The following is a 141,016-nucleotide window of genomic DNA, read 5'->3' as shown; positions in this document are numbered from 1 at the left end:
GAAGTGTTTAGTGAAAAATCCCGCTAAAAGTGCAGGGACTTGTCCGAGATGCAAGTAATATGAAAAATGCCTCAAACACTTAAAACAAGATGTACAAACGATGTGGAACAGTTCATTATGTGTGTTCGTAGTAGCATAATTAAAGCTTTTTTGGCATTTTTATTTAGTGTACATTTTTTAAAAGTGTACATTTATTATATTAAAATATTAAAGTGAAAAGACCTCTTGTATCGGAATCTGTATCGTTATAGACAGTTGTGTATCGGAATCAGATCGGAACAGAAAAAATGTGGATCGGCCCATCTCTAGTATCTGTCACACAACGGTAACTTGTACCTGATGTCCAGTGTCTCTTCTCTATTCCCTCTATTGTAGTGAGCAGCTCATGCAACTATATTGTGCCCGTCAACGCCGACGGATGAACCGCGGCCTGCGTCGCAAGCAGCAGTCGCTCTTGAAGCGCCTGCGCAAGGCCAAGAAGGAGGCTCCTCCCATGGAGAAGCCCGAGGTTGTGAAGACTCATCTGAGAGACATGGTCATCCTGCCTGAGATGGTGGGCTCCATGGTCGGCGTGTACAACGGCAAGACCTTCAACCAGGTGGAAATTAAGGTGACGATGAGAGAGATTGTTAGCTGTGTTTCTGTGGGTACTCTAGTCTGTTATCCTCATGGTTACATTCCCTTGCAGCCCGAAATGATTGGACACTACCTCGGAGAGTTCTCCATCACCTACAAACCTGTCAAACATGGACGTCCTGGTATTGGAGCAACACACTCTTCCCGCTTCATCCCTCTCAAGTAGAGATGTTTTGGCTTCTTGGTGTAAATAAAATTAATTGAAACTTACATTTCCTGCTCTTTATTATTTTGATTACACATGCAAAGTACTATTATCTGATCTGAATGCAGCAATATGTAACCTAAAGCCAGCAGATATATTATTTTTCAGGAAAAACAGTTGGGTATGCCTGATTGGCTGCTGTGAGACCTAGGAAGGGTGAAGCTCCACTCAGGGTCACTTACAGTGCGCACATGGCCCAGCACCAGCCTAAGACTCCTATTCAGTTGTGGCCATGGGCTTGTGATTGGAGGAAGTGTGCGGTTCGGGAGATTAGACCATTCGTTCAAATCGCAGGGCTGGCAGAGTGATTTCACCCCCAATTCCAAATTGCAACAGGGACCCTGCTTTCTCAAAGACAGAAAAACATCCATAGCTTTGGATAAAATACATTTTCTACAAAATTAATAAAATGTGATTGTGGTTCCCGTCCTAGAAGCGAGTTACCTTCCAGGATGAGAACCACAGGACACGGGTGAAAGAGCAGTCTTGAAGGGAGACTAGACCGTTTCAGGACACGTGTACACTGAGCAATTTACAGATTCTAGTTGGTCTATATCTGGAGTATCTAAAGAAAAGCCAGGCACAAGAACAACAAGGTACACTCCAGACAGAACAAGAGTGGAATTAACACCTTTAACCCCAGATATGTGAGACTACAGTTCTACCCACTATTCCATAATACATAATTTCTCAATTTACCTTTTATCACCATTGAATCTTTTTTATGGTACAATTAGATCAGGGGTGGCAATCTTAACCACAAAGGGCCGGTGTGTATGCAGGTTTTCACTGCAACTCCCCAATTAGGTCGCTAATTAGAGTACTGATTGGCTGAAGAGTCCTCACACCTGGGTTTGAACAGCTGACCCAAAACCTGCATACACACCGGCCCTTTGCAGACAAGATTGGCCACCCCTGACATTTGACCTTTCTAATGCTTTGTTTTCGTATTGACTAGTAAAAACTACACGTTCTGACAAATTATAGTTTTATTGTATTGGTAGTTAGTTAACATGCTACCTAACTGATCAATAATTATGTGAACAATCTAATAAACTATATAATATATGCTACTAAACAACTAAAACTAGCAACTTAAGTCAAATATTACGTGTGCGTTCAGCACCTCTCTCCAGGTTATTGTGCTGCGTGGCTGGCTAGCTACTCAACGCTTTTCTCCTGGTACTGGCACTGTCCTGGCTCACACTGTAGTGTGTAGTTAGCGGTCATTCATAAAAACAAGCATAATAGCCAAGTAGGTAGAATATGTAACAGAGAATAGTTGTGTCATTTAAAAGTAAAATTGGTGCATTTTAGCGTTTGAGTTGCTAAAAGTTGCAAGATAGGTTTTCAAAGTAGCTAAATTTGTTGCTTTTTTGGGGGGGGAAATGCTGCCTGAGTAGTCTGAAAAGTTGGTAAATCCAGCAACAAAATCGCTAAGTTGGCAGCACCAGCCGTCACAATTACCTCGCAGTGGACGCGTGAGAACACCTTTCCCAGAATACCTTTCGGTTATGACGGCGAAAGAATTTCCCGTGCTGAATTTCCGGTTCCGCCTTTTCGGGATATTTCCTAAAGCTTAGAGGTTGCTCATGTTCGTGCTTTGCCGCGTTTCAGGTTTGTAAAACACCGTAAATTGGTGTATCTGCATTTATGTACGATTACATTGAGTACGTTTAACAGTTAATTCTAAGTTAATTAAATAACTACCTTCTTAAAGCTACTTTCCTATCTCGGGGATATTGCTAAATATATACACCTTAATCTTGCTGAAGTGAAAACAGTCAGATTAATTGCCGTATCCCGCATATTTCATTCACTGTCCCGGTCCTCTTGCGGTGCGCAAATATTAAACGTATGTTTTGTAAATTAATTAATTATCAACAACTTCTAAATTGTTCATCAAAAGTTTACCCATTTTACTACACTGCTTGTGTTTGTTGCAATATATCTGGCCTCTCTTCATAAAGGCTTTATACAAACAAAAAAGACGAGGAACATTCGTAAATCTGTACCAGAACTTTGGGGAAAAAACTTGAAAATGTACACACATTCACCAGTGGTCCAGAGCTGCCTCACGAACTTTTTGTAGGAAACAGACGAAAAGTATCATGTAGAGTTCAAATAGAAATGTGCTTCTTAGTGGCATTTAGTTTTAGCGCTTGGTAAAATGCGCGTTAATAAATACAGAAACATTTGTACTGATAACATTTTGTTTTCGTTTCGAGTGAATCAACATATTGTAAAATAACTTTATATATAACAAAATATTTATTGCGTATTGTTTGTTACAGGTGTGCATACTGAAAAATCAAAGTAGACACCAACAGGAGCAGCCTCATGTATCTATAAAAATCCCCGTGAGTAAATTTATTACTTTCGGCATCATGGCATATTTAGCTTTACTAGAGGACATTGCGCGTAGCCAAATACGACGGGAGCGAGTATTTAGAGATCGCAGTGATTTCTTTTCCAATGATGATTGGTGGCTTATCAGTCGTTTTAGACTGCCAAGAGCGATTCTCATGGAATTGTGCAATGAATTGGCCCCTACTCTTGAACGACCTACATCACGTAATCATGCTGTTCCTGTCCAGCTCCAAGTACTGACAACACTTGGATTTTTGGCAACAGGAACATACCAACGCGAACTGGCTGACAGATCAGGGATATCCCAGCCTACAATGAGTTCCTTTATTCCTCAAGTAGTGGCTGGCATTAATCGACTGTCCAGTCAGCATATTAAGTTTCCCTGTGGAGTCGATGTACAGGCAAACATCAAAACACAATTTGCAGCAATGTCCGGGTTTCCTAATGTCATCGGTGCTATTGACTGCACACACATTGCAATAAAAGCACCATCAGAGAATGAAGCTACTTTTTTAAACAAAAAACAGTTTTATTCCATCAATGTGCAACTCATCTGTGATGCCAACATGGTTTTAACAAATGTTGTTGCACGTTGGCCTGGATCTACGCATGATGCTCTTATTCTTCAAAAGAGCAGTGTAGGACGTAGTCTTGAGGCTGGGGTACTTCAAGATGGTTGGCTGATCGGTAAGTTGAATATACACATATATACACCATATGTATGGAGTTTTTGTATATATGTTTTCCTTTGACCAATATGTCTGCGTGCTATTAACAGGTGATAGTGCTTACCCACTAAAGCCCTGGCTGTTAACCCCATTCTACCATCCATGCAGTGAAGAGGAACGCCGGTTTAACGAGGCACACGGAGTGGCACATTCAGTGATAGAGCGCACCATATGTTGTATGAAAAAAAGGTGGCGGTGTTTGGACAGGTCAGGTGGCGTTCTGATATACCACCCGACAAAGGTGTGCAATATTGTAATAGCTTGTTGTGTCCTACACAACTTGGCCCAGCGACACAACCTGCCTCTTCCTGAACCACTAAATATCGAAATGGATGATATCGCTGTTGAGCCCCTGCCGGAACCAGCTGACCTCTCTGCTGTGAGACTGAGGGTGGATGTTTGCAAGAGAATGTAAAACTCTCCCAGGTACTTTTTTTGACAATTCTTTTAATACAGCTTCAGTAATGTATCCATACAATTTATACAGATGTATGCTGTGCTCATTACAAAAACGTGAATAATGTAATACATTTTCAGCTCAAATTCAAAATAAGTTTTTTGCCAAGTTGACAGTAAAACATCTTATTCATTTCAGCGTACACCCATAAACCTGTATAATAGTTAACCCACTCATAAGCGATCCGCGGTGTACCTCAAGCTGTGTCCTGTGCAGTCCTGCCAAATCCCCCACAATGTTGATCAGATTAAGTACATAGAATTTGGGATCAGTGAGAATTAACCCAGATTTGAACTGAAAACATATTTAAACCAAAAAGCAAGCAGCGGTCATTAATTTTTCACAAGCTAATACTGTATCATGATTCCCCTGTAACGTGAATTGTTTTTATATATGTAATGTATGTATGCTTTAAATCGGGTCACCATCCTTTTTGAAACGGCTACTTCATGGGAACTGATCCAGACGAAGGGCTACCAGAACAGACTTTACCCAAATTTATCTAAACTTCATGTATAATAAACATGTTTTAAATGCTTGTTTTTAGATATTGTCATTTTCAAATCTATATGAATGTAAATGTGATTAAAGAAGAATAGCAACAGGATAAAATTTAATTTTAAACGCTGCTCACTGGTGAGCTATGCTATTTTTAGAAGAGGTCCGCGGGCGACTCGTCCTTGGAGGCATCCTAGTGCCCGCGGGCACTATGTTGGTGACCCCTGCTTTAAGTCATAGTGATACTGAAATATGTCAAGAATTATATGAAATCAGTGCAATACGAAAACCTATTCACGTTGCAAACATGGGTTCATGAATCCTGTTTTGGGAAGAAAAGTGTGTGAACCATGTAGGCTGAGAAGTGTTTGATAATGGCTGTTATGTGTTCTGTGCCCATAGGATGGCTGCTGGGCATGCAGATAGGGCTCCCCTGTCTTGGGGGATGCTGAAAACGTCACCCCTGGCAGTCTCATATTGCTGTATGGCTTTGGCCACAATTCAAGGTGTGGCAGCTGTGGTCTTCGTGTGTTGTACAAGGCAATATGTAGCGTTCTTCACAATTTTGTCTTGTACATCTAATGTGAACATCTGACTGTTGGTTAGTCCTATATCTTCAGCCTTCCTTAAACTACAAAGAAGTTGAATCTCAAGTAGCAACAGGTGGTATCTGCCTTTCAGTATTAAAATGATGGTATGAGCCCCAACCCCAAGTTTGCTCTTCTGTACTTTGCCTGTGTTGTTAAACTAGTTAACTCTGTTTTATTTGTGTTGCTTTCACAGTTAATCACCCTCCCCAATGTGAGTCTGATGTAAACACCATGTGAACCTTTCCTGAACCTGTCCAAAGATGAAGGTCCCAGTCCACATTCTGTGACTTCCCCAGCATGCAAGGAAAAAGGAGAACATTCCCAAGGGTATGGATGGGCGCACGTGTTAAATCCTGATGCCATGGTCCACTTTCGGTGGTACCCAAACACCCCAAACTGTATGATCTGTAAGGTTGGGTGTGGGTATGTCTATGCAGAAGCTGGATGTTTTGATACCCAAAGGCAGATGGAAACTCACGGACTCATTGGATATGATGACATTAGAGGCTGGTGCTGGTATGAATGAGTGTATGTTTTGATTTTTCAGGGAATAGAATTTTAATTAGATTTTTATTAAGAGTTATTTGGTCAGTTGTGTAATATGGTTGTATGGTAGGGGTAGGGATGTGAGTGCGGGTATGTTGTTACAAAAGCCGGTGGCTAGTTGGTGCTGAAAATACACATTGGTGTTGATCTTGGAGTGCATCTGAGGCCTGTCTCTGCTTCTGGGGGTCTGTGCATGACCTGGCCGGTGATTAGAGCCCCAAGACGCCACTTCCCCGGCCTGTGCACTCATGTCTCGACCAGCAGTGCCCAAAGGGCTCACTGCTGGAGTCTGATCCTGCTGTCCGAGAGCTGCCACCTGCTGCAGAATGACCCTGCATGGCTCTGCTGCATTCGATGCTCTGCTAAGGCTGAACTCCTTGGTGCTTCTGGGAAATCATTTTGGCTTTATTTTGCCCCCTACAGGCGGATTGTGCCATCCAGGAGGAGACCACATGGGTCAGCGGACACTTGACAGTAAACAGCGATCAAATTGCATCTCAGAAGTTTTCTTCGAGATATTTGACGTTCAAAAACAGTCTAATAATTAGCAATGACTTTACGAAAAAAAGTATCAGCCTCAAGCTGCTCGTCGGCAGGCTCCATATGGTTCACTAGGGTTGCACTCTGTGCTCGTAATCAAAGCCCGTAACCCCATTCGCTCCAGGGACACTGTCTGGCCCTGCTGTGTGATCCGCACTTGTGTAAGGCTTTAATTTAGTGTCTGCTAAATACATGTAGGTGTTGCTGATTATTCTTAATATGAAATGCGTTCTGATTAAAATGTGCCACAGGTGCATTGTTCATGGAAATGTTATGCCTTGTTTAAAAGCAACCGGCCATTAATGCCGACATGGATGTAATATCACGTTTTAAAATGAAGGGGAATTGCCTTTATGGGACTAAAATTAAAATTCAAATTAATTTAGATGAGGATTTGGTCATTGCAGATATTCACCTCAGGAATTAAAATGTGCCTAATTTTAATTTTTTAACAAATATGGAGAAATTGAATGCTGTTTGGTAGTATGTGAAGATACCAGAGTGGCCTGAAAATAAAACTGAAATTAATCAAAAACACATGAGACTATCTCGGGGATATTCCAGAAAATGGGTTAGCATCCCACTTTCCGAAGGCAAGTTTGCAATAATATTTCATCTGCAATAGTATTTTTCATCCCATTCCATGATTTAGGGATCAGTAAAGTTTCATATAATTTGATTAAAATTTGTTTATTGAATACCCATGTTTAGCCTTATTTCAAACATACACCATGGATTTACATTGATTTCCTAACTAATTCAATGCATTCCCCTCTTTCTTCCTACTGGATGCTACTTGTATAATATAGGACAGGGTTCCCTGATTCAGGTGCACAGTTTGCAGATTTCCCTGCTTACACATCTTAATCAGCTAATTACCAGGTTTTGTAGGTGTGTCTGAGCGGGGATATCTGCAAACTGGCATTCCCTCTTATTACAGTAAAGCTGGCCAGTGGTACATGGGGGGTAATAGGACAAAAAATTGCAAGCAAAATAGCCAGGCTCTGCCTGCTACTCAAGGATTTATGGGGAATGTACATAGTGCGACAAATTAGCATAGGCTATGTAAATTCTCTATTCGTGGTTTGAGAGTCCCATCCTATTGAACCACACATTGACCCAGGGAAGAATCAATCATCTTTTGACAACCTCAAAATTCACTTTTAACTAGTATTGACAGTTCAGTTTCTAAAGCAGTTCAATTTTTAGAGTAGTTTTACTTTTTAAAAGATTAATATGCTCCACCTAGAGATTATGGATTCATACTCTGCATACGCAGACAGTAATATTTCCAACTGCATAAAGCACGGAGCTGTATGCTTTTTGGGGTCCGTTTCTGGTCCTTTTTTCAGCAATCTGCTGATGATGGCTTTTTGTTATTCTGCAAGACTGCGCTTCAGTTAGCAACAGCAGTCCCATATAGATATATATAGATTGAGTGATCTGGGGGTTATTCCAAGTTAGTTAGGGTTCATACCTTAACTCTCAATTGAATGAGCCGGAAGTCACGTAAGCATAATGATTCAGCTTCAACAATGCTGATTAGTACTTCGGGGATTGAGTTTACTCAAGTCTCAAGCTGTGTCCCACTTCAGAGGCTGCACCTTTCTATGGCTCCATTTGAAGCCCAAAAGCATCACAGCAGCACGACAAGGCTGTCCTGTTTCGAAAGCTCCTTCAAATGTGGCCTAGAAATGCGTCCTCCTTTTCCTGGACCGTGAAGGATGCGTTCGATGGAATCTTCATGGCCAAATCTATCCCAAGGTTGCAAAAAGTGGGTGCTATGCGATAGGAACGGTGCTTTCAGGGTAAAGATAAGAAAAGCTGGTGATGCAAACAAGAAATTGTCTGTAGGATCGACCTTTGAAGGACAGCCTATAAAAGCTATGCCAACCACATCCTTTGAAGGATTTGGCCCTGAACTGGGACACAGCTTTAGACTTGAGTAAACTAAATCCCCGAAGTACTAATCAGCATTGTTGGAGCTGAATCATTATGCTTACGTGACTTCCGGCTCATTCAATTGAGAGTTAAGGTATGAACCCTAACTAGCTTGAAATAACCACCAGATCACCCAATCTAAATGTTGAAGAATGATTTTCTGTGTTAAGTCCACTAGATGGCAGAGCTTTTCTTCTGGCCCAAACGTCTTTGGTTTTTAAAAATCCGAGAAATGGCTAAGTCTGTGTTCAGCCCGTGGAGGCAAGTTGTCTATTTCCGTCTCCTATGGTGTGCTCTCATTGCTTCCATGAAAATTATTATAAATTAACTTAAGTTTCATTTTATGAAAGTCGTTTTCCTGTGAGGTACTTTGGTGCCACCTGCTCCTCAGCCATCATATTCAGAACTGTAACTGGACCCTTTAGGCCAAAGACATCCAGATATTCAAAATATTCAGTTGGCAATGCAGGCTAAAATGAAGTTCAAAAACAAACTTGCATTAAATCACATTTATCATTATAGAAATACAAGAGACGTACCACTGCTTGTGTAGTGTCTAATCTCCATGAGGGGGAATTTCACAAAGCAGTGGGTTACTTGTTGGAATTACGGTACCACAGTTTAAATGGACTTCATATTCGTTTACTTACATTTTGCCCAAACTACCTTAAATCCTACAAGTTACCCCCGATAAGCCAGTAACCCCACTTCGTCGTACTGGCCACAGGATCCCCCAGTTGTCCACCTAATTTGAGGCAAGTATGGAAACTGTCCAATAGGAGGGGAGGCAAGTGACATTAAGCTAAATGTAAGGATTCTTCAATCAGGCTAACGAAAAAAAATCCTGCTTGGTGGAATATATCCTAGCTCTTCCTACCTCCACCTGCTGCAGTCCATCCTGTCTAGTCCGGTACCAAATAATCCCTTTGTGTCCATTTCCAAATTCCACTAGTTTCACAACTCACTGCATCTGCATGAAACACAGGCCTGCTCAAACTACACAATTGACATAGCTGGCCAAGCAAGAATCTTGCTTTGTGGAACAGACCCCTAGAGGGTACTGCGCAAAACAATCTCATTTAGCTGAATGAGCGAAATATGAAAACTGTCCAATGAGTTTTATTCCCATTGGACAATCATTACCTTTGGCTTAAGTTATCTAGCTCATAATATCCTTTGTAGAATATCCCCCAGTCATGTTCCAAATTTAAGGACCCGATTGTCATCCCAAGCCCCATTACAGCAGCCCTTGGAACAGTGCCAGTGGTAAATGACATGAATTCACATTTTACAGCAATGGAAACCTCTCAAGCCTGCTGTAATGGGGGGGGGGGGAACATAGGCTGTTACGTGGGTTGCTGACCTGCCACAGAAAAGATGGACCAACACTCAAGTTGCTAGATTTAGTTTATAGCTCTCATTGGCATTACAAATCTATTTCAGAGCTTGAAATGATCATGAAGGTGATCAAGAAAAGTCCCATCTGAAAGACTGACAGCCACAAGTAACTTAGCAAAAAGATCTGCATTTTGCAAGCTCTACAACTCCACAGCCCATCACACAAGTTAAACTAGAGTCAGATCTTTAATGTTCAGTCAAGACATCTAAAAGCTGCATTCAGTGCCACCTTTAAGCAGGGAAAGCTAGTTGAACCAGCAATAGCATTCCTGTTCTGCTCCAGTCTGCATCAAGTTTCTTCGATGCTACTTCCGGTCCAGTCCATCGGGAGAGATGCTTGAGACAGATGCTTCTACAGTTGTGACGGAAGCCAAAGTAGTTGAGACTGATGCATTCAGGGCAATACGCTGCTTTGCAGAATCCCAGCAGGCTTGTTGGTTTAATGGATTTGTAGATAACGCACCAGGGGAGGGGAGGATAGCTACAGGGCCCACAGTTGTGGCCTTGCGCCACTCTGAAAGCAGAGAAGTGCATCAAGACCACACTACCCGATCAGCAGGACCCAGGTCATTTCACCTTACCAGCCATGTTGCTTTTTGTCGTTTGCCTCTTCCACAAACCTCCATTAGACATAGGGATCTTAGGTTGGTCATAAGAATCACCCTGGGATTCCATGTATAGCTGACAGCTGTTGCATACCCCATCATTTCCATCTGCAGACCTCCAGCTTGGAAACAGGACCACAGACTGGAAGCCTTAATATGCAAGATTCACTGTTTTTCCTCCGTTAAGGCTCAGCACACTGGGAGCTTACCTGTCCTCAATGAACGAGCATGCCTTATTGGTCCAGTCCGTATTTGTTACGGGGACAGCCCTCAAGTGACATGTAATATACAGCTGTAGGAAGGGAAAAAGGAAGTCAGTGCTCCAGAAATAGAAGTAAATGATCTGGAAGGAAAAAGCTGTACCGAAGGGCTAGCTTGCTGGCTGAACCTGAAAGCTTCCAACTGGAATCGAAGCTTATGGTCCTCTGATCTGGGTTGGAAGAGGGAGCAGGAACCTGTGCGCTTGGCATCAGTCAGACACCTGGATGGATTCAGATGCAGAACACAAGAACAGGACCATACAAGACCAGGGGGGTTCACACTAGGCTTTAAATATGGTGCATCATGCCTGTAAATACCACAGTATACAAGGCAGCAAATGTGGCATCAGACCTCACTGAAAGGTAGCAGCTTCCTTTTAACATTGTGGGGTACACACCACTGCTGATAGGGCCACACCTGACACCAGCCAAGATCTCAGCTTTACACATTTCAGTTGAGGAAATGTCAACCTAAAAAAGTTAAATGCACATGATTTTCAGATGCGATACTCACCCATAGTTCTCAATGAATGAATACTGGGGATGAGTGGTCCAGTCAGGGACCAAGGTAGCTACGCAGTAGTCCACAAACACACGAAGAGACATGAGGCTGGCCAGAACAGAGGCCTCGAAGTACATCATTTCCCCAGGGAAATAGATAGAAGAGGACCTTCGAGCAAGCCAATCACCTAGAAAGGATAGTTAAATTTAGTTACAAAACAAAGGTTCTGCCAAAGCAGCACCCTGTATCAGGGGTTGAACAAAGATCTAAAGAGCACCCTACTAGACATGAGCATCAAGGAGAAGTCAAGGATCTCTTCAGCAGAGCTGGTACCAATGAAGGGGACCCAAGTTGGTTGCAGATCATTGCTTGTGTTGTACTTCCTGTTATGATCCAGCACAGAGGATTGTCAGATCAAAGTCTGTAGATCACAAGCTACTGCAGAAAGCCACTCACCTTCCATAGTGGCACTCGATAGGAACAACTACTCCTTCCAGTCGAATAACACCATCAAATGGAACGGGGGAATATATAAGATTGTTGGTGTAGATCAAGGCATCGGGCGTGAACTGAAACGGGAGCAGAATTAGAGCTAGAGAGAACATTCACACGGCATACCAACAGAATGAGTTTGCATAAGGAGTTCCACTTCAGCTCTTGCAGGTACTTACCCAAAGCTTTGTGCCACAGTCCTTCAGTTCAGCTTGAATCGTGAATTCTGCTTCCCCAGAAGCTATAGCAAAGCAAGAGCTTGGCGAAAGGGCATCCAATCCTAGCCGCAGATCGGAGCCATTGATGAGGGTGCCCGTGGAATACAAGTCTGCGTTAACGATCACTTCTATTGTTGCTGCATGGCACTTCACAGTTACAAGGTTCTGTCTGGGAACAGAATCAGCAAAGCCAACACCCTTCTGGAGCACTTGTTGGGGATACAACTTGCCAGCACCCATATTGGGACCATTTTGCTTCTGTGGAGCAACTATTGTATACATGTCACTGATAACAGCAGCTGGTCTAACTAATGGTGGGGGGAAAGGATAGAGCTCACCAACAGCGATGCCTGGATTGATTTGGGGAGGAGGAATTAGGGTGTTTTCAGGTAGTGTTAGCTTGCTTGTCGGATTCAGAAACCGCTTACGAATTGAAGGGAAACCATCATATGTCAATACAGCGGGAAAAGAATCTACTAGTATGGAACAGTAGTGCAAACTAATGAGCACCGTTACCAATCTTTCAGTAAACCCCATTCTGGTATGTAGAATTCAGTTACAGTACTGGGAAAAGTCTCACTGAAGAACAGCGGCATTGCTCAGTTAAATCGAGCTGTCTGTTTATATATACGAGATTTGACGCGCGTCTATTAGGTATAACAGCAGACTTAAATTTACGTCCCAATTAATCTCGTCTAATAGGTAATTCAGCGCAGCTTGGGCATTAAGGTTTCCCATATCTTTTGAACTCGATGACCTGCCCTTTAAGACACGCCATCATTTTCATAGACTAAACCATAGCGCTCGGTTTCATTCCCGTAGAAATGGGTTTTCAATTAGGTGTCCGCAGAGGCTAAACGTCCATATTAGTATCATATTAGTTTATGGAATGCTAGAAATGTAATGACCCACCTCCCAGTTGTTAGATACGAAAAGGAGTAGCCACAAATACCCCCGGTACGTATTTCGTGGTTTCTTATGTGATCATAAGGCAGGGACTTCGTGGTTTGAAAAATATTCTGTTTTGGTGACTGATAAATATATCGTGTGTCTTGTTTTATTTAATCCCCCTTTGTAAATGTGTTTTTATTCTTCTTTTTTAAATCGAAGTCTCTATTAAAGTTTCTAGTCTTTTAATATGCGGCTGTAAGTAGGGGAACTGTAAAGAACGGAAAGTTAGGAGTATGGGCGTCGCCGCCATTAAATTTGAGAGAGACGCGTCCCCCTCACATTTCATAATTATTCGTTTGGACCCCCCCCCCCCATATTTAACATAAAATATTAGTTTTATGCCAGTGTGTGTGTGTGTCCCCCACATTCAAAATGCTTCTGACGCCCCTGGTTAGGACGATTCCAAGGGACCTGGAAAATGTGGACTATACAGCAAGCGGGTTACTCTCTTGCGTTACAAATCGAAGGAAAGGTTCTGCCAAATGAGGCAACCCGTGGTTACTGGGCTGCCAACTCTCATAGTCAGAGAGCATTTGTTAATTACTTTGCACAATTTCACAAAGTCTATTTTATCAGTACAAACCCCAAATTTACATTTCAAACTAATTATTATTACTTGTTGTAAAGTCAACAACCACCATTTTAACAAAAAATAAATAAAATGAAAGGCTAAATATTGCGTGTGAAAATGTAAGGAAAACCGACATCTTTTGCACTTATGTCCACCATAACAATTGTATTGTTCACAAAATTACCTGATAACAAATTTTATGTGAATAAAAATAATATGTTTATATGAAATTATCAAAGGGGGCGACATGGTGGTTAGCACTGTTGCCTCACATCTCTGGGACCCAGGTTCGAGTCTCCGCCTGGGTCACGTGTGTGGAGTTTGCATGTTCTCTCCATGTCATCGTGGGGTTTCCTCCGGGTACTCTGGTTTCCCCCCACAGTCCAAAAATATGCAGAGGCTAATTGGAGTTGCTAAATTGCCCGTAGGTGTGCATGTGTGAGCGAATGATGTGTGAATGTGCCCTGTGATGGGCTGGTTCTCCATCCTCGGTTGTTCCCTGCCTCGTGCCCATTGCTTCTGGGATAGGCTCCGGACCCCCCGCGACCCAGTAGGATAAGCGGTTTGGAAAATGGATGGATGGATGGAAATTATCAAAGTAAGATAAAAATGTGACATTTAACTACATAGAAAAGACAGAAAAATATATTTTACGTTGTCACTGCAGAACTTTTTATAGTTCAATATTAACTCAGATTGTGATAAAAGCAGCCACTGAAGTACTTTAAAAATTTGTTATGTTTTGGCATGCATCACCACATCCACATAGGTCTGTACATTGCAGTTGATATTTTCGGCAGCCACAGGACTTTTTTGTACAATCTGTTATAGTTACATTTCCTAAGCTTAAATAGACCTTCTGGAGCTGGTGCCTTAAAGCAGAAGACTGTCTTGAGATTGTCTTCAACTGATTCCCAGCAGTAGCTTGTGGGTGGTGGAAGTTGAGGACAGGGTTTCTGTGAGGACTTCCAGATTAGTGCCATGTAGTATCCTCTTGATGTGTGTGGTATTAATGACCCCAGAGGTGGGGGGGGGGGGGGGGGTAGGTGTGCACCTTCTTTTAGTTTTTGAGCAAATAGTGTCAGCTCTGTCTTGGTATTGATATGAGAGAAGAATGACTTCAAATTCTTGATTTGAGTGTCATTATTAACATGGTAGTGAACTCGTGTTGTACCCTTTGTCTGCCTGCCTCTTGTAGCTTCTTTCAGAGAACAAGTCATGCACTGGTCAAAAACAATCCAAACTTCTTGATAAGATTTACTCATTGCTGCTACAATGTCAACAACCTTCTTGGCAAACTGCATCATATTGGACATGTTGGGGGTTTTAGGCACCATATTAACAATACACATTGCATCAATGATAAGCACTGAGGGACCATCAACTTATGGACTATGCATTACTGTGTTTTCTGGCAGGGGCATGTTCATAACCAAGGGCACCAGTTGTGATTTTCCGGAGAGCATTAACATCAATCCATCATGGTTGAAATTTGATGGTGGGGAGCAAAACTAAATTCATAGTCTCCAATCACATCCTGCACTGCATATGGATATGTTTAGACTTCTTCATTGCACACCACTTACAAATATTTTAAAGTAATTGTAATGCAAGTATTAAAGTCAATGTAGCATTTAGTTAAATATATGTCAGAATATATGTCAGCCTGGAAATGGACTACTTAATTACTGTAATGACCAAAAACAGGACCCACTCCCCTTTTTTATGTGCAAAGTTTCCAAGCTTAATTAACTATGAAATAGCAGCCAACAAACATCCATCCATCCAGTTTCCAAACTGCTTATCCTACTGGAGCCTATCCTGGAAGCAATGGGCATGAGGCAAGGAACAACTCAGGATGGGGGGCCAGCCCATCGCAGGGCACACTCATACACCATTCACATACACATGCACTCCTATGGGCAATTTAGCAAGTCCAATCAGCCTCAGCGTGTTTTTGGACTGTGGGGGGAAACCGGAGTACCCGGAGGAAACCCCACGACAACATGGGGAGAACATGCAAACTCCACACACATGTAACCCAGGCGGAGACTAATTTATCAAAAAATAAGTGAAGGGTAACACTAAGGTGTTCGGTATAGGGGCATTTCTAGCAATTTTGAAGATAAGGGACTAAAGTCAAGTTTACTTGGGGTTTGATTTTTTAAAAAAGGGAGACTGGCATGAAAGGGAGATAGGCTAAAATACTTGGGGCTATAGCCTCGAGTAATCGGGCCTAACAATGCCCATGGTTCAGTAGTTTAATATTGAATATTATCGAACTTCTCTTTTTATGTATGTAAATGCTTTTAATTAAAACGTCTTAATTTTCCTGAAGAGATTTTTGTTCTTGGAAATAAAGACATGCACTTTCGATCAGCACTGGATGGAGGGATGGCCTACAACCATTAGGTGTCATTATTTCCCTATCTTGGGTCCTGTGCTAAGGGGACGTAAGCTTGTACTTCATCCAATCAAAATTAAAAAGGGTATGATGGCACGTCTCCTTTGCCATGTTCTCAGATAGGTTGTTGAAAAATAAAAAAAATAAATCACTGGTTCACATTTTATATTTTGCATTTAGTTACATAATTTGTCTAATTAAGCCCTTCCCATTGTTGATGCAACCTTATTATTACACATGCAATCTCTCTCAACAAACACTGGCAGTAAAACAGGTTGTACTGATGAACTTTGTGACTTTGCACTGGCATCAGTGGATGGGATGCCACCTTTCCAACAAGATATTTTCAATTTTCTGCCCCATTAGGAATATTGTGAAAGTGAGATTGGTTTGCTATGCAATTAGCAGACTAAGAGATGAGTCTGGATTTAGCACACACCAGTGGAATGCCTGAATGTATCATGGCAGCTGTAAAATCTGGTTGGCAACCAGTAATGGTTTGGGTTGGTGTTTTTTTAAGGGTTGGGCAAGGACCTTTAGAGCAAACATTAACTGTATGGCATGCAGTCATATTTTAGACAACTGAGTAATTCCTATTTTGTGGCAGCATCTTGGGGCAGGTCCTTTCCTCAGCACAATACTGCCATGAGTTAAGAGTGGAAGAACTTGACTAGCTTGCACAGAGATGACCTCAACGCAACTGACCAGCTAATGGATGAACTGTAATACTAACTGTAAGTCAGACCTAATCACACAACGTTAATCCCCAACCTCAGTGGTAAACTTGTGGCTGAATGGCAGCAAATTCCACCGGTAATCTTCCGGTGGAAAGCCTTCACGAAGAGTAGAGGTTGTTACGACAGCAAAGTGAGAACCAGCTTCATATTAATACCCTTAGTGTTAGAAGATGTTAAAGATGGACATGTCTGGATGATTCTGGCTGTATAGTGTAGCATTCAAAGAATAATGAATCTGATTGCATAACAAATGTGCTATTGTTATCCATTGCTTATGATCCTATTATTATTAGTGTGATTGTGAAGCAACCATTATGTTATCTGTCACTTTTAATCTTATTCTTCTTTGGCACACTTCTACAGTTACTGATATATGAACCCTAAACCAGCTTCCACTGATCAGTCGTATACCCTACAGGTGTGTTGGATTCAGCTTTTGGGTATGTACACTCATTCTCCAGATTCTGGCCTTTTTTGACATTTGTTTCATCCTCCCATTGACGTCCATTCATTATTCAGTCTTCTCACTCCATGGGACAAGCTGAATAGACTCACACTAATTTTTTGTCATTCTTTTCATTTTTGCTCAAGAGCAATCAAACTCCATTTCATCAGGAAATGCACTTTTAGATAGTGAAAAATATGCACGGACATAAGGGAATTGGTAGCCAAACAGGAAGTCAGGCAATCATTGGTTTCAATTTTTGAAATAAAGATATGCAGGGTTTTTATTGTTGAAATTTTCATTCAGATTGTCTGTTTGGAGATGTTAATATGTGGTCTTTATGCTGTTAATTTGTGGTCTTTATGCTGTCTATGCCAAGCAAATTGTTAATTTTTATAGGAGTTTAGACAAAAAATTTGCTGGCTCATAAGAAGCTATCTAGGTATCCTAACTTGCAAAAAGGTGAAAAATTAATATCATCTTAATTGTCCTCAGAGAAAAAAGAAACTTTAGAGTTTCTAGTAGGGGAATCACCAATGGTAGATTTCTCTAGTGAGCATACAGCATTTATTCTGTGTCTCAGATGGGTTCACCGTTGCTGCCAACCTCCTTTCTAAACAGCACCTGACATTCAGTACATATTTAACAAAACTCAACATGAGCATAGATCTGTGATGATGCAAAATGAGTATATTAATTAACATTCTATGTTTTGTTAAATGTCCAGCCAATGATATTGAGTTAATGCAATGGCCTCGAAGTCAGTAGTGTTCTTCAGGTGTGATGAACACTTTCCACGTAGCCCCTGTTCTGGATCAGAATGCCATTCTTCATTCTTTTTTGGGGTAAATAGCTTGCTAGACTCCATTTTGCCAGATCAGCACGGTAAAGCCAGGTATTCTTATTGCGTCTTGGCTATGTCAGTAGCCGTATGTATTTCAGCGGATCCTTCCACGTTTCAGTTCTACACATCGTGAATTGTTCACTTCATATTATTTGTAATCACATCAGCTACGGAAGTCCCTAACTTAATCTTGTTATGTGTAACACACTGACAATAAAACCTTTGAATCTTGAATTCCAATGACAAATAGCTGAGATTTCTTCCAATGTGGACTGGGCTACTTAAGCATTTTAAGGGAGTTTAACTAAGTGTACAAGGGGTCATTGTAATTATCACATATGATCAGTCACATCATGCCTGGCACCCAAAGTTGTGTGTGTGCTCTGTGTTTTCTGTATTAGCAGTAGGCATTTCACCAGCAATGGAAATTAAGTTTTGATGGACGGTCCTGGGTTTGATCCCGGGTTTGGGTGTAGGTCTTTTCTGTGTGGAGTTCACATACTCTCCCTGTGTTCTCATGGGTTTCTGTTAGGGGTTCTGGTTTCCTCCTACAGTCCAAAGACATGAAGGGCAGGTTGATTGGCAAGTCCAAATTGTGTGTGTGTTGGCAACTGCCCAGGGTTGGTTCCCACCTGCACCCCTTGTCCCCAGGATAGGCTCCATGACCCCAGTTGGGATTAAGTGGTTAGGGTGATGAATGGATGGATGTTCCTGTAGGTACTGACTAGGTTGCTTTGTTTTAACTCTTCTGTGCAACTCATCCCATGCAACCTCTGAGAGCGTGACCAGAAGGGAGGTAATTGGTCTGAATTGTCCTTCATTTTCTTTCATCACCAGATAGTTCTTGAACAATTTTGAGGCATTCTGGGTTGTTGCTAAGCATGAGGGATATATGCTAAGAAAGGAACATGCTAAAAGACGTATGCTAAGAGAGAAGCATGTTAATATAGAATTAAGCATGCTAAAAGAGAAGCATGCTAAGATAGAGGCATGCTAAGAGAGAACTAAGCACGCTAAGAGTGAAGTAGGGGTGGCATGGTGGTGCAGTGGTTAGCACTGTTGCCTCACACCTCTGGGACCCGGGTTCAAGTCTCCGCCTGGGTTACATGTGTGTGGAGTTTGCATGTTCTCCCCATGTCGTCGTGGGGTTTCCTCCGGGTACTCCCGTTTCCCCCCACAGTCCAAAGACATGCTGAGGCTATTTGGAGTTACTAAATTGCCCATAGGTGTGCATGTGTAAGTGAATGGTGTGTGAGTGTGCTCTGCGATGGGCTAGTCCCCCATCCTGGGTTGTTCCCTGCCTCGTGCCCATTGCTTCTGGGATAGGCTCCGGGACCCCCCGCAACCGAGTAGGATAAGCGGTTTGGAAAATGGATGGATGGATGGATGGAAGAGTGAAGTATGCTAAGAGAGCCATGCTTGTTGAGATTGCCGTTGATTCAGTGAAAATCACCAACTTGTCAGAAAAGCAACTCCTCAGCTTTGATGCTGAATCTGCATCTTACAAATATATAGCAAATATTTCACTTCCACCTAAATAATCTTTGGGCTGCATCATGAACCTGGAATAGCAAGCAAAAACCTCCCCAGCAAGCATGTACATATGGCGAAGTGAAGTGAGTAGCCACATGATTCATCTTTAGTTCAAGAGATTTAGCAACAGATTATCTATCTTTCGCAACTTTTGCATTTTCAAATGGAAGAGAAGTGTTTACCTGAAAAAGAAAGAGATTATTTGTATGTTTATATGTTTACCCTGAAGAAATAAGTAAAGTAGCTAGGAAGTCACCTGGCTCAACTATAACCAGCATTCTCAACTCGTAATGCTGAAGCTCAATCTGACTACATTTCTGTTTCAGCCTTTAGCATGACATTGGACTTACAATTACAGAATCAATAGGCATTATTGCTAACATTATTTATATGGTTTCAAATGCATGAAGTGCTTACCAGGCTCATTGGATGCAGGCAAACCACTGTAAGTTGATGCGTTTAGGTAAAATATTTGAAATGGTCATAAAGCAATTACAGCACAGGCACATGGGGGGGCTTGGGGTGACTGAGCACTTGAGCCTTTTACCCACATGATTGATAGTGCGCCCTTTTTGAGGTTCAAAATTCCCCTTTTTGATAACCATCGATCATGTCAATCAACTGTGGGGGGGCCACCCCTGCCCGGTTGGTACCCTAAGCCACAACCCCCCCCCCCCCCCCCCCCCCCGCCCACTTCCCCTGTTTCAGCACCTGCCTCTCAAAAAGTCTGTGTGCATGGCACTGCTACAGAATTTCCATGTATGCAGATACATGTAGTTATGGTTCATGATGACAAATTGACAGTAGCCAGATATACAAGGTGAGATTCGAACCCTGATCTGAAATGCTGACCCAAGCCTGTAGAGCAGCTACAGCACTAGGCATAGCAACCCTTTTGTGGAGAAAAAAAAGACTCCTTTTCACAATAACATAAAAACCATGGTGTCACGGATCCGGGTGCATTTCAACATAACCGGGGATAAACAAGACTAATTACAAACAGGCGGGTAAGCAAAACATACATCTAACAGAATCAGAAGGATCAGAACATTCACAATCAACGAACCACTAGGGAACTGAACAGAAGAAGGAACTTAAATGCTGAAACTGAAACTGGGTAACAAGACTAACACAGGATTGGTGAGACTAATTAAAAAAGACTGTAAAACAGACCACAGATGAAACTCAAAGGAACTAAAACAGGGAAACTAAGAACTAACCAAGAAAACTGGAAACACAGAATATAACACTGAGAGTAACAAAACCAATAAAACATAACTAAGGCTCAAAACAAGAAACCAAAACAGAATGGAAAAATCACCAGGAGACATGGGAACTAGAAAAAAATCATACTAATGAAACACCAGGGAACAAAATACAAAAACAGAAGAGGTGGGATTCAAACACGGGAAAAAGGGATTTGCAAGTCACCACATGCGCAACACATTGAGTCATGTGTCTGACAGGAAAGAGGGGAAACACAAAGACTGACAAGAGGGACAGGATGGCCAGCGACACCTGCTGGCCAAACGGGAAAGGGACACAAAAGACTGAGACAACAGGGGCCGACCCTGACACATGCTTCTTTCAGTTTGGCATTTTCTTCCTCACAGATCAGTTCAATTAAATAAATTTTTGTAGAGTGCATATTTTCACAACCTAGTCACCCAAGGCATTGGACATGGGTGTGCAGTAATACTGTATTATATCATGTATACAGAATAAACCATGAAACAGGGAAAAGGGAAGACAGAAAGACAAAAAGAATGAAAGAAAGAAAGCCAGATGCCAGTGGAGAAGCAGAACTGAAAACTTGTATGTAGAGGGGAAAAAACCTCTGAGGATCCAAGGTCAACTGGCTTGCTTGTTAAATGCAAGGTGTAAGCTGTGATTAAGATCAAAGCCAAAATCCATTAATGAGTCGGTTCTCCATGCTGGCCTATGCAGAGTGGCAGACTGAAAGCTGCATCCACGATATTACAGTTGGTAAGTCACACCCACAATGTCACCCTTCCATACGACTGAACCAGGACTGCAGCTCAGATGATGCCCATCCCAGACACCATCTGAACATGTGGGAAGGAAGACAGAGAACATGGGTGGTCAGAACATAGACACATTAATGGACGAACACAGCAGATCAAAATGTACAGCAGCACCAGCAGCCATAGTTACAATGTATTATATATTAAGGCATGGGGAAGTTGCACTGATGTAATAAGCCTTCAGTTGAGAACTAAAAACTGAGACTGATTTGGCATCCCGAATATTAGTTGGAAAAGTTTTCCCAATATAGGGGCATCTAGCAGAAGGCTTTACCGCCAACTGTTAGGTTATTTATTTGTAGAATGACAATGAAGCCTGTGTTCTGTGATCTGAGTGTATGATGTGGCTTATAAACATGAATCAGTTTCGTTAACCAGGCAGGGGCTAGACCCTTGAGTGCGTTATATGTCAGTAGGAGAACTATGAAGTCAGTCCTAAACCTAACACAAAGCCAGTGTAGGGGACTAAGAGCAGGGGTTATGTCTTTGAACTTCCTGCTCATAGTGACAAATTGAACTGCTATGTTTTGAATATGCTGCAAGGTGTTTAATGTGCAGCACCATAGATAAATGCTTTGGCCTCATGCTTTCAGGGTTACAGGTGCCCTATCTCTGCTAAATGTTGTAAATAATGCATTTGTTCACTTTGGTTAAGGCATCACACATGGGAAGAGGGACCAGGTGACAAATGTTCTTTGTGGCATAAGTATGAATGGTCTGCAGCTCTTAAAATTACAATGGAGGAAATAGATCTTCCTGTGCTGATTCCTGCTTCCTGGTTATTATCTTTCAAGGTTTTCACAGTTCACCAAGCCCTTTCTCTCCCCATGTCATTTTACAGCACTGGCAGTACCTAAGACAAATTACATTATTGTAAATCATATCTATAAAGTATGAGTATGATCTCGGACTGAAATGACTCTTCATTTTATTCAGTCTGCAAAATTACCTATATGAGTCAGCCAGAGAAACACAGGGATTATTTAACCTTGCAGCTATTACGAATAAATAACTAAAAACAGTAGACAATGGTAAACATGCTCCACACTTATAAGGAATTTTCCCTTAAGATATCAGGAATGTTTGAGAAACCCCACATGCACATCGACAGTCACAGGAAACTCACCACAGTGGTTTGGAATCATTAAAGTACATTTTCCCTTTATTTCTTATGGGAAAAATTCATTTGGTATACGTCCTGTTTGGTATATGTCCTGTTTGGTATAAGTCCAAGCATCTGGAACAGATTAAGGACGAATACCAAGATACCAATGATTAATCTGTTCCCATAAAAAAAAAAAATCCTATTGTTATTGACATATTATACATTAATGTGGTTGTATAAAATAATTTAAACATTGCTTAATACTAAAATACATAAATACAAAAGCAATTAGATGAAATAAATGAAAAGAGAGCTATAGCGTGGGTTGTTCACTGAATGGTAGCAAGTGGCGTATTGACGCTTATGGGCAGTTGTGGCTTTGTCTTGGGAGAGGTAAACAAGGGTAGCACGTGGTGTTGTGACTCATTTTGACCCATACAAGTTCTAGCACGTGAGTCATATTCCAAACAAAGATCATATACCAAGCAAAATTTTTTGCATCCAAACAGGACGTATACCAAGTTGGACTTATTCCAAAGCGGACGTATACCGAGGTACCACTGCATTTTCCTTGATTATGATTCTGAATTTTGTTTTGCAGCACTTCTCACAAACCTCTGGAATGAGTGGGATTACTTTAGCACAAAATTTTCTCATTCCATAATTTCAGCAAATTTAAAATATATTTCACTATTAAATTCATGTTGCCTGACTGCCATGTCCATTTGACCCTCTTGTCTCCTCCCTGGTGTGAGCCTAACAAACCACACCTGTTGCTTGTTTGTCTTGCCTCTTGTTCCTAACCCTTATGTTAATTACTCTGCAAATTGCCCACAGGCTATCCATGGGAGTCTCTTGTGCTATGCATCTTGGCATGCATGCTTTCCCCTGCACCCAGATACATACCTACCTCAGCCTGAGCCTCTAGTCAGCACACATCAATGGTTCAATAACAATCCGCTAATGGACCCACTCAAAAACAGTGATTTGGAGGAGCCCAATGAGCCAGACGATCTCAGTGAGCTTTCTGCCATGTGGATCGGCCCGCCAGGGCTGATCCTGTACTGGTTATAGTATTGGGGAAGGGGACCAGAGGTCTGGGAGCCAATCCTGTTGTGGAGGGCAGAGTCTCGTGGACCCTTGACCTAAACAAGTGCCCCGATGAGGTCTTACGTTGAATTAGAGGAAGTGATGTCAGAGTTGATCTTGCACCAGACTCGTGGTCCATCCAAGGCTGCTGCTGTCTTGCCACACGCCACTTACCACTTGAATCATGACAAGTCCACCGCTTCCTCATGAGGTGAGGCTGCCCTGCTCACCAGCTTGTTACAGCTAGCCTCGGCTCCACCCACTGGCTCTCCACAACTCACCGCAGGTTCACCTACTGACTCCCCACAGCTCTCTGCAGATCCATCTGCCAGCTCCTAACAGCTTGCTGCAGTCCTGCCCACAGTCGCAGGAGGAAGAGGTGAAGAAAGCTTGTTGTACTCGTGGCTGTCACCCCAGCTGAACCGGTGCCTCCTGGCCCAGGAAGAGCAACATTGCCCACACCTGGGCATGCTGCCCAAACCTGACCCAGGTCCCTCAGTGTCACCCTGTTTGCTTCCAGGTGCCCCAATTCTGCCCTGCTTACCTCCAGGTGTCCTGGCCTCACCCTGTTCGGCCTGTCTCTGGATATCCCACTGGCTCCAGTTTCATCTCATGATGTTCTGCCAGCTCCAGCCCCGTTTCTTGATGTCCTCCGGTGCCTTGTCTTCTGACATCCCACTGGTGCCTGCTTTGTCTCCAAATGTCCTGTCAGTACCCGCCTCATTTCCAGATTTCCCAGCAGTACCAGCCTTGTATCCTGGCTTTTCACCGGTTGTCTCCTCATCCCCTGTCAGCCACCATCAGCCTGTTGTCCCACTCCTTGGCTGCCGCCTGCCCAGAAGGGATAGATCCAGAGGATACCATACCGGAAGATGTAGAGTGGGATCCTCTGGGCCTGGTCCTGAGTCCTGCTCTGCCCGAGGCTTGGACCTTTATGGTCCTAGGTCCCAGAGTGGCCACCAGTATCAGCTGGGCCCCAAGGGAGGGGCTGGCCTAATCTCCATCTCCTGGAAGGGTAGAAAGGGGAACACCATCCGTGGTAGCGATCTGGCCTTCCATTTATCCGATGTTGTCTGCCCAGGCAACCCTCCTGCTAAGGCCCAGAGGGGAGAACCCGCGGTCCCTCCTGTCCTGTTGACCCCTCAGCACCCTTCTACTCCAGTCCCACTGTTCCCTTGGTGCCCTCTGGCTCAGCTGTCCCCTTGGCACCACCCAGCAACCACTGGCCCTCCAAGGCTTTTTGGTCCTGTGGTCTAGATGGGTCCCGCCTCACCAGGCCACGGAGATACAAAACAGGCCCAGGAGGAACCACAACCCACGTTCACTGCCCAGTTTTCCAGGGTCTGGAAGACTTCCCAGATGTTCCCTATTCGTCATGCCTCAATGCCTGTCCCATTGCCCTGTCCTGTCTTTGTTTTACTCTGGCTTGTTTCCCCTGTGGCCCTCTCCTGTGCTTCTGTCTTCGTCTCTGTTGTTCCTCCACCTGTCTGCGCTGTCCAGGTGTGTGTTTTGTTGGATGTCTGCTTTGCTGTCCCTAGCTTTGTCTGGATATATTCTGTTCCCTAAATCGTGTCCTGTGTTTTGTCCCATGTCCTGGGTTAGTATTCATCTGGTGATCCTGGTGTAGTGTATTCTGTGATTTCCTGTCCTGTCAGGGGGCCCTGACCCTCTGGTCTTTTAGGATTTCAATCCCATGTTTCCTGTCAGTCCTGCCATACCCTGTCTTGTCTAGTGTCCTGTCTATCCCCAGCCCTGTGTCTCCACCCTGTCATTTGGTCCCCTTGGTTGCCTCCCTGTTTGTTCATGCCCATAGGGCATGCTTCGGGGGGGGGGGGGGGGGTGTTCTGTCACATCCTGCCCACCATGTCCACCCGACCCTCCTGTCATCTCCCTGGCATGATCCTAACAAACCATGCCTGTTGCTCATTTGTCTTACCTTTCATCCCTAACCCTTGTGTTAATCACTCTCACTGCTGCCTCTCATTAGGTCCCTTGTTATATGTGCTTCTCAGTCTTGTGTTCCACAGTCTAGTCATTCACGTTGTACCTTCTTATTTCCTGTGTCCATTCCAGTCACCCTTGTTTTGATCCCTCGTGATCTCATTTGTTTCCAGCCTTTGTTCAGTTAGTTTAGTAAAACGCCTTTCTATTTCACCAACACGCCTACCCTCGAATCCTTCAGCCTTTGAATCATGACAGTCCTCATATTAAGGTAACCCTTCCATCTTGCTCTATAGCTAAGTTACCAAGACAATATGGCAAAATAAGAACGTTACATTACGATGTAAATCCAGCACACAATGTTTGAAAAATTATTTTTATTATTCTTTTAAGGAAAAAACAAGAATTACAAATAAATAAGATTAAATAGATAAGTATAAATAGATAAGAAATATTTCTTCAACAAGGCTTCACATTCCAAAATACCACTGATTGCTTAATATGCACAAATTCATAAATAATGATTGTACGAATAAATAAGAAATATAAATATATATGTGTTTTATTTGTATGTGTGTAGAGGTATTTCCAAAATCAACTCTTGGCATTTTCATTGACTGCATTGAACTGAACACATGGTACATAACAGTGTTCTGGCTTGTAAGGCTTGTGTTACGATGATGCTGTAGATTGATGTTCAGTGTAAAGATATTTTTTCTTAATCAAATATCTTATCCATGTGTAGACATTGGATAGTAGTAAGTGCGAGTAGGATGGTGAAGACTTATTTCTTGCTGGTATCAGCTGATATGTAGCTCAGGATTCTACTGATGGTAATTGCACGGACTTGGAAGCCCTTCAGTATTTTGCACATCTGCAATCTCTCATCAAAGGTGTGATCTCTGAAATCGGAATTCTGCAGAACATAAATATTACCAGTGGTTAAATGTAAAGTTATCATTTTTATTTATTTATTGTGTTTTAGCTATATTGTGATTAAAAAAAATACGTAGGATTTTGGAATCTGCTGATTTAAAAAAAAATCCCTTACCTTTAAAGTTGAAGGGTTCGTAGGTGAAGCTGAGAAGCAATGCTATTCAAGACAAAACGATAAAGAGACTTATGTCTCATTTTTATCAGCAACAGACAGAAGTACATACATATATGTTAAAATAAGTTAACATACTTAAACATAGGCGACACTTTAAAATGTGTTATTTTTCGCGATACTGTTTGAGTATGTGGTTAAGTAAGGGATATTCTTCATACCTCCGTGAGATCACTGATTGCCCGCACCACAGTGGAGTCCAGGGTGGGGTCCGCGTACTCCTGGAGCAATGCTTTGTAGTGCTCGAGATCCGCAACGACGTTCCGCAAACATTCTTTCTGTAAAAAAGCATAGTCAAGCATAAATAATCGCGTTTTCTTACCCTACATTTTCTGGGTAATGCACACGCCGTATCATAATAAAACTGACGGGGTAAAGTACCTGATCATGGTTGCTGTTCTGAAATCCAGCGCACCCAGTCCCCATCTGTGGGATTGATTAAGAGTGGACGTGCAGTATATTAATAAGATAATTAAATATTATAGGCCAACAGTAATGCCGCGTAGTTATACACGTAGGCTATACACATTATATATGCATTATATTTGTCAAATTGTTCTTTTATTTATTCATTCATTCAAACATTCATACATACCTGCACGTCGGGAGGCAGACAGGCCGATACGGTTGAAGTTCTTGTGTTCATTTTTATACGTTGCTCTGAGCAGTTTATTCCCTTAAACACACTGTCCTGTGCACAGCAAACATTGCCTCATTAAACCACCGAAAGCTTTGTTCAGTTTCAAAATTAACCTGATTTTAATATGTACAGTGAAATATTTTTTCTTAATTTTCCTCAGTGAACACGAAAGATAATAATTACAACAACGACAATAATAATGGCTGTGTCACTATATGACTGGGAATTACTTACAAGTGCCATAGCCTCCGTGATATTCCACAGCAATGCTCTGGAAAATGTTACACAAACCCCGTTGTTCCCTGGACTCAGTTTGTCGAGCCCTCCCAATGGGCCGGTCATAGCCGGCTGAAAGCAGAACTGGACGAGCAGCAGCCCGGGGATGAACGCTAGTAGCACGGCGCAAACAAACGGGCATCAATAAACAAATAAAATCTCACGTTTTCTTTGCAGGTAATAAATTAAGGCTAATAACATATTTAATCCACGAGAATATTTAAGATGTCATTCAATTTAAAAGAATATGTTCTTTTAAAATATCCTAAAAATACCTTATATTATTTCATATGCACACACAAAAAGGTTCACAAGGTGCGCCTATATTATTTAGCTGTATAATTCGCCTGCATTTTCTAGTATGAAACAAGGCGGCGGAAATGTATCGCATAAAATACTAATGTCAAGTTAAAAATACTTACACAATTTGATGTTTGGCAGCATTTTGTATCTCCGTGGCTCTGAAATTCGTGTTTGAATTTTCTGCTCATTTCTGTTTATATATTGTTTGACAGCTTAGGGATTTTCCTTAAACAGCAAAATAAAACAAAAAAAAAAAAACAATACACACCATCTAAGAATTTGTCCCCTGCGTGTAATTTCCTCTTTTGCCGATACTATTAGAAATAATACGTAGAAACTGGAATTAACGTTGGAGAACGTTTCGGTTTTACGGGGTTGGGAGCAGAATCAGTTGTCTGGAAGTCTAAAGCGATATTGATTCTTTGAAAGAAGTAACAGTCAGAAATGACGTTAATAACTTTAATCAGTAGGCCATTACAGAGGAAAATGTCATCTGGTGACATCAGAAGATTAGCGAGGCTTAATTTTGATTGAATGACAGACACCTGAAGGAGGTTTTAAGGGTAGAGGACCTTTTTCAGAGAGGGAGAGAGACGGCGGAGTTGTTTCGTGGGGCAGGGACGTTGTTGGACCGGTTAAAAAAAGGTGGTGGCAGCATAAATAAGGAAATTGCTTTTACATTACACTGGTGGCAGCGTGGGATTTACTTTAAAATGTCGTCACCCGATGCCACATGAGTGGTTAATGAATTTGAGCCCCTGTTAATTGAAGTAGTTATACAAAATTAAAAGAGGCTATGGGAAAATATTTGGAGCCTTGTGGGCTTTTCCTCTAAGAAAAGACTCTCAACTAAAACAGCTAGTTTGAGTTTGGGAACACACTGCGATGGCTAGTGTCTAAAGAATATTCTTCTGTGGAGGTATTGACTCAGGATTTATTAGCGCGTGATCATTTTATGGCTAATGTGGGGAACTAAGAATTCAGTTAAGAATTGCTACGCCACCCACCCTGAAGGAGGCCATTAGTGTTGCAACGGAATTGGAGTTGATTCGTTTTGAGCGAACTGAAGCAAAGGTAGAATCTAAAGTCATGGGAGTGAGTGGCAGGTCTTCTGCAGATGAATCACAGATGGGGGGTTTTATTAGGTGTTGTAGACAAGAATTAAAAACCTTACAAGCTACGACTGTCAAAATGGAAAAACTCGCAGGGAAAATGACATCAAAATTTAACCCAAGGGAATCGCTCAGATCCTGACCCAGTAAATCTCGTTCGACCAGAACCTTCAGTAAATCGTAATGGTAGGGAATGGGGGGATGGGTGTTGGGAGTGTGACTGTAAGAGGCATATCAAAAAGAACTGTCCTTATTTAAAATAGATGGGGCTGGTATAGGAGGCCAAATGCCCGCCCCTCATCATTGCTATTCCGGCCTAAGGATGGAGCCCCTGGGACATGAATGTGGGGTAGGGGGTTTATGTATTTGCTAAAGTGGGTGGGATTAAATGTTCCCTTTTGGTAGACACAGGAGCTCAGGTATCGATTATATCTCAAGCTTTTTGGTTGAAGAATAGGTCAGAGGGGGCTCTGTTAACTGGGTATAATGGAAAAGTGTCTGTGGCTAATGGGGGGGTGTATGGAAATATTTGGGAGGTAGCAAACAGTTTGTGAGTTTGGTAATTTAGCTTTAACAACAGATATTCTAGTAGCAGATATTGCACCAGAAGAGGGGTTGCTGGGAACAGATTTTTTTTATGTAAATTTGGAGCGGTAATTGATTTGAAGGGGGGTTTCGGTGTGCTAATGGGGAAGAAATTGCCATTACAACTCATTCATTCTTTAGAGGAGAACAGACCAGTGACTGTTGAAAAGGATATTGTTATGGAAGGTATGCTGAAACCCTCAGGAGCCCTCTCAAAGCATTTTGATGTACTAGTTGCTAAAGTGTTGAGTAAAGTGGAAAAAGGCTTGATAGTTGTTAGGCTTATAAATGTGGCAGAACATGCACATACGTTGAAATGGGGAATGTCAGTGGATACTTTTTATCCTGATGTCCATGTGGAAGAGGGATTAACACAAATAGTTAAGACCCATGAAGACCGAGGAGGTTCGTCTACAGACTCCCTGGTGAAAGAACTGGGTTTGTACAATAGGGGTTTTAGTGCGTCTGACATACAGGGAATTTATGGACTTTTGACCAACCACGTATCTGTTTTTAGTAGAGACGACTCTGATTTGGGAAGGACTCATCTGATTCTCCATCAAATTGATACTGGACAAGCGCCACCTATTAAAATGGTACCTTGTCATGTGCCCTTGCATTTGCAACAAGAAGTTACTGATCATATAAAGGAAATGCAAGGGCGTGGCATTATTCAACCTCCGGTAAGCCCCTGGGCAGTGCCTGTTGTCCCTGTTAGGAAGAAATATAGTGGGTTACATTTTTTGTGAAGACTATCATAAGCTCAACGATGTTACTCGGAAGGATTCTTATCTTCTCCTATGTATTGATGACGCTTTAGATAGTCTAACGCATGCAAAATAGTTTTCTACCCTCAACTTGTCTAGTGGTTACTGGCACGTCAAGGTTGATTCAAAAGACAGACCCAAAACTGCTTTTACTACAAAAAGTGGCCTGTGGGAGTTTAATATTCTTCCTTTTGGCCTTAGTAATGCCCCATGTACGTTTCAGAGGTTAATGGACCTTGTACTGGCTGATTGGGACAGTGAACAACTTGTTCAGTGTTCCTTGATGCTATTATTGTATTTGGTTGTAGTTTCCAAGAACATTTAAATCGTTTGGGTGAGGTCCTGGATAAATTGCAGGCAGCCTAGTTTAAGGGTTAACCATCTAAATAGGCTTCGTATTATCAACGTTTTGTAAAAACTTTGCTGAAGTTGCACGACCCTTACATGCGTTGACTGAGAAGGGGCGAAGATTTATGGGACAAGCATTGTTAATATGCATTTGTTACTTTGAAAATATGTATGATGTCTGCTCCAATTCTTGCATATCCAGACCCACAGAAGATTTTTATATTGGACACTGATATACAGTCAGGTCCATAAATATTGGGACATCGACCTTACTTATTGGGACATCGACCGAATCTTTTTGGCTCTATACACCACCTCAATGGATTTGAAATGGAATGAACAAGATGTGCTTTAACTGCAGACTTTCAGCTTTAATTTGAGGGTACTTACATACAAATCAGGTGAACGGTGTAGGAATTACAGCAGTTTGTATATCTGCCACCCACTGTTTAAGGGACCAAAAGTAATGGGACAAATTAACAATCATAAATCAAACTTTCACTTTTTAATACTTGGTTGCAAATCCTTTGCAGTCAATTACAGCCTGAAGTCCGGAATGCACAGGCATCATGAAACGCTAGGTTACATCCCTAGTGATGCTCTGCCAGGCTCTGCAACTGTCTTCTGTTCCTGCTTGTTCTTGGGGCATTTCCCCTTCAGTTTTGTCTTTAGCAAGTGAAATACACGCTCAATCGGATTCAGGTCAGGTGATTGACTTGGCCATTGCATAATATTCCACTTCTTTGCCTTAAAAAACTCTTTGGTTGCTTTCGCAGTATGCTTCAGGTCATTGTCCATCTGCACTATGAAGCACCGTCCAATGAGTTCTGAAGCATTTGGCTGAATATGAGCAGATAATATTGCCCGAAACACTTCAGAATTCATCCTGCTGCTTTTGTCAGCAGGCACATCATCAATAAATACAAGGGAACCAGTTCCAGTGGCAGCCATACATGCCCATGCCATGACACTACCACCACCATACTTCACTGATGATGTGGTATGTTTTGGATCATGAGCAGTTCCTTTCCTTCTCCATATTCTTCTCTTCCCATCACTCTGGTACAAGTTGATCTTTGTCTCATCTGTCCATAGGATGTGGTTCCAGAACTGTAAAGGCTTTTTTAGATGTTGTTTGGCAAACTCTAATCTGGCCTTCCTGTTTTTGAGGCTCACCAATGGTTTACATCTTTAGTTGAACCCTCTGTATTCACTCTGGTGAAGTCTTCTCTTGATTGTTGACCTTGACACACATACACCTACTTCCTGGAGAGTGTTCTTGATCTGGCCAACTGTTCTGAAGGGGTTTTTCTTCACCAGGGAAAGATTTCTTCGGTCATCCACCACAGTTGGATTGTGGAATAGAAGCAGTTTTGTCCCAAGATGACAATGGATTTGAGAGAGTTTTTGCGTATGTTAGTCGGGCTGTTACAAACATGGAGCGTAAATATGCAACAACCAAAACGTAATTGTTGGCAATGGTAACTTTTATTAAGTTTTTTTTAAGCATTATTTGCTTGGGAGAGAATTTATTTTAACAGTCCATAATTTCTTGCGGTGCCTACACAATTTCCATGGGTTAGAGGGCCAGTTGGCCCGTTGGATGGAACAGCTTGCAAGTTTCCCGTATCATGTTATGCATCGTCCAGGTAAGCAGCATAGAAATGCTGATGCTCTGTCTCGGTTACCCTCCATAACAGCTAGTAGGGCTGAAGAGACAGCTGGTCAGCTGCTAAAGTCGCAAGCAACCGTTACGTCTGTAAGGGCATTGCAGGAAGTCCTGGAGCATGCGGGGCCTTCATGGAGGAAGAGCCTGGGCTATCAGAGAAGGGAGCATTGATGTCATATGAACCTGCACTGGCATATGAAGGGTGTGGCGTTGTAAGTGGGGAGGAGTTCAAGATAGCTCAAGAAAGTGATCCTGAAATAATCCTCTTGATACAAAATAAAGTGTGTTGGGGGAAACTGTCAGAGTTCGTGGGTGCGGACAGGCAGGCTGGCAGGTAGAAGGCAGGGAAGGAAGAGGCAGGCAGCCAAAAGACGGGGTAACAGGGAATTTATTAAGGGGAAGACGGCTACGGACTGGACAGAACTTCACAACCAGACTAACATTGACTAACATCAATGACGGACAAACAGCAGGGCAAGACGTGGACTGAAATAGAACAAAGAGATGGCGAAATAACAAGGTACAGCTGGGCATGATTGGGGAAGCACACGTGGATAATCAGGGGGCGTGGCACACACGAGAATCGCACGAGCCGGGAGTGACAGAAACTGACACTGGTTGTCCAGCAGAGCTGGGGAAGTTTGCCTGGGGTGTGGATTCAACTTCAAGTGCAGAGGGATGTTGGTGTTGGCACCTTGTAGTCAAGAAAATGTAGAGTGTACGAGTCAAGTGCTGCTTCCTAAAGCTATGGTGCCATACGTTCTTACACAACTCCATAATGAATTGACGGGTGGTCATTTAGGGGTACAGAATCGCGAAATAAGGTAAAAGACCACTTTTTCCAGACAGGTTGGTCTGAGAATTTTAAGAGGTGATGTGTTGAATGCAGAGAATGTGCTTCATGTAAAACTGTAGGTCAGGCATCTTGTGCCCCTTTACAACCCACTGTTGCATTACATGCTCCTGAGCAGATTGCCTTAGACATCATGGGGCCCCTACCAGAGACCCTTTTAGGGGATAGTTTTGCCTATTGGTGACTACTTTTCAAAGTGGACAGATGCCTTTTCTATGAAGAATCAAGAGGTATGTACAGTTGCAAAAATCTTTATGGAGGAATGGGCATGTAGGTATGGAACACCACGTACCAACCATTCACTCTGATCAAGGGAGGAATTTTGAAGCATTGTTATTTAAGGAGTTGTGCCAGTAGTGAGCATACATAAAACCAGGACAAGTCCGTATTCACCTCAGTCAGATGGAATGGTAGAAAGATTTAATCGAACACTGGAATCTATGTTGTCCTATTTTGTGGATGTGAACCAGTTGAACTGGGATGCTGCTCTAACTTATGTCATAATGGCGTATTGGAGCAGTCTGCACTGTACTGGGTTTTCTTCCTTTCAGGTTCTCTTTGGGCAAGAAGTTATTTTGCCAATGGATGTTGTGTTAAATTTGGATAACCAGAATAGGTTTACATCTGTTAATGAGTGTTTCTGGGTTGAATGAGACTTTGTCCACTGTTGTAGAGGCTTTTAAAAAAGCATCAAATGACAATCAAAAGAGAAACTTTGATTACAAGGTTAATTTTCAGTATTGTTCTGTGGGGGAGCAGGTTTGGTTGAGGGATAAACAAGAAAACAGGGCTTATCCTCTAAGTTGCAGAGGAAGTTTTGTGGGCCGTTTAAAATTGTAGCCCGAATGTCAGAAGTTTTGTATAAAATTAAGCCAGACCCTCCAAAATGGGTCCTAGGCCCTCCCAGACAGCTCCACAATTACATAGATCCAGTGGAAGGAGATATGGAGCCAGCTGGGTTTTCTCAAGATCACGGCCAGCTTTTGCACATTCTGATTCAGCTCCTGCCTTTGTGGTGCCAGCTGTTGCTCCTGCCCCTGCCCTTGCTGTGGTGCCTGGCTTTGCATCTGCCCCTGCCCCCATTGTGATGCCTGACTTTGCCCCTGCCTCTGCTGCAGTGGCCTTTGACTCTGCCCTTGCCCCTGTTGTGGCCTCTGACTTTGCCCCTGCCTCAATTGTGGCTCCTGATTCTGCTGTAACCCCTGGTCCTGCACCAGTCGTGGTTTCTGCCTCTACCCCTGCCCCGGTTTCTGCTGATGCCTTTTGTCCAAGTGTGGCTACTGGCTCCGACTCCGTGATGGCGTCTGTCTCTATCTCTGCTGTTGGGCCAAACAAGGATGTGAATGATGTGGTGCGGTCTGGGCGGACAAGGAAACCTCCAGCATGGACTAGGGACTGTATATCATAAATGAGACTTGGGGATGAGTCTTTTGTCAAAGGGGGGGGGGGGTAGTGTGATAACGTGATTGGGAAAATGACATCAGGTGGGTGTTTAGCGGTTCAGAAGATTAGCAGGGCTTGATTTTGATTGAATGACAGACACCTGGAGGAAGTTTTAAGGGTAGAGGACCTTGTTCAGAGAGAGAGAGATGGTGGGGTTGTTTCCTGAGGCAGGGATGTTGTTGGACACTCAATTGACAAGAAAGGATGTTTGGGGCCATGTTGGATTGACTCTCAGATGGAATGACCGGCGAGGGACGTGCAGGAAGACCTTGTGTGTGGTGTATTGTTTTTTTTATGTACGTTTTTGGTGGCCATTCGGGACTCACAGGAGGGTCTCGGCAGCTGCTGGACAGAGGGAAGTTCGGTGGTTGTTTTAATCTTGTTAAATGAATCGTGTGTGTGTGTGTGTGAGAGAGAGAGAGAGATTGAGTGAGTGAGTGTGCGGGGAAATTAGGGAGGGATATTTACTATGGTTTAGCGTGGAAAGTGGGTGGCTTATTGGGAGTGTTTTATGTATTGAGCATTTAAGCCTAGTAATTACCCTTTTTAGAGTGACTGCTGTGCCTTGTGATACTGGATTAAGGTGGTGATTATTTATGCATAATAATGAAGTGTGTTAAAGTCTAACCTATCCCATCTTTAGACCTTTTGGGGGGTGTGCAACACTGTGTGATGGTGGGTGGGGCTAGTTGCTGTCATGGTGTTCCATAGGTTAGACAGCATACCGGTATTCCTGCTTGCATTCACCTAAACCTGGTATGTTTTATTAACAGTATATTTTGTAAAGAACAAAGAAAAGTGATTTTTTTTTAACCGTTTTCTGTGTGTGAGTTTTTGTGGGGAAACTGGGGACGACTACCGGACGGGACTGGTTAAATAAAAGGTGGTGGCAGCTTAAATAAGGAAATTGCTGTTACATTTCAGAATGTTGAAAAGACAGCATTGGCAAATTCTGGCAAGGGCAAGATGGGAAACTGGGGGCTGACAATTTTATCATGGTCCTTTCCTGACTGACAACCTCTGCTTTCACCACCTGGAATACAGATCACTTAGATTTACCTGCAAGCATAAGCAGCTGGTTTTAGGGAAACCAGGCTACTGGTATTAAATCCACATGAATAATGTAATAAAATGTTTTTTTAAGTCCATTTATCACAAATAACAACAATATGTATTGTTTGTTTGTTTGTTTTGTTTGGCAGATGTTTTTTTCGAAAATAACATACAAGCCAGGCAGATTAAAAGGTTTATGACAAGCATGCCACTGTCAAAGGTCCAGTTTAAATACAAGTGTAGCTAGGCTGAGCTTCCATATCTGCTGCCTTTGTAATGTTATGTGAATTATACCTGTGTGTGTTGGTATAAATCTCAGCTGAAGTTTTAATCTAGTTAACTGCGTTTAACTAAAATTAGGCACAATGCATATAAAAGAACAAATGCTTCAAACAATCAATGTTAAATTCAACTTATATTAGAAATTATATTACAATAAAAAATAATAAAAATACAATTTAAAAATCTACCATTACTTAAACAAAAAAAAAAAAAAGAGAGAGAAATTGCGTTATGAACAGTTGGGTTCCGGAAAAGGATTTTGTTGTTCTAAAGGGCCTTTTTGTAATTCAATAATTAATTCAAGGAGTAAAATGCATATTTGTATTACATCAGTAACTGTGTGTTTTGTGTTGATTCCTGTCACTATGCGGTGACAGAGGCTGCATGGTAGCTAGTGGGTAATACTGTTAGGTCATGCCCCCGGCCCAGTGTGCGGTAGCGGCATTTCCAATGGCAAATTACATATTCATGCGAAACTCTCGTGATGATGAATACGCTGATGTCAAGCACACTATCCGAATTTATGACGTTCTTCTTCTACATCTCTCATTTGTATGTATACAATCTCATTATGGTGGGAGTCGTAACACAAAAAAATAGCTGGTGCAATACTTAAAACAAGTTTGTAATATATTGTAGTCAAACTATGTTGTCGAGGCATGTATTTAACGAAAAAACTACTATCAAATTTCAGTGCTTTACAGTTTGTTATTGATGGGTTTTTATTGCATTGTGGGGGACATTTTGTCCCCATAATGTAATATAAACCTAATCCAGACACACGTACTCAGACAGAGAGAGAGAGAGAGACCTGTACTCATACCTTTGTGGGGACCGTCCATTTATTTCTGTGGGCAAAACCCTAATCCCAAGAATGACAACTTTAACCCCTACCCAGCCCTAACCATAACCATAAATAACCAAACAAAATGTGGGTATTTTGGCATTTTTAGTTTTTTGATTGCATTTACAGATCTTTGTGGGGACCTGAAAAATGATATCAACAATGTCAAAATAACAGGTTTTTATCACATTATGTGGATATTTGGTTCCCACAATGTAATATATGTCTGACCCCCCCCCCTGCCCCCCCCCCCCCCCACACACACACACAGAGGTTAGTAATTATATCTTTCTGGGTACTTTCCATTCATTTCTCAACTAGATGACCTAAACCCCTATTCAGTTATAACCTCAACCATAAGTAACCAAATAAAATACCAGACTTTTAGTATTTTTAGATTTTCGATTGCAGTCACAGATCTTTGTAGGGACCAGAAAAATTAACCCCACAATGTGAAAATAACAGGTTTTTATCAATTTATGGAGGGCATTTGGGCCCAACAACAGAATATAAACATAATACACACACACACCTAGTTAAAACATACAAAATCTAAGACCTAAAATACAACGCTGTCACACAATAGCCATAAGGTTAGCCACAATATAATCACAGCCTCTTAGCAGAATTACTGGATCACATTATTCTTCACGGTCATTGAAAAGCAAAAGAATTCCTTCTGCTTGTCATTGCATCACACTAACAACAATGGACGCACAAAACGCATAGACTTCATAGGGAAAACGTTATTTGGGTCCTATGTAATGCAATACTTATTAAAATATATTACTTTGTATTGTAAACCAGATTACAAAAAAACTGCAGTGTCAACATCCATCCATCCATCCATCCATCTATCTTCTAAATTCTTATCCTGGTCAGGGTTGAGGGAGGGCTTGAGCCAATACCAAGCAACACAGGGCATCAGGCTGGGGTATACTGCAAAAACTGTGCCATTGTGATATTAAAAATGAATATATTTGGACAGAAGGTAGTAATAGGTTATACTAGGTTAAACTGATTGTTCAGTATAAAGTTGGAGTATTTGATGACTGAAATGTCATGCTTACTATACATTTGGATCTAGTTAATCTGATATCCAAGTTGAATGAGGGATGACTGCAGGTGTGACATTGAGAAGGTTACTTTTGATCTCCAATAGGTTACGGATTACTAGTTACCCCGTTAAAAAATGTACCTTGATTACTTCATCAAAGTAATGTAACTTATTACATTTCATTACTTTTTGATTAGCTTTTTCTAACAAATATTTTAAACTGGGCAATAAAGTTGAAAAGTTACATTTGTGCTAACAGCTTTGCTAACCCATTTTGTCTAGAAACATGCCAAAAGAAGGCATTTCTGCATGGCAAAACGATGGAAAGCAACAAAAACCTAAAAGAATATATTTGGAAGTTACCTCTTCATAATAAACACTGTTTTGATTAGTAACTGTAATTTAATTACATATTTTTTCTCAGTAACTATATAATTCACAAAGGAGTTGGCTCTTTATAGCAATAAAGTCAACTTTCAGTTTAACTAATAGAACCAAAAGCAAAAGTTATGTTAAATGCCATGAATTTGTCATGAATATTCCCTCTTGTCCAGAAGTTTGTAATTAATAGTCAAAGTGATCTGGAATTTCCACCTTAATTACAACATAGCACATCCACTAATTCTGCACTAGCTTTTTCAGGCTCGTCGACAAACGGGGCCTGAGGCTGATGAGTGAGAGTCTTTTTGTTGTCACATAATAGCCACTGTGAGAACTCGCACTTCCTCAAGGTCCACCTCATTTTAGCTTCCCATTTAGAAGAACTTTGCTTGTTTCTGTGAAGTGCTTAGGCATGCGAGAGTAAGCCTGCCTCTCCACAGGGACAGCCCAGTTTGGCAGCAGCTCTTACTGGAAATGGCACCTTTTCTCCCTATGACTCTTGCCTGGTTGATTACTGTTTTAAATACGCATAGCCTGCTTTCCCAGGTATCTCACAATGTACTGTCATTCATAATCTCAGCAAAGTGAAATGAAATAGAATGAACTGTACTGCACTTTGATGACTCCTCTATTCAAGTAAAGAGTGAAGAGGTAAATCATAGCACTACCTTACAAAATTAAACAAAATGTTGCAACCAGGAATACTTCTAAAGAGCTCCATTATAATTATGCATTATGGATAGGATATCTGCAGTCTGGGTATGTAATATTTATTTTAGCTGCACTCAGTGGCGTCAGAAGGAGAAGGAGGACACATGGGGTGTGGGGACTGAATTTAACGGAGTAGCGATTGGTGGGGGATGGGGGTGCCATATATAATGCAACATACCAACAATAGTCACATGCACATGCAATAGTAACATCGTGAAAGGGTGGGATGTCATAAAAAATTAAGGTCATTTTAGAATAATAAAGATTTTTTTTAAAGACTAGAACTGTTCATGGTTTCACAAAAAATGAATGATCCATATGAAAAATTGACTGATTCAGGACTACAATCTTCGTTAAGAATATTTCGACTGCGCAGATTCATAATAAAATATAAGAACATGCTCTTATTTGTTTGTTTGTTTAATTGGGTAGGGGGATCTGCCGATATTGGGGGGACCCCTCCTTCCCATTTCTGACGCCCCTCACTGTGGTACTTAAACCGTGCCACACTGTCGTCACCGGGGCAAAGTTGTTGTAACAATTCGCACATAATGTCTGCGTGAGATCCGCTCTGACATCATGCTCTCACGTCTTGTCATGTGAGTGCCGTCATGCGGGAAGTGAAAGCCCCAAGTCCCAGGTAACATTACCGCGACCTCATCCTGCGATACTATACGTTTGTCCACCGTCATTATGAAACGTACAGAGAAAGAGACTTGGGCGTATTTTTCATAGCGTCCAGACATTACGTGGCGGCATACGGTAGTGCGACGGTATTTTAAAGAGGAACGCTATTGCACTATTTGAACGTTTGTCAATAAAATTAATTCCCCCAAGATGCAGTTTCTCTGAAAGAAAACATCGTGGTAATAGTAGTTCTACTAAAGAAAGATTTTCGTTTCGCAAGCGCAAAAAATTGTGTTGATGCAGTAGTATAAGCGGGTTAAAGTCCTGCATTATACGTTTTTCGCTTTCGTAGCCATGCAATTACAATGGTCCCTTACTTAAATAGTGACGGTGTTATAAGAGCAGATGGCTGAGCATGGCTTTTCTGCGCATAATTTCTGATGAACCTACATTCTTAAAAAAGAGAAGGAAGAGGACTAGTACGAAGAAAGCTGTAATTACAAACGCAAATTTTGGTTGGGCTGGTAGTGCCTGACGGCAAAGTATATAAAGTGTAAAGATAGAAACATGTAGTGCACAACAGACAAAATGCAAAGATATGATACAAATTGTAGACAAACAGTGCAAATAAGTTTTAAAAAGTACATACAGTTCCAGTCGATAGTTTGGTCACACCTACCCATAGCAAGGTTTATTTGTACAATTCTCTATCTTAAAGAATAATTACAATGACATCAAAACAATAAAATGCCATATTGAATTATATGCTGACTAAGTATATATCTATATATGTATGTGTATAATTAATTTGTTGGAGGATGGGCAGTTCTGTGAATGGGATTTTGACGGTTGCCAGTTCAGATTCCTGGGTTGCCAGAGGGATCCCACCATTGGACTTTTGAGCAAGGCCCTAAACCCCAACTGCTCCAGGGCCTGCCTGACCCTACTGTCTCCTCTACGCCAGTTCCATGAGGTGGCCTCCTGGGATGCTTTTCCAGCTGTCCTGAAGGGCTTCCACATATGCTGAGTACTCATTGGCCACTTTAATTTCACTCTCCTGTCAGTCCTCCAAACTCATTCCTACTGGGTTTATGGGTCGGTCCGTGCCAAATCAACCAATGTCCAGAAATCATTGTTGTTGGGGGTTTTGATGAAAACTTGGTATTTTGATCCTTATAGAGAAAGACTTGAAAATGTCATATTTGACCCTGGGAGTTTATATTGAAGGAGTTGAGTTGAGATAGTTATATTTTCAGCATTTATAGTTCAGATATGCTTCTTTGAACTGTATAAACTTAATTCCCATCACTAACTATCTACACAGTCAACCACGCCCCCGAAGTAGGGGGTCCAGTAAGGGGTTTCTCACCTGTGACCATTTTCAGATGGCAATATATCAAAGAATAAATGGTTATTTAGAATGAATTTGCATCTGCTTACAGTATCTCCCTCAAATAAAAATATAGAAGAATATTGAATGTAGGTGTGGTGGTGACCCCACAGCTTGGCGTCAGAATCCGAATAAAAGTGTCTGAGGTTGAACCAAAAACTAATTTTTGAAGGTCCATAACTTTGAAGTGCTTCCCCAGAGCTTATTTTTTGCCAGATTCTGAAAGAGCAGAGAAAAGTAGACCAGGAGAGCAATTTTCAGCTCTCTAGCATGCTTGGAAATGAAGATATGGTCCCCTGAAAACCTTTACAAATTATATGCAAATTTGAAAGGGCCATAACTTTGGACTGCATCAGAATTTTTCAATAAAACTTGGGGAATTTTCAATGTTCTCTATAAGGATCAAAATACCAAGTTTTCATCAAAATCAGGAATGATGCCTATGGAGCCCCTGGTTGGTTTGGCATGGACTGACCCACATGTCAGGCGGCCAGGTCCTGTGATGAAAAACATAAACAACATTGGGACTTTTACTACGGGATTTTATTATGCTTTACAAGTAAAGTGTGCGTGTGAGTGCTTGTTGTCCAGATATACATTACATTGTGGGGACCAAATAACCCCACAATGTGATAAAGCCTGTTATTTTGACATTGTAGGAACCATTTTTTTCGTTATCACATTGGACTATTATATAGCACTGTATAATACGTAGGTAGAAAGTGTGACCTTTAGAGAATGCAGACCATTTACTGATATGCACAATTTGACTAATATAAGTATGAATAAGCACCTTATGTTGGCTTAGACATTTCTGTATCTGTTAGCTATTTTATGTTAACCTGTGGTGTATGAATATGTACTTTAATTAGCGCAGCTTATCGCTATATTGAAGGCCCAGAATATTCCATTCTGTGGCGAAGCATCTCAGAACCAGCTAAAACCGCCAAGACCTGGAAAGTTTTTCTTTCCCACTGTATTACTGGGGTCTTTGAAACAATATTTTCCTGGTCATGTTTTCCAAAGCGACTACATAATAAAATAAATAATTGGCAGCCTTATCACACAGGTGCGAGGATTATCTGAGCCCTGGAAAGGGAGGCACCTTGATAGCAATTAGTCCAAAAGGTGATGCTTGGAAAACCCATGTGACAAATATTTTAATAAGAGATATGAAAAGTATATAACAATCAGGGTAATTTGCAATGGGACACACTCCTGCAGAGGGTCCAGCCTTGGTTGTAACTTTCATGTTGCAATAAAGAGTGAATCTGAAGATCTACATGAGCGGCTCTCGACTCCTGATTGGCAGGGAAAGAAAAAAAAACACAGCACCACAAGGGGAAATTCAATCTAGTGATAATATGTGTCATGCCCGGCTCGTCCGCTCCTCGTGTGTGCCACGCCCCCGGATTACCCACGTGTGTTTCCCTGATCGTCTCCAGCTTTGTCTAGTTACTTTGATTAGTCCTGTGTATTTAAGTCCTGGTCTCCCCGGTTTCCCTTGTCCGTCATTGATGTTACCTGATGTTTGTAGACGTATGGTGTATCCTGATCCCCAGTTCCCGATTAAACCCTCGTTAATCCCCGTATTCCGCCTTGTCTGCCTGCTCCTTCCACGCCTGCCCGCACGATCGCCTGTTTGCTCGCTCCAGATCGTGACAATATGTGATTGCAATCAAAAAAACTTTTGGTTACTTATGGTATGGTAGGATGGGTAGGGGTTTAGATTGTCATTGTAGGGATTAAGGTTTTGCCCATAGAAATGAACGGAGGGTTCCCACAAAGGTATAAGTACAGGTCTGTGCGTGTCTGTGTGTCAGCGAGCATGTAGGCCTATATGTTACATTGCGGGGACAAAATATAACAATGTGGTCCTCACCATGGCAAACTCAATTTAGTAAAAATCTGTGACTGCAAAACTGGCCAAAGTCTTGTAGTTAGTTTGGTTACCTATGGTTAAAGTTAGGGCTGGACAGAGGATAAGGCTGTCATTTTTGTGATTAGGGTTATGCTCATAGAAATGAATGAAGAGTCTCCACAAACGTACTGTATACAGTCATGTGAAAAAGAAAGTACGCCCTCTTCCCGTTCTATGGTTTTACATATCGGGACTTTTTAGAAATCATCTGGTCCTTATTAGGTTTTAATATTATTTAAATCTAACATCAGGCGTGAAACAACACAGAAGAGATTCCACCTTGTCGTTATTGTGATGTTATAACAAAAATGAAGGCAAAATGTAGAGGCCATGTGTGAAATGATGATTCAGTAGCTTGTAGGAACATCTTTTGCAGCAGTAACTTCAAGAATTTGTTTTCTGTATTGCTTTAGCAGTCTCTCGCATTGTTGTGAAGAAATTTTGGTCCACCCTTTACAGCATTGCTTCCTTTCATTGAAGATTGTATGTATGTGGGTATTATGCGCAGCATTTAAACAGGTTGAGGTCTGGACTTTGACTGGGCCATTGCAACACTTTGATCCTGTCCTTTTTCAGCCATTCTGTTGTACATTTGCTGGTATGCTTGGGATCGTTGTCCTATTGCATGACCTAATTTCAGACAAGCTTTAGCCGTTGGACAGATGGCATCACATTTGACTCTACATACTTTGATATATGGAGGAGTTCATGATTGACTCAATGACTGCAAGGTGCCCAGGTTCTCTGGCTGCAAAACAAGCCCAAGCCATCACCCCTCCACCTCCATGCTTGATAGTTGGTATGAGGTGTTTGTGCTGATGTGCTGTGTTTGTTTTTTGCCAAACGTGGGACTGCATTATGGCCAAACATCTCTACTTTGGTTTCGTCTGTCCAAATGACATTTTTCCAGAAGTCTTATGGTTTGTTCAGATGCCACACTGCAAATCTAAACTGTGCCGCCAGGTTATTTTTTTGCAACCCTTCCAAATAGGCCATACTTGTTCAGTCTTTTTTGATTTGTACTGGCACGAACTGTAAAATTTAACATGCTCACTGAGGCCTATAGAGTCAGATGTAGCTCTTGAGCTTTTTGAAATTTCTCTGAGGCTTGCATTATCTGATCTTGAGATGAATTTGCTGGTATGTCCACTCCTGGGAAGATTGGCAACCATTTTGAATGTTTTCCACTTGTGAATAATCTTCAAATTGTTCGGAAATGGCCTTATAACCCTTCCCAGATTGATGGGGAGCAACAATTGCTTCTTTAAGATCACTGCTGACGTCATTCCTCCTTGCCATTGTGGTAAGACACACCTGAATGCGCCGGACCAGCAAACCACCACTTTGCTTTTATAGAGGTGGTTATACTTTTTCATGATCAGTTAATCAAAAGCATTTGATATGCAGCACCTGGCTTCTACTTACCCTCTTAATTTCTATGGAAGCAGTTCATTTTCACACACTGCTTCTGCATTTTGGCAGAAGCAAAGTTTTTTGTTAAAATTAATAATGACAATGTAATACATCATGTGCTGTTGTTCATCTGAGATTTTTTTAACCTAATTTTAAGACCCACTGAGGACCAGATGATTTTTTTCCCGATACGTAGAGATTGAAAGAGGTTATACTGTTTTTTTCATATGACTGTAGATACCTAATCTGTATGCACTGGTGGACTCAACAAGGGCACCAGTAATTACCAAGAAATAATTACCAAAAAAGTGGGGACACATCTATTTGAACATCATGGCTTGGAAAACACTGCAACTTTTATGAACATTTGTGTTGCTTTGCATGATTGTTAAAACAGGTTTTCATAGATTAGCTTTAGTTTACAGATACCAAACATTGTTTCTACATTTATAGTTTGTTCCAGCTCCAGGCTCTATGGCAATGACACTTATCAGATAACAAGTGGATTTGTTTCTGTGTAGATGACACTATCATAATTGGTTACAGTTATCCACAGAGACATCTGATGATTAGGCATCTTTGCAGTGTTATAGTAATTTGGATAACCTACATGCTCCTTATATATAGAATTCATAATATCAGTAATTTCTCCTAATCCTTTAAAACTACTGGGTAGAGTGTACATTCACATCAATTCCAATAGTAAATATCATCATTAACACCAACCTTTGTGTTAATGCAGAGTTAAGCTATTGCATTTACAAATCTATACATGACCAATAAAACACGTGGGGTCTACCGCAACCAGCATGGCCAGGAGGCTGGGGCACAACATGGATTGGATGCCAATATACATGCACACACAAGAAAGAAAGACAGATGAGAGATTGAGAGACAGACAGGATTATTGGCACCCTTTGTATAGATTTCTAAAAAGGGTTAGAAAAAAAACACCTTTTGGTGAAGAAGCTTCATCTTATTTGAAAAATCCAACCTTTCATTGAAATAAATTTAATCAAAGAAAAATAAATCCATCATCAATAAATAATTGTTGGCACCCCTGGAAATTATAGTGAACGCAATGTATCTGAAGCATGTTTCCCATGTAAATTGTACATCTTTGAGTTGATTGGAGTATGTAGGAACATTCAAGCTGTAATCCATGGCTTCCTGATTAACTGGGGTACAAACATGAGGTGACATGGGGGACAAATTCACTTAGTCATCCATCAACATGGGAAAGATAAGAGAACATACAAACCGAATGAGGGAGAAGTGTGTTGACCTTCATAAGTTAGGAAATTCGTATTAAAAAAATAGCTAGTCGCCTGAAAATGTTTGGACAATAATAAAAATGTGGACAAAAAAATCCCAAAGGATCACTGTTGGTGAATTACAAGACCCAGTAAAATCTTGGGGTTACTTCGTCTCTAAAAAAACCCATCATACACCACCTTCATGCCAACAGATTTTTTGGAAGGTATGCCAGAAAAAAAGCTTTTTTTTGTGACAACCACAAACGTAAATGCCTGGAGTTTGTGAAAGACAAAGTTTGGAGTTTGTGACTGGAACCGTGTCCTATGGTCTGATGAAACAAAAATTGAGCTTTTTGGTAATAAACATTCAAGGGGAGTTTGGTGTAAAAAGATGGATGGTTATAATGAAAAGAACCTTATCCCATCTGTAAAATATGGTGGAGGTTCTGTGATGTTGTGGGGCTGTTTTTCCCTGGAAGCCTTGTTAGGATACATGACATTATGGACTCCGTGAAATATCAGGACATTTTAAATCAAAATTTGGTTGCCTCTGCCAGGAAACTAAAACTGGGCCATCACTAGATCTTCCAGCAGGACAATTGTGAAGGGCACTGTAGATGGATGGATGGATGGATGGATGATGCTTTACTTGAGTGGACACCATTATATAGAATTATGCTCTTATATGTTTATTGACCACAAACTAAGTCTTAGTTACATACTGATCTCATGTTCGTTCATCATTTATGAATTGTGATGCATCTTTTATCTCAAGCAGTTACTATATTTCTTACTACATCTATTAATTCTGCAAACCTTTTTGAAGTACTGAAGGAACAAGTTATGGCAAACACAAGTGAAATATCGATCTCGTATTTGTTCATCATTAATGAATCTTTTATCTCAAGTACCCACTATATTTGTTACTGAGTTACTATGTATTTGTGCGTCCTCAAGTAAAGTGTTGCCAAGTTTTTTTTATAACGATCATTGCTTCACTTTACACTGAGCACACTTCAGCTCCCATTCAGATATATATTTTTTCTTTTTTTTTCTCGATCAGCCTATGATCCCCAGTGTTTGTCCAGTGATGTATAAAGTGCCATGCATGCATCTGGCGCCTTCCTCCGACTATCATTGGGAATGTCTCATCGCTGCAGGTGTATTATGCAGTCATCATGATAATCTCGCTGTTTGACACTGGTCTTTAACCCGTCGACTGACGCGTTACATTTTTTAACCCATACGACAGGTACTAGGTAGATTCCAATTTAAAGATGTGGTTTGGATGAAATCAGCACCATAATGCGCCTTGTCGCTAATTTATGAGGCGGTATCGAGGTTGTCCCTGGTGTGCAATAAAATTACAATAAGCCTATCTCACACAATCATCTGTAAATTAAAGAAGTTTATACAACAGGAACACTAAACTCATAACAAATTCCGGACAGATGACAATTTACAATAATACCTTTGGATGGCAATAAAACACTGTACCTCTGTCCGATCTATTACCCAGAATGTGAGGATTTCGTGTATTTTGTTTTTATTTTTCTCTTCTCTAGTACGTCTCGTGCGTCTCGCGTGGCTTCCACGAGCATCAGTCCTGCGCAGTGAGGCTGCCGGGCCGCCATCACCGCGAGCAGCAAAACAAGACCCGAAATAGGGATTGGCGGCGGCGGCCACTGGAGCGACGACACCTATCCGGAGAGAGGGACGCAGACTCGCAGGGAAGGATTAGGGGGAAGCCAAGCCACCTTCTTTCCCCCCACCCGCCCGCATTCCTGTACCCCGACGACAGTGGAGAAATCGAGAGGCGAAAACATGTCCAACCTTAGTAAAGGCGGCACCAAGAAGGACACCAAGATGAGGATACGGGCCTTTCCTGTGAGTGCTATACGGGGATGGGCGCTTCAAAGCAGGCGAGCCTGCGCACTCGAGCATCGGTGATACGAGCAGGCCGCCTGATAACGACCAGGCCCGGGGTGTAATAAATACAGCCGAGAAAATTCACGTTTCTTTAGACATGCGGTACCTTTGTGTTATGTGCAAAAAGTAATTTATATGACTACTTTTTCCCTTTTTGTAGGTATGAGCTGTTCAGTTTTAGCCTCATGCAGAGAGCCATGTTACCCTTTTTCCATGTTACCGGTAATTGATGGCTCTGTCACTGCACAGATCATGGAGTATGCGAAATGCATGCCATCAGATTAATTATCTACTCTTATTCACAGAGATAATTATTTAACTTTAGCTTGCTAGTCGACTAGCTTGTTAGCTAACGTTGAGTGTGTAGCAGATAAACCAATGTTTTCTTCGTTTCTGAATCTAAGAACATCGAATTGTTAACGTAACTCAAAATTTGATTATTAATAAGTAAAGATTCAAATGGCAAATAGTACGATCTCTTTTCGTGTGTGTGTTTGTTGGGTGTTTATCTCAATTCAAAACTGCGTTTGCAAAATGGTTGTCGCAGTGGCTAAACAAAGTCAGTAACTGAAGTGAGGATTCTACAAGACAAAATGCATGTCAAGCCATTAATGCCATCTAATTAAATTAGTTTGCTCAGGTAAACGATTTGTTTAGCAAACTCATGTGGTTTGTTATGTCAAGGTTGCATAGATTAGACTTTCTTGCTTGTTTAATGTTCAGCATGATGATTGTAGATATTGCAGTGGATAGTTGTCTGGCAAAACATTTTAAAATACTTATTTATTTGCCTGTCCCAGCTTAGTTAACTTTTATGAGTCATGTTGAATTATCTGGTATATTTGAATGTGACTTCATTCATTTAGGCTTGCATAATCTGTGGGCTGTTAAGTTTGTAGTGTTTGACATATTAGATTCATCTGGAGGTCTCAGTAAATTGTAGTAAGAAACAACCTTAATTGTGTGGTATAAGAACATGTTTTGTAACTTTGAAGATGTAAAATGTTCTCTCTCTTTATGCGAAACTGAATGTGTGGCATATGTGCACCTGCTCTCATGATAAGTCAGCAAGGGGCAGAGTGCCAGGTACACGCCCCCTGCCCTCCCCTCTCGCCAGGCCACTTGTAATATGGAGTGGACACTAATAATAATAGTAATAATAATAGAAGCAATATTAGTTATATAACTAATATTTATGGATTAATCATTTCAAAAACCCAAAGATGCATAGACTAGGTGAAGGAAGAACAGTGTGTGCAGCTAGCTAGTAATAAATGTAAGAAAATAAGCAAACAATTGAAAGAACATTACAATATTAGACAGTGCAGTAATATAGAAATGCATGTAGGTATTACAGGCACTGTATCCAGTTTGCGCAGACTTGCGACAGATGGTCACAGTGTCTCAGCACCTGGACTAAGAGCTACTCTCCTCTTCACTGTGGAGACGGGGATGGATGTGGGGGCAATTGCCTGGCTGCCACCTTTCATGGAAGTGTGTGAACAGGGACACCAAACCAAAGCTGAAAAGCATTCCTAGAAGCCCACCCTACTTTCTTTCTTAATTAAATTTATTAGCTTGTGGTTACTTTGGAATAACATTCCCACTTTACTGGATGGTGTGCTGGAATGTATCAAATTGCTATATTTTAGCCTTTTAAAAATATCTCATAATTTTGGGAAAAGCATGATGGGAAGCAGTTGTATAATTGTGGCCTACAGACAATCACTGTTGGATTAACATGATATGGAAACACAACATGTCTTGTATGTCATGTTTTTCTAGTTGTCAGTACTTTTATAATAATACTTCACACCGCCTAGTGTAGAAAGCTCTGGTCTTGTGAATTAAGCATGCGGCTGCCTAAGAGTATGCATTGTATTAAAGTGGAGTTGGGCAATAACTGTGAGGAAATTCCAAAGAAATGGCAGCTTGGATGTTGCACACTTTACTATAAGGAAGTCAGATCATTTGCATATTGTGGCAATAGCCTGTAATAGCTACATAGCCGTCTTATCTTCAAGTGAATTTAGTGTTATTTTTCTGATGCAAGATGAGCCAAGTAGGCTATATTTTGGTATCAGGGTTTGTGGTACAAAACAAGCCCTTATTGGCTACTAGGATCTGTTAGGCTCGTGTTGCTGCTATTTTCACAAAAACAAGCTGCAACGTTCTTTAATTAAAACAAAAATGTTATTAATTTTATCAGAAGAGCATAAAAATGTTGGTCCATGCATGAAATCGGAGCAATACTTGTGCATGTCAATAAGAGTAAAGATCAGGTGCATTGTGGCTTGCAAATTTGTGTGCCTGGACTTCAATTTGTAAGACAAATGAATATAAACATTAGATCAACTAGCAATGCCTAGAGGGTTTTAGTTAAATGATCATATTTACCTAAAATAAAATGGAAAACACTTAACTATTCAGATTGGCTTTACTTGACAAATGTGTTGCAGTGGAAAGGGAATTAATAAGCATAGTAACATAGTATGTTTGTCAACTCTTGCAATAAAGGCAGCTGTACACAGATCCCATTTTTCTAAAATACCCGCAGCATGTTAGGTCATGATAGAGGAATAATGAGGGGGTTTATTGTCATGCTGGAATGTGAATGTGGGGAAATCTGAGGCTTGCCCATTATATGAAATTATTTAATTAGCTTAAATTCAGATCTTTTCTGTACAGTTATACAATACATAGTGTACATTAGTCATGCTCAGTTACTGCAGTAACGTAGCTACATATTATCAGAAAGGGTATGCATGCATTTTTTTCCTCGAGTATTAATATTGAGTGGTACATTGCAGGTTAACAAGTGGGGTATAAAGTGCAGAAATTAAGGTCTGCAAAAAAAGATTTTGCCACTCAGCTGCTTATAAAAGAAAGCAAAGAGTTTGTGAGAGAGTTTCAGCTTTTAACCAATGTTTCTCCTGCTAAAACACAGTAAAGAATATGCATTGTCATGTTGTCACACAGAAATATTCTACACTGTGATGATTTAATAATTGAAACTCTTGTTTGGTTTTGCTCTGATTCATAATTTATTCTCTTTCTGTCAAGATACTCTTGATACATTGAACTGGTCGTTTTACATAGGTTATTTCTTTGTTCATTCTGAGGAGACGGTTGGTGTGTGGTTCTGTGGGTTAAGGATCTGCTCCTGTGTTTGGAGGGTTGCCTATATGGATCCTTTGGCTGGCAGAATATCATCATATGACTGTTAGGCCCTTGACCCAGAAGCCTGAATACCTGCTTCAGGAGTCCCGGATACAATCCTGACCCTGCACTCTGACCCCAAGCTATGCTCTCACCTGTATGTGTCTGTGTATCTCACGGAGAGCAGGAAGAGATTTTGTGCAAAGATTTTGGAATTTCAATGTACCTGTACTTGTACAAATAGAAAATAAACGTATCTTGATAATAGCCCTGCATGATATGCGATGTCAAACTCGACTTTGCATGTTCTACACGTGCAATAGTAATCATTATTTTTATCTTTGATATTTATGCAATTTTATTTAATTGTCACATCACCTGGACTGTGGTAATCAGCTTGGTCGAGATTTGACTTGGATGGTATCTAAATTTACATACCATCCTACCATCCAGACATTATACCGTATTATACAGTATTTTAAAAAGCAATTCTTTTCTGGGGTCTTGGACACAAAATTCGCTTGGTGCGCGGTCCCACGATAAGATTCGCCGAACGCAAGTCATCGATAAGTTTCACTACAACATTATACTGTTATTCCTATCATAGGAAGCAAAACTTGGTAAACTTTGCAATTTTAATGATTGTTCCTTTTCATGATTATCTAGTATATGATAAAAAATCTGTGTAAAGTTTACCACTGCTTTTGCATGAGCTCTTCATGCACTCTCATACCAATAGTAAACATTTTCATCCTTGCTGTTGCACTCATTCATAGACCATGTGGTGCATTTATGAGAAATTAAATGAACTTGAGTGAAAAAGAGAAAAACCACCAGGAACTGGTCACAAAAAGACTGTCACCTTCCACTGTATGGAAATGTTTGAGATTCCGTAGAGACATTATTAAGCAATAGCAAGTGATTTGTTGGCCCTGTTTTGTAGAGATGCACCGATTGCAGTTTTCTTGGCCGATTCCGATTTTCTTTTTTTTTCTTTGTAAATGTGACCTGCCAATACGAATTTTTGCAGATTCCAATTTCATTACTATAATTGACAGCATATACAAATAAAAATCAACTTTTCTTCAATGCAAAAATGTATTTTCATAATAAAAGAAATTATTAAACTTTACGGTTTCCCCCAAACTGCACTAAGTTACAGGATCTTCTCTCAGTTAAACAAGTCCATAAAGTGCTCTGTGACTGGAAAGAGGTACAAATAACAGTTAACTGAAAATGAGTTGCTGTACACCCAACTTTATCTGACATATTTTACCTTACCAAACAAGAGCAGATGCAGCAGATTTAAACAAATGTCAGTTACTTTTATCATTTTCCAGTATGTTTAAATTCACCATGTAGCAAAACAATGACCTTTTTCCTTTTTTTTGGCTCATCTTAAAATCTATAGGTTACAAACCTCCAATCAAAATTAAAGTGTACTATTTTCTTCCAAACAGTAATTGGTGCAGGTTAATATTATTAATACCAACATTGCATGTTATGCACATAATATTCTTACATTGCTAGTAAACCAGATTAAGATCAGGCTTTTTCGTACCTTCATATTGTATGGACACTATAGCATAGGGGGTAAAAGTTTTGCTGAAATGTTTTTACTCTAGGAAAAAACCTGAGCTAGCTTTGTAATTTTAATGATTATTCCTTTTTAATATTGTCTAGTATATGTTTATTAATCAGTTTAAAGTTTACCTCCAATGTTTCACCATGTTTTTGTGGTGGTTTTCTTTGGCTTTACATGTATTACAAATTGAAAACTTTGTGTCTTCAATCACAATGAAAAACTTCCACACTAACAGCTTGCTAACGTGTAGTTGTGAGTGTGTACGCGGCTGTAAGGTTATTGCCTGCACAGCTTTGCATATGATGTGGTGCATGCATAAAACGCACTTGTTCTAGATTGGAAATACATGAGACTGACCCGCTGGACCGCGCATGCTGAAAATCGGCTGATTCTAGTCCCTGACTGGTCGATTGGTGCATCTCTACTGTTTTCTGTCTGATGGGATAACTTATGGGAACAATGGCAAACTTATTTGATAGATTAAGTAGTTCTCTTTCGCGGCAATTTATTTTAGGTACATTTTCAGCTTTTCTTTTGTTTGAATATCACAGTATTTAACACAAAAAAATCACAGTAACACTTAAAGCACTCATGTATAATGTCTTATACTGAATATTGTAATGCATTATGAATGTATTTATAGTGCATTATAGATGAGAGCTTCATAGAGCATTTATAATGTATAATAAACATGGTTATAATGTCATGCCTTTTTATAAATAGCTGTTCTGTGCTTACAATACTCTTTGAATGCATTATAATGCATTGTGAAGGTATCTGTAATGCATCATGATGATTGTATTAAGTAAAGTGTTAACAGATTCCCATGTTATTTAGCCCTACTTGCAAACATTATCACAGCTTTGAAAGACCATAGAGGTATTGGAACATCAGTACCTCTTGCAGTCTGCATGTTTAAAATTGTTTTGGGTTTGTCTTTGTTTTTTAGGTATAATGGGTAATTAAATTGGCAGGTCAGGTTTTCATGTACTGTTAAAGCAGTTTGATGGTCATTACAGTATTGCATCAGTTCAGTTATATTCAGTGGCTCCTTAACACATTTACATTAACTTTTACTGGATATTGCACCAGGATTGTAACTTATTTTATGCGTCTTATTTAAAAGAAATGATTGATCGCCGCTTGTAACCTGAATATTGGTGTTCGGGTCCCACTCCTGCTCTACTACTTGAAACCTTGAGAAATCCTGAGTCGCTTCAGTATATCATCAACATTGAATGGAAAACTTTATAGCTTAACTTCCCTGTGAAATATATATATATGGCATTTACATGATTATTTTTCCTTAATCCAGATGACAATGGATGAAAAGTATGTGAACAACATCTGGGATCTCCTAAAGAACGCCATCCAGGAGATCCAGCGGAAGAACAACAGCGGCCTGAGCTTTGAGGAACTGTATAGGAACGCCTACACCATGGTGCTCCACAAGCATGGAGAGAAGCTCTACACGGGTCTCCGGGAGGTCGTCACAGAGCATTTAATTAACAAAGTATGAAGGTTTCCCACAATATATTGCAGGAAGATCATGCTCTTTATAGACAAATTAGGGGCTGGCACAAATTTTTGGTATAAGTCAGTTTATTGCTTTTGTTGTAGGTTAGTGCTTCTTTTGTACAAAGCTTGATAATATAATCTCTAGCTCTCAGCATGTGTTCAGACCTTGGGGAACTTTATACAGGACCTCATATAATCACTTCACTAAGTGTTTTTTATTATGTATCTTTCCTTGCAGGTAAGGGAAGATGTCCTAAACTCCCTAAATAACAATTTTTTGCAAACATTGAATCAAGCTTGGAATGATCACCAGACAGCCATGGTGATGATCAGAGACATACTTATGTACATGGTAAGCATCTGGCTTTTATTGATAGGTTCTTGACGAACTCAGCATCTTGATTATGAAATCATTTTCATTTGAAATAAAACTGTACTTGACAGGCATTTGAATCCATAACCATGTGTTTACACGTCCTCTCAAATAATTAATGTGTAGTAACATTTGATCAGGTGTGCCATTTTATAAATGGTTCTGTAATTTAGAACTAGGGTGCATTGTTTAATTCAGTAAGCATACCACTGGTTAGGTTTGCCAGCCAAACTGCATTTGTTTATTGCCTGCTGGAAAAGAGATGGGGGGAGATTCAAACCCAGTGTTTCTGTTTCATTAGACTTTGTTGATCGTACCAGATTCTCTTTCAGTAAATCCTCACTGATATGAAGTCAGACCATCCCAGGTTTGCCAGAGTATTTTATCTTTCAAACTGCTTGATGGTATAATATAAAAACAGGAAAACTTCATAAAAGTAAGTCATAAAAGCAATGTGTTTTCCCATGGAAAAGGCCCATGGGATGGGATAGGAGGTATAGTGAAGAGGCTTTTTGGGAAGGCTAGCCTGCTGTAACCTTTAAGTGATGAGATCTCTTCTGGGTTGAATGTAATCCTGAATCCTCTGACATAGGGGTTCACAGTCCCCAGTCCATGGCCAGTATTCCGCTGCCCTGTGGAATGTTGGGGGTTTGATTGAAGATAGGGCATATGTTTGGTTTCAGCATTGGTGGGGACCACCACAGTCCCTCACCTCCCACCCTAACTAACCACATTCTCTCTCTCTCACTCACACACACACATACATGCTCTTTCTCACACACAAACACAAACATTAAGTATCTATATCTTTGTGGGGGCTGTCCATTCACTTCTTTTAGTGTAACCTTAATCCCAGCTATGACAACTTTAACCCCTACCCAACTATGACAGCCTTAACCATAAGTAACCAAACAAAATACAAGACTTGGTGTTAAGTTTTTTTTTGCATTCATTCATTCATTCACAAATTTACCTTTAAAACCATACCCTGTGCAAAATATTCTGACGGTGTGTGCTTATAATAATTAAATCGAACGGTATGGGTAATCACAGCGGTTTTAACTCGAGCGGCTTCATGCTCTCATTTGCTACACAAACCTCGTGTGAAACTGCATATTAGGGTAGGTCTTACTACTTTTAGTTTACTTCCCTCAGTTCCTCTGTGAACAGCAAACGTGAAGGTGCAAATTTGTGATTTTGAAAACAGAAGTGTGCAAATCTTTTGTAAACGTATACATTGCTGTATGGTTGCACAAAGCTTTTTAAAATACACGTGTGCAAATCTCTGCACTGGTGTGCAGAATTAAATTACAAGTGGCAGATCTATTTTATACTTTTACTGAATTCTGTCATAATCACTCCATAAATAATAGGACATCTTAGTAAACAATCTCTGACCATGGAATAGGTAGGTAATTCACTTATAGCTCAGCAGTGGAATGATTTTTTCACACCGTGAATGTAATATTTTTCTTGGGTTTCACGTGTTTGTTGTTTCTGGATGTATATGCAGTTGCCTTGGGCAACTACTGTTTGGTGAGCATGACTGGCACTTGAGGAGCACGGCACTTCTGATTAGTGAGAATGAGTGGTTTTAAACAGTGGGCCAGAAGTGCCGCGCAAAGAGTGGTTCAGGGAGCATGAGGAATCATTTTCACGTATGATTTGGTCACCACAGAGTTGTGACCTTAACCTCATTGAAGGTCTTTTAGGAGACTTTTTGGAGTGGTTCAACTCAATACAGGATCTCGGTGAGAAATTAATGCAAATCTGGATGAAAATAAAGGGTGAAATGTCGCATAAGTCTGTGGAAATAACAAATGCCATGGCAAATGTGTGCCATGATCAAAACTGAAGGTGGTGCAACGAAAGCTTCAAATGGCAACTATTTTTTTTGGCTGGGCAGTGTCTGTGTGTGTGCGCGCGTGTGTATATGTGTGTACATATATGTGTGTGTGTATGTGTATAATATATATATAATAAAAATTGCATGCTTATGTTTTGATATGCGTAATTCACATGCCAAATATCATCACAATCAAAAATGGCTACCCAAAAAAATACTGTGGAAGTTTGAATTAAAATGGAATGAGCTATTATTATTATTATTGTTGTTGTTGTGATTGTTGTGTTAAGTGATGATAATGATATTAAATTATATTTTATAATCATGGCATTCAGAAAGCTGGTGTTTGTTGCTTTTGTTATTCTGTTTATTCTATTATTGTATGGACCTCAGATTAATCCTCAGCTGACTTATTCATCTTCCTCCCTCTCTGAATCACTAGGACCGGGTCTACGTCCAGCAGAACAACGTGGAGAATGTGTACAACCTGGGCCTCATCATCTTCCGGGACCAGGTGGTGCGTTACGGCTGCATCCGAGACCACTTACGGCAGACACTGCTGGACATGATCGCGCGTGAGAGGAAGGGCGAGGTGGTGGACAGGGGAGCAGTCCGCAATGCCTGCCAGATGTTGATGATTCTAGGACTGGAAGGGAGAGCCGTCTATGAAGAGGACTTTGAGGCGCCATTTTTAGAAATGTCTGCTGAATTTTTCCAGGTATTTTTTCAATCAATATTTTATCACAGTTATAGATCATTTTATGATAATTGCAAATGTGTGTTCGGTTTTGTTGAGAATGATCTGTTTTTGTCTCCATCTCAGATGGAGAGTCAAAAGTTTTTAGCAGAAAATAGCGCCAGCGTCTACATTAAGAAGGTCGAGGCCCGAATCAATGAAGAGATTGAGAGAGTGATGCACTGCCTGGACAAATCAACAGAGGAGCCTATCATCAAGGTGGTGGAGAGAGAGCTGATTTCTAAGCACATGAAGACTATTGTGGAGATGGAGAACTCCGGTCTTGTTCACATGCTGAAAAACGGAAAAACAGAAGGTAGCCCAGCTTTCTTTAGCAAACTGTTTCTAGATAATGTAGAACTAATGTTCAAAATCACCCTATGTTGATCTTTGGTCTTCATTATTGGAAAGTTGTAAATGACCCTTCAATCTGTGATCCAGATCTGTGTATCACAGGCCATATTTTCATTAATCCGCTTCTTAACTTTTGAATCACATGGCAGTACTTTGTCTGGGTACAAACCAATAAGCCACATTGTGTTTGAGTGTTTTAATTGATTTGAAACAAAATAACTAAAGAATTCTCCTTCTACCACTTTGCCATAAGTAAGAGAAGACTGCCTTGGAAAAGGTGCAACGTAGGGCTACGAGAATGATTCCTGGTCTTAGACCAGTGGTTCTCAAAGTCGGTCCTTGGGCCCCACTGCCCTGCTTGTTTTCCAGCTATCCCTGCCCAACACACTGCTGATTACCTGGATGAGGTGTGTTCAGTCAATCAGAAGCTGAAGGACAGCTGGGACTTGTGTGTGGGGCAGGGATAGCAGGAAAACAAGCAGGGCAGTGGGGCCAGAGGACCGACTTTGAGAACCACTGTCTTAGAAAAATGTCTTATGAGGAGAGGTTAGCTGAGCTGAATCTGTTCAGCCTCGAGCAAAGGAGACTAAGGGGGGCATGATCCAGGTGTATAAGATTCTGACAGGTCGGGATGCTGTTCAGCCAAATGGCTATTTTAATATTAGTTTAAATGCTAGCAGTCATGGCCATAAGTGGAAATTAGCGGGAGAACATTTTAAAACGAATTTGAGGAAGCACTTTACACAGCGTGTAGTTGGAGTATTGAATAGTCTTTCTACTAGTGTAGCACAAGTTAAAACCCTGGGTTCCTTTAAATCAGAGCTAGATAAGATTTTAACACCTCTGAGCTATCCCCAAATGAGCTTGATGGGCCAAATGGCCTCCTCTCTTTTGTAAATTTATGTTCTTATAACAAAATGACTGTGTAAACAAAGACATTTTTTACAATTTCTTTGTGTTTAGTACTGGGGTGTAACATACAATAATTATTAAAATTGCAAACAGAATTAGGAAAAGTTGTGAACCAAATGCAGTGCATCCAACCACATATCTGAATAACGAGGGTTGCTTTTTTGTGCATTGAAAAAATAAATATATTAGAGATGCACTGATCCAATCCCTTTTTGACAGATCACATATCGACCATATGTGACCGATCCACGTCCAATACTTAGTTGCATGATAGCTCTTTCCCATTTTAGGTATGTTTTTTTTTTTTTTTTGTGGCATTCAAGCTGAACGTTAACGCTGCTTTATTGCTACTGGGTGGGTGTGAGCGCAGTGACTTCCGCCCGCTGTGACGACATCCCCATACCACTTGCAGTATGAGGAGCATAAGAACATCAGAAAAGAGGGTAACAACCTTTTAGCAGCAATTAGTAGCAGGTGGGAGTAACGTTTAGTGGAAAGCCCCACTAAACAAGGCGTGCGCAATTGTGTGAGACGCGATTAATATGAAAAAAGGCAATAGATGATTTTGGAGTCATTAGCTTAGGCTGTTTTGCGCGTTTGCCGCAGCTTGTGATATGTGAGGGGCTGCTATCTCAACAATGTGTAAGTGATGTGTTTGCCAATGGGAGAAAAATTGTAGGGCATTTTCAGCATTTGCCACTTGTGCATCCTCACTTGGAAGATATTCAAACTGAACTGTAAAATGCCTCAAAAAACCAAACAAGATGTACAAATGACGTGGAACAGTACGTCATGTATGTTTCTAGTAGCCTAATGAAATGATTTTTTGCCATACATATTTCATCTGTATTTACTATTTAAAAAATATTAATATATAAAGTATAAATATATATAATGTATTTACTAGATTAGAATATTAAAGTAAAAAGAGCTCTTGTATTGGAATCTGTATCCGTATTGGCAGTATCAGAATCAGATCGGAACTGAAAAACTGTGGATCGACCCATCCCTAAAAACTGAATCAAATTTAAAAATCAAAAATATGACAGTCATAATGGACTAAAATCTGTGTTCTCTACCATTGAGTATGGTGGCCTGTTTGTAGCTGAATTTACTTAAAATCCAGAGAGACTGACTTTCTGCCTTGCTCCAGACTCAGATGATGTCGTTTCAAATGCATTAGCACGTTGGATGTGTTTTAAGGAATAAAATAAGCAATAAATCGGTGTAACAGAGCTGACAGTCTTGGTTTTATCGACTATTTTTTTCTCCAGTGCTGGTTTAACTTTTTGGGAAATCAGAATGTTCCCATACTGAGAATTATGACTGACTAACCAGCATTAGCAGTAACCAGCTCATAGTAGGGCTGCACAATTAATCGAATTTTAAACACGATTTGAGCTGCCACAATTAAATTAAGATGATCGTCGGCGATATTAACATTTGAATATCAAGCACTTTCTCAACCAAAAGTCAGCCAACCACCAGGGGGCGAACGAGAGCATAGACTGTATAAGTGGCAACCTCAAATTGTGACAGTGAGATGTAGTGTCGGGAGCAGAGTGCCATATGTTTTTGTGCTTATTAATTTAAGTATTTCCAAAGGTTAATCTTAATCCCACAACAGTGATAAAATAAAAGCCTCGCTTTAACATAAATATTAAAAGAATAGATCACTTTAATCGCTATTACCGTTGGGTATGGGCATGCGGAATTATTTAGAAAAGATACAAAACGGAGACACATATAATGTTTATTCATTCGTTTTGTATTTGTCCGAGTAACAAAGCAAAGGAATGATTGGCCACTTCAGTCGAAAACTGCATTTTACTTCTCATTTCAAGTAAAATGGCGGGTTGGCAACTTTGGTCAGCTGCATGGAGTGAGATTTTCTGTTCTCTGTTCTGCACATACATTTACATGTTATTACCTTGTAAATAGTCTGTAGGGGTTGCAAACTGCCGTAACGTTTTTGATGCAGGTAACTTTCAGTTCAAAATGGAATATAGATTTGCCGTAAGATTTCTTGCGTGAGAGTCTGAAAGAGTTTGCAATCCTGAACACGTACATTTTTTTGTTTCACCTGAATTGATTTGTATAGAAAATAACCATACAGTTGTTAAAAAGCAGAAACTTCGACCAACATGAAATCACCAATACACGACTTCTATTTATTCAGCATTTTATAAAATACATACTACGTTTAAAAAAATTCCAGCTTTACGGACAGAACAGCCACTCTGTTATGAACATTACGGCTTTTTGAGTGTTGTTAGCTGCCGTTAACACTGACAACACATTAGCGCAAACAAAAGGGCTGCATACACCGAAGTAGTTCTTGCTTGTTCATTAGCGTGGGAAAAGGTGGTTCTAGTGTTATTAGGAGGTAATCAACATTACCTGCAAGATCGCTATTTTTCTTTTTGCTGCAATTGTTTTCATTATTACTTTATTTAACTTAAGACACCACATCTTTAAATTCTCATCCTTGCATTAGAATATAGACCAATTAATATTGATGGTATCTCATGCTGTGTCATATGTTTTAAAATTACTGCACACTGAATATTGAAGTGAAGCTTGACATAAAAAAATTAAATCGCACATCAAATCGTAATCGCAATGTCTGTCAGAAAAATCGTGATTAGATATTTTCCCCAAATCATGCAGCCCTAGCTCACAGCCTCAGTTAGCATGATGTTTTCCGCGTTGAACATCTGCTTGTGAATTTAGTTTAATACCCATGTTGGAAACGTGATCATTCGTTTCATTGTGCATACTGAACTGAAAATGATGTACAGATCATGTACCAATATTTCCTCCTGGGAGAATAGCTACATTCATCGCTCTATTTGAATGAAAGGAATTTTGGCACCTTTTTGTCACATTTAAAGAATTCTTGCTGGAAAAAAGAAGTTAAGGTGATTAATGTTACAGGTTTGGCCATTGTGGTTAATTTGGAATGTCAGACCACAGAAACAGATTTTACGTCATGTGTTGTGTCATACTTAACAAGCGGATAACATTGTCAGGTTGTCATTCAGGCTACATTGCTTCCACTCCTGGGGGGCATGTCTTTCCCTTGGAACTTGCTGGGGTCTCTTACTCCTGTTTCTTGTGTGTCTCAGACCTGGCCTGCATGTACAAGCTGTTCAGCCGTGTCCCGAACGGACTGAAGACCATGTGTGAGTGTATGAGCTCTTACCTGCGAGAGCAGGGCAAGGCTCTGGTCTCTGAAGAAGGCGAGGGCAAGAACCCTGTGGACTATATACAGGTAACCAGACCCAGGCCTTAATAACTGTTGATGCTTTTTTCTGACACAAGGAATTGGTCTAATTGTGCAGTACCATGGGCTACCATTGGTGGACGGGAGGGCAGGATAGTGCAGATCCAGAGAACTGTAGTCCACATTTCTTGTACACCGTGGTGAAATTCAGAATTGAGTACTATACACGGTGCTCATGGGACGTACTTTTGTCCCCGTCTGCTGCTAATGGCATTCAGGCAGATGTGTAAAGTTACAAGCTGTTGTACTATTAGACTTCTGTAATTAACTTTGCTCAAACATTGTATAATTTGTTGGATCTTTTTGGATTTTTCCAGCCAAAATGTAGAGGTCTGCAACTTAATTTGTCTGCTATGATCTTTAGCCTGGGTTGTTACAAGAAGATGAAAGATGCTTTTCCAGCCTGAAGCTATCCTGCCGCAGCTCTGTTATTAAAGCTCTTGTTTGTTTGTCGAACCCTTTCTCCATCTTCTCTTTTCAGGGGCTATTGGACCTGAAAACTCGCTTCGACCGCTTCCTACAGGAATCTTTTAATAATGACCGGCTGTTCAAGCAGACCATCGCTGGTGATTTTGAGTACTTCCTCAACCTTAACTCACGCTCACCCGAGTATCTCTCCCTGTTCATTGACGACAAGCTGAAGAAAGGGGTCAAAGGGGTGAGCTCCCTTCCAGTCCGGTCTGCTTCATCTAGCCTGTGATTCACATGACGGCACTTTGGATGTTTCTTGTCTGCATTCCTTCTGTTAACCACTTCTCCTGATCGCTGCAGCTGACGGAACAGGAAGTGGAATTCATCTTGGACAAGGCCATGGTGCTGTTCCGCTTTATGCAGGAGAAGGACGTCTTTGAGCGGTATTACAAGCAGCACCTGGCCAGGAGGCTCCTCACCAACAAGAGTGTGTCTGATGACTCTGAGAAGAACATGATCTCTAAGCTAAAGGTAGGTGCATGGATTGATGGATGGATATTTTATTGATCCCAGGGGGAAATTTGTTTGCCTATGACAGTAGATGAGTGGAATTGATTCATGATGTCCTCCAATTTTGCCGCCATCCCCTTTTCTGCCTCCAGTGGGTACAGGGATGTATGCTGTGATGGATTATTGCTACAGATGGTGGTGATGTGAAGAGCTCGTGTGTAGCTGTGTGTGGTGATTATCTTTTTAACAAGTGCCCCTGTGTTTGTCATCTGGGCAGACAGAGTGTGGCTGTCAATTTACCTCCAAGTTGGAAGGAATGTTTCGAGATATGAGCATCTCAAACACCACCATGGATGAGTTCCGGCAGCACTTACAGACAACAGGGGTAAGAGACATCTATTGCAGCCATATATAGGCTTTAAGTGTAGAATGTCCCCTACAGTATGGGACGGTTCACTGGATGGATGGCAGATATAGTCAGTATTCATTCACGGTAGCTGAGTATGTGGTTGTAGCACATATGAATTAACGATTTTACTGAAAGTGACTGAAATAATAGTCATTCCCATTGGCCTCCAGGTCTCTCTCGGTGGTGTTGACCTCACGGTAAGAGTACTCACAACTGGTTACTGGCCCACCCAGTCGGCGACGCCCAAATGCAACATCCCCCCATCGCCCAGGCATGCTTTTGAGGTGTTTAGGAGGTAGGTCTGTCAGCTGCAGGGAGCCACAGGAGTTAAGTGCTCAGATGCCAGTCACTGGCTACCCTCTGCGCTCGTAGTAAATAGTATTTAATTAAGAAGTGAACCCTAAGGTGACCATGTTCGTGCCATCCACAGGTTCTACCTAGCCAAGCACAGTGGTCGACAGCTCACACTCCAGCATCATATGGGCTCAGCAGACCTCAACGCAACATTTTATGGGCCAATCAAAAAGGTGGGGAGCCCTCATTCTTAGGCAGTGTTGCATTTATCCTGCATTTTGCAGCTTATCTCAATAGGTTCTACTGTTGTTGGTGTTGGTACCTGTCCCCACTCCTTGCCAGTAGTAATAATGTCTCTTTCCACAGGAGGATGGTTCAGAGGTGGGTGTGGGCGGTGCCCAGGTGACCGGCTCCAACACCAGAAAACACATTCTTCAGGTCTCCACCTTCCAGATGACAATACTCATGCTCTTCAATAATAGGGAAAAGTGCACATTTGAGGTATGACTATGGTACCTCACTCGAAGACTAATACAGGGTCCATGTTCCACTTACTGCATGACTAAATTTGTCATCCATGTCTCTTCACATCGGCACCCTTATAGGAGATCCAGCAAGAGACGGACATCCCCGAGCGGGAGCTGGTGCGGGCGTTACAGTCCCTGGCCTGCGGCAAGCCCACGCAACGTGTCCTCACCAAGGAGCCTAAATCCAAGGAGATTGAAAACGGCCATGTGTTCACTGTCAATGACCAGTTCACCTCCAAACTGCACAGAGTAAAGATTCAAACAGGTGTGCTTTGTGGCTTTTGGGAAATTCCAGTATGAGATCAAGTCGGGGAAACATTAGGATGTACTTGTTTTTCTCTTCTCAACCTCGTCTCACTGATCAGTATTTTGGTTTATACAGTTTTACTGTGCAAAAATTGTCACATCCTCTCAAAGAAAATTTTTAAAGCTGTTTATCTGGATCGGAAGTGTATTTTTGCTCAGAATTTAACATGAAAGTGATTGACGTGATGTGCTACTGGTTGAGTCAACAAATGCATGGGTATAATACTATGCTTGCAAAGCTGCAAATACTGGGGTGGTTAGGTGGTTTTGAAATGGCTAAGCAGACACACTTTAACAGACATACTTTTATACTGGTGTAAAGATAATTTAGACCAGGGGAGCCCAATCCTGCTCCTGGAGAGCTACCACCCTGCAATTTAACACACCTCATACAGATAAGCAGGCCGTTCAGTTATATCTCAGTATTAGAATCAGTTGAATCTGAAGTTAAGCTGGTTCTCATACTGAGATATAACTGAAGGGCCTGATTATATCTGTATCAGGTGTGTTAAATTAGGACTGCACCTAAGCTCTGCAGCGTGGTAGCTCTCCTGGAGCAGGATTGAGCAACCCTGATTTAGACAGTATTCTGTGGCTAAGTCCTGCAAATCACACCTAGAGCTTCAGTGTGCCGTGATCTGACTCACACCGTGTGCACAGTTGCTGCTAAACAGGGGGAGTCCGACCCAGAAAGGAAGGAGACGCGGCAGAAGGTGGACGACGACAGGAAGCATGAAATCGAGGCCGCCATCGTACGCATAATGAAATCCAGGAAGAAGATGCAGCACAATGTATTAGTAGCAGAGGTGAGCGTAGAAGATAATAGGGGCAGTGAGGGGTTATGGGGGCAGTTATAGAGGGCCTGCGGGATCTGGGGCGAGATATATGAGGGAGTGTGGACAAATGAAGGCTTTATGGATCTGAAAGGAAATCTGTAGCAGGTGCAGCAGTAAATAATAGTGGATCATGAAAGACAAAATACAGCCGTGGAAAAAATTGAGACCTCTCTATATTTTCCAAACAATTCTGCATTGTTAAATCCTGGTTTAGTCATGGTTCTGTTGCTGGCTATGTTGAGCGGCAGGTAGCTTCCAGGTTCAAATGTCTAAGACTGCAGTACCCAGTACACTGGGAACAACCAGAAATCCGGCCAGGTAGATGGCAGAAGAGAGATTCTAATGCCACAGATGACCGTTAACTTACAGACATTTTCTCATGAATCGTAGGATAACATCAAGTAACCTACAAAAAGAATGGGAAACATTAAGTGCGGGTGTGAAGTGCACTGCTAGGACAGTTCATAACAGGCTCCTAGAAGCAGGACTGAAGTCCCATAAAGCCAGGAAGAAGCCCTTCATTAATGAGAAACAGGGAAGAACCAGGCTGCAGTTTGCAAAAAAAAAATTTAAATATTCAGACGCACACCCATAAACTTAATTTTTTCCACGGCTGTATAGATACAAATGACAAGAAAAGGCAATGAACCAATAAATGTAATGTGCAAAAGCAGGGTGTGCAAATGACCAGTGCATTTTTAGTGCAGTGTTTTTAAGGTGGTCAGGAGGGTGGTGTGCATACTCGTTGGAGTGGCTGATCTGGCTGCCCTGTCTATCGTGTGTCACAGGTGACCCAGCAGCTGCGCGCACGGTTCCTGCCCAGCCCCGTGGTAATTAAGAAGCGCATTGAAGGACTGATCGAGAGAGAGTACTTGGCACGGACACCGGAGGACCGCAAAGTATACACTTACGTAGCATAATCACTTCAGGTGGCACGGAAGAGCCTGCTCCGGCGAAAGTCAGGATGAGCATTTCAGCGGACTGGTTCTTTGCATGGACAGAGAAACTCCTTTTAACTAAAGATACAAGGAAGCTGAATCCTTCTCCATTTAATAAAAGGTTACAAAAAGTTAAATAAAATCCACACATCTATTAAGTGTTCTATATAATTTAAATTGGGCTTCTGTTCCCTGTATTTGAACATGGGTGGACCCGGGTTCCGGCTTATCACTGTTTTTCCCTTGTACAACATCAAAAACGGCTCCTAGGGACAAATGTGAATGCAACTCCTTTTTTCAATATTGTATAAAAAAGCAAACATGAATTGCTTTAAAGACTAATAAAATTGTTGAAATCTCTCTCCCGGGTTTTAATGTTCATGTAAATGTATTTTTTTTGTGCTCAATAGCACAACCTGCTGGTCGAATGGAAAATGGCCTTTAAATCTGGTTTGCTGTTGGATCCTAGTGAGTGTTTTAATTCTGGGATTGTGGAGGCAGAGGACACTTGCGTAGCATGCGATGGTTGAACGAATAGAGTAATTTACACAACCGCTAAAATTATATATAATTTTATTTTTGTTTTGTTGTTGTTGGGGCATACTGTTAATTTTATTTCCCATTGTTTTCTCCTTTTGCTCCTGGTCTTCCAGATGCAGTTCAGTGGGCTTAGGTTTTCTCGGGTGTTTAAAAAAGGAACCTCAGATTAACAGTGTTTTAATGTGTATAAATGTAAAATATATTGTACTCACTACTTTAAATGGATTGTACAAGGCCTTGTCTTCATCATATTAAATGTAGAAAAATGAAGAATGATCTGTTGATCTTTTTTTACTTGCTTTTTTTCACCTTTTGCAGAAAGGAGCGTTTGAGAAACCACGTTAAATTTTTAGCCATGATTGAAGCTGTGCTTGTTTTTGCCACTGTGGCCGGAGGAGGGATTTTGAGTGTTTACTGTGTGAACGTTGTTTCTGAAACAAAACTGTTCGCCTTGCGCTGATGTTTGTTCGCCCGCTCATTCTGGAGCACTGTGCTGACAGATGGGTTTGCCTGAAAAGGCAGAGCTATTGTGGATTTCGCTCTTAAACGTCAGTTCTTTAGCCTGTTGTCTGTTTCTTTGTATGCTTTTATTATTATGATGTGAGTCTGTCTTCCCTGGATTTTTATGCTTTTTTGCACCTGAATGTTTCTCAAAGTATTTGACAAGCTGGCCAGTTAGTCTTTTCCACAAGTTAATCGCTGTGCGTTACAAGTAGTTCAATGTTCACCTATGAGCCAAAACATTATAACCACCTCCACCCCATGAGCCTTGTCGTTTTGGAGGTGCTCCGATCCAGTCGTCTGGCCATAATGATTTGACCCTTATCACAGTCACTCAGATCTGTACTCCTGCCAATTTCTTCTGCATTCAGCATGCCAACTATGAGTATGGAATGTTAGCTCAGTGTCTCATATATCCCAGAACCTCAGATTAACAGTGTTTTAATGTGCATAAACTGACCATGCACTGGTTTTACTAGATAGCCACCATTTTTCACTTGGTCGTAATGTTTTGACTCAGTGTATGTACAGTACAAGCCAAAAGTTTGGACACACCTCATTCAATGTGTTGTCTTTATTTTCATGACCATTTACATTGGTAAATTCTCACTGAAGGCATCAAAACTATGAATGAACACATGTGGAGTTATGTACTTAACAAAAAAAGGTGACATAACTGAAAACGTGTTTTATAGTCTAGTTTCTTCAAAATAGCCACCCTTTGCTCTGATTACTGCTTTGCACACTCTTGGCATTCTCTCGATGAGCTTCAAGAGATAGTCACCTGAAATGGTTTTCCAACAGTCTTGAAGGAGTTCCCAGAGGTGTTTAGCAAGGGTGCAAAGCAGTAATCAGAGCAAAGGGTGCCTATTTTGAAGAAACTAGAATATAAAACATGTTTTCGGTTATGTCACCTTTTTTTGTTAAGTACATAACTCCACATGTGTTCATAGTTTTGATGCCTTCAGTGAGAATCTACCAATGGTCATGAAAATAAAGAAAACACATTGAATGAGAAGGTGTGTCCAAACTTTTGGCCTGTACTGTATGTATATAAGTATGTATGTGTGTGTGTGTGTCTTTTGCAGTCAGTCCTTTTTTTCACGTTTAGCCAAAATAGAAGCAGCTAAAACTAGAATACCAATTTTGGAGTCTTTTTAAGAGATTTGCAATAATGGTGATAGGCTTCTCTTTTTCTAGGTGTGGGTTTGTGCTGAGACTAAACCTTTGCTCTGGGTGCTCTGTGTTGTCTTTTGTTTCATTGAGCTGTTAGTTGAGTAAATCAGATCGAACAGATAACAATTTTAAATCATTTTTATTGTATTTAAATTAACCATTTGTCAATCTCATACGCATTCAGGGTAGCGAAATGGCAACATTTATTTCCTTCTTTCATCAGCAGCAGGCATGGCAGTGGTTCTGATTTATTTTCTAGCAGGATGTCAAACATCATAGCATTATTGTAGTTTTTGAGTTCTCCCTATTCCAACAGTGCAGGCTACGTGCCCCTAGAACTGAAGTGTAACACTGACACTGTTGAATTATGTCCAAAAAATGGGCCGTCCCGGTGTAAACAGAACAGAGGCCCCCTTCCCCTTTACAATGAAGAACATTCAGCCCACCACATATGTACCATTCATCTGCAGTCTCAAGGACAAAATGTAGGCAGGTCTCAGAGAGAAGTCTACAGAATGCTGGATGAGAAGATAAAGCTCCTTAACTGTCCGTAGTCTGCATTCCCCTTCATTGCCAAGGGTGTGCATAGCCTCCATGTACTTTCAGCTGCTATTCATGAAGGAATTGAGATGGTCTGGTATAGCAGATTTGTGCTTTTTACGTTCTAGGTATGCCAGAACGTTTGCTTGAATGCTGTGGAGTAGGACATTGGCACAGGGGATTTTTGAGATCCAATTTGTCTGGAGGAATAATTATCAAACACACTGCACTCCTTCCTCTCCCATATCATACCAACACTGGTCTGGGTTTATTGCCTGTATTTTGGTCATGAGGAAGCAAAGGTCCAGCCCGCTGGGCTGAGTTAAGTTGTTTCAGTCCAAGAAAGTGCTTTGGAAAAATCAATTTAGTGTTTAATATGGGCACTATCACTAGTATCGTAGACCAAGTAAGCATAGGTTAATAATATCATTGGGGTGGTCACACAGGAGAGACTACAGTTCTTTTCAAGTTAATACTGGGATATGGGCTCTTAATGAACTAGTCAAGTACACACAGAACTTGTCTGGCAAGTCAGTCAGCGAGCCTGAATTGACTTTGATAACTCCTCGAGCCGGGTCATGAATTTCTGCTCCTGTTCAGAAGATGTATGGGTCCAGGCAAAGGGGAGGTGGGCTGACACTGGTCTCCGATCTACAAAATACAGGAGAAAGTTTCATTTAAAGTCCTCCTGTAAGCATGGGTGTTCTCTCCGATTCTGGCTGTTTGAAGGAGCGGAGCTGATTACCTTGAAAGAAGTAGCCACTCGGCAAAGTGACAGCGGCTTGGGAGACGCTCAGCCACGCTACCGTGTCAGCGCCCTGCTCTGCACTGCGCAGCTTCTCTCGCATGGCACGATGGAACTCCGGCATCGCCATGGCAATGGCTGGTAAGGAATCCCAAGGAGACAGTGCAAACAAATGTACAAACACTAGTAATAACCATTTCTCCAGTCCATAGGCCTGCCGACAGCCACTAAGAGCCTTTGGATACAGGGAATGGGATTCAGGAACTGGGTGATGCTATATATGAATGTATTTAATTTTTTTTAAACTGCCCTCTATACCTGGGGTATCAGCCCATCCGGGATGCATGGCGGAGAAGTGGATGTTGGGATGAGCCTTTGCCCATTGTTCGGTCATCACCACCTGCTGCCTCTTGGTCTGCGCGTAGACCATAGTCCCGTCAAAGTGATCATTTTCTGACTGCAGATCATCGCTCTGGAGCTTCTGAACCAGCATTCCTCCCGAAGATACTGTGATCTAGGTTTTTTAAGTTTGGGGGGGGTGGGGGTGGGACAGAATATTTGAAGTATTTGAAATGTATTTAAATGGAAGAACTGGTTCAGAAAACTGCTGTGCATTTAACTATGTACATACCACTCTGGGATCACTGCTTTTCTCTAGTAAGGGAATCAAACTCTTGGTTAAAATGTAAACCCCTAAAGAAGAGGGAGAGACCTTTAGACTTTTGTGTACTGAATACACAAAGAGCAGCTAAGAACAAAAGAGACTATATAATCAGATTTATCTACATGTATTAATTTGTCATCTGGATTTGTACTAGGTGACATTGCAGATTGTACTCCATTGCCACTGATGATAAGGCTCTTACCCAGAGTGTTTGTTGCAAAGTTCCTTTCCAAGCCCTCTGAGTTTACCTCTCTTTGTTTCAACATACAGCCCGCATTGTTGATCTGCAATAGATATTGTTTCTCCATTTATTTTGTATTCTGCACACACAATGCAGCCTATATCCTACATGAATTGACAGGTCATTCAGCAGTATGTGAAGATTAAGGATGTAAAATAAACATGTTCCTATCTATTAATTTTATTTTAGCTTTCTTAGTGCTTGTTTGCATCATTGGTGGTGATGTCATTCTGATTTGATTTCTAAGCCAGCAAGCTGCTAGTGTGTGTGAGCAGTAGGATGTTGGACTAGAATTATAGTTCAGTTATTTTCGCAAACACTGTTTCTGTAAAGCAACATACAATTGAGAAAGCAGAGTCAGAGTCCTTGGAGTTAAGGATCTTCTCAAGCACCCAATGGTGACGCTACCAGCTCTGGTATTTGAGCTGGTGACCTTCTGATCGCAGGCACACCATCCTAACCCCCTGAGCTGCATGCTGCCCCCCAGCTAGAAGGCTTACAATAATGTTAGATTAGAGGTAGAGCTGTGTCTGGGCCTACCAGCACGTTCAGCTGCTTGTACTTTTTCTTGAAGCCCTCTGCAAATTCCAGAACTTTCTGCATTTCAGACATGTCCAAGAGATGTACATAAATTTCCTTAAACAGAAACATGAAATATTGTTTAAATCAGAAAACCATACTTATTTGAAGGTCAAATATAAACCTCACAGATAGATGTCAAGTGGTTGTTTTCATATGATATTTGATTCAGCTCACGTGACAATATTATATTTTGGTCCTTTATGAACTGGCGTTTACCTTGTTTCCTGTCTCTTTCACAATTTCTGCTTTGGTCTTCTCTGCTTTTTCCTTGTTCCTACACACCATGTGGATTGTACCACCTGGAAAACAAAAGGAGAACAACCAGTGACTTGGGAATGTGCCTGATGTTTAGAAGAGAGTATATATAGGATAATTACAAGGAGAAATTAAATTCTTGACTGTGTAACCTGAAAACTTCTTGTGCCATACACGCCCCCCCCCCCCCCCCCCCCCCCCAATACCAAGGTTGTACACCCTTAACAGCAAACCTTTCTTGGCAATGGCCAGAGCCGTGGCCTTTCCAATCCCGCTGCCGGCTCCTGTGATCATGAAGGTTCGTCCTGCTACTGAGACCTCCATGTCCTTATCCACAAAGTGCTTGGAAGCTGCTTCAAAGCCATTCCTGTAGCACACAGTCAGGTACTCAGGTTCATGGACATTGCCAATTAAAATCCAGTAGTTCTGATAGGAAAACACAAAAGGAATCTCCCCCCCAACCCCCACCCCTTTAATGTACTCTATTTTAACTAATTTTCACTGACATATAAAGTGTTGTTCGTTGATACTTTTCACATGCCACCAGAAAAATTGTTTTTTTGAGGAACAAAAACGCCAATATATTTGCATTACCCCATGAAATAACATTACAAATTATAAAAGTATGTGTTCACCAGGATTGTTGTTATAAGTTTTCCTAATGTACTTCCACCTACAACACTTCCACCTGATCCACTTCCAAAATATTTAATATTTCGTGGTCTACACACAAACTGTGTATTAAAATCACTTTATCCCTGTAAAAAATGCGCATGTGAGACATTGCGGTACGCTCATTAGGTTCACATTTATGAATAACTGTATGCATGTGTGGTGATTATTAGATGAAAACACTACGTCAAATGAAATGCTGAGTTGAACTGATGAAATTTGGCTTCTTCAGTAGTCAAAAAGCAGAAAATGGTGGGATGCTTATGGTCTCATCTACTGCAGCATCACCAGTTACATGAGATCATAAGAAGGAACAAAAACAAAACACTTTAGTTTGCAGATAACAACGGATCAAGGTCGTGCGATTGGCGACAAGCGGGCCTCTCAATGCCGGTATTGTCTGTCGCTCCTTGTGACTGCAGCAGTGGCTGGATGAGCGCCTCGGATTATTCCCGGTAAATGAGCGCTCTGTTCCGGGCGTTGTTTTCGCCGCCCGATTTGAATTGATTAGGTAAAGAATACTTAAGAGAAATGAATTTCATTGCACGATTTTAGTACTGGAATGTAGGCATAAGTTTAAAGGGGGTATAGAAAATGTAGGGATGGAGTGATCTGATGCAATGTCAGACTGTTTAATGTTAAATCAACGCATAAATCAATAAAACTCACTACAATAAAGCGAGACCATATAAAAATTAGAATTTTAATATTTTAACCAACTTTCAAAGTTCAGAATTATAAATTACGTTTTCTACTCCATGACAATGCACTGAAGATTAAAACAAAACGTTTAACGCCTAACTGCAATATAGAGCAAATCTTTCATAATCAAACATGAAAACTAGCCAAATTTCAAAGATGCAAAACATATTAAAGTGAATTTCTTCCTACCTGGTATATTCATTCATTCCCTTTAAGAACCAGACGATATTCCGATATACAGACATTGCTGCTCAGTCCTCCCTTGACTTAAACACGCTCTAACTGTTATGAGCGAGTTCACTTGTCACCCCTTGAGGTTTCGTTTCGTGCGTTACATGCTGCCATCTAGCGGTTGCCGTTATATTGAAAGCCGGGAAAAGGCAGAGAGGGTTATCTCCTTACGCTGTTAGCCTATATCATCACGCGTTTTGAAATAAAAAAAAACTGAAGAACCATGGATGATAATTAAATTACTTGAAACGAGTCTCTTTCCGCTCAACATTTTAAGTAATGAACCTGCTATCTCGCTTATCTGCTTATTATTGTAAAAACCAGGGCATTTGAGAATGTAATACAATATTATTAATTATTAGTATTATTATTGTTGCTGAGTTTATTTAGCAGACATTGTTAGGCATTACTGTTCTTTTATATATCCATCTCCTAATAACTAAAACAGGGTAGCGTAGGGTACAAGGCAGGAAATACACAAGCGCAAACTACGGCTCTTTAGAAAGACTTCGCTTATCCGAATGTTTCCAGACTATGGGAGGAAACCTTGCAACTCCACACACGAAAAACCGAGTGTGGGATTTTTGCAACATAATATATATTAAATTGTCATATGTTACAATATATTGTTATGATTAGGCCTGTATATCTTATATTGCACTTATATTGTCTTGCCCTGTATTGTACTGCTGTTTGTCTTGTTCCTCATGTCCCCGCCTTAGAACTAATCATGCCAATATTAAATTGTTTTTGTGTTGGGCTAATATCTATTAAGAACAACGACCCTTAGTGTTTGACAACTAACACCAATCGAAAGGAAAGGCCGTAACCAGCAGAGCGCTTCCCCAGGTACGAGGCAAATGCGCCAATCCAGCGCGTCTGCTTTAGACACGCAAGCAGCGAGTTTCCCAGACAGGGGCGGAGTTTTGGAACTTTCTGTTCGGAGAATTCTGGGAAAAGCAAATATGAACCCGTCTAAGAGAGTCAACCTATACGAAATAATACTCTGATTTCGGATAATATATTTACTATACTTTTATCAGTACGACAGAGGCGTTATTTCCGAATATGGTAAGTCAGTCGGGGCTTTTGTTCTGAAGGGGTATTACACCCTACTGCGCGTTGCAATTTTTCGTATTTAAATAGTCAACACCATACCTACACCTGTTCCCAACAGGTGACAATTGTGTTTTTCTTTCGGAAGTTTGATGGAGTTAATTCGTTATTTTATTTTGTGCGCTGCCATAAGTTGTCTTTCAAATAGTAAACGTAGATGTTGGCGATGAGAATGCAGATTATTGTTTTCTTTCTATTTGCATGTACTCATACCGGTCAAACAAAGTTCTCAGTCTGCCTGAACAGGTTTTCTCTACGTCACCATTCAGCTAGTACTTATGTGACGGTTCCAGTCTGGTTTGTACTTATTTTGAGATGCCTATTACCAATACATTTTATAACAGCCAAATGTAAGTGACTTTTAATTATCTCCTCGATTTATTGTTGGAGCCATTTACGCGTACAGACGAGTATTTTGTAAACATTAAGTTATACCGGGGAATGACCACTGCTGTTACTGTAGAGCAGTATAAATAGGCCTACGTTGATTTACATGTTCGAATTTTGAGTTAATACATTTAGAAAACATATTTTACATGGAAAGAAACTTAGTTTCAATGTAGGCTGGTAATTTGGGCCTTTGAAACAATGCACAATAAGGCACATCCGAAGTGGGAAGTATGCCCAGAAATGCCTGGTTCTTCAAACATCCAAATTTTGCAGGCAGCCCAACAATCGGAGGAAGGAGTAGGAATCTTAGCTTACATCACTGACTTCTCATTGATCACCTAGTTTAAACAAGAACTGGAAACTTAATCAATATTACTTCAGTTTTAAAATTGTTGGGCCTATCAAACACTCTCCCCGATGGCAGTATCTGAGTCTTCAAACAGTCCTCACACCACATTATGGCTTTCAAAAGATTTCCCTAAAGATTATGGAAGTCCTCAGAAAACAAGGCTTTGAAACTTGGTATAATCATTCGAATGATGGTCCTCAATTAAGTCTCATGCCAGCTTAATGACTACAGTCTAGCCATTGGTAGCAAGCCATGGTTCAATGTCAGAAACATGAAGGCTGCCATAGTTACTCTCCCAGAAGCCTTATCTGTTTATGTGTGTGCTTCCTGCCCCTCAGATGCGCTTCCTGTTGCTCTTCAGCCGGCAGGGAAAGCTGCGACTTCAGAAGTGGTTTACGCCGCTTGTGGATCGGGAGAGGAAAAAAGTGGTCCGTGACATGACCCTAATGGTGTTGGCCCGCCCACCTCGCTCCTGCAACTTCCTACACTGGAAGGACCTGAAAATTGTCTACAAGAGGTGTCTAAACCTCTGTCTTTGCAATGACCAATGGATGCCGTTTTCTCTGCTAGACAGAATCCACAGAGTGCCCTGTTCTAACAGCTGTTCTAAAAGCATACAGCATTGCCCCCCGCGTATCCGTGGTTGGTATATTCCAAGACCTGTTGTGTATACCAGTAACCGCAGATAACAGCGTACTAACTGTGGACTCCATATGTAGCATGATTTTTGTGCACTTGGATATGGAAACTGTTAACTTACACACAGTAAGACATTGGCAACATTAAATACAGTAATAAAAGTACATTGTAGTTATACAGTACTGTACTTTCTCGAATAAAAGGGTTTCTGACATTTTTGTTTAATTCTCAAGAGATGATATAGCAATGAAAAATATTATATAATATTATATATTATATTATATATTATATCAAAGGGTGATGGAGCAAAGAAAATCAAGTTATTTTATACCCCTCAAAGACAAAAGAACAATGAAAAAAGTTATGCATTTAAATTTTTTTTTTGGACTGCTATAAACCATTGATTGGCTTCGCTGAAGTTACTGCAACTATGAACATGGGGACTACTGTGTATTTGATAGCTGTGCTAACCAGTCCAGGCAGCTAATTGAACTTATGATTGCTCTCCTCAGAGTGGGTATACTAGCCTGGCTTAATGAGTACTTGTCTGTGGATTTACACCAGCTCTTTTAAGTAGGGTCTTTGCTGCAGGTGTACTAGCACTACCATGCAGTAGTGGTTATGTACGGTGGACATGTGGAATGTGCACACCCCTGTTAAAACGCCAGGTTTTTGTGATGCAAAAAAAAAAAGTTATCAGGATAAATCATTTTTCAACCTTTTCCACCTGTTTAATGTGACCTATAACCTGTACACTTCAACTGAAAAACAAGCAAATCTCTTAGGGGGAAAATATAAGAAATAGAAAGCATACAGTAAGCTGGTTGCATAAGTCTGCACCCCCTTAAACTTGTTGAAGCACCGTTTGATTGAATTACAGCATTCAGCCTTTTTGGGTAGGAGTCTTATCAGCACGTCACATCTTGACTTGGCAATATTTGTCCACTCTTCCTTGCAAAATCATACCAAATCTGTCAGATTGCGAGGGCGTCTCCTGTGCACAGCCCTCTTCTGGTCACCCCGCAGTTCTGGGCTCTGGTTGGGCCATTCCAAAACTTTAATTTTCTTCTGGTGAAGCCATTATTTTGTTGATTTGGGTGTATGCCTGGCATCATTGTCATTCTGAAAGGTGAAATTTCTTTTCATCTTCAGCTTTCTAGCAGACACCTGGAGGTTTTGGGCCAAAATTGACTGGTATTTGTAACTGTTCATAATTCCCTTCACCTTGACAAAAGCCCCAGTTCCAGCTGAAGAAAAACAACCCCAAGAATGATGCTGCCACCACTGCGCTTCACCAAGGGCATGGTCTTGTTTTGGTGAAGCAGTGATTTTTTTGTGCTAAATGTACCTTTTGGAATCGTGGCCAAAAAAACTTGGTTTCATCAGACCACAAGACATTTTTCCACATGGTTTTGGAAGAAATTTTTTTTTTTTTTTTTTTTGCTAAATTTAGCTGGAGCTGGATGTTTTCCTTTGTAAGAAAAGGCTTCTGTCTTCTGTGACCCTACCCCATAGTCCAGACATATGGAGAATATGTGAAATGGTTGACACTTCACAGAACTGAAACCAGTACTTGCCAGAAATTCCTGCGGCTCCTTCAGTGTTGCCTTAGGCCTTTTGGAAGTTTCCCTGACCAGTTTTCGTCTTGCCTTTTCATCAGTTTTCGAGGGAAAATTATCTTCTCTGAAATGTCACCATTGTCCCATATTTTCTCCACTTCTTGATGGCTAACTTCACTGAGTTCCATGGTATATCTAATGCCATGGAATTTGTTTTTGTACTCTTCTCCTGATTAATAACTTTCAACAATGAGATCCCTTTGATGCTTTGTAAGCTCTCTGTGAACCATGGCTTTTGGTGTAGGATGCAACTGAGTAAATGTCAGGAAAATCCTACTAGAACAGCTGAACTTTATTTGGAGTTAGTCACTTTAATTAATGGAAAGTGTGTACTCAAAAAGAACTAATGTAATCGAACTGTAATTAAATCGGAATGTGCTTCAACAAAGTATTAGTTTAAGGGAGTGCACACTTATGCAACCAGCTTATTGTACGTTTTTTATTTTATATATTTTTCCCCAACAGATTTGTTTTTCAACTAAATTGTACAGGTTATAGGTCACATTAAAGATGGGAAAAGTTTTTAAATGTTTTATCGTGGTCTAATTTTTTTTACATTAGAAAACCTGGCATTTTAACAGGGGTGTGCCCCTTTTTATATCCACTGTAGATCGGCCATTTAACTACTTATGAAAAGCAGAATAGCATACCTTACACGCAGCCAATAGGATGGGAGAAATTGACCAGTACTAACCAGTGCTCCTAACTGCAGGTATGCCAGCCTATATTTCTGCTGTGGCCTTGAGGATCAGGATAATGAGCTTTTGGCTCTAGAAGTTCTGCATCGATATGTGGAGCTACTGGACAAGTACTTTGGCAATGTAAGAGCTACGTATTTGACAATCCGTACACTTTATGCTGGCCTGTTCAGAAATCTCATTTTCATTTAGATTTTTGGTACGTTTGCTTTGCAGGTCTGTGAACTGGATATCATCTTCAACTTTGAGAAAGCGTATTTCATCCTGGATGAGTTCCTGATAGGTGGGGAGGTGCAGGAGACCTCTAAGGTGACTGTGGCTAAGTCCATTGAGGCATCAGACATGCTGCAGGAGGTGAGAGCTTTGCATCACCGTGTGAGCAGCTGATGGACATAGCAGCACATTACTCCATATCCATATTTCTGCATCCCATCTCTTGTTTACTGTTGTCATATTGTCATATATTTTGTGAATTTATTGACAATATGCAGTTACATGTATTACTTAGAGGGGCGGCATGGTGGTGCAGTGGTTAGCACTGTTGCCTCACACCTCTGAGACTGGGGTTCGAGTCTCCGCCTGGGTTACATGTGTGTGGAGTTTGCATGTTCTCCCCATGTCATCGTGGGGTTTCCTCCGAGTTCTCCGGTTTCCCCCCACAGTCCAAAAACATGCTGAGGCTCATTGGAGTTACTAAATTGCCCATAGGAGTGCGTGTGTGAGTGGATGGTGTGTGAGTGTGCCCTGCGATGGGCTGGCCTCCCATCCTGGGTTGTTCCCTGCCTCGTGCCCATTGCTTCCGGGATAGGCTCCAGACCCCCCGCGACCCAGTAGGATAAGCGGTTCGGAAAATGGATGGATGTATTACTTAGTTTTATAATATTTTAGACTTACGAGTGTCAGTGTGGCTCATTGTATAGCACTGTTCCCATCTCCATCTCCAGGGTTTGGGGTTTGATTTAGTGATTCCATGTGCAGTTTGTATGTCTTCCTCATGTCACGTGGGTTTCCTTTGTCTGCTTTAGTTTCCCCCTGCAATCCAAAGATATGTAGGTGGGCTAAATGTTGTTTCTATATTTCCTGTCTGTCTGTATGTCTGTCTTTTAGCTTTTTGTGTATCTGTCCACTTTACATGTACCTGTCTGTGTGCTTTGTCTGTCTGGCATTCTCTCTCTACCCTTCTCTGCAGTGGACTGGTATCCTGTTCAGAATGTACCCCTACCTTACACTTCTGGCTTTCTGGGATAGACTCCAGACCCTCACATAGCCCCGTCCAAGATGGGTGGTTGTGGATGGATGTTATAAATATATCTGATTGCCACCCTTTTCCATCATTTGATCATTGAAGCTGGTAACAGATGGCATGAGCTGACACTCTGGGTGGCTTTCTTCTTCTGCAGACTATGGAAGAGTACATGAGCAAGCCTGCATTCTGATGAATTGCCTGCAAGCAGAAAAATGAACTGGAAAATCATGCTGGTCAACCAGGCTGTCATATATTGTGTAATTTTTGTGCCACAGGGTCTGATGTGGGGAAACTTTGCTTAATTTGGACTGCAGATGCAAAGTGGAAGTTCGTGTGTCACTGTAAAGAACATTTTTATTCACCTCAGTTCAGCACAATGCGTGTGACAAATTCTTATCCCTGAATATGAGTGATGAACTACACTATGAGGCCAAGTGCTGGTTCTTTGAAGCAGGACAGTAGTTTTAATGAAGTCTGTTTTATATATATATGCATACGATGTTCTGGAAATAGTAGGAAATATGCAAATTATTTTAGGAACATCTGAAATCAGTATACAAATCTTTTCTGGGGTCCTTTTGAATGAAGTTGTTCTGCAGGTGCAAATGTAGTTGCAATATGGTTTAGGGTTTTGTAAGTAATTATTTTTAATATTAAATAAGCTTAACATTAAGTGTGTCAGTGTTGGGTTTGACTTTAGGTATCATTATATATGAAGCTTTAAATCCTGTTGAAATGTGATTAGTAGTTTTTCCCTTCAGATTGTAGGACATTTCAAAAACCCTTTTTTAAGTGCTCTGAAAAACTGTAAATGTAAAACTATTTGTGGGGGGTTGTTGCAAATGACATGTTTCTGCCCTCGTCAGTGTTTCAAATCAGATCATCGTCCTCAGTAAGAAGAAAATACCAGTTAACATTTTATTAACCTTGAATAGTTTATACTTTATTGAACACACATGATATTCAGTTGTAAGAAAAATAAAGCTGGACAGATTATATCCAACACTTTTGCATCTTTTCGCAACCTCTGAATCAGGAATCATTGGGTTGTAACTATCAGAAATACACTTCACAATGTCAGACATCACAAGGAGTAAAATCTGTCCTCGGTACACAAAATTTGAATATTTTTAATGTACAAATTATGCAACAAGGTGAATTACTTTTGATAATTCCTTTTTCCCCACTCAGTATTGTTTTTCATTAATTAAACATCATTACATGTGTTTCTGCTACATCCCCCTGACTGTTTTATCATAAAGACTCTTCAGTTGTTTCTCTGACTTTGGGATTAAATAGCTCATCTCTAGTAACCTGTCATCATCATGGGCTTGTGCATTTGGTGCCTGGACAGTGTATTTTGTGGGTTTTCGTGTTTTCAACAATGAGCTTTTTTCATTTTCTGGTTGGTCAAGGTAATCCTTTAAGGCTGACTCATATGCCCCGTAGTTAACATGCTCTTGTGGTTTTGGGGTGTGTTGGTCAGTCTTTTGCGCAATCTGCTTGGAGTTCTGGGCTAACATTTTGGCAGCAAGAAAATTTACCAGATCTTCATCTATATTACCATCATAATTATCTTTTCCCTTGTAGGGCTTGGGTGGGATGTAGAGTGGTCTGTCACTAGGGGGAGCATATCTTGAAGGCAAATTCCTAAACTGGCCTTGCTCTTCAAAATGCTCTGCATTCTGCCATTCTGGGCTCTCCAGTCCTAGGATGCCAAGAATGTCTTCCACATTTGAGTTATCTGCAGTTTTCTCTTGCTTTTTTGGAAACACTGTTTTAAAGTTGTTGGTTTCTGGCCTTTTTTCTCTATTGTAGGATACAATTCTGGCAAATTTTTCTTCATCTGTAAGCAGTGGTTCACGTTCTACCTTGGATTTTGGCATTTTGTCATCTTTGGTCACCTTTCCATCCATCACCATCTCTATTAGGTCCTCAGGGCGGATTTGTAGTTTTTGTGAGATTTCCATCAGTTTGTAAATTACGATGGGGTCCAATTTCTGCAGTAGTTGAGCTATTCTCCTTTTGCTGTCCTGTTCCTCATCTCTCTTCTCCTCAGTTTGTGGCATTTTATGTAAGATTTTCAACAGGTATTCATCCAGGAGTTTACTGAGATCATCTTGGTCTTCTTGGTTTCCATATGTAGGTTGCGTTGATTGCTTAGAGTTACCACCATTGCTATGGTTGTCTTCCAAGCTTCTGTCAAACTCCTCTCGGTTGTCATTGACCACCTCTTCCATCTCCATCCTTTCCTCCATAGGAATCCACTGCTCAACCCCAATTCCATCTTTGTAAGGCACATCCCTTATGCTGACAGAATTTCCCTGGTTGCTCCAGTCAAGTGTCTGGTCTTGTCCAAGGTTCTGGTGTTTTATCTTCTCCAGCTCCTCAAACACAGATTGTAGGTTGGCCAGGCTTTGTGGGGTGTACTGTAGTTCCGCAGCTTCATTTGCACGCTTGGAGGCACTTCCCTGGGGTTCTTCATCCTCAAACATGAGCCCGTATTTCTCTGGAGGCTTAGGGTAGTCAGCATAATCTTCTATGTCACCCAGCATTGATTGCTCGCCATCTCCCATGTTCTCTCTGTTCTTGGGGGTATAATGGAGTTTGGGCAACGTCGCCTTGGGCTCTACCCTGGTCTGTGGCAGGGTCCTCAGCAATGCATTCAGCCACTGCTGATCCTTGCTGTCCTGACCTTCACCACCATCCAGGAGTTCTCTTGCGTCATCTTCTGTAATTGGCTCCTCTCCAGCCTGCTGCCGGAGGTTCTGGATGTACTGTAATGCTTTGAGCATGTTGGCACTGGGAGTAAAGTAGGGGTTGAAGTGTCTAGACTCCGCTATCCCACCATGCATGGAGGCACCCTGGACCCAGGGCTGCAGAAAGACAGAGAGCAGGACAGCTATTCCTGCCATTGAAAGCTTGGGAATGGACATCTTAATGTCACCTGAAAATTACAAGGAAAATCATTAGAATTCTCAATTATCAACTGCTTTCTCCCAGAATGGAATGGAATAGTTATACTTTACTCATTCACATGGGTCTTTTGCAAACCTCATCTAGCTCTCAATAATACACAACTGACAATCTCTTACTACCACATTTTTTTGTAAACAAAAAAGACAATATAGCATAGTCAGTAATACATATTTATATGCATTTGCCCCTTGTTTCCTTGAGATAGTCTTACGTACATAGAATCAAGTTATAAAGGAATTGTCAATGGTGCAAACCTTTTTCATACCCAGTTTATCTCAGAATGTGTTCAGCGTTAGCTGTTTAAAATGTATATTTAAATATACGGAACAAAACAATTTTAAACAGCATTTGTAAATTAGTATCTGAATTAAAAAGAAAATAAACTAGACGCAGTACAGGCGATTTTAAGGATACCTACAAAGGATACCTTAGTCACATTTCTCTCGATTTTAATTAGTTGCTTGAAACTAACGGTCGAAACCAATAATTACACATGAATTACAACCTGATGAATCAATAAGCCGTATAAGTATAGACTAATTACAGTTCAACGACTTGCAGCATCTTTTAAAAATCGTCTTATTTTGTTTAATATATTGGAAGCCTTGCCTGTATTTACACAAAACAGCAAATGGCGAAATGTTTACTCTGAGGCGACGAAACGATGCACGGACCCGATGTTAAGTATTTGGTTCAGTCCATATAATATTTGAAAACCACTATTCACTGAAATTAAAATAAATAGGAACATCGTTTATATAATTTACTATTTACTTTGTATGTATAGCTATCAACTTTCCGGTGGTAATCTGAACGAGAAAACAAAGCGCCGCATCATCATTCTGCGAAACTGTACATCTCTTTTAATTTCAGCAAAATAACAAAAAAAAAATACTTACGACCAAGAACCCGTAAATAATTCCATTCAGATAATAAGACATAAAGGCAAGAACGCTCTTGATTGAAATCACACACAATGATTTGTAATTTATTCACCGAATTATTTCTGTCTAAGCTTGTGACTAACGTTGCTCAATATTTTGCCATACTGCAAAAAAGTGACAATTTTATTCGATTAGACACATTACAGTATTTCTTTTCTGTTGAGTTATTTCCATCTACTGCTGAATGACTCATTGGTTGTCAAGGAAACGGTGCGGCTAGTTGCAATTTACTAGGTTATACGCGGAGATTTAAGATTTTTTTTTTTGATAAAGTATCCATCGTTTAAAGCATCGTCTCAGTTGGTAGAATCTCTCTCGTATTTCCCATTCTCTTGGCAATCCAAGTTATAATAAGTCATGCATCTATTCTAGTGAGAAAAACGCGAACTGAACAAGCATCAGGTTGTGGTTTTGCAGTCGTCAACACATTAGAGTCTCTTAGAGCAATTTTGATCCTGTCACTCCGTTAAAAATTAAGCATCGCAAGGAAAACGCATCCTTACCTTCGGAAGTGGCTCCGGCGAGAGTAGCTGTACCCTTTTGATTTTGGGTCGTGATCGGTGTTTTTTGCTCCCTTCAGGACCCGGACAGCTCCCAGTCATTTGAAGCGCCGCCTCGATCGTGCGTCACTGGGACACACGCAGTGCAGAGTCCGCAAGTCCAGCTTGTCTTGTCGTGATTCTGAACGGCCAAGCAGCAAATAATCGTGCAGTCGTGGTCAGATCAAATATCCCTACACTTTAGGAATCACGGTTGCTTCGATAACAAATAATGATCTTGACAATAGACGTATTATCATAATGTCATCATTATTTAATTATTATTTGATATTCAGACCCTCTCAATTTTTTTCGCGTTCCATTTACTGTAAAGCATCTCATCGTATGGTTTATCATGCAACGTATTTTGGGTTTCATAGGGAATGTTCTGTTGAGCGATCAGTTCAGCCAACAAAACTCGATACTGTGATTAACTTGCAAAAAGGATTCATTTCTATTTGTTGTACCCATGACTAATATTAAATGTGCTGTTTATCTTCTAAAAAGCTTAGTCGATAGGGAATAGTACTATGAATAATTTGGAAATTTGCTTTGTGTGCATGCCTGCGCATCTTATTCATAAACCCAAAAACTGATTACAATTTATTTGTACATAATTGCACGTAATTCGTCAGATTTTAACATTTCCCAATATATGGCACATTCGTTTAAGTATTTTACCTCATTTAGTTATTGTATGGCTATTTTCACTGGCTATTCAACAGTATGAGCGTAAAGAGGCCGCGAACATTATTAAAAATCTAATACATTACTGACTACTATCGACTTACTATGCATGCAGTTAACATACCTACTAACGCGCAGGCGAGAGATGGTTAATACTGTCGACAGTGACTCAGATGCTATATCTGAAACACCGGCAGACATACTCGATGCACGATGCATAACTAATCCCAGATTGCTGTCATAGACATTGTAGTGAGTGTTACCATGAAAATACCAGTTTTTCATACATATATTTGACAGAATGCATCGAGCGCACAGTAAAGCAGGGAAGTGTGCAAGCGGTGCAGTGTGTCATATGTGTATATTAATAATGATATCGTCTAATAAATATACCACTCGCCATTTATCAAATATCTATATCCTTATTATATTGTTATTTAATTCATTTAATAATTTGTGCTATTTTGCTAGCAGATCTATACTACCATATGGGGAATGCATATAAATAACATGAATTAACTGAAGTTAAAATGTAAATTGTATTCGTCCTTATACTCCTAAGATGAAAAAATAATAACACACACACACAAACACACACACACACACACACACACACACACACACACACACACGCACACACACACACACCAGAGTAGTACATGCATATCGTATATCACCAAGCACCTGTTTCTGTCTTCAGACCTTTCCGTGTTTATATTTAGCCGTTTACGAGCCACCATTACCTGAAAAGGTGCCCCAGAACACTTGCAGTTCTAATGCCTCGAGATTTCTGTTTCAGTCTGAGTCTGTTATTACTACGTGTGTTGGAAACTGTTGAAAGGATAAGCGAACACGCCTTCTGGGGGGAGACGTGAAAGCCAGAGGTAAGTGCCGCGCCAGTGGTGCTGACGTCAACACACCCCGGGATTTGGCCACGTACATTTTAAGGGAGGGGTGCAGCAGGAACCAAGCGATACGAAGTATTAAATGGCTGCTTTCCTTGCTGTAGTGTTACATGTAGAGTCTTCTCTCAATTTAGGACCTGAAAATCATACTCCCAAGACGCTGGTACCGATACGGGTCACTTCAAAGGCCGAGAAAAAAAATAGGATGCAGGGTCGTACCCCTCCCTCATGGACTGAACCCAAATAAGTCCACAATAACCAGACGTTAACACGTCAGTCTGTGGAGGTCTTGTGACAGCTTTTTGTTACTAATATACATAAAATAATTTTGACTCTTTCTATGATATATCTTGTTGCATTTCATATATTTACTTCATTTATTTTAACCTCCATTAGCTCCAAATGTTAGAAGTTTTCATTGTCTAACTCTATGCGTTCTAGAATTATCATGCACCCAAATAGCTGCATCTATTTTTGTTTAGCATGGCAGAGCGTAGACATGCTGAAGCACACAAAAGAATGTTTACAGAATCTATTGTATTTCTGAGTCAGAGTTGGAAAATGTCAGACTCATATTGTGCTATTCATTAATGATGTGAGCTCTAACTGAGAGCAGAATGTCATACCCCTGGTTGATATTACATAGAAAGGAGCCAGCTGATGTGGTTCAGGAATCAAGAAAACTAGGATGCCGCCCGCATGCGATGTTCAACCGGGAGGAGACCCCAGGGCAGATCCAGGACACACTGGAGAGATTATACACTATATTGCCAAAAGTATTAGGACTCCTGCCTTTACACACACATGAACTTTAATCCCATTCTTAATACATAGGCTGTAATATGGAGCTGGCCCACCCATTACAGCCTTGACAGCTTCTGGGAAGCCTGTACACAAGGTTTAGGAGTGTGTTTATGGAAATTTTTGACCATTCGTCCAGGAGAGCATTTGTGAGGTCAGGCACTGGTGTTGGACGAGAAGGCCTGGCTAATTCATCCCAAAGGTGTTCTGTCAGGTTGAGGTCAGGGCTCTGTGCAGACCAATCAAGTTCCTCCACAACCGACTCACTCATTCATGTCCTTATGGACCTTGCTTTGTGCACTGGTGTGCAGTCATGTTGGAACAGGAAGGGGCCATCCCCAAACTGATCCCACAAAGTTGGGAGCATGAAATTGTCCAAAATGGCTTTGAATGCTGCAGCATTAAGAGTTTCTATCACTGGAATTAAGGGGCCAAGCCCAACCCCTGAAAACAACCCAGACACCATAACCCCCCCTCCACCAAACTTTACACTTGGCACAATGCAGTCAGCTAAGTACCGTTCTCCTGGCAACTGCCAAACCCAGACTCGTCCATCGAATTGCCAGACAGAGAAGTGTGATTCATCACTCCAGAGAACACGTCTCCACTGCTCTAGAGTCCAGTGGTGGCATGCTATACACCACTGCATCTGATGCTTTGCATTGCACTTGATGCTATAAGGCTTGGATGCAGCTGCTCGGTCATGGAAACCCATTCCATGAAGTTCTCTCTGCACTGTTCTTGAGCTAATCTGAAGGCTACATGAAGTTTGGACGTCTGTAGCTATAGACTCTGCAGACAGTTTGTGACTTCTGCACACTGCGCCTCAGCATGTGTTGTCCCCGCTCTTTGATTTTATGTGACCTATCACTTTGAGGCTGAGCTGCTGTTGTTCCCAATTGTGTCCATTTTGTTATTATGCCTCTAACAGTTCAGGGGTTTCCCAGTACTTTTGGCAATATAGTGTATCTATCGGCTAGCCTGGGAGCACCTTGGTACCTCACCGGTAGAGCTAAAGGCGGTAGCTGGTGAGAGGGAGTTCTGGGCAGCCCTGTTCAGACTGCTGCCCCACGACCCGACTCTGGATAAGTAGCAGAAAATGGATGGATGAATGCACTTATTTATTGTTATAAGTATTTATTCTTATATTGAACTGTCTTGTCCTGTTTTTCAGTACTGTTTGTTTTATCCTTCCAATACCTGCCTCAACTGTGGCACAAAAATTCCGCTTTATTGCCTGAATAACTGTAGCAGTAATACTTCTGACAGACTCTGTAGTGACAGAGATGTTGTTCTCCCTGCTTTCTTTCTGTCCATTAGCGGATCCTTGGTCTGACTCAGGACCGCCCTTCCCCCCTTTCCCCAGAGTCACCGTAGACGTGGAATGACGCATCCTCTGACGCTGGAGTGGGGGTGGAGAAGCTTGCCGTTTGTTGTGTATCTTTTTAAGTAAGTTTCCCCCCAGTGCCTTTCGTCACTTAGTTTTCAGTTTAGTAGTTGCTGTTTCCTGACCTTGGGCTTCCGTCAATCCGACAATTGCAAGGCTGCACTTAAAATAGGGCGTTCAAAACTAAAACGAGAGGTAAATTGCTAAATGCTTACGTTAAAATATTTAATTTTGCACGTTCTGTATTGAACTAAAATGCAAATATCCATATCCCAATTTCCCTCCTGCTAATAATAAGAAATGCAACCCCTTAGAACTCTAAGCGCGCAGAAAATGAAGAACAAGCAAAAAATGTTTGTTCTGCATAAATCAATGCAGTTATTCTTCTCTGTATGTTGTGGCTTTTTCCACGTTGTCGCTTTGATTCCCTCTCTCTGCCACAGAGTCATTTATTAATGTTCTCCACCTACCCACCTGCTATAAATACCCTCAGCCAGTGAGTCATCAGCCCTGTTAGCAGCCCTACATCTCTCCCATCATGCTTCGGGGCGGTTAGGTGCAATGTGGGTGGCCCAGGGATCCGGGAATCTTACGTGGAAGCGCGGAGCTCTCAGGCGGCTTGACCGGAATAAGAATGTGGAGTGTGCCGGCATGCTCCAGTATTCTCTATGTGTCCCGCTGCTATCTTGTGAGCTTTCGCACCTTGCACACGTACTGTCTCACTTTCAACCCATCGAGCACGACGTTCTTCTAGAAAACGAATACAAATAAAGTCTGTCTTCCGGAAAGTGGGGTGGGAGGGGTTGTTTGTATAGAGGAAGATAACTTGACTCATACAACTCTGAGTCAATGTAGGTCATATGTAGCTCATTTTGAAATCTTTTATAATCCTATATCACTTGAAAAATATTAATTTGAAATTAATCAGCGGCGTTGTGTATCTCAGTAGGTTAGGACTCTGTGCTCGTTACCAGAAGGTTGCTATTGCAATATCTGTATATATATGTATCATTCAGCTATGTCTTTACTCACGTCACATATGCAATACTTGAAATGCACACATTTTTCGCAATTTTCTTATTTATTTCTGAGTTGTTGTAGTATCGTTGGCGTTGTCTTTTTCTTTTGTTATTCTATTTTTAGGCTGCTGTAACAAGTAAATTTCCCCTGTGTAGGATCAGTAAAGTTATGTCTTATCAAATCCTGTGGCTGGAGAACGATACTGTTGTTAGGTCCTTGAGCAAGACCCGTTATCCTGCGTTCGATTATTGACACACGTGGGGCCGAGATGTGTGCATAATAGGTGTGTCACTTCCGGATGTAAGCCGCGATATCTCTGTCGATTAATGACGCAGTCTGCTCATTTCCAGTGACTCAGTGCGAAATTGGTTAAAAAGCACTATTTTAACCTGTGAAGAGGGCGTCATACACATTTTATGATTTATATTTCTTACGTTTGATTGCAATGCTAATAACGTGTTATTCTGCTGCTTTTTCAGACAAGAATGCTTATTTACTTTTTGTGAACTGCATTGTATGATTGTTAAAGATTTTACCAGGAAACTGAAACAAGCTGAGAAGTCAGTGCATTGCATGTCTCATATTGTCTCTACAGGAAACAAGATCTTTAGGTTTACATCGAAGACAGCAGATGAAGTTTACAGTTCTTCACTTTGAAAGCAAAAATGGTTTATAACTATGTGCAGTTATCAATACGAATATAATTAGAGTCATATCAATAATTTAGCAGGATGTTACGTCAGTACCTATAACCAGAAACTCTAAATATAGAATAGTTGCTATAGAAATTGCAGCTTCAGTGACTCTGTAAGGAAAAATACATTTAAATACCTTCTGTACATTCAAAATATAACGTTGTTTTGTGGGGTGTAAACTTTTTAAAAGTAGTTTTTTTAAATAAGAAAATATATGTCCATTATTTATTTTTGTTCTGTTTAATTGATTTTTGCAATTTCTGAGGTTGGTCGAGATCCTCTATTCCTGGGGTTTTTGACATTCTGTAACCATCCACGCTAAGTTCCAGACATAACGACTCCGCACCCGAAAAGCTTCTTCCCCCATTCCACTGTTCTCCTAAATAAGGTCCCATGAGAAGCTCACTGGCCGCTGGGGCTCCTTCCCACACACACTCACCCACTATACTTCACACTTCCATTGACTCCAAGCTTATTTGCATATCTCTCAAACTGCTCGCACCCCACATCGTGTCTCTCACTTATTTATATGATTGCATGTTTGTTTCTTAATTAACTGCACATCTTCATATTCTCTCTCATCTTTATTCAGTATATTATTTTGTGTACGTTTTGCACAAAGCGAATAAAACGATCTTGATTGCTTACAGTTTCACACCTTTTGCAAGCAGAACAGTCTCCATCTACTGGCACTGAGAAGGAGCGACAGGGTTTGTTCATAACATAGATATTGTTGAATAAAAATGTTGGCATTACAGCAGGCAAAGATTTTGAGAGAAACGAAACGTGTGTACTGTAGTAACAGTAATTCCTTTTATATTTAAATGTGATTAAACGTATACAATCCAATAATTAAACGTGTTAACATGGGCCGTTGTTAGCCATTGATTACCTGTGGAGTAAGACGACACAGATGGAGGCGAATAGAAAGTAATGCTTCTTTTAATAACATGGCGCGCAAATCTGAATTAGATACAACATGATAAATCTTACCTTTCAGATTCCTTATTATGAGGTAAACACCCATAGAAGCTGTAATATCTGTAACGATCCTCATTTGAGACTCTAGTACACATTTCATATCATTTATCGATACAGTTATTTACTAACGCTCAGGAGTTTTAATCCGTAGCATATAGTCACTAATCCCCCAAGTATAATGGAGAACATCGAGTACATATTATCGCACCACAAATAATTAAAATGAATGCATTTGGGGCTTTTTAATGATTAATCTTTTTTTAAATAAACCTGACACCTGTTGTAAACAGATTTTTTTTAAAAGGCTGGGGGCAGCTTTCATTGAAGTTAAGCTCACAGGAAATGTATCCAGTCATCGACGAACAAGTACATTGCGTTCATGTCTGGCTGCTGCTGGATCCAACCCTCCCTTATTCATAATGGTTTCTGCTGAACAAGTGTGCCCTCTACTGGCAAATGTCAGTAATAATAAAAACAAAAAAAATCCTTCGATCCATCTTTCATTTATCTAGAACAGGGTCATGGTGAGCCTGGAGCCTATCCCAGCAAACATAAGACACAAGGCAGGGGATGATCTGGACAGGATGCCAGTCTATGCAAAGGGCACAGACTCAAACGCTGTGGGCAATTTAGAGATACCTGGTCACCTAACTGCATGTTACTGGCCAGCAGGAGAAATCACACGGCAGATGGACAGCAGCCCATTGCAGGGCACACAGACACATGCAGATACTCACAGACTACAGGCTGTTGAGCGACACCACTTCCCTTAACTTCATGCCTTTGGACTGTGGGAAGGAACTTGCACAACATGGGGAGGTCATGCAAACTCAATGCACACCAACGTAAGATTCAAACCCACAACTCTCAAAGTGTGAGGCAACAGTGCATGTCCTGACTGTGTTGTCTTCTGGTACTCCAGTTTCCCTCTGAAGTCCAAAGACACTCAATTAAAATAATAGGTGTCTCTCAATTGCTCAAGGCAGTATTCCTCAGGGAGGGAGCAAAAATGTGGGGGGGGGGGGGGGGGGGTCGCTGAGGACTGGGTTAAGAAACACTGGCCCAAAGAGTATTATTGCATGTGTGAGTGTGTCTCCTGTGATGGACTGGCATCCAGTCCATGGAGGGATATTAATGCTGTCTGATTAAATGGAGTTATATTCCTAAATAATATGGTCGTGATATTTTAAAGAGATTTTGTACAAAAGTAAAAAAGTGCACGTTACTGCAGACACCCTCGAATCATTGCTGAAACAGCGAGAATTCATTAAAACACAACTGATAAACACATTTAGATGAAGCACAAAATTTATGTTTTATTACATAATTTAAGGCCAAATTACAAATAAATAAAACAGGACACCCTACCAAATATTGTTACAAGGCAGTTTTCAGGCAAATATGGAAAGAAGACCCCAAAACTGGTCAATATAACAAATATAAGAGATTTAAAATGTATATTACAGCTGTACATCTGGGACGTCTAACAAGCATCGATCAAAAGTATATACAACACAAGAGTAACATGGTGCACCCCCCCCACAAACATCTCCCCTTCAGCATGTACAGCATATAAAACATGATGCTCTTTTCCCACCATCATGCTCTCTGGATTCAAAGCAAACAGGACTTTCTGTGCATGTGCACACTATTACATTTTCCTATTTCCATGTAAACTCCGTATTAGTAAAACACAGGCAATCTTCTCCTGAGGTACAAATACTGTACTTCTCACAGTACTGCACTGGTGCTATTTCTGCTGGCAAATTTGCGGCAGCCACTGTTCTCTGTCGCCTTGTTCTTCAGCAGACCATTGCACTAAAAAATACATTGAGATTTCCATTTTTTAAAATACCCTTTAAGACTATTATAGTACGTGGGGAAATGCAGTCCATCGGTTTTGTCCTGGAGTAACAAACTGGCTCAATAAATTTACAAAATGTAAACCATGCAAAACCAGGCTGGGTGCAGATATTTCAATTACCGTTTCACTGCTAAATACAGGTTGATTCCACCATGAGCTTGTGTAGCTTCCCGGTCCAGTGAGAGTTTAGGCAAACATGCATCACGGAGGAGGGGAGAATGTACACAAGAGAGGATCCCTAAGAGGATATAATCCTAATCATGTTTGCTTCAGGATGGCAACTCGCTTCAGCTGATTAAGACAGTCAATGCCAGTGCCCTTTGTTGGATACAGGCTGATCTTTTTTGTCCAGAAAGCAGCAGACATAAAGCCCCCCCGACCTGGTGCATCCAGGGCTCAGATGGAAAGCCTTACGATCCTCCATCCAACCTCTAATCACTTAGGCAGGACTCAGAAAAATAAATAAAGGCTGCAACATAAAGGAGAAGTATATGGGTGTCACTCGTTCTTCACGTCAACCTTAAGCAGCAGGCAGTGCCAGGTTCAGTCTCTTAAAGCTGCAAAATGGACATCAACCCCCAGACACTGAACCTAACCCCCTTTTGGGGGGGGTTGGGGGTCACCCTTGGTATGTTTCGCCAACTGTGATCAACTGGTTGTCCACTAATGACATAAAACTTTATCCATTAATTATCTCCTGCGATCGACCTGGAAACGCAGTGAGATCCACCCGAGGGTCATGCACTTCTGGTATATAGGCAATGTAATGCTGGGGTGGGGGAGAGAGACCTCCCTCACAAGACCGGCTAACTGGAAAACTTCCCGAACTTCCCAATGGCCGGCACGTGCCTGCAAAGGGGTCTCCAGAAAGGACGCATGCTCTACTTTGAGGTAAGCACGGTTGAGAAGATGGTCGTTTGTCAGAGTCGCGGGCAGAAAGCTAGGCTCCTTCACTGTCCTGGCGGGCAGAGTGGCACACGGCCTCTTCTCACTGCCGGTGAGTGTCACTGCTAACGTACACACACAGTACGCAAAGACAATACTAACACGACAGTATTGCACGGAACCTCTCATGGCTTCAACTGTGAATCTTTCATGGACTATACACAGAAAAAAAAAAAACAAAAAAGCACTCCACACACATTTACAAAATATTCCTTGAAAAACTCAAACCCTGAAGTAAAAAAAGAGATCAGTCATTCAGGAAGAAACTGACTAACGAAACGCAGATTGGTTGAGCGACAGTCACTGTCCATTCAATTTCAGCGGGACCGAGCAGATCTTTGTTTGCTGAATCCTATATTCATTTCCTTTTTCCTTTTGGTCTTACTTCAAGTATTTTTTCCCCCAGGTTACTGAGAGGGCACTGTAGCAGGGCAGGACAGTGTGGGGGGGTGGGTGTGTGTATATGTGTGGGGGGGAGGGCGGCTCAGACACCAGCTTCCTCCCAGGCCTGCCTACTTTCCTCCGTACATCCTCTCAATGTCGTCCTGGTAGTGAGTCTTCAGCTCCTTCCTCTTCAGCTTGAAGGCGTCAGTCACCAGGCCAGTCTCTGGTGTCCACGGCTCTGCGCTCAGCCGAATCTTCTTGGGGATCTCGAAGCGCTCAAGCTGAGCTAAAAAGGACAGACGTGTGTCATGGCTGGAAACGCATCACCGAGTCTGGCTAACATTAACAGGATGTCCCACTGGTGTCTGGAGAGAGCCAAGCAGCCCAGGGAAGCTGAGAGTTTAAAGCACACAGCTTTCCATGTCAGAGAAAAAGCTAAATTATTATTGGCTCATATCGATTGTAGTACAGTTTTTGGATACAAGTCAATTAGTAAGCATTTTAAGGTCAAGTAAAAAACGTGTGATGACATGAATATTTAAGGTATTTAACGGATATTACATCCATATAGTGCTCTTGTACAGTCCAGTAAATTTCTGAGCTAGCAGTATACTGATTCTGAGGATGACATTGTCTCCTTTTCTTGACTTAACAGTATTTGGATTTTTTTTCACACTTTATAATTTCTTAAGCTATTAAAATGAAATGTTTCATCTAAATTTCGTGCCATGCAGAATTGAACATGAGTAACACTGCCGAAACAGAAACCCTTGCTAACTTGCATCGTTAAATGTAGGCCGGCCTGCCTGCCAATGAGCTGCCTGGCCGGCCGGCCTGCCTCCCTGCTGACGAGCCTCCCAGCAGGCCTGCCTGCCAGATCCCCTACCTGAGACGGCCGCCTCTGTTATTATTGCGAGTACTTCCTGCTCCATCACGGGATTGTTACAGATGTCTTCCCAGGAGCCCCTGATACCCTTCTGCTCCGCTAGAGCTGTCAGCTGCTTCTGATTGGGCACCACGAAACCAATCACGTACGACTCATCACTGCACAAGGGGGCAACACAGATAAAAATCCTGTGAGACCAAGACAGATACTGAACATCACATACATTTACTTAGCAGAAGATTCTTGCATAAAAGTGAGTGAGTAGGGTCAGCCAGTCCCTGGAGCAATTGGGGTTAAAGGTTTCGCTCAACGGCCCACTGGTAATCTGATTATTTAACCAGCCCTGGGACTAGAACTCACAACCTTCCAAATGTTAGAACAGGTATAGTGCAGAGCCCAGACGGATGTAATGTGTTGAGAACTAGGTCTGGTACAACATAATGACTATGGGCCTGATGACTGGTTGCCCGACCTGTTGGCGTAAGCACAGATGTTGTCGATCAAGGGGCAATTCTTGAGCATGGCCTCCACCTTGCCCAGCGACACGTACTCCCCGGCCTGTAGCTTCACCAGGTCCTTCTTACGGTCTGTGGGAAAACGTAACGTATTAGGCAGCAGAAAAACATTGTGGGAAGGCTGCAAATAGGTCGTATTCAGATTAGTGTAGGCTTGCTGACGTCTTGCAAATTAACAATCAAGTTGAGGGTTACATAGTTTACCTGTATCTTGTGCGTGTTGGGAAGACGCTGGCTAGGATGTATGTATGCTATGTGGGTAAGCATTAAAAACATCCATCATTCCTTCATTCTAACTGCAGGGCTGGGATTCAAACCTCCACTGTGAAGGTTTAAAATGACAGGGGCTCCCACTAAGCCTCCCTGCACTGAAATGTCTCCATAAACGATTGCATTTCATGACACTCTGTCTATCTTCACAGACAGTATCACCACTGCATTTTGAAATGATCCTCCTTACCAATGATCTTCAGGCAGCCATCAGGGTGGAACTCGCCGATGTCGCCTGTGCAGAACCATCTCTGCCGCTTAGCATCCACAAAGAAGTCCTCTTGGTTCTTAGCCTCGTTCTTGTAGTAGCCCATGGTGACATTGGGCCCCCCTATGATTATCTCGCCCCGGGGGTATGGCTTGTCGGTGCTGTGGTAACCACCTGGGGACAAGGGTGTCAATCATCAGGTTCTCTTGTATCGCTCAGGCTTCAAGGTCAAGACTCATTCAAGGCCACTCACCATCCTCCCAGTCCTTGAGAGAGATTTCTGAGCAGATGAGGGGAGCTCCCACACGTCCCGTGCTGTAGTCCCACACTGCAAAACAAGTGGATGTGGACATGGTCGTCAAGGTCTAGCTGAAGGTTTAGCCGACAGGCTGGCAGGTGGGCGGCCTTGCAACTCACCCTCGGTGATGGTGCCAGCACCGCACGTCTCGGTGAGGCCGTAGCCCTGGCCCACCGGGCAGCAGAAGCAGATATTCATGAAGCGCTGGGTGGCAGCCGATAGTGGAGCCCCCCCTGAGAGCAGCAGGCGCGTCCTTCCCCCCAGTAGGGAACGTACCTTCCGGAAGACCAGCCTGGGGATCCCGGGGTTACAAGCTGTGTGTTAATATACTGAACACCGCCACCAGTTTGCACGCAGTTTACATGCAATTTTCACACAATTTTCATGGTTACACCTCTACGCCTCCATAACTAGATAAATTAGAGAGACAGACCAAGACAGATAGACAGAGACAGATCAAGATAGACCGATAGACCAAGAGACAGATCAAGACAGACAGATAGACAAAGAGACAGACCGAGTCTTGTGAAAAAATTAGGACACCTCATTAAACATTTAGTTCATTAATAAAACATATCAATATTAAATCTTCTTTCAAATTATATGTGTAGATAACGTTGATGTAATTGCATCATCTATGCAAAAACAAGAAACAAATACATTTCTTTACAAAAAGAAATTAACTAAGATGCTTATTTACACTGAGGAAAAGGTTAGAAAGTTAGAACACTCACATTCATCACTATTTAAAATTCTTAGAATTAGATTCTGGTGGCACCATATCAGGTGAAAATGATTGGAACATCATTACAGAGCTTTTTGGTGGATCCTGCCTTATTTAAACCACAAACATTTTGTTTGGTTTGCTCTTGATTGCTAACATGAGTGGTATCACTATAATGAGATCCAAAGAGCTCTCTGAGGCCTTCAGAAAGAAGCTTGTAGATGCATGAGTCTGGGAAGGATATAAAAAGATCAAGAGAGTTTGGAATCAGCCATTCTACTGTCCAGAAAATAATTTACAAGTGGAGAACATTTAAAACCACTGCCAGCATGGCCAGGGCTGGTTGTCTTAGCAATTTCAGCCCAAAAGCAGACTGCAAGATGCTGAAAGTCGTCTCCAAAAATTCTAAAATGTCATCACGGGTCATACAGGAAGCTCTTGCCACAGTTGATGTCAAGGTACATGCATCTACCATCAGAAAGAGACGCACAAGTTTGGTTCACATGGGAGCTGTGCAAGGAGGAAACCCTTGCTGTCAAAAAACACTGAAGTTTGCCAGACCACCTAGACAAAGACTGGGACATTTGGAACAACGTGCTTTGGACAGATGAATCTGAAATTGAATTGGGTGCTGTAACAGACGACATGTTTGGCGTAAACCAAAGATAGATTTTGAGCAAAAGAACCTCTTTACAACTGTGAGGCATGGGGGGTGGAAATGTCATGGTTTGGGGCTACTTTGCTACAGCAGAACCCGGCCAGCTCACCATCATAGAATCCACTATGAATCCTTCATCATGTCAGAGGGTGCTTGAGGACAATGTGAGGTCAACTGTCCAGAAATTGAAGCTGAAGTTGGGGTGGACCATGAAAATGACAATGACCCGAAACATTCCAGTAAATCTGCCAAGGAATGGCTTACAAGAAAGAAATTAAGAGTTCTGGAATGGTCAAGTCAAAGCCGGGATCTGAGATGCTGTGGGGTGATTTGAAGTGGAAGTGCATGCAGGACACCCTTCAAACATTCTGCATTGGAGAGCAGGGAAAACTTTCTGCCAGTCGATGTGAGAGACTGATAGATGGTTATAGGAAACGACTCATTGAAGTAATTTCAGCCAAAGGGGAAATACCAGCTATTAGGGCACAGGGTGTCCTAATTTTTTCCTCAGTAGGAATTGGCATCTTAATTAATTTCCTTTTGTTTCTTGTTTTTGCATAGGTGAGACAATCACATCACCTTTACCTACAGATATAATTTGAGAAGGTCAAGAAGATTTAATATTGATATTTCTTAATAAAGAATTAAATATCTAATGGGGTGTTCTAATTTTTTCACATGACTATAGATAGATAGATAGATAGATAGATAGATAGATAGACAGGCTTGTACACACAGAAACAAAGGTCTGGCAGCACACTGAATTCCACACATGCCCTGGGGCTGTGTGTGGAGCTTGTATCTGACCATACCGGTCACACAACGGTGTGTTGTAACCCTTAGAAATCTGCTCCATCTTGTAATTGTAGGCCAGCACGAAGAGAGTCCTCTGCAGGGGGTTCATCTCCTCCACCTTGGTCATCACATTCTTGTAAATGCGGTCCATGATCTCCTGTGAGTTGTGGGGAAGGGGTTATGGCTTGTGGTTAAAATGCTGATCTGAGAGAGGCTGCGGGGGGGGTCGTGCCCACTGCTTACCGGCACTGCAGCCATCAGTGTGGGCTTGAGTGCCGTCGTGTCCCCTCTGCTGCCCTTCTTGATCTTTGAGGACTGTTGAGAAACCGGAATCACATTGACGAGGTCAGATGAAAAGCCAGGTCTCTCAGTGGCTTGGACATGTGTGGAGCGGGTATGAGGTGGGCACGGGTGCTCGCCTGGTCGGCCAGTGTCTGGGCAGAAGAGTATCCGATGCGGCATCCGTGAGAAACGCACACCATCTCTGCACTCAACTCCAGCACGTGGGCCAGTGGCAGGTACCCGATGTAGGTGTCGTTCTCACTGTGTAGAACACAACCATGGCATCAATATGGCCTTTACAATAAAAACATGCCTGTTATTCTTAATATTCAACTCTGTGTATTAGAGAATCCCCTGTTGGTCTGTGATACTTTTTTTTTCTTTCTAGAAGTACATTCTGTTTAGAAATTGACAGGACAGCATGGCTGTGTGTGTGTCCCAGTGTGCCTAGCCTTGACCCCTGCGGTTCCTGGGAGGCTCTAGGCTCTCCATTTGACCCAGTAATGAGGGACTAGCTATTGATCTTTGGTTTGGTCATTAACCACACGGCAGCCTCTTACTCAAGCTCAGGGATGCGTTCGGCCATGCCCGTCACCCCGGCGATGAGGTTGCTGTGGGAGATCATCACACCCTTGGGAATGCCGGTGGAGCCGCTGGTGTACATGATGACAGCGATGTCAGAGGGGCGGGGCGGCTGTCGGGGGCGGGACACTGGGGGAAAAAACATAGCGATTGATACGGAGTTGTGCAGGTGGACAAGCACAGCAGCCCTCCTCAGCAAGACCACGGTGACATCGTCCTGCTTACTGTTCTCAGGCTTGGCCCCAAGCTCCTGCACTGCAGTCATGTTGTGGACCATGATGCCTCTGGGATACCCGGGCCAGGCCATCGGCTTTTTGTCCACCACAATGATGTGCTGCAGTCGGGGAACCTCCAACAGGATCGGCTAAGGTTCCAAATGGGGAAAGTCAGCACTGCCAGTTCCAGCTGATGATCTCTAATGTCTGTCACTGATTGCACACGCCGAATTTGTCCAAAAACCCCAAAAGAGGGATTAAGGCTTGGGGTCAGTCTAACAGGTTTGGGATTTGAACCCACCACCTAACCCTAACTCATGAAGATACACACCATCCCTGGCCACTCTCAACAATTCTCTTCATGTAGCTAATCAAAGATGCGATAAGCAGTTACTTAACGGAGCTAGGCATCCTGGAGGTGAAGCTGAGCAGTTCACACAGGGGTAGTGGAAAACCCTTTAATCCCAATCTTTAGGGAGTAAGTGATAAGTGGCTACCCGGAAGGTTCATAGCTACATGTAACATAATCAGTATAGATTAAAAAGGCAAACACACTAGGCTAAGTGCAGGTGAGACAGCGTACCTTCAGCCGGCTCTCCAGTAGGTCCTTACTGGTGATTATGTGTGTCACCTCTGCCTCGTTGAGGCCGTGGGCTATTGCTGGGCCTCCCAAGGTGGAGTACAGGGTGACCACTACCAAGAAACAGAATTCAAAGTGGAATGGCAGAAGAAAGGAAAAACAAGCGGGGGAGAAACAGACGAGGCTCTTGGGTGTTTATCATAAAGCTGGAAGAATGCCGGGGTGGCGGGCGGGGGGGTCAACATGCCAGTGCAGGGGGGTCAACATGCCAGTGCAGGGGTCACACTCACGTGGGAAGTTGTGCATGAAACAGGCCTGGGCAGATATTATCCACTCGGCCCGTGTCTCACAGCAGATCGCGATATTGCATTTAGACTTCTGACCCAGCGCAGCGAGTCCGCTGGCAAACGACGCTGCTGCCTGGAAGGTCTCCTCATAGGAGAGCCACTCATAGTCCCCGAGGATCACCTGCAGGGGGTGATAGAGAGGGGTCAGGGGTTAAAGGTCACTGTTTAAGAGATGGATGCATGTTTATACAAAAAAAGCTAAAACAATTCAGTTACAGCCCAACATTCCTCCAGGAAAAATGTACTAAAATGTGATGTTTCATACATTTAATGCATTAAGACTGTGAGCCTCATATATCCATCAGCATCTCCTGTGGATCGCAAGGCATGGGGGCAATGTAATGGGGGAGGGGGGGTGCTATAGGTGGGTGCCACTAATAAGAAATGCAGACATCAACGTATCACCATTGTTGTACAAGTGTTTTATTTTGTTTTATTACCGTTTAGTGATGGCATGTTCCCCCTCCATGTCTATGCAGGTAAACAAACAATTATATGGATTAATTTTGGCTAGTTATTTTTCAGTTATGCACTTATAACTATGTATTTTAGTGGTCGCTAAACTAAAACCTCAACGGTTTCTCCGTTAGCAGTGCTTCAGTTAATAAAGTAATAACAGCCTAACTGTACCTCACACACCTGTGTCTGAGGCCGATTTAGAGGGTTTGCTGTGGGAAGTGAGACTTTCCAGGTGTGTGACCCCCAGTCAAATACGAAAAAACAACCTGGGACACACACATTGTCATTTCCACTTCCATAACGGTAAAGTAATGTACACCCAACTGATATCAATGTAGTCAATAAAGGGCAAGAAGCCAGCCCCCCCCCTCCACCATTCTCGAACATGGTAATCTCCTATTTTTCGGCATTCACACTGGAGCCATGTCAGAAAGTTGCCGCTAATGTTTCTAGGTCACCAGACTTACCGCCTTGGTTCCATTCCTCCACAACAGTAAAATAGCAAAGAATAAGTGGGTTTCAGTGTGTGTCTTACATATAAGAGCGAAAAGAGAGATGCTAAGTTAGCTCATTTTATTAGACTTCATAAGAGTGTCTGCTGAATGACAATGCAATATAGCATGTTAGTGCTGTTAACCAGCTGAATTCCGTAATACGTGCACAGGCTGAGGGTAATTGGGCTTTGCGTGTGTCAGGTTTACAAACATTTGTGAAAGAGTGGGTCGAACTGAACAGCTCAGTGAATTGAAGCATGGTACTGTCATAGAATGCTACCTTTGCGATGCGTCACTTTGTGAAATTTCTTTCCCAATAGATATTCCAAGGTCAACTGTAAGGGGTATTATTGCAAAGTGGAAGTGTCAACGCTCTGTTGACTCAAAAACCACAGAGTTTTAAACTTCCTCTGGCATTAACCCCAGCATAATAACTGTGCACTGGGAGCTTCATGGAATGGGCTTCCCTGGTTGATCAGCAGCATGCAAACCTCACATCACTAAGTGAAATGCCAAGCGTCAGATGGAGTGGTGAACAGCACGCCGTCACTGGACTCTGGTGCAGTGGAAACGTGTTCGGAGAGTGACGAATCACACTTCTCTGTCTGGCAGTCTGATGGATGAGGCTGGGTTGCTGGATGCCAGGAGAACATCACATGCATGACTGTATTGTGCCAACTGTAAAGGTTGGTGGAGGAGGGATAGTGGTATGTAGTTGTTTTCAGATGTTGGACTTGGTCCCTTAGTTCCATTGAAGGAAACTCTTAATCTTCCAGCATACAAAAACATTTTAGACAATTCAATACTTCAAACTTTGTGGGAACAGTATCGGTCATGCTGACAATTCCCATAGACACACTACAGAATCCTGTGGATAGCCCTCCCAGAAGACTGGCAGCTGTTACAGCTGCAAAGGGGGGACAAACTCCATATTGATGTCTATGGATGTAGAATGGGATGTCATAATGTAATGGCCAGGAATCCCAATCCATATAGTGTACATACGATCTCCCCATGACAGCGCTGTGGTGATTTAAGAGCCGAGGCTCATATCACCTGCAGTTCAGACTAATCCATCTGAAACTAAGCATGTCTAGGCCTGGGCAGTACTTGGATGGGAGACCAACTATGAAAGTTGGGTTGCTGCTGGAAGAGGTGCTGGTTTTGACCAGTGGGGGAGCCCATCCTGTGGTTCGTGTGGATCCCAATACAGAGTGAACATCCATCCATCCATCCATTTTCCGAACCGCTTATCCTACTGGGTCGCGGGGGGTCCGGAGCCTATCCCGGAAGCAATGGGCAAGAGGCAGGGAACAACCCAGGATGGGGGGCCAGCCCATCGCAGGGCACATTCACACACCATTCACAGAGTGAACATGTTTTAGTGAAATGAGATCGTACAGAAGTATGAATCGAGATGGTGTTTTTTTGTGATTAATTGTGCAGCCCTACTTTGAGCGTAAAAGCGCTATATAGATGTAACATTCATTCAGTAATTCATAGGGTAGGGGGACACCTTGTTCAGGAGGAAAGTTAATTTGCCTTAATAAAAAATAAAATTATAATCTTGGGATTTTGCATGGGATAAGTATATGTGGTCCAGAATCTACTGTTCTGAATTACTGTTGCATAAACTAGGCTGGAATGAGCAAATCTCTGAATAACAGGCTAATACATAAATAACTAAATAACAGGCTGCTTGATTTGGCTGATACAAAAACCCAACTTGCCAGGACACATTACAAACCAGATCATATGATTAGTCTGAGGAGTAAATAAGTTTACAAGCTGGAGTGTTTTAGCTCTGTTTTGGAAAAGGCTGTAAATAAAACTAAGAATATCTTCTAAACACTTACCCTGCTCAGGGTAACATGGAGGCAAGCAAGACACTCCAAACATTGTGGAGGTGAGATTCGAACCCCTGACCCTGAAGGCCTATGGTGTTAGTGCCAGGGACTAAGCTAACATGTCGTCCAATTAGCATTTTTAAAATTCAGTTATCTGACACTTATATATAAAGCAGCTTACAGTAGAGGGAAGGGTATCAAACTGTGTGCGTTCCATGGAATAATCCTGCTGAGAAATTCAAATTGGCATCAAGCAAGAAGACAGTAATGCCATCATAATGAGGGAAGACGGACCAACCACTATTTGCCTGGGAAGAAGGATGGCATCACTTTCGATGGGTTCAAAGTGACAAATCGATGTGACCACCATGCGTCACAATCACAGGATTTAGACCTGATAACATTGACAGTAAAAACCACTAAGGTTAACCTAAGAATCTGCCTGTCTAACCCCATTAAACATCCAATTAATCTCCTAGTACCTCTACTCAAATGGCAGTTCCCACAATGCACCAGGAAAGCCATGTCACATACCCCGCCCCCCTTTCCCCCCCGAGCTAGCACCGACATTTGCCCTGACCTTCTTGAAGACTTTCCCATTCGGCTGCAGCTCGTCTTCCTCGCTGAGGAGCGCCCGTGTCCCCAGGCAATCCCGGTGGGGGAACAGCTTGGCCGAGGCCGCAAACACCTTGTCCAGCGTGTCGCAGCCGGGCCGTAGTGAGCTGGCCAGGCACTGTGTGCTGTTCACAGCCCTGTAGGGGCCTGCGGGGCCCCTCATTGGCACCGCCTTGCTGCGGCGGGCACGCTTCTGTCTGACTGAAGCACCAGAAAACAGGGACCAGGGCAGGAAGATGATGCTTGAGTAGACCCAGACGACACAGTGGAAGAGCAGCGACAGCAGGGGGTGCACGTCCGACTTCAGCTTCATGGTGGGGGGGCGGGGGGGGGGGGCGAGGATGAGCAGCGAGTCTCAGGCCTGTGATGACGTCTCTGCTGGGCGAACCCTCTGCACCAAAGTAACCAAAGTAAAACATGAGAGATGGCCAAGAGCCTGGCCAAGATGGTCAGCCAGGCATCACTGAAATGTACATTTGAGATCTTTCAGACACTTATCAAAGGGAAAAAATTATAAAAAGAATAATCTTTTGTCCTTTTGACCTACAGTCTATGCCAAAATATTTGGGCTTGGGATACACCCTGAACTAACATAAAAAAACTCAAGTACTTCTTTTTAATGATTTCATTTTAAAAAGCATATACAAGTAAATCAAAACTGAGAAAATGTCACTAACCTTCCTGCAAGAATCAAGAACTCTAAGCCCTCAAATGCCAACCAAAACAAGTTGAAAGAAACCCCCGTCATCGGAACTGAAAAAGGGACGTGTGAGATAATGGCCTTAACCCTCACCGGGACACAGCACCAAGGACCCGCAGTCAGAGCCGCTGGGCTCTCCCTTCCCAGCTACAGAAGTAGCGAGTTATACCACAATTTTCATAGGAAACAAACTTAGCGCATTCACGTGGATGATCTCAGCAAGCCAAGTCCAAAGTAGGTAAAAGGTGACAGTGACAAAACAACCCACCTTAAGGTCCTGCGGGTGGGGGGGGGTCATAAATCTCAGTCAAAAATTGCATGAGTCCCCAAATTAACACACAAATATGTACACCCTGTAAACATGACAGGACAGTTTCAGGTTTAGTCACACGGAAATGTAAAACTACCCCAAAGATGACCACAGGAGTTCTATACTCGGGTGAGTGGCCGATTTTATCAGTGCAGAGTCAAAGATATCACACACCAGCAGGCCCCTCATTAATGATGATGGCGAAGCAGGCTACGGTCACACACACACACACACACACACACACACACACACACACACACACACACACACACACACCCCTCCCCGGATGCCATTAATCTCCTCAGGAATTACTTAAAGAAGCCAGCAGCTCAGTGTGGAGATGTCGTCAAGCATTCACGTGTCACCCAGGATCAAGCAGGAAAGATCTATGAGCCTTGGACTGCAGGCATGACGATGTGTCACCGAAGCATGGCAGATAATGCTATAGGAAGAAACGGCTATGCAAACCAGAGAACCTTTATTATTAAAATGAAAAAATGTGAAAGGTCACTCTAAATGACTGTCAGATTACGGCGAGGTGTCGAGTTTGGGCAATGACTCAGTGTGTCCTTAATCTCTCCACCCACTGCAGAATTAAAATAATTGTCCCAAACAGGAATTGCCTTCGATTATAGGTGTTAAAAGGCCGCGTAGGAAGCAAGGTAAACTTTCCACATTGAGTTTATAGATGTGGCTGGGAAGGCAGAGCTCGAGAAAGAAAACGGGGTCTGTGGGTCTTGCCAGCCATCTGGGGCCGTGCAAACCGGAGATTGACGGGAATGGACGCCGTGTGCTCAACAAGCATGCAGACAGGTTGGGCAACAAATGTAATGTTGTGCAACAAATTTACCATCATGGATCCTTTGCTTGCATTTATAAGGAAAGGCAGGAAGCATGACTGCTTCATTTCAGCTTCGTCTTTAATCGAAATCGGCATGATCTTTGTGGTACAGTAGGGTCATCAGACTCGCTGTCACCCCAATTGCAAGGCACTCCTCCACAATGACATAGCATCGTTTGCTGAAGCGGATCCTGACATGCCCTAATAGTGGGTCCTACATAGCTGGCATTTGTCATATTGGCAAATTTTAAGTGCCAAAATGGCTGATTACATACCTGCCTGTACGAAGCTGATTGCTCACTTGAAAAGCAAATCAACTAAATGTAAAACTGGGTAAGTATCTCGGACATACCAGTCCTATAATCTGTCGGATCCAGAAAAAACACCTTACCGTTAAAAGGTATTATTCCGATGGCGCGATGAGGTGCACATTACGATGCTTTAAAGCACGCAGATATCCACTAACATGCCTCCTCCCTGCTTTCCCATAGGCCAGTTTTATTAAACGTTATCATATCTCATCTGCAACGTTGTACAACAAATGAGGATGTAACAGCAAAACCCTGCTAGATTCTCGAGATCAGACAGCGACATTCAATGGGAATATAAGATAAGTAAGCTGGTTAAACGGGCTGTGTACCTACCATATCTGCAAATCCTATCTGTTGGATTTAAGGTTGTTAAAGCGATAGGAAATACCAAGACAATACACTCACCTTATTCTAGCTATGAGTATCTTCACAACAGCGGTCGCTTTTGTCTGGAAAAGTAAGCAATCACAAACATATAACAACCTGTAGAGAAAATAAGAAATACGGTAATGCACGACGCAAACAGAAAAACCGAAGCAAATTATTTCTTCCGATACCGGTCCTCGGAATTCTACGGGGTAATAGTAGGAAACGTCGTCAAGGCATAGGCCGATCCTGGCCCCTGATTGGATAATTCGGGGTGGCGCGTGCTGGAGTAACGTCTATGACGTTGCAAACGGGCCCGCGAGGCTACTCGCGGTCAGCGAGCGAGCCCCACTTATGCAGTCAAATTTATATCATCCATGTGGTATTTTCATTTTCTTGTCACGATCAGATGACTTTGGGACGCATTTGATTCTCACTGGAAGGAAGAATCAAATGCGTCTATAAGCACTCTTGTTGTCTTTGCGAAATGCGGGTGAATTTGCACACAGAACGCTTTTAATTTGTCACAGATTCCGCATCACTTCCCCATTCTTTGTTTCTGTCCAAAACGGCGTGCCTCGTGGCTATCAAGTGTAGCCGTTCTTCACTTTAAGCATTCATCTCTCATTCCTGCATGGTTATTTTGGCGACATGTATTGCTACTGATTAACCATTTTAAGTCTAAAATGGAGGGGAGGAAAAGAAAGAAAATAAAGTTTCGAGAATGTGAGAGAAAGGGTGTAAGGAAGGAGATTACTCAAGATGGAAGGGGAAGTGGCGCATGGAAACCAAATAAACGAGAATGGATTCTGAGCTCGTGGAGAAAGTCGCAATGAGTGGATTGTTTGAAAGTTTTTGCATATATATGTATATAATCGTATATCATAACCTAATATAGGTACCACTTAATCTAAATGCATATCTTTGCACTGTTGGAGGAAACCAGAGAACTCTTGACACACAATCTAAAAATGTATGGAGACAAAATGAACCCAAAACTGAAAAAAATATTAAGGAACTGCTGCAAAATAATTATCCTTATGGTGCGGCTCAGCGCATTGACAGTCTGGTGCATCAAACGCCAAATGCCATTGATGCTGAACTAGGTTATAAGGAGAGGTGAAGGTTATAGGTAACATAATACAGGCTATTTTAATTACGTTTCTCGGTAAAACTGTGACAAATACCGCGGCTTGACTTGACACATTAATTCATTACTTTCGGTAGCTATGTAAGAGATTATGGACGATGCCTGTGTTAATGCTGTTCCTTGTACAATAAAAATGGAATGCAGTGGGAGCTGCATTTTATTAGGAATACACTATTTTAAGGCAATCTTTGTGTGTCAGAGCCACTAAATGTATATTTGTAATCATACTGTGTAGTTTATACTCTCGACAAAAACATGAGATTTTTTTATTTTTTTAGCTACATTCCCATTTCTGATCCAGTTTCATTTTCGTACACAAGCGCCGCTGGTGTAGTGGTATCATGCAAGATTCCCATTCTTGCGACCCGGGTTCGATTCCCGGGCGGCGCACTACCTTTTGCCTATATTATTTTATTGCCAGCTTTCGCTGCAACTACCTAATTAGATTACTACTAATTTTGAGTACTGAGTCGCTGAAGAGTTGAGGCCTGAGTTTGACCAGCCCACCTAAAGATTATCCCAAAAACTTGCATACACACCGGCCCTTTGTGGACAGGATTGCCACCCCCTGTTCAAAATCATACAAAATGAATACGGCGACATCTAGTGACTAGAAAGTGTAAACATATTAGCAGCCATTTTATTATTAGGTGTCGTACACTCTGCCTTCATTGAATAGTACAGTACATTTACATTTACATTTACATGATTTGGCAGACGCCCTTAGCCAGAGCGACTTACATAAGTGCTTCGAGACTCTGCAATGAATTTCCGATGCTAGCTCAATAAGGACCCAAGCTATGAATACTATCTCTGAGAACTCCATTGAGTAGTGCAGATTTTTTTTTTTTTTTTTTTTAAAAACACACCAGAATAAGAGTCGAGAAAGAATATAGAAGTTCTACGTCAAGTATTTCTGAAAAAGAAATGTTTTGAGTCGTCGCTTGAAGACAGTCAAGGATTCAGCTGTTCGGACATCTAGGGGGAGTTCATTCCACCAATTAGGTGCCAGGACAGAGAAGAGCCGAGATGCGTGTCTTCCTTGTGCCTTGAGGGGAGGAGGGACCAGTCGAGCAGTGCTGGAGGATCGGAGAGATCGAGAGACAGTAGTCGATTAACAGAAGTGGTTTATCGTATTTTTTACTAATTGTGAGAATCTTACTTTAAAATTTAAATAAATATATTTTTGATTTAGTATAGTATTGATTTCATACAGGCTCTATAGCAGTCTAATCCGGCTGCATTTGGGTCCTTCAAAACAAGAACGCTGGCAGGTAGTGAACATGCCGACTGTAAGCGTTAAAAGGGATCTTCTTTTCCGAGCCCTGGGCAAGGAATACAGTAAGATTGTTTTGTTTTCGAAAGATAATTCAGTGGTGTTTATATTTATTTGGCATGGAATTGTGATTCAGATAAGCGACAGATATTGTTTTATGAATGGAAGCGATTGGTAGGTTGGGTAGATCTCGCAAATGACCGCGGTCAGTTTTCTTAGTTTTTCTGATGACAGGTCGTAGACGAGGTAGCAATGTAGTAATTATATTTACACTGGCTACAGAAACAGGGAGTATCTGTTTCGAATAGCACATGTTAATATTTTTCACGTAAAATCTGTAAAAAGAGAAACATCATGACCACTAGGTGGAGTGACGGTGCGGTCTTTGCAATACGATTGCATTATTTCATCATTTAAATGTGGTACCATCCCGGATTCCTCATTGTTGTTTTACCTGTTATGTACTGGGGTAAGCATTACCTTATTTGGAAGTGTTACATTGTTGCGTTTTATTTATCTACGTCTGTCTGTAGACTTACTTGATGCCAGGCATACCAATTTGCATTGTGCTTTTGTCCTGTGACTTTTTTAAAACAGAAAGTGAAAGTTTATTCTAATGTTTCTTAGGCTTATTATTTACTAGCCAAATAATTTTTCTTAATTTCCCTACAGCTGATGAGGAGTTTGATGAGCTCTGCTTTGAGTTTGGCTTAGAGCTTGATGAAATTGTGAGTCATACATTCTGAGTCATTGAATTATTATTGTGACTGAAAATAACATATATGAGGTAACCTAATAGTTGATTTGAATGAGCAGAAATAGCATTGTTGTTGATGTAGAAAATGAGGTGTGTGTGGCCTGTCTGCCTAGACGTCAGAGAAGGACATCATCCTTCGGGAGCAGGGGGATGTGAAGGCAGAGGGGGCCTCCGATGTTGTCCTGTACAAGATCGACGTACCGGCCAACCGCTACGACTTACTGTGCCTGGAGGGCCTGGTTCGGGGGCTGCAGGTCTTCAAGGAGAAGTAATGATCCCCTCCTCAATCACACTTGTTTAGCAGTAGGGAGAGCCGGTCTGCCAGTCCCTTGAGCTGTATGAGGAAGTAGGCCTTGCTCAAGGGTCCAATTATGAAATCATTCTGCTGACCACGGGATTCAAACCAGCGACATTCCAGTGACAGACAGGGAATTGCAACCTGCAGAGCTACACACTGATCCAATACACATTTTGTGTGTGTGTGTCTGTTTGTCTGTCTGTCTTTTCACATACGCTTCTGCGTGTCTGCTTTTCCGTGTGCAGGATAGATGCCCCCCGTTACAGGCGCGTGCCTGCTTCCAGCGGGGAGCCAGAGAGGCTGATCATCACCGAGGAGGTAGGTGACCTCCCGGGGCACGCCTGACTCCATCTTAAGGGGCGTGGCATCTGCCTGAGGCATGTGAATTCACGCCCTGTCTCCCCCCCCCCCCCCCCCCCCCCCCACAGACGGCGGCTGTGCGCCCCCACGCAGTGGCTGCCGTACTTCGCAACATCACCTTCACCCCAGAACGCTATGAAAGCTTCATTGATCTGCAGGAGAAACTGCACCAGAATGTATGCAGGTCAGTGTCATACACTCTCAAGGCCAGATGTGTTTACTCTCTAAACGACAATGCACTTTTACATTTCATTTACTTGGTATATCCAAAGCAACATATCAGTGATGATCCGAGAGTAGGGTCAGCCAGTCCCTGGAACAATTGGGGTTAAAGACCTTGCTTGAGGGTCCATTTGGGAAATAACTCCAACTGCAGGATTTGAACCTGTGACCTGATCACAGGCATAGAGCCACGCACCACCTGACATGATACGATGGCTGTCCCATCTTGCTGTCACTTGGTAGACCCCACTAGGGTGGGTTCTCTAGGTGTACCATTGTAACCCCGGGCTGTCTCTGCAGGAAAAGGACTCTTGTGGCGATTGGGACACATGACCTGGACACCCTGGTGGGGCCCTTCACTTACACAGCGAAGCCCCCAGGGGACATCCTGTTCAGGCCCTTAAACCAGAGCAAGGAGTTCACTGCCACTGAACTCATGAGCCTCTACAAGGTAAGGTCCTCTGTGTAACCTGAGCCACTGTACCTCCTCCACACCTCTGGAGATCTCTTCTAGATGGGTGTATGGAAAGGAAGGAATGAAAGAAGCTTTATTGGTCCCGAAGGCAATTGCAGGCATTACAGCTGTGAATACAACTGGACCATAAAACACGCAATATAAATATACAGCACAATTTAACCAAAAAATGTAATGTGCAAAAACAGTGTGTGCAGAATTGTACAGTGACAGATTGTACAGATTGTGTTCTGGTAAGTTAGGTCAGGAGAGCAACTAACTGCAAAGTCTGGTAGCAGCTAGAAACGTCTCTGCGATGCTATCAAATCCAGATGAACAATAATGCGAACAATAAGGGGTTTTATTCCGAGAATAAAATCAGAGCTTCTGTCATTTGTGACTTATGTAAATGACCAGTGAACACTTCTAATGGGAAAGAGGAGTGTGGGAGGCTGCTGGGTGGGATCACACAATGTTAAGGTTTGCGTCTTTTCCTAACGCTCCAGACGGACAACCACCTGCGCCATTACCTGCACATCATTGAGGACGAGCCGGTGTTCCCCGTCATCTATGACAGCAACGGTGTCGTCCTCTCCATGCCGCCCATCATCAATGGTGCACTGTGGGCGGGGGCCTTTTATCCCTTCGTTATCTCAGTTGGATTTATTTGTGACATAGAATCATTTCGCAGTGCAGGATTTATTTGTGTGCTTCTGTGCTAATGATGATCTGTCGGTGTTCTGCTCTCGTAGGGGATCACTCGAAGATCTCCCTGAACACAAAGAACGTTTTCATTGAGTGCACAGCAACTGACCTCACCAAGGTAAACGCGTCACAACAGACATACAGTGCCTCTCGTTGTTTATATGCAGTACTGTGCAAAAGTTTTGAGCAGTCAAAGAAAATGTTTAAAGCTGTGTATCTCTGTAGTAAGTATGTTTGCTCACGGAAAAAAAATAATATTAGAATATATGCAAATTAGCAGTAACAAGAAAAACTAGAGCTGTAACAACTATGCGATTAAGTCAATAATCAGTAATTAAAATCGTTGACAGTGAATTTTATTTCCATTTTTGTGATTTGGTGCAAAAAGTGTGTGTAATGACATCATCACCCAACAAAGTTAATCTTTCACATGCTTAAAATTATGCAGAACCCTTGTTCAATCTGTCATGTCACAACCCTAGAGAACAAGCAATATATGGTGGAGATATATATATAATCGATTTAGTTGATCGTTTTTAATAGGGCTGCAAAAATCAAACAGGAATTTCTACTGTTCTCCTAAAAGTTACCAATGTCTTGTTGGATGGCTAGACAGCTTCAGTTCCCAAACCTCTCCTCAGGCGTATTTCTTACATTTCACCACCAGCTCAGTTAATTAATTTTATTTGTTAGATAACTGAATGAGGTATTGATTAGCAATACATGGCAGGATGGTGGTTGAGTCAAAAAATATATAGGTGTATTAGATGGTTGCTGCAAATACTGGGGTGACTTTAGAAGTTATTTTGAAATGTTATGGCTCCCATGCTTTGACAGACATCATATCATATAGTTTTACACCAACATCATTTAAACAGCATTCTTTATATTGTACCTGTATAGTGCAAGATTCAGGCTGTCTTTCATATCTACGGCTGTTTATTTGCAGATGCACTGCATTTGATTAAGGAGTTTAATTTTATTTCCTCAACAGGGAATACATATAATTTTTGGGACTAGTCTGCTGCCATTGCTGCAGAACAGGGACATACTTAGAAATTCTGGACCCTCCCTGCTCATGTTTACATAAAATCTTACAGTTTTAGGGGTCCTGTGAGTGTGGTGGCTCCCCTGAATCTGCTTCGGTATCCGTGCCCCTCCAATACTCTTGCTGCAGACATATTCTTGTTGGTGCGATAACTCAAAAAGTATTCTACAGATGTTTTTCAAACTTGTTGTCTGTCTGATGAACTGAAACAGATTAAATTTTGAGATAGATTTGGAAGTTTGTACCAAATTGTGAGTTTTGTGTAACATTATACCCCTACTAAATATACGGTAGTCTCTGGATAACAGTCCTGCTGAGAAGCGTGGGTATGGGGACAAAGGGAGATGAGTTATGTACTGGGCATGACTGGCTGGCAGATTTCACTGTTACCTTATACAAATTCCGCCCCCCCCCACACAAACAACTCTTGCTTAAGCTAAAAGCTGCAGGGGTTTTAGGAACTGTAGCAGCTTGGATCGAAAACTGGTTAACAGACAGGAAGCAGCGAGTAGTTATTAGAGGCACAATGTCTCAGTGGGGTACCACAGGGTTAAATTTTAGGACCACTATTGTTCCTAATTTACATTAATGATATTGACACCAATACATGCAATAAACTGGTTAAATTTGCAGATGACACCGAGGTGGGTGGTGTAGCAGATATTGATCTAGCAGCACAGAGGCTACAATGGGATCTTGATATAATCAGCGACTGGGCTGATACCTGGCAGATGAAATTTAACTCGGATAAATGTAAGATAATCCATGCAGGGAGCAGAAAAATAATGTACAGATATTTTATGGATTCCACTGAAATAAAGGTAGTTGATACTTTCCTGTTCCACTCTCGCCAGTGTGGGGAAGCAATAAAAATGGCCAATAGGATGTTGGGTTACATCTCTAGGTGTGTGGAGTTTAAGTCATGGGAGGTGATGCTATGATTGTACAATTCCTTGGTAAGACCCCACCTAGAATATTGTGTGCAGATTTGGTCACCATACCTTAAGAAGGACATTGCAGCCTTGGAAAGGGTTACGAGAATGATTCCTGGTCTTAGAGGAATGTCTTATGAGGAGAGGTGAGCTGAGCTGAATCTGTTCAGCCTCGTGCAAAGGAGACTAAGGGGGGACATGATCCAGGTATATAAGATTCTAACGGGTCTGGATGCTGTTCAGCGAAATGACTATTTTAATTAGTTTAAATACTAGAACTCATCGCCATAAGTGGAAATTAGCGGAAGAACATTTTAAAACGAATCTGAGGAAGCACTTCTTTACACAGTGTATAGTTAGAGAATGGAATAGTCTTCCAACTAGTGTAGCACAAGCTAAAACCCTGGGTTCCTTTAAATCAGAGCTAGATCAGATTTTAACAACTCTGAGATATTAATTTCTCCCCAAACGAGCCTGATGGGCCGAATGGCCTCCTCTCGTTTGTAAATTTCTTATGTTCTTATGTCTGTTGTGGGTTCTATCCAGTAAAGCTGAAACATTATATCTAGTTTTGTTTTATTTGATCTTAAAACTGCAATGGAAGTGCCTATTTTGGGAAGATGGTCAAGGGATCAGAGGTAAACAGAAATTACATAATTTTAGCAGAGTCATGTATAACTTAATGGCGTTTGGTATGAAGGTATGGAAAATGCCCAGAAATCATACAGTGTACTTACACAAACAATATGATATAGCCTACTACACACCTAGGCTACACTAAACTTTTTCTTACAGGTAGAAAGAATACATTCTAAAATAAGAGTACAGTATAGTAAATAAACGAATAACGTAGTTATCAAGTATTATGTACTGTACATAACTATGTGCTATACTTTTACACGATTGGCTGCGCAGTAGGTCTGTTTACACATCATTGTGTGGCGCACTACTGCATACCTAATAAGGTCAATTGTTCTGCACAAAATTAAAACACTATTTCACTGTAATATTTTGATTTTGCTGACTGATTCAAATATCAGTGAGAATGACCAAATATTAGCATTGTAGGCTACTGCCACGCTTTCATTCGCAAAATAAAAGTTTTTTTTTTGTGGATTTCATGCCTGAGGAACACAATACTGTCATTCCGGTAGCATTCCTTTGTAGTGTTAGAGTTGTTCTTGCATATAGCCTTCTGTTAATTGATGTACCGAAAGTATTAATGATCCCCAGTGCCCTGACCAGTGTAACTGCTTAGAGAATGGATGGATGGATGGACCAGGCTCAGATGGTCCTTAACAGGCTAATGAAGATGGCAGGTTGAAAGCAATATGGGCTGGAATGAAAACCTTCTGGCTGGGGGTTCGTTCAGGAATAGCATTGAGAACCACAGCCCTACACTACCTGGGATGTGCTCCAGGCCCCCAACCAGCTGAAAGATGGAAGGATTGAACTGTCTTCCTCTGTTTTGAGTATCTGTGTTCATGTTGCAAGTTCTTGTGATATTGTATTTAATCTAGATTTCTCTGTTCTGCTTGCTTACTTAGGCAAAAATAGTTCTGGACATGGTGGTGACGATGTTCAGTGAGTACTGCGAAGAGCCATTCACGTAAGTTCAGACTCGACACATTGCAAATTGCATTACATAGCATTTATTTCGCAGGTGCTTTGTCCAAAGTGCTGTACAAGTGAGGATCAGACAGCTGGACCAGACAGTGCAGCCCAGGTGCAGCTGAACTTAATTAAGGGCACAATAAAATTCGAACCCACAACATTCCAGACACATGCACAAGTCCCTATCCCACTTAGCATACATTAGAAAGGTATGCCTATACCCAGAAGGTTATTGGTTTGAATCCTGTGTTGGAAAATTGTTGTGCCATCGAGTGTGACCTTTAACCCCAACTGCTCCTGACCGTGCTGGATGCAATCTGACCCTATACTCTGATTTTGCTTACATTGGATGACACTTATGACCAAAACATTTAATAAATCAATAAAGGTACAGGCATGCTTCAGCTATATCTAAAACCCTTCTGCTTTCCGCTCACAGCGTAGAGGAGACCGAGGTGGTGTATCCAGATGGAAGGACAGTCATGTACCCGGTATGTCATCTGCCCTTCGCCCTACTGTGACACTGCTTCACCAGTGTACATTTATCCCCATGTTTATTATAACATCCTTAGGAGCTGGAGTACAGGACGGAAATCCTGTCCGGAGATTTCATCAACACGCGGGTGGGCATTAGGTGAGTGCGACTCGGCTTGGCAGCAACGGGGAGCCGAACATGCTGAGCTCAGCGCGTCGGATCGGGTTTTTACCGGGGGCCGGCTCACGTTGCAGTCGCCATGTCTTCCTGGTTTTCTGTATACATTTCCGACGCTCGTCTTCCTTCGCATATCGAGTAACGTCGCTGTTGTTTGGTTGCGCATGGGTGGTCGGGTTGCATTCAGTCTGTGTGGGTGTGCGTGAGAAAAGAGAGCTGCGTATATGAAGCGTGTTTACGCTGCATGTGCTGTGAATGAGGTGAATATGATAATAAATGCTTAATAAGCATTCTGTATACAAGGGGTTGTTTGTGGTTGTGAGATCAGTCTGTGCCTGTTAGTGGGATGCTTTGGGTTCAAATCTCGCCGCTAGAAAGAAATAACATCACTATTAGACCCTTGAGCTATAGACCCTCAAAAACTACTCTAGGGAGGCCAGATAAATGGCTGACCATGAGCTCTAACCCCCGACTTTGTTCTCACCTGTATATTGTACCGTGAGAAAGTAGTGCCGCCCTCACCTGAAGATCGCTGTTCGCATTGTAAATAGCCGCATTTCCGCGTATTCATTTTGCAATGTCTACACTTTGATATCAAATTACAAACTTAACATAAATCTGACATATTTACAAAGTACACTAAGATTAAGATGAGTTTGATGCCAAAGCAAATATATAAGAAATAATTTATTTGCCATTAATTAAGCTTATCATATTGAATGAAATGTGTGATTATGCCCCAGTCAGTGGAAGTGTGTTCTCTACCCCTAGACCCCAGAGGATTAAGTGACCCTTTGATTTATTGAATAAAAAATTCACCAGCACCCATGTCATCCACGTGACATAGTAAATACCTGCTTAGTCACTCCATGAACCGATGAACTAAATCTAAATTATGGTGGATTAAACTAAACACACCCAAGCTTGATTGCCGCCAGCCCCGTTGAATCTACACATCACTTAAATAGAATCATTCCAGCAATGTGGAGTGGGACACGCTGCCTCGATCAGAAGAACTTCCTGAAGATCTGAGAAAGTAAGTTATTAAAATATATCTGTTGAGAAAAGGCCACAAAGCGCACCCTGAAAGCCTTGGACTCCCGTGAACCACTCTAAGAGCCATCATCTCCAAATGGACAAGATTTAGAACAGTGGCAGATTTGCCCAATAGTGGCCGGACTGGCAGAATTAATCCAAGAAGGCAGCAGAGCACAGCAGAACCCCAGACAGTAAACTAAGGAAGCACAGGCCTTTCACAGGACAGCTAATGTCTGCGTTCATGGCTCCACCATTAGAAAGAAACTGTGTCCAGAGGGGAGATGCACAGTAAAAGGCCCTGTTAAACATGAACATGAAAGCACTTTGATTATCCCAACACTTTCGGGAGAATGTTCTGTGGACTGATGAGTCAAAAGTGGAACTTTTTGGAAGACAAGGGTCCTGCTACATCTGGCATAAAGACGGTGGAGGTAGTGTGATGGTGCAGGGATGCTTTGCTTCTTCAGGGCCTGGGTGACCTGCCATAACTGAGGGACACATGAATTCAGCCGTCTACCAGAAAGCGCTGAAGGAGAATGACCGGTCATCAGTCTGATCTGAGGGTCAAGCACAACTGGGTCATGCAGCAGGACAATGATCCAAAGCATAAGAGCAGGTCCACAAAAAAAAAAACTTCAGGTTTTGGAGTGGCCAGGTCAACGTCCTGACTCGAACCCCGCTGAGATGTTGTGGCAGGACCTTAAATGAGCAGTTCATAGTAGACAACTCTCGAATGTGGCTGAATTGAAACTATTCTGTGAAAAAGAGGGCCAACATTTTCCCACAGCAATGCTGGAAGCATTGGAATCCAGTTGTTGCTGCTAAAGATGGGACAACCAAGTATTAAGTTGAGGGGGCATTTACTTTGTCACATGGATGAAAGGGGGGTTGGTGAAATTTTCCTTCAGTAAATCAAGTGATCATTTTAAAAAAACTGTTTATTGAGATCGTTTTTGTATTATCTTAACTTTTGGAGATCAGACACGATTAAGTGTTAGATAAGCAAAAATAGAGAGAATGAGGGTCGAGGGCTTTGTTAAGAAACTATATGTGTCTCAAAGGATAGCGAAAAGAGAGATGCTTAGGCTAAAAACTGTATCTGTACTCATCGTACAAACATAAAATATATTTTTTCTAGTCTACCTGGTTGTGAATGTTTACCCATAAGCCCTCTGGCCCGTGGAGCTGTATTACTGCATGGCTAGCATGTCTGAGGCCTGCCCCACCTGTGTCCGCAGTGAGGACGCAGAGAGCATCGCCCGCTTGCTGACACGCATGTACCTGCGCTCCGAGGTGCAAGGGGACAGCATCCATGTGGAGATCCCACCAACTCGTGCCGACATCATTCACGCCTGCGACATTGTGGAGGACGCCGCCATCGCCTACGGCTTCAACAACATCGTCCGCACTACACCGCGCACCTACACCATCGGCAATCAGGTGTGGCTCGCCTCGGAACCGGCCAGTCTGGGTACAGCTGCAGGACTGCTTGGGGACAGACCTCCGTCATCACGTGTGCCATGTATTAGGGACGAAATTAGTGCCGTATGTTAGGGAGGCCTGGTAGAGCGAAAAGTCTTCATCCACCTTCCATGATGTTTTAGTACAGGGTGGCAGAGAGCCTCTACCTTTCTGAGGAAGCTGAAGGTAGCAGGCAGCGCGATATCATGGATGGATGGATGGATGGCTGGTCTGTCTGTCTGACTGTGTCTGACACTGACTGACTCTGTCTGACTGACCGATTGATCGAGACATGACGAAATTCAATTCAAATTTATTTATGTAGCGCTTTTAACAACAGTCATTGTCACAAAGCACTTTACATTTAACCGGCCAGAACCCCACCAAGCAAGCCTGAGGCGACAGTGGCAAGGAAAAACTCCCTCTAGCAGGAAGAAACCTCGAGAGGAACCTAAACTCAGAAGGGGACCCCATCCTCCTCTGGGCGACCAGGGAGCATGAAACTGCATTTATATTGACATTCATCAGAGTTCATATAGTTATAAAGTCCCAGTTGGTTTCATGTAGTTATCATGAAACCAGGAAATCATGCAAACTCCCAACACACAGAGCCAGAGTGCTTTGACCTCCCAGCCTTGATGGTGTGAGGCTTACAGGAGTCCCTGCCGCACATCCATATTGCTTGCTGACAGCTTCTTGTCTTTTGTCCTGTATCCCTCTGTCTCATCACAATCTGCTTCCCTGTTTCAGCTTCCCCTGAACAAACTGACAGAGCTTCTGAGGATGGAAATGGCTGCTGCTGGATTCACCGAGGCGCTGACCTTTGCCCTGGTAATCCCCGCCCTGGAGATGCCTCTGCAGCCACACCTGGCCAAACACAAAAGCACGCTTTACACTACATAGGGACAAACGGCGAAGCAGGTCCCTCTGGCCCTCGTGTGCCCAGCTGCCCCTACATGTGCCTGTTCTCAATTTTAATTTCCCGGCGTCTCCCGCAGTGCTCGCAGGAGGACATTGCCGATAAACTGGGCCGCAACATCGCTGAGACAAAAGCGGTGCACATCGCCAACCCGAAAACGGCCGAGTTCCAGGTGGGCTGCAGTCCTTCCTCACTGTCTTTCTGACCTTGCACTGAATTTACCTGGTTTCCATTATGATTTTTTTCTTTTTTAATCTTGGGATGATTCTGAAAATGTGGTATGTCCCAGAAAGTACTGGGTTTCACCTGCCTTATGCCCTAGGTTTTCTGTGTTGTCATAGAATTATTTATTTGTTTTCGAAATGCACTATTGCTTGATTTTATTTATTTATTTATTTTCCCCCCCTCCTGCTAGATGGTAACAATCTTCTCCCAAACAGAGGTAACTGGGGAATGTTTATTTTCATTAAGTGCAGTAACTTGTGTTTTCCACTAGGTGGCACGGACCTCACTTCTGCCTGGCTTGCTGAAGACTGTGGCGGCTAACAGGAAGATGCCATTACCTCTGAAGCTGTTTGAGATCTCTGACATAGTGCTGAAGGATGAAACAAAAGGTGTGTGTGTGTGTGTGTGTTGGTGTGTGCGTGTACATGCGTGTGCATGCATGCTTGCCTGTGCGTATATGTACACACCCATCCATTTTCTTGAAGGCTTTTAGTGCAGTTTCATTAATATATTGATTCCCTGAGATTCAGCTTGCTCGTCTCTAGAGGATACAGTCTTATAGCAAGGGAATTTCCATCTGAATACGATGGGTAAACAAATGTATTATCTTCCTTACCTTTCAGATGTGGGTGCCAGGAACAATCGTCGCCTATGTGCTGTCTACTACAACAAAAGCCCTGGATTCGAGGTCATTCATGGCCTTCTGGACAGAGTCATGCAGCTGCTGGATGTCAAACCTGGAAAGCGAGAGGGTTACAACATACAGGCAGCTGACGGTGAGGCGGGACAGTGGCCACCACTGCAGCATTTCACTTTTTTTGAAGCAGTCATTCATCTGTGTAAATACTTCTGGAAGATCAGTTTTTGTCAAGAGAAATGAATTATGCACACGCTATCGATTGCCTGTCATTATGGCGGGAGTTAAAAATAGATTCTGGAAAGCTGACAGGACAGGAAGCTCCTTTTGTCCTTCAGAGTGCTTGCAAAAGATGCCCATCCCTCATTTATTTGTCTTTGGGAATTAGAATCAGGTAGGAATTTGTTTTTGTTTGTTTAGGATGGACACTGCCATTGGATGGGTGTCACTATGGTAACTGTTGTGACATCATCAAAGCAGAGGGGCTTCATATGATTTTGTGGAGTATCTTGATTGGGTGACTGACAAGTAACCTCCAATAAGAAAGAAAGAAACCTCGTTTGCCATATACACTCGTACACATGATGCTTTTGGTTGGCCCAAGTGATCTCACATGACTGCTGTGTACATGTTTTGGTGCTTTTGTGGGACAGAGGCTGCTGGCTTGTCCTGTTTCTTTACTCTGTATTTTTGGAATTTCGCTCCCTCACCATCCCTTCCTCTCCCCTGCAGATGCCACATACTTTCCCGGCCGCTGCGCTGAAATCTTTGCCCGTGGGATGAGCATTGGACACCTGGGGGTCCTTCATCCAGACGTCGTCAGCCGCTTTGAGCTCACCATGCCCTGCTCTGCCCTGGACGTCGACATTGAGCCCTTCCTGTGAGAGGGTGCCGTGTCCACCTAAGAAGTTCTGGCTCCCCCCCACCCCACCCTGACCCCCATACCCCTCTGCTGCTTATGGGTATAATGCAGCCCCCTCCACATAATCCCAGCCAGTCATATTATTTCCCAGCTGACCCCAGAGCTGCTTCTCGTCCTGCGGTGCTCGGTGATGGCCCCAAGTAAAGCTACCCCTCACCCCCAAATATTTTTCTAGCATCAACAAAATCGAAACCCTTTCCTGCTTAAATTGTCATAGGCTAAGTCATGCTAAGGAGGCTTGTCATTTGCACCTCCCCCCATCTTTCTCACTTCCGCCACCCACATTTGTCTGTTGGAAGCTTGTTAATATCTCTTTGGTAACCAGAGCAGAGCTCGTGGGGGAGGGTCGTGTTGCCTGTTCCTGAATGTGCAGTGTGGGCTTTGTCATCCCCTAGTGGTCACCCAGAGCCTGCGTCACCTCCAGGCTTCTCTTTTAGCCACGTGACCCTGATCACGGCAAACCTCTTGTCGATTATTGTCCTTCGCTAACATGTATACTTTAGCTCCTGTGATTGGCTCCTTCTGAAGCGCTTGCCGCTCAGCCCTGCGCACCCCATTGTGTGACTCGCGTACCCTGTAATGGGATCCGTGTAAAATCACTTGGACTGGCGGCAGCGCAGTACATATTTATAAACACCATGACATATCCTTTTACTGTCGCTTTGTCTGCACTGTACATTAAATCAATAAGAGAAATAAAAGCCTTGAATAAATCCCTGTTGCGTTTGTTGTTCTGTCACCCTGGATGTGTTTGGTGAGAGCTGAACACATCCGGATATCAGATACTAAAAGAGACGTGTTGTACGTGAGCTGTTTGGGACCCAGTGCAGGCTGCAGAGAGCATGCTGTTGGGGCGGGAGGTAGGTGCTATTTTGGGTGCAGTCTGAGCCAGACAGTGTACTGTTGGATAGTGACCCCCCTGAATCAAACTGGCAAGCCGTAGTACTGCCCCTGAGCAGGAAGCGTCCCCAGCAAGACATAAGCTAAACCAGAGAAAAACTAGTCATTGGTCTGTTCTGAAGCAGAGACGTCACCCCATGCTAGGCCACAGTGCCCCCTCTTGTTACTTTTCAATATCTCTAGTGCATCAGTGAGGCTGGTCCACATCCAGAAAATGTAGAGAATGTTGATAGGTGCCCAGGGGATCGTGCAGGCTTAGTATAATAGAGTTTTTCTGTTCAGGCTGTAGCTTCTAAACACTGATATGACCAGGTAAACAAGTGCAGGTGTAATATTACTATGTAATTCAATATAAACAGGCATTATGTCTGTGCAGGGAAATCTCAGCAGTGTTCAGGAGCCTTCATGCTGCTCTGCACTGCCTTCCTCTCCCTACTCCACTTTGGAGGAGTGGGAAGGGTTAGGTTTGGTGTTAGGGTTAGCGTCAGCTTTGGTGATAGGGTTAGCGTCAGGTTTGGTGTTAGGGTTGGCGTCAGCTTTGGTGATAGATTTGGTGTTAGGGTTAGCGTCAGGTTTGGTGTTAGGGTTAGCGTCAGCTTTGGTGATAGGGTTAGCGTCAGGTTTGGTGTTGGGGTTAGCGTCAGGTTTGGTGATAGGTTTGGTGTTAGGGTTAGCGTCAGTTTTGGTGTTGGGGTTAGCGTCAGGTTTGGTGATAGGTTTGGTGTTAGGGTTAGCGTCAGCTTTGGTGTTAGGGTTAGCGTCAGCTTTGGTGTTAGGGTTAACGTCAGCTTTGGTGTTAGGGTTAGCGTCAGCTTTGGTGTTAGGTTGTTCAGGAGGCTTCATGCTGCTCTGCACTGCCTTCCTGTCTTGGAGGAGTGGGAAGCATGGCCATCAATCACTGGAATTAATGTCTTTCAGCAACAGATGGCAGATTCTAAAATTTATTTTTAAAATAACGTAATAATTTGAGTGCGCCCCCCCCCCCCCCCCACAAGCGCGCACACCCACTCACACACACACACACACACACACAGCTTTCCCTGGCAGAGGTTGGCAGTGCAGTGTGGAGCCATCTTAGTGCTGTAGGACTTTTTGTGTATTTACGAGTAAAGGCTCTTCATAGAAATGTGTGCACTAGCCTGAACTTAGTGACTGCCTGCCTTAACTCTCTTGTATGGATTGTAGCAGCAGAATCAGGAGGATCTCTAATGCTCTCTGCTGAAGATGTCAGCTCTGGGTAGTTACATCTTCTTACATCACCTGCTGAGGTCCGTGCTGATCTGGCCCTTTCTCCACCTCACCTCTTGTCTGAGCTCCCTGGGTAGCCACGGCGACGAGGCCCCTATTTTAAGACCTGAGGTTATATTTAATTAATGGTTGCTGCAGAGAGAGGCCATACTGAGTTGCTCTTCCTTGGCATTAGTTTGAAGGGCACTCATACCTCCAGATGGAGTTAATGCCTTTTAGACCTACCTGGGTGGCATTTGCTGTCTAGTCCTGAGCTGTGGGAGGAGATCAGCAGGACCATTCATGCCCTGGGGGGTGCTGCCGGCATGCTGCCAATGCTGTAACCGAACAGATCCATGCTTGCCTATGTTATTGTGAAATGGCTCAGTCCCAATGCAGTAACTGAACAAAGCCGTGCTTTGTTATACTAACCTGCTACATCTTAATCCCAACGTGGTAACTGAACAGATCTGTGCTGGTCTATGATAGCCTGCTACATCTTAATCCCAATGCCGCAACCAGTTAGTTCTGTGATTGGATATGCTAGCCTGGTACAGCTTAATCCCAACGTGGTAACTGAACAGATCTGTGCTGGTCTATGCTAGCCTGCTACAGCTTAATCCCAATGCTGCAACCAGTCAGTTCTGTGCTTGGCTATGCTAACCTGCTACAGCTTAATCCCAACACGGCAACCAGTCAGTTCTGTACTTGGCTATGCTACCCTGCTACAGCTTAATCTCAATTTGGTAAATTAACAGATCCATGCTTGGCTATGATAGCCTGCTTCATCTTAATTCCAACGCAGTAACTGGACAGATCTGTGCTGGTCTATGCTAGCCTGCTACAGCTTAATCCCAATACAGCAATCAATCAGATCTGTGCTCGGCTTGCTAGCCTGTTACACCTTAATCCCAATAACGAAATTGAACAAATCCATGCTTGGCTATGATAGCCTGCTACTGCTTAATCCCAGTACTGCATCCAGTCAGATCTGTGCTTGGCTATGCTAGCCTGGTACAGCATTATCCAAATGCAGTAACTGAGCAGATCCATGCTGAACTATGCTAGCCTGCTACAGCCTATTCCCAATTTGGTCATTTAAAAGATCCATGCTTGGCTATGATAGCCTGCTACAGCTTTATCCTAATGCAGTAACCAAACAGATCTGTGCTCAGCTATGCCAGCCCGATACAGCTTTATCCTAATACAATAACCAAACAGATCTGTGTTCAGCTATGCTAGCCTGATACAGTTTAGTCCTAATACAGTAACCAAACAGATCTGTGTTCAGCTATGCTAGCCTGATACAGCTTAATCCTAATGCAGTAACCAAACAGATCTGTGCTCAGCTATGCTAGCCTGCTACAGCTTAATACCATGCTGGCAGCAGCATTACCAGCTGGTTCTGTTTTTTTTTTTTTCTTTAAAATTTCCATTGTTTTTCAGTTTACCACAATTTAAAGGGATAGACCAACATTTTTGTTACCGTCTATTTTCTCAAAGCACTAAGCATACAAACACTTAAAACCATTCTGCTTATCTTTAGAGCTAACTGCTGTTGATGCTCTTGACATTTGTGTCCAAATGTAAGCCAGATGCAGTCTATAAGTGTGCAGTTAGTGGTGATGTCAGCTGAATACTGTGGAGGCTCAAGCCAATGTACGAAAAGCCAAACGAAGATTCTTTTTAATTGGGGAAAAAACACAATAGCTGCGGTGATGGAACAATCTTCTATTTATCCTCATCAGTGATGAGCAACATGATCTCACCCGGGCAATTAACAAGAAGAAAGCATCAAGTAAGTCTCTCTGATGATGTAAAAAGGAGAGCACGACTCAGATACAGTAACTGTCCATGGGAGTTACACGTCAATCACCCCTTCATTCCCTTATCAATATCTATCTGGCTTCCCCTTAAAATACTGCAATAAAATCTGAGAACGTCTAAAGTTTAATGTCACATCTGATCCCTTGGTATTATAAATGTGTTATACCAGAAAATAGGTCATTTTCAGAAACTTTATACGTTATAATCTCTTCATAGAAGCCCGGAAATTGTTGTTGAATATAAAAGTTATCATTATAAAAATTAAGTTGTATCCAGTCTAAACTTGGTTTAAACATGTTGTAAATACGTCTGCTACTGGCAACTATACTGCCTTTAAGACAGTAGGCACTTTGTGGGTCTGCCTGCACATCTTGGATTTCAGCACCCCTGCGGTGGGACAGCGCCCTTCCTGGGTAGACAGGGTCTGCAGCGCAGACGTGGGAGGCAAAACGATCCATCTGGATCACAGAGCTTGTCAAAATCCAGACTGCGCCTTACTCATATGGCGGCCCTATTAAAGTGGTAGCTATCAGAAAAATCACTATGGTTTCTAGACGATTTGATTTTCAAAAAAAGCTTGAAATACATTTTACAGCATTAAATATCTACCTTGTAGCTACAGTTGTTACAGGTTAATATCTCGCATGTATGCACAATGCTGTAAATATCACTATATAGTCTCTTTGAACGTAGTTGTTTTTATGTTTTAACAGAAATAAAATCAAGAATCCTGACCAAATCGAGCACATGTACCTTGGAAAAAGAAACGGCTCGATAACCTATTAAATAAAACACCGGTAGTGACAGGGACTTTTTCTACATGAATGTCTAAGTACATCCCGCTTCTTCAGTTGATGAATTCATACATCGATTAATGTAGCCTATTTCATTTGTTTCATTAGCATTATATTTGCCCTATAATTCAATTAACACCTTATAAAAACGAAGTGTGAATTATAAGATTTTACTAGATTCGTCGTAAGACCCGACATATAAAATAAACAATGCGGATAAAAGTCCCCATTAGGGTTAATAAACTTTTAATTAAAAGGTTGGTATGTTAAAATACAGATACATTTTAGTATCAGTTGGTGAATTTTCAATGCATTTTAAGCTTATTGTGTTTTTGACCCTGGTTTCTTAATTTCAGTTATATGAATTCCCTTTACCTGTTATTAGTTTTATTTCTATTTTAGTAGTTCTTTAGGTTCAGGTGAAGTTTGTGCGGAGCTAAAACAAGCTTTGATGAAGATATCGGACCGGACTCAAGCTGCCAGTCTCCTCCTTACTCATCCAACCGTAGGCGGATTAGGGAAGTGAGGAAAAAAACGGCATTGAAATAACCCTCATTACATCACCAAGTTTCCATCCCAAAGGGGTGCAGTTTTAACATCCAGCACCAGAAGACAAGCACCAAAGAAGGGGGGAAGAAACCGGGCGTTTTAGGGGCATATTAAACCGCGATCGGCGATGAACCGAAACAGGGAGTTTCTAGACGCAATCTTAGAGAAGTGTAATGTAAGACTGTGCGTTTTGCAGGAGCGTGTGACCGCCGGAAAATGAAATGGCAGGGGCGAGCGGGGCCGCTGGCGGACCAGAGCAGCGGGATGCAGCGGCTTCGCCTTATGAGGACTACGAGTGCAAGATCTGCTACAACTATTTCGACCTGGATCGCCGCAAGCCCAAGATCTTGGAGTGTTTGCACACGTTTTGCGAGGAGTGCTTGAACACGCTGCATCTCCGGGAGGACCGGCCATGGCGCATCGGATGCCCGCTGTGTCGCCACAGGACTCCCGTCCCAGAATACCGTATACAAAACCTCCCCAACAACACAAAAGTGACAGAGGCTTTCCCGCTCTATATCGAGTCGGATCCCCTGCCCCAGGACAGCTTGCCCCCGCACCCACCGCCTCTTCACCCGGCTCTTGCAGCCCTGCGCGGCGAGGAACCCGCAGGAGCGGCTGCAGGAGCCCCTGACACCCAGGCTGGCGCATCTGCCACTGGCGTGTTACCCGATGTCGCCGCGGCATACGGATCCGGCCGCCACGATAGCTGCCAGAACTGCAAACGGGCGGCGCTGACCACTGGTTGCGTTTGCGCCATATTCGCATTCCTCTCCATGCTTGTGCTCCTCTTCATGGGCCTGATCTTTGTGCATAACTATAACAGCCCTCCCTCCCCGGCTGGGCCCATCTGTCTCTCGGTCGCCAGCATCTTGGCCATGTTTTCCGTTGTTGTCACATGGCTAATCTGCTGGTTGAAATACCGGCCTGAACCCGAGACATCGCGCACTTCTGCGCCTAACGCGAACCGAAGAAGTGCGTAAAAATGGGTTTGCGCAATTCTCATATTCATCATTTTCGTAATTTTAGACCTAATTTCTATTCGCAATAAGGGTAGGCTATAAAAATATCTATGAATTAACAAAAATACAATGTGTGCGCCCACCCCTATTTTTTTAAATTACGTTAATAATTCTTATAGTTTTACATGGTTTCCCGGTAGGTTTTATGTTTTTGGTTTGTCGCTGCGTGTAATCAGTATAACCCTGTTCTGTGGAGTTTAAACTTCTGTGGGACGCGAGTAAGATGTAAGAATTCATCGCTTCATGTAGTTATGGTTGCAACCATTAATTATTAAATATACATATACATATTAAAGGAAACCATTCTCAGTGTTCATCGTATAGAGATCCTGCTGAATATATGACGTGTGAAAAAGGTGCTGCTGAAAATTACAGGTTGAGTTTACATTGAGATGTGATTGAAAATTAAGCTACATTTATTTCAAAAAGCTTAAACATGTGGACGTTTGTATGTGAAGGTGTTTCGGTTTCGTAGGTATATATCGAGATTATGATGCAGTAGGTAGAGTTTTTTGTTTTTGGGTATTGAGTGGGTGGGTGCTGGGTTTCATACGTGGGGCAAAAGAAGATTCTCACAAAAAAATGACATATGTCGCTGTTAAAGCTTTTAAAGCTCAGATATGTCCAAGAAACAATATAATGATGCACTTAATCAAATAAATTATGAATGTGAATTGTTTCTATGACAAATAAAAAGAAAACGCAATTTGCAGAGTCTTTAGTGTCGATAACTAACAGCAGTACTACTTCTGCTAGGCCTATTGTTATTATTATTATTATTACTATTATTACTGTTGTTGCTGCCGCTGCTGCTGCTGTTGTTATAACGATCGACTATACTTTAAGCAAAAGCATCAGTTGAAATTCTGTCCCGTGTTTCCAGAAGGTCCGTGGATTCCATCACTAGTATAAAAATGTACAAGTGAGTAGTCCTGTTTACATCAAATCCCGCTGCTCACAGTTTCACGTTGCTTCGCGTTTCTTTGTTGTACACTTCGGCCCTCTAAAGGCTACACAAGGTATGAGAATATGACATAATGTCCAAACCAAATGTTAGATAACGTCAAAACATTACGTTTTCTTTATATAAATAAATGTTTTCTTGATATAAATAAAACATGGGGTGCCGCTAGAGATTTTGGGCCCCATGAAAGAATATCATATTGGCCCCCCAGGCCAGACCAGTCCAATTATGTTCCAAATTTTTATGTCTTCTGTCACTCAGTGTTTCTTGCTAGAGATGAATCCCAGCCCGAATCCTTCCTTCGGGAGGTTGCTATGCAGCGAATGTTCTGTGCACATTCTGCTGCTGATGACTAACACATATTGGTGATTTAATGAAAAAACATTAATAAATAAGATATTTTTATAGAATACATTGTGGGTCAGTTTGGTGCAATAGTCTGGAAATACCAAATATTTCCATAGTTTCTTTCCTTTTTCCATACATATCCAGACTTTAAATACCAAAGTCAAATTCCGTACTTTTCCACATAGGAATCCTAAGTATAGGACGATAGGGGACCTGAAGCCAGTTTCTGGCAGCATGTAGCTGGGGAACTGCCTGGGTGGGATGCCAGTTCATTGTAGGGCAGACACGTTATAGGCAATTTACATCCACAAATTCACCTGCATGTTGAAATCAGTATCCAGAGGAAAATCTGACAACATACAGAGAACATACATGGGCCTAGATATGAACTCCCTATAAACTCTATAGCGGTCTGAAGTAGGAATGGGATCCACGGGACCAGCAGTCCACAACTTAAACGTATATATAGTTATGTTAGCTATGATACTGAAGTTAGGAAACTTGAAAGGAAACACATGGAAATCGCAGTCCGAAGAGTGGTTCAGTTTTGACATCAACACGTGATTAATGACGTCCGAAGCTACGTTCGGACCACAACCACGTGACTGCTTCGGCTTCGGAGTCATGAGGAAGTATGAATGCCGGCCCGGTTGTTGTCGTATCGGTCGAGCGTCTGCGTTGCAAATCGATAGTGAAAAGAAAGTAGTGATGGAATAAAACAGAGACGTCTCTAGGTATTGGAAAAATCAGAGGCTAAGTCAAGTTTACTTGGGGCTTGACTTTTTTTTTTTTTTTTTTTAAGGAAGATTGACATCGCGGCTAAAACACTCGGGTCTAGGCTTAAAATACGCGGGCTATAGCTATAACTAATATCAACATTCATAAGGCAGCAAGTGATTTCACAAGACAAAAGTCGACTGATTCGATGACGTCAAATTCAGCGCCTGCCAACGATTAATTCCCTTTGACCACCAAGTGCCGCTACTGTGCACCATATAACCACACTTCGAGTAACGATTCCTTTTTCGGACACTGGGAAAGGCAGCTTCATTGCTTCAGTGATGGTGTCGACATCACCACTGTATAATATTCATCCATCCATTTTCCAAACCGCTTATCCTACTGGGTCGCGGGGGGTCCGGAGCCTATCCCGGAAGCAATGGGCACGAGGCAGGGAACAACCCAGGATGGGGGGGCAGCCCATCGCAGGGCACACTCACACACCATTCACTCTCACATGCATTCCTACGGGCAATTTAGCAAGTCCAATTAGCCTCAGAATGTTTTTGGACTGTTTTTGGAGCCTATCCTGGAAGCAATGGGCACGAGGCAGGGAACAACCCAGGATGGGGGGCGGAGTACCCGGAGGAAACCCCACGACGACACGGGGAGAACACGCAAACTCCACACACATGTGACCCAGGCGGAGACTCGAACCCAGGTCCCAGAGGTGTGAGGCAACAGTGCTAACCACTGCACCACCATGCCGCCCCCCTGTATAATATTATTTACAATAATAATTTTTCACTCATGGAATAGCAATATCTTATTTTGCAGATCTTGGTTTCCAGAATCCATAGCAGCTTTCTATTTTTGCTTCAGTAGAATGTATTCCTTCTTTTGTGATACGCTTGGTGTATATTAACAGATCCTTCATATAGTACTTTGAAAATGAACCATTATAATTTGTGAAGAAGGAGTGACATTGATTAGCACTGTTGCCTAATGTCTCTGGGACTGGGGTTCAAGACTCTGCCATGGTCCTGTGGGTGTGGATTTGCATGTTCTCTCTGTGTCACCTTGGGGTTTATTTAGGGTACTCTGGTCCCCCCCCCACATTCCAAAATCATGCTGCCTGGGAGGGAGGAATGTTAGCACTTTTTGTTCTGCAGGCTTCATCACGCTATGGGCTTGTTCCACCTCTGTGTCCCCCTGCAGCTATGAATTGGGAAAGACTGCAACCTGTTTGCTATAATTCCTGTCCTCTGGTCCTTTCTTCCACACGTAGCTAATGCAGTAATGCAGTAATACAGGAAATGAAACCTCACTCTAAAACAAACCTGTAAAACAAAACTCTTATGCCTGTGGGGAGGCCGTTTTCCAAAGTTTGAGTATGGTGCCTCACCTGTTTTTTTTTTTTTTTTATAATAATAATTATAATGCAACTGCGGTGCTCTCCACACCTAGTTTACATTTTTATTTACATTTATACACTGATGTTTTGGGGCCCCCTGTTGGTCACAAACAGTCACTACACTTAAATTTCTTTCTTTTTACGAGGTCCTGAAGCAGCGTGTTCTGTGACGATCTTCTGGTCCCGCTTGCTAGCTATTTATTTCGGTGTTGCAACATTTCTAATTGGACACCAGAAATAACAAACCCTCCTGGTTTTATATCAGCCTCAGTCACTCGGACTGGCCTCCTCCAATGTCCATTCAAGAGTTTAGATTTATCAATGGTGACACCAAGAGTAACTGCGAAAAAACTTACAGATTTTAAGGAAAAATTATGAATTTAAAATGATCATCAAAGCCATGTCATACATTGCTGCTCATGTGCATCTGGAAGGAGCAAAGGGTAAAAGCAGATTTTGACATGCTAGGACCAGTAGTACATTCATTTCATTTTGAGATTCTAGATAGGCCACATACAAATAGTGTAAAATTTACATTTATACACATTTTGAAGGAAAGAGCAATATATTTCCTTAGACCGTTTTTTCAGATTTGCTGTGCTGGTAACATTTCACTGTAGTGTCCCTCAATGGCAAAATCTTTGCTGCCAAGGAAAAAAACATCAATCCAATCAATCAATCATCTAATCTAAGCACCCCCACCCCTGTGCATGCATTACAGAATTCAGCACTAATACATGGGTACACAGATGCATGGTGGGTAAACAGAGCAGGGGTTTAATTGGGGGGGGGTGAAGATGCATCTCTTTCCTTGCTGTCTTATACCCCATTTACACACTGAAACCCGTGTATTGATGCTATATTACCATCATGGCTTTGTGTGGGAATGGGACAAAGCGGCAAAGTCTAACCATTAATCTATCCGCTGACGACCTGGTAACACTGACTATCTGACAGGGCTGCAGGGTGAATGCGAAACAGTAACAGGTTACCGTGTTTGAGAAGGGTGTGGGGGGGCTTTTTGCCCTTTATTCACTACATTGATATCAGTTGGGAGTATAGGACAGCCGTTACTCACTTCCCACAACTGATCCGCTATATTTGACTGAGTGAAGGTCAAACGTCTCCTGCGGTCACCTTTCCCTTTGCTGCCACTAAGCAGCGCAGCTTCAGTTTTCATGCAATTTGCCTCAAAATTTGACAGGCCCAGACGTATATTACTACAATATGTCTGTTGAATTTGAAAAAGACTGGTCAATTTTTTTTCCATTATCGTGCAAGTGGAATAAGTGCCCGAGGCCCAATTCTCTTTGCTAATACCATGTGGAGCTGCTTCGGTTTTGGTGAGAATTACTGCAAAATTTGATCAGCGGAGAATCTGAAAAAGATCTGAAATACTTTTAAAGTTAGTGTGTCTTTAACAGCTGCCATTTCCTTCCTTTGCTGCCACACAGTATCGCTGCTTTCATTTTAGGGCAATTTGTCTGAAAATTAAGGCAGGCATAGAGCTTCATTCATACAGTGATTTTGTGAAGCAGTAATTATGTCTATCAAATACTTTTCAACTTAACATATTCACAAGGTCAAATGTAGTCACAAGGTCAAAAGTAGGGTTTGAAAAAGGTCTGTCAAATGTGAATCATCACACTGAGACCAGCGGCAGACCAGCCTCAAATCTATATGTATTCCTTGTCTGCGGAATACAATAAAGGCAACATGTAATTTACTTGCATTTAATACTTAAATATCTATACAGTATATCAGTCTTGCAACTGTTTATTGAGTGCAGAGTCACCATTGGTGTCATAGAATAGAATAAACCTTTATTATCCCCCAAATGAGAAATGTAAGTGTTACAGAGCTCGGATTGGATTGGATTGGAAAAGCCCTTTATTGCTGATGCAATATACCATGGCACCAGTCACAAGTACCGGTGAAGAGCAGGCCATCAACCGACCTTACATATACACAGACATCACAGTAGGGGGAAGACCGGTCGGGAGACAGGGGAAGTGAGAAGAATAGAAACAGGATAACATGGTGGGAGAGGAGGAGAATAAAAAAACACCCCCCAGATTGCACTCCAGTAGGGAGTACATTGTGGGAACTGAAAAAAACACCTCAGCAACATAAGCACATGGGCACTACACCTTACATAAAAATGACACGACTTGCAACGGGTAGGGGAAAGGGGGTGTGGAGGTGACCCAGCAGAGACAGACAGCCATCCGGTCCTGCTGCCATAGAGGCGCTGGTCACAGACCCGCCTGTTCACGCTGGGGGTATGAAGCGGCGAAGGCGTGGGATGGGGGGAGGGTAAGTCCTTGGGATTGGGGGAGAGGAATGCAAGAGAGTCTCACTGCCTTGTTCTTCTGGGGGAGTTGTTAGTTCCAGCAGCAGCCTTGGCCAAGGCCAGTGCTGATATGGGGGAGCCAAATACTTGATAGAATAAGGTTGTTTGGGTATCCATGCGAGGAGCTGAAATTTCCAGCTCCTCTAATGTCCACGCTGATCTCCGCCATCCAATAATTTTTTGCAAAGCTGTTAGCTTCTCCATGATGTTATCCAGTTTGCGATCCATTTGCACAGTCTGCACAGTCTGAGTGCTAACAGCTCTGCCCACTCCATCAATCATTCCGGCCAGCCTAGTGGGGCTTTGAGAGGCTGTCACCGTCTTCTTCAATCTTTGATAAACCAGGGCAATGCCTAAGCCAATGAGCATAATACCTGTAATCATGGTTCCGAATAGGTAGATGTCTTCAATGTCCTCCACGGAAAGAGCTGCCAGGCACACGACCCTCCACCGCTCCCATCCGTCCATCGTGTAGCCAGCTGCGTACGTTCCTGCAGGACAGTCAGGTTCCCCCAACCCTAGGCTTCTCGTCGAGAAGATGGTGTCAATTGCGTTGAGAGACCAGCTGATCAAATCCATAATTTTTCGTGGTTTGGAGAGCAGGGCTGAGAGAGTCTCTTCACAGACACAGTATAAGACAGTAGACTAGACGAGACGAGAGGAGAGGAGCGAAGCAGGGAAGATAAGGGGAGGGAGAGGGTAAGAAGTGCGACCGCCTCCGTTGAGAGCCAAACGAGAATTATACAAAAGGAATATAGAAGAACAGGTAGGTCAGTTGTCTATACACACACACAACCAAAGTTTTGATCTATCCCAAATAGCTTGGGAAACCAGGCAAGGGAACACCCTGAACAGGAGACCGGGCTGTCACCGAGCAAACACACATGCATCTACTGTGAGAGAAAAGTCATGCATCATGTTGAAGGCATGCAAACCGCACACACACAGTCAGGGCAGGATTCAGATCCCCAACCCGGAGCTGTGAGGTCACAGAGCCACAGTGCCACCCGACAGAACATATCACATGGCCCATACATTTATCTTTATTAACCCATTGTAAATCACCATGCATTTTGGGAGTTCTGAAAATTAGCGGAAAGTTTAAGTCCTCATATGCAAAAAGGCATGCATTCCTTCTCAACACATAACTCACCAGTGAAGCTAGATGACTTTTCTGTGTGCTGGTCCTGCAATTCTTCATGTGTGAAGGTATGCATGTCAGCCTTTACGTATAACTGCTCTTTCTCTGAGCTGATGACGTCTGGAAATGTAAGCATTTTAAAACCAGCAAGCTCCTATACTGATCCACAATCAGATTTCCCAGCCCCAATCCTAGAATTAACCGGTCTTGGGTCTACAACTGCTTAACACAAAACTAATAAACATTCAACCAATCCAAGAAGCCAAAACACAGATGCTTAATTAAAGCTTCACTGGCACATCTAATCAGATTTGTGTTATAGACATTGATTGGTGTAAAGTGCAGAGTGCACCGCACACCTGATCAAGGTGTTAATTTACTTGATATAGGGTTGTGACTGAGCTAGTATGGTAAAAATTGGGTCACTTTATAAAAAGGTTGAGAACCTCTGATCTACGCAGACCCTATTTTTTTAAACCATGTTATTAATGTTGCAGAAAACAGAACCATACCTAAGAAGCTATGAAAAATACATGACTTGAAACAAGTCTCTGTTCTGACAGAGCCTAACCTAAACCTTTAACTAGATACCCTAGTCTAGGTTGACCAGATAATCCATATCGGGGCACACACACTTTAAGCTAGGACAGGATTTGTATGTTACCATTTCAATTAAAAGGTCCTGGATTTCACTTAAGCACTGAGTTCTTGCTGCGTGCTGATTGGTCAGTCTCATGTAATCATGCATGTGCCACTAATGTTAATGTGAAACAGCTGGATGAGTCTTTCAATCAAGGAAACAAACCAATCAAAGCACAAGAAGAACTTAACTATAGCCAAGCGCAGGAGCCTTTAAGTTTTAAAGTAGTTTGTAAAACCTGAAGAAGCTCTATGTGTCCTCCTTGACATGGATTACGTGGTCACCCTACCTAAACTAACCTTACAATTACATTTGGATTAAATGAAAAGTTTTGTAGTATAATACCATTATATTTACATGGTTTGGAAAATAATGTTTTGAAATTGATTAATGTTTCCTCCTGTTTTTTAATACTGACCACTATTTAACAGTCACTTTTATTGAAACCAAGGTCAAACCAGTTCAAGTCCAACCAAGCGAGATAAATTCCATCCATCCATCCATTTTCCAAACCGCTTATCCTACTGGGTCGCGGGGGGTCCAGAGCCTATCCCGGAAGCAATGGGCACGAGGCAGGGAACAACCCTGGATGAGGGGCCAGCCCATCGCAGGGCACACTCACACACCATTCACTCACGCATGCACACCTATGGGCAATTTAGAAACTCCAATTAGCCTCAGCATGTTTTTGGACTGTGGGGGGAAACCGGAGTACCCGGAGGAAACCCTACGACGACATGGGGAGAACATGCAAACTCCACACACATGTGACCCAGGCGGAGACTCGAACCCGGGTCCCAGAGGTGTGAGGCAACAGTGCTAACCACTGCACCACCATGCCGCCTCCTCAGATAAATTCATGTGACATAATTCATAACGTTTTTCAAATCATGCGACGTAAATACACCATCTGATTGGTTTCTCCAGCAGAGCTGTGACTCACTGTGGCTTCTGTTGAAGATGGGGACTCCAGTTTGCTGCTTGGATTGGAGTTGCACTTAAGTTGCACAAACAGTGACTTGAGACTCGTCCTCTAAAGACTTGAGACTTGACTCGGACTCAAGATCTAGCATGCTGAATGTAAAAAGAACAATTTCTTACTCTCTGGAGGACCATTACTTGAGGATAACGTGTTCAAAGTGATCATATACCAAACTCTACATGTAGTGAACAGAGTTTCAAAACCACCTCAGGATCTTGGTGCCTTGGGATTTATCAACGAAAACAACCAGTCCGCGTCCCCAGAGCTACTCTGTCTGTTCTGTGGAGTGTCAACCCATTCAGCTGAGTCACATTATCCACTGATTTGCAAAACAGCTGGAATTGCTAGTTTGGTGGGATTAGTTGGGATTAGTGATTAGCCTAGCTTGCAGTCCTCTACTTTTGCCCCGCTTCTGTGACCCACTTCTTCATTCTTCTTCTTCGTACTTCTTTCACTGAGGCCATAGTCTACTTTGAGTGTAGCAGCTCGCTAAGTTGACTTAGCTCCCACAGCCAGTGATTCTCATAAAGATTAACCTTTGACTCAGGGAATGACTTTCTGGCCTCACTGGAGCTCTGCTTTGGATTCATGTAGCTTTAAAAACTCACATCAAAGAGCCGAAAGTCAGACATCTTTCATAGCAGGCAGACTCTAATTTTCACTCAACCTAATATGACTCACCTTTCCGGCTGCCTTTGTAAATGTCATTTAGTTCCTTCAAAGTGCTTTTACATGTCGCATTTCCATTATTTGTTCCAACCCCACACGCATGTGTGCGGGCAAATAGGATATTTTATCAGTCTATTTGTTTGCCTGAGACAGGACAGAGACCATTATCTTCCAGCCATGCAGACAACGTATCATAAGCATTTAACCTTAACTAGTATCGGTGTGAAATTGCAAAGGATATAAAGATTACAATGTACAAGTCACAGTTCTGCCTGCAGATCTCGCACCTTCTGCTGCCATTTTTGCCTGAAGGCTGCTAAATACAAGAAGAAAATGCACACCACAACTGCACCAATCTGAGGCAGCCCTAAATCTCTTTAAAATGATTGGGATATCGCTTCAGTAATGTGTTGGCTTGCTTAGGGTACAGGACTCCGTGCTGGCCAACAGTCCCATCTGCTTTTGCTTTTCTTGCAGCCTCTGCCTTCTCAGCACACTTGAAGAATGCCTGCACCTCACTGGAATACAAGGCATCGTTGAACTCATGCTCCTTCCAGCACGCCATCAGCAGGGACATCTCCATAATGCACGTGGCCTCTCCTTTTTTCATTTTACGATTCGCCACCTCATCCTTCAAGGCCAGAGGCTTGTTAGGCTTAAGGACCGGTTTTCCCACGGTTTTGCTCAGCATCCGACTGAGTTTCTGCTGCAGTGCAATCCCCTGCGAGCTCATGGTCAGTGCAAAGCCGTCACAAGATGCTGTTTGTCAGAATCCAGGTCATGAACCATAAACGAACGATGACCTACAGCCTGAGTGGCTGCGGTTGTTAAAGCCCCCCTTTTTTTCAACAGGCGTGGACTGCTTTGGGCCCTTCATGGTACGGATTGGGAGGCGCAACGAGAAACGTTGGGGGATACTGTTCAAATGTCTGACCACTAGAGCTGTCCACGTAGATATTTTATCCAACTTGGACACCGACTCATTTTTAATGGGCCTTCGCCGATTTATTGCCCGAAGAGGAAAACCAGCAGAACTCTTATCGGATCAGGGCACGAACTTTAAAGGAGGTGAGAGAGAGCTCCATCAGACATTTCAGTCATTGCACCCCATACTACAACAGCAATTAGCTAAACACCAGATCAAATTCCGATTCAATCCCCCTGGCGCACCTCACTTTGGAGGGGTCTGGGAACGAGAGATCAGGTCGGTCAAGGCCGCATTATATACCACAGTGCAAGCCCAAACAGTTACAGAAGAGGTCCTAAGAACGGTTTTAGTTGAAGTGGAAGGGATTCTAAATTCCAAGCCACTAGGCTATGTATCAACCGATATTGCTGATCCTGATCCAGTTACCCCAAACCTTCTGTTGATGGGGCGGCTTGACCCGTCATTGCCTCAGGCAGTGTACACTGAAGCAGAGCTACTAAGCCGCCGTCGCTGGAAGCACTCACAGGTTCTTGCAGATCAGTTCTGGGTTCATTTCATTAAATATTATCTCCCCGCACTCCAGACTCGTTCTAAGTGGCAAAGGGATGCCCCCCCACTGCAGCTGGGTACAGTAGTTTTGATAATGGACCCGCACCTGCCAAGAGCACTCTGGCCAGTAGGCCGTGTTACCAAGGTCATCCCAGGAGTGGACGGACGAGTCCGAACAGCGGATGTTCAAGTGAAGGATCACAATTACACCAGGCCTGTTGCTCGACTTATCCCTCTCCCTGCTATTCCAGACACAACTTCAGACTCGGACAGCCCCTTTTGAATTATACAAATTTGACAATGCAAATTTGGGGGCGGCTGTGCTAAAGGGCTGCGGGTTTAGTCTGCCTGTTATGCTCAGCTCGCACCCTGCGAGTCCCGCCCAGTTCCTGCTCTCATTGGACGACTTCGCCAGAGACACGTGACCAATAGGGACTCTGACTGAGGCAAGCGTAAACTGGACGTTATCCCCGCCAGGTTTTCCCTTTCTTCTTTTAGAACGCGGGTTTAGTCATATCGGGAAGGGAGCGATATACCGCGCTGGGAATCTTTGATTGTGTGCGTTCAGATACCCGTAAGTTTCTACATGTGCATTGTACAAGAGTGTTTATGTTGGGATATTATATACAGTTAATCGTAAATGAGTCCCTTAAGTGCGGCGAACGTTTTATTTTCTAACTTGCTGCGTAGATTTATGTTTCATTTACCTCGGATGTCATGCAATGCCTATGTTTATTTTTAAATGGTTTATAATGGAATGGCCGCTTAAAGTTACCGTAAGACAATGTTGAAGGTAATATTGTGAACTGTTTATTTGTCTTACGGTAACTTTAAGCGGCCATCCCGCAAGTTTAATAGAATAAACAATCATAATACACAAAGTAATATAAATAAGATTTGTTGAGATAAATAAGTATGTAAATATAAACCATTTAAAAATAAACATAGGCATTGCATGACATCCGAGGTAAATGAAACATAAATCTACGCAGCAAGTTAGAAAATAAAACGTTCGCCGCACTTAAGGGACTCATTTACGATTAACTGTATATAATATCCCAACATAAACACTCTTGTACAATGCACATGTAGAAACTTACGGGTATCTGAACGCACACAATCAAAGATTCCCAGCGCGGTATATCGCTCCCTTCCCGATATGACTAAACCCGCGTTCTAAAAGAAGAAAGGGAAAACCTGGCGGGGATAACGTCCAGTTTACGCTTGCCTCAGTCAGAGTCCCTATTGGTCACGTGTCTCTGGCGAAGTCGTCCAATGAGAGCAGGAACTGGGCGGGACTCGCAGGGTGCGAGCTGAGCATAACAGGCAGACTAAACCCGCAGCCCTTTAGCACAATCGGGAAAATTCATCGCAGCATCTTAAAGCACTTATGTAAGTCGCTCTGGCTAAGGGCGTCTGCCAAATACTGTAAATGTAAATGTAACTGCACCTCCTGTCACACTTAAGCCCAGGGAGCCTGTCTCCAAGCTCGACAGGGTTCATGACCTTTGCAAGAGCAGCTGACCCCTGCACCTTGTGCTTTTTAAAGAATATGTCCTACTCAGCTGCACCTAAAAATGTGTAGCTCACTGAAACAAACCCAAATTTGGTGACAGATTAGTGACAATGACAATTCATCTACACTGTGCATGTCCTTAGCTAAGCTCCCCACTGCATTATGGGAAAGTTGTCATGGGTGAACCATCACTGTGACACACTGTCTGGCTGCCTGCAAATTGCTTATTTTCCATGACCTTTGTGTGTTTCTGTTGAAAGGACTCAAACTTCCAATGTTTGGAATTTAATTTAGGAGAAGTTGGGTGCGGCTGTACGGAAATGAATAAATAAAAAATCAATAGCATTAACAAAAAAAACCACAATAGCTAAAACAATAGCTCTGTAGGTTATTCTTTTCTATGCACAAAGGGCTTTCATTCCATTAACAAATTAAGTAAACATGCTATTAGAACAACATATATTCCCCAAACAGCTCCATCACCCCTCCCTCCATCTAATCTCTGCTTCTCCCACATCCCCCCCAACCTCTACGATTTCTAGAATTTCTGGATGGAGCAACTGGAAATGTGAAAGTCAAAAAATGTGTTTTTACCCGAATGCTGAGAGTCCTAGTCGTGACACATGACTCTGAAATGACATCTATTCACATGTGCAAATTTGCACAATCTTTCCCCAAGCATGAGGTGGGTAATTGAATTTGTTTTGCGTAGGGCCTACATGTAACTACACTATGCAAAATGAGCATTGTTCTGCATGCTGAAAATAGATTTTTCGTTTTAACTGATAAAGTAAAGCACACCTCTCATTTCATATGGGGTGAGCAATGACGGCGAAAGCTGCACTTCCTTAAAGTGACAGTACAGGCAAGTCAAACACTTCAGTGTGAAAAATTCCCCAGTGTGAATGGACATATTTTTAACTTAAACAAAACGTTCCTCTGCCCGAATCAGGATTTGGTGAAGTTAAAAATAATCTTAAATCAGCCTGGTTGCATTGTGACAGTGGTCTCTGTAATTTATATATGCAATATGCATAGAGCAAATTGCACCCCTATCCTGTGAAAGTGAGCATGCTAGTTCCAGGAATTTAATCTTAACTATGCACCCCCCACCCCTCTATCAAGGCACTGGAGAGTCACAGCAGGGTATGTGGTGGCTCTCCTGTTGCTCCCTCACTCCACTACCATGAATCACACGCTGCTCTTCACCATCATCACTGAGTGTAAGAAGCTCCTCCAAGAGGAGATGGGGTCCCATGTCACCAAGGTTCCTGGTAATGTCACCTCTGTCCCTGAGGCTAAGGCTAGCACCAAGCCTTACGACAATGCCTACTTCTACATCCTCTTTGTCATGTTGTTCTACTCCTTTCTGGCTCTCACCCTCTTCCGGAGCTTTGCGGGTCACGACAAGGGCAAAAAGGATCCGTACGAGGAGTTTGGTGATGCCAGCGCGTCGGCTGGGAAATACAACCAGAACTCCTTAGTGGAGAAGCTTGACTTTGAAGACGAGAGCACAACCTAAACACTTATTATTCAGACATCAGTCAAAACTGAAAACTGTCAGGATCGAAGGACCTTGAGGAAATTTCCTCCGTTTTTTTTCCACGAGTCTATAACATGTTATTTTGCGGAACTCAAAAGCAGGAAAAAAAAACCATTTGGTGAAACCCAGATGATTAAGGTGGTGATTTGCTAATTGTGTGCTTTTATTGCATGATTATCATTCAAAATTATTGGTGTGAATATATTATATATCAGCAAATAAGGTCTTTTCCCTAGACTGGATTTGATGTGTTTATCTACTAAAGTCTGGCTATTTGACCTTTAAAAATTCTATGGATGCAAGTTATAGGAAGAAAAATGCACTACATATTTTTATAACAAGGCTTGTATTTACACACTCATCTATCCGCTTGTTTTAAAATATAATTTTATAGCATACATGTGTATGTTTTTGCGGCACATTACATTTTGTGTACTATACATAAAAACTGAAGTAGCGATACTCAATATATGTCTCATTTTGGAAATCCAGGGCACGTAGTATTTTGGTTCATAAATTTCTATTGCAAATGAAACAGTATTCAGGTGTGGGTGCCTGATTGTGAATCTGTAAAAGATATTTACAGATATACTGTCAGAAAAAAGTACTAATATGTAAGTTTGACAGTACAATTAGTTGTCACTGGGGCTGTACCCTCAACGGTCTGACAATTGTACCGATAGCTGTAGGGAAATGTACCTTTTATGGTACAGAAATGGACTCAATTGGGGGCACATTAATGCTGTTTGTACCTTGGGGAACAAAATTGTACCTAGACTGTACCTTTTTTTTTCAGACAATGCAGGGAACAATTTTCCATATATTTTATATAGCTTAGCTGATCGTGTTAATCCAATTAAGCCCTGAAAGTGAGGAGTTACATACAAATAACAATTAAAAAGGAAAAAAGTATTGATGTAAAATTATTTAAATTAAATTGATTGATTAATAGTACTTTAGCCACATAGAGGACGGTAATGTAAGGGAATAAAAATACCATACCGATGTTGTTTATTTAATTCAAATTGGACTGAATAATGAGAAGATTTTATGTTCTATTTCAGTGCATGTATGACTTATGAACTAGTCTGCGATGAATGTCATTCAGAGGGTCTTTTTGATCTGTATTTGATAGATGTATATATGTGTGTTTGCATGTCAGCATGTATTGATTAAGCATGGTGAAGCTCTGTAGTAGTTGCTAGGACATTTCATTATCCTCTCCTAGGAGGCGACCATGACTAAGTATATGGTTTTAAGTATATGGTGTGGCCTAGATTGATTATTCCAGTAACATTTTA

At 42.2% G+C, this 141,016-nt stretch overlaps 12 protein-coding genes, 1 long non-coding RNA gene and 1 other non-coding gene across 18 annotated transcripts in view; 8 read left to right on the top strand and 6 right to left on the bottom strand.

Annotated features, from left to right (window-relative positions):
• LOC125716936 (40S ribosomal protein S15-like) overlaps window positions 1-846 on the top strand; it is a 2,855-nt gene extending 2,009 nt beyond the window's left edge. The window contains exons 3-4 of the mRNA XM_048989795.1: window positions 376-610; window positions 689-846. Of these exons, the coding sequence (XP_048845752.1) occupies window positions 376-610; window positions 689-802 (349 nt within the window). The 3' untranslated portion in view covers window positions 803-846. The remainder of the gene's footprint in view (window positions 1-375; window positions 611-688) is intronic.
• Window positions 847-2,364: 1,518 nt separating this feature from the next.
• On the top strand, window positions 2,365-7,268 carry LOC125716840 (putative nuclease HARBI1). Its single transcript, XM_048989625.1, has 6 exons — window positions 2,365-2,458; window positions 3,136-3,898; window positions 3,990-4,365; window positions 5,297-5,400; window positions 5,678-5,811; window positions 6,454-7,268. Exons 2-3 carry the CDS (start codon window positions 3,229-3,231, stop codon window positions 4,352-4,354), a joined length of 1,035 nt encoding a protein of 344 aa, XP_048845582.1. The 5' UTR covers window positions 2,365-2,458; window positions 3,136-3,228; the 3' UTR covers window positions 4,355-4,365; window positions 5,297-5,400; window positions 5,678-5,811; window positions 6,454-7,268.
• Window positions 7,269-9,905: 2,637 nt separating this feature from the next.
• Window positions 9,906-12,616, bottom strand: LOC125716839 (zona pellucida sperm-binding protein 3-like). 2 transcript variants are annotated; one of them, XM_048989624.1, is made up of 9 exons: window positions 12,325-12,616; window positions 11,948-12,048; window positions 11,733-11,845; window positions 11,559-11,659; window positions 11,289-11,463; window positions 10,878-10,995; window positions 10,724-10,806; window positions 10,491-10,636; window positions 9,906-10,423 (listed from the first exon to the last, which is right to left on the bottom strand). In XM_048989624.1, exons 1-9 carry the CDS (start codon window positions 12,521-12,523, stop codon window positions 10,215-10,217), a joined length of 1,245 nt encoding a protein of 414 aa, XP_048845581.1. In that variant the 5' UTR covers window positions 12,524-12,616; the 3' UTR covers window positions 9,906-10,214. The 2 variants fall into 2 exon arrangements, with proteins under 2 accessions (XP_048845581.1, XP_048845580.1); XM_048989623.1 differs by having other exon boundaries at window positions 11,948-12,616.
• A 13,412-nt stretch (window positions 12,617-26,028) lies between these two features.
• LOC125716749 (interleukin-12 subunit alpha-like) lies at window positions 26,029-28,185 on the bottom strand. The gene is made up of 7 exons (XM_048989403.1): window positions 28,098-28,185; window positions 27,634-27,788; window positions 27,355-27,450; window positions 27,141-27,185; window positions 26,921-27,037; window positions 26,703-26,744; window positions 26,029-26,567 (listed from the first exon to the last, which is right to left on the bottom strand). Exons 1-7 carry the CDS (start codon window positions 28,117-28,119, stop codon window positions 26,436-26,438), a joined length of 609 nt encoding a protein of 202 aa, XP_048845360.1. The 5' UTR covers window positions 28,120-28,185; the 3' UTR covers window positions 26,029-26,435.
• A 19,096-nt stretch (window positions 28,186-47,281) lies between these two features.
• LOC125716645 (cullin-3) lies at window positions 47,282-66,435 on the top strand. Its single transcript, XM_048989201.1, has 15 exons — window positions 47,282-47,577; window positions 53,679-53,876; window positions 54,120-54,233; window positions 56,543-56,818; window positions 56,924-57,152; window positions 61,231-61,376; window positions 61,870-62,046; window positions 62,160-62,330; window positions 62,587-62,694; window positions 62,889-63,013; window positions 63,149-63,245; window positions 63,379-63,513; window positions 63,618-63,804; window positions 64,506-64,651; window positions 65,470-66,435. The coding sequence occupies exons 1-15, from the start codon at window positions 47,515-47,517 to the stop codon at window positions 65,599-65,601; spliced, it is 2,304 nt and encodes a 767-aa protein (XP_048845158.1). The 5' UTR covers window positions 47,282-47,514; the 3' UTR covers window positions 65,602-66,435.
• Window positions 66,436-67,959: 1,524 nt separating this feature from the next.
• On the bottom strand, window positions 67,960-72,560 carry LOC125716651 (dehydrogenase/reductase SDR family member 12-like). Its single transcript, XM_048989213.1, has 9 exons — window positions 72,427-72,560; window positions 71,097-71,230; window positions 70,825-70,907; window positions 70,567-70,662; window positions 69,988-70,069; window positions 69,753-69,814; window positions 69,440-69,635; window positions 69,122-69,259; window positions 67,960-69,027 (listed from the first exon to the last, which is right to left on the bottom strand). Exons 1-9 carry the CDS (start codon window positions 72,480-72,482, stop codon window positions 68,912-68,914), a joined length of 963 nt encoding a protein of 320 aa, XP_048845170.1. The 5' UTR covers window positions 72,483-72,560; the 3' UTR covers window positions 67,960-68,911.
• An 824-nt stretch (window positions 72,561-73,384) lies between these two features.
• On the top strand, window positions 73,385-79,528 carry LOC125716654 (AP-1 complex subunit sigma-3-like). Its single transcript, XM_048989217.1, has 5 exons — window positions 73,385-73,539; window positions 74,662-74,840; window positions 77,294-77,402; window positions 77,496-77,633; window positions 78,680-79,528. Exons 1-5 carry the CDS (start codon window positions 73,537-73,539, stop codon window positions 78,713-78,715), a joined length of 465 nt encoding a protein of 154 aa, XP_048845174.1. The 5' UTR covers window positions 73,385-73,536; the 3' UTR covers window positions 78,716-79,528.
• On the bottom strand, window positions 79,442-84,532 carry LOC125716649 (secretogranin-2-like). Of its 3 annotated transcripts, none has more exons than XM_048989209.1 (3): window positions 84,418-84,532; window positions 82,952-83,129; window positions 79,442-81,472 (listed from the first exon to the last, which is right to left on the bottom strand). In XM_048989209.1, the coding sequence occupies exon 3, from the start codon at window positions 81,459-81,461 to the stop codon at window positions 79,758-79,760; it is 1,704 nt and encodes a 567-aa protein (XP_048845166.1). In that variant the 5' UTR covers window positions 81,462-81,472; window positions 82,952-83,129; window positions 84,418-84,532; the 3' UTR covers window positions 79,442-79,757. The 3 variants fall into 3 exon arrangements, with proteins under 3 accessions (XP_048845166.1, XP_048845168.1, XP_048845167.1); XM_048989211.1 differs by lacking the exon at window positions 84,418-84,532 and adding an exon at window positions 84,359-84,379; XM_048989210.1 differs by lacking the exon at window positions 84,418-84,532 and adding an exon at window positions 83,799-83,950.
• Window positions 84,237-89,947, top strand: LOC125716656 (uncharacterized). Its single transcript, XR_007384372.1, has 3 exons — window positions 84,237-84,558; window positions 86,701-86,829; window positions 88,383-89,947. It is a non-coding gene; the product is annotated as an uncharacterized LOC125716656 (long non-coding RNA).
• An 806-nt stretch (window positions 89,948-90,753) lies between these two features.
• On the bottom strand, window positions 90,754-105,542 carry LOC125716646 (fatty acid CoA ligase Acsl3-like). Of its 2 annotated transcripts, XM_048989202.1 has the most exons (16): window positions 104,999-105,542; window positions 102,397-102,822; window positions 98,960-99,137; window positions 98,673-98,782; window positions 98,100-98,238; window positions 97,853-98,003; window positions 97,430-97,553; window positions 97,254-97,325; window positions 97,028-97,167; window positions 94,953-95,125; window positions 94,789-94,863; window positions 94,518-94,709; window positions 94,015-94,129; window positions 93,543-93,700; window positions 92,801-92,942; window positions 90,754-91,796 (listed from the first exon to the last, which is right to left on the bottom strand). In XM_048989202.1, the coding sequence occupies exons 2-16, from the start codon at window positions 102,742-102,744 to the stop codon at window positions 91,778-91,780; spliced, it is 2,136 nt and encodes a 711-aa protein (XP_048845159.1). In that variant the 5' UTR covers window positions 102,745-102,822; window positions 104,999-105,542; the 3' UTR covers window positions 90,754-91,777. The 2 variants fall into 2 exon arrangements, with proteins under 2 accessions (XP_048845159.1, XP_048845160.1); XM_048989203.1 differs by having other exon boundaries at window positions 90,754-92,942; window positions 104,999-105,539.
• Window positions 105,543-106,428: 886 nt separating this feature from the next.
• On the top strand, window positions 106,429-106,499 carry trnag-ccc (transfer RNA glycine (anticodon CCC)). The gene has a single exon. It is a non-coding gene; the product is annotated as a tRNA-Gly (tRNA).
• A 642-nt stretch (window positions 106,500-107,141) lies between these two features.
• On the top strand, window positions 107,142-120,342 carry farsb (phenylalanyl-tRNA synthetase subunit beta). The gene is made up of 17 exons (XM_048989206.1): window positions 107,142-107,450; window positions 108,058-108,113; window positions 108,256-108,410; window positions 108,686-108,758; window positions 108,869-108,984; window positions 109,323-109,473; window positions 109,983-110,091; window positions 110,229-110,299; window positions 113,709-113,770; window positions 114,215-114,266; window positions 114,348-114,409; window positions 116,704-116,905; window positions 117,677-117,757; window positions 117,925-118,017; window positions 118,342-118,459; window positions 118,694-118,846; window positions 119,440-120,342. Exons 1-17 carry the CDS (start codon window positions 107,393-107,395, stop codon window positions 119,589-119,591), a joined length of 1,764 nt encoding a protein of 587 aa, XP_048845163.1. The 5' UTR covers window positions 107,142-107,392; the 3' UTR covers window positions 119,592-120,342.
• Window positions 120,343-124,932: 4,590 nt separating this feature from the next.
• On the top strand, window positions 124,933-126,611 carry LOC125716653 (E3 ubiquitin-protein ligase RNF183-like). The gene has a single exon (XM_048989215.1). It carries the CDS (start codon window positions 125,148-125,150, stop codon window positions 125,907-125,909), a length of 762 nt encoding a protein of 253 aa, XP_048845172.1. The 5' UTR covers window positions 124,933-125,147; the 3' UTR covers window positions 125,910-126,611.
• An 8,795-nt stretch (window positions 126,612-135,406) lies between these two features.
• On the bottom strand, window positions 135,407-135,999 carry LOC125716655 (coiled-coil-helix-coiled-coil-helix domain-containing protein 1-like). Its single transcript, XM_048989218.1, has one exon. It carries the CDS (start codon window positions 135,910-135,912, stop codon window positions 135,547-135,549), a length of 366 nt encoding a protein of 121 aa, XP_048845175.1. The 5' UTR covers window positions 135,913-135,999; the 3' UTR covers window positions 135,407-135,546.
• Between the last annotated feature and the right edge of the window lie 5,017 nt (window positions 136,000-141,016).

This window comes from Brienomyrus brachyistius, chromosome 21 (assembly GCF_023856365.1).
Source record: "Brienomyrus brachyistius isolate T26 chromosome 21, BBRACH_0.4, whole genome shotgun sequence".
In the NCBI taxonomy this organism is placed as follows: Eukaryota; Metazoa; Chordata; class Actinopteri; order Osteoglossiformes; family Mormyridae; genus Brienomyrus; species Brienomyrus brachyistius.
Note: the sequence above shows the minus strand (reverse complement) of the source record. Positions and strands in the feature narration are given on the sequence as shown.

Excerpts from the sequence above, each read along its gene's own strand:
- LOC125716649 (XM_048989209.1), bottom strand. The coding sequence starts at position 81,461 with ATGTCCATTCCCAAGCTTTCAATGGCAGGAATAGCTGTCCTGCTCTCT.
- LOC125716655 (XM_048989218.1), bottom strand. The coding sequence starts at position 135,912 with ATGAGCTCGCAGGGGATTGCACTGCAGCAGAAACTCAGTCGGATGCTG.
- LOC125716646 (XM_048989202.1), bottom strand. The coding sequence starts at position 102,744 with ATGAAGCTGAAGTCGGACGTGCACCCCCTGCTGTCGCTGCTCTTCCAC. Across the intron at positions 98,004-98,099 it reads TGGGGCCAAGCCTGAGAACA|TGTCCCGCCCCCGACAGCCG; the intron begins GTAAGCAGGACG and ends TTTTTCCCCCAG. Across the intron at positions 95,126-97,027 it reads AACACACCGTTGTGTGACCG|GCTGGTCTTCCGGAAGGTAC; the intron begins GTATGGTCAGAT and ends CGGGATCCCCAG.
- LOC125716839 (XM_048989623.1), bottom strand. The coding sequence starts at position 12,523 with ATGGGGTTTACTGAAAGATTGGTAACGGTGCTCATTAGTTTGCACTAC. Across the intron at positions 11,846-11,947 it reads ACTGTGGCACAAAGCTTTGG|TTCACGCCCGATGCCTTGAT; the intron begins GTAAGTACCTGC and ends CTCCCGTTTCAG. Across the intron at positions 11,660-11,732 it reads ATCGAGTGCCACTATGGAAG|GAAGTACAACACAAGCAATG; the intron begins GTGAGTGGCTTT and ends GGATCATAACAG.
- LOC125716840 (XM_048989625.1), top strand. The coding sequence starts at position 3,229 with ATGGCATATTTAGCTTTACTAGAGGACATTGCGCGTAGCCAAATACGA. Across the intron at positions 3,899-3,989 it reads TCAAGATGGTTGGCTGATCG|GTGATAGTGCTTACCCACTA; the intron begins GTAAGTTGAATA and ends TGCTATTAACAG.
- LOC125716749 (XM_048989403.1), bottom strand. The coding sequence starts at position 28,119 with ATGCTGCCAAACATCAAATTGT. Across the intron at positions 27,186-27,354 it reads GTCTGCCTCCCGACGTGCAG|ATGGGGACTGGGTGCGCTGG; the intron begins GTATGTATGAAT and ends TCAATCCCACAG. Across the intron at positions 26,568-26,702 it reads CGAACCCTTCAACTTTAAAG|AATTCCGATTTCAGAGATCA; the intron begins GTAAGGGATTTT and ends TATGTTCTGCAG.
- farsb (XM_048989206.1), top strand. The coding sequence starts at position 107,393 with ATGCCGACTGTAAGCGTTAAAAGGGATCTTCTTTTCCGAGCCCTGGGC. Across the intron at positions 117,758-117,924 it reads AGGCGCTGACCTTTGCCCTG|TGCTCGCAGGAGGACATTGC; the intron begins GTAATCCCCGCC and ends CGTCTCCCGCAG. Across the intron at positions 118,018-118,341 it reads CGAAAACGGCCGAGTTCCAG|GTGGCACGGACCTCACTTCT; the intron begins GTGGGCTGCAGT and ends GTTTTCCACTAG.
- LOC125716651 (XM_048989213.1), bottom strand. The coding sequence starts at position 72,482 with ATGTCTGTATATCGGAATATCGTCTGGTTCTTAAAGGGAATGAATGAA. Across the intron at positions 71,231-72,426 it reads GGAATGAATGAATATACCAG|GAATGGCTTTGAAGCAGCTT; the intron begins GTAGGAAGAAAT and ends TGTGTGCTACAG. Across the intron at positions 69,260-69,439 it reads CGGATGGGCTGATACCCCAG|CCATTGCCATGGCGATGCCG; the intron begins GTATAGAGGGCA and ends ATTCCTTACCAG.
- LOC125716653 (XM_048989215.1), top strand. The coding sequence starts at position 125,148 with ATGGCAGGGGCGAGCGGGGCCGCTGGCGGACCAGAGCAGCGGGATGCA.
- LOC125716645 (XM_048989201.1), top strand. The coding sequence starts at position 47,515 with ATGTCCAACCTTAGTAAAGGCGGCACCAAGAAGGACACCAAGATGAGG. Across the intron at positions 61,377-61,869 it reads ACCCTGTGGACTATATACAG|GGGCTATTGGACCTGAAAAC; the intron begins GTAACCAGACCC and ends TTCTCTTTTCAG. Across the intron at positions 63,514-63,617 it reads GGGAAAAGTGCACATTTGAG|GAGATCCAGCAAGAGACGGA; the intron begins GTATGACTATGG and ends GCACCCTTATAG.
- LOC125716654 (XM_048989217.1), top strand. Across the intron at positions 74,841-77,293 it reads CTGAAAATTGTCTACAAGAG|GTATGCCAGCCTATATTTCT; the intron begins GTGTCTAAACCT and ends TCCTAACTGCAG. Across the intron at positions 77,634-78,679 it reads CATCAGACATGCTGCAGGAG|ACTATGGAAGAGTACATGAG; the intron begins GTGAGAGCTTTG and ends CTTCTTCTGCAG.